General features: G+C 41.2%; 3 protein-coding genes across 4 annotated transcripts; 1 reads left to right on the forward strand and 2 right to left on the reverse strand.

Annotated features, from left to right (window-relative positions):
* Positions 1-6,128: 6,128 nt before the first annotated feature.
* Positions 6,129-7,189, forward strand: LOC117560354 (fucolectin-like; the record flags this gene model as incomplete). Its single annotated transcript, XM_034237215.1, is given in 2 exon segments — positions 6,129-6,407; positions 6,907-7,189. Coding segments are annotated over 2 exon segments (448 nt in total), but the record flags the coding sequence as incomplete, so codon positions are not given.
* A 1,958-nt stretch (positions 7,190-9,147) lies between these two features.
* On the reverse strand, positions 9,148-65,525 carry dpy19l1l (dpy-19-like 1, like (H. sapiens)). Of its 2 annotated transcripts, none has more exons than XM_034237214.1 (23): positions 65,483-65,525; positions 62,311-62,546; positions 61,434-61,458; positions 61,249-61,336; positions 59,108-59,245; positions 58,207-58,327; positions 54,467-54,560; positions 54,226-54,283; positions 52,594-52,685; positions 51,091-51,190; positions 50,721-50,798; positions 44,511-44,597; positions 44,228-44,287; positions 43,825-43,905; positions 42,022-42,123; positions 38,449-38,520; positions 37,243-37,319; positions 36,699-36,723; positions 16,240-16,359; positions 14,041-14,215; positions 13,258-13,357; positions 11,435-11,560; positions 9,148-9,570 (listed from the first exon to the last, which is right to left on the reverse strand). In XM_034237214.1, the coding sequence occupies exons 2-23, from the start codon at positions 62,510-62,512 to the stop codon at positions 9,408-9,410; spliced, it is 2,184 nt and encodes a 727-aa protein (XP_034093105.1). In that variant the 5' UTR covers positions 62,513-62,546; positions 65,483-65,525; the 3' UTR covers positions 9,148-9,407. The 2 variants fall into 2 exon arrangements, with proteins under 2 accessions (XP_034093105.1, XP_034093104.1); XM_034237213.1 differs by lacking the exon at positions 65,483-65,525 and adding an exon at positions 62,633-62,805.
* Positions 65,526-69,375: 3,850 nt separating this feature from the next.
* Positions 69,376-73,186, reverse strand: LOC117560352. Its single transcript, XM_034237212.1, has 4 exons — positions 72,313-73,186; positions 72,022-72,177; positions 71,684-71,776; positions 69,376-70,375 (listed from the first exon to the last, which is right to left on the reverse strand). Exons 1-4 carry the CDS (start codon positions 73,000-73,002, stop codon positions 70,067-70,069), a joined length of 1,248 nt encoding a protein of 415 aa, XP_034093103.1. The 5' UTR covers positions 73,003-73,186; the 3' UTR covers positions 69,376-70,066.
* Between the last annotated feature and the right edge of the window lie 64,797 nt (positions 73,187-137,983).

Genomic DNA, 137,983 nt, shown 5'->3' on the forward strand with positions numbered 1-137,983 from the left:
CGCCATCTGGTGTCACAAACGTGTGCCTGCATTAGCTTTGTTACGGCAATGGATTGTGGGAGATTCTCATAGCACGTGAGGATCTCTTGAGGGTAAGGTGCCTGTATTATCTCGGTGGACAAAATGTATGTTTTTATTTTAGAAGGACAATAACGTACTGTTGTGTTTGTTTAGTTTAATGTTAATTGTTTAATGCTCACAGTCACAGCAACATGTTTTTAGTGTGATTGGCTATTTGTTTTATATGATTTATCACGTGATCATCAATAGCTAATCTGAGCACCAGAACCCAGCTCACGTGTCCTTTTATGCTGTCCATTGAAATGCAGGTATGTGAGTTTTGTACACCAGTTTATTTATGTTAATGTTTCACATTGCTCCACATGATGCCTTGACTACAAGTCTTCCATGTTTCTACGCTTCTTCCTCTGTGTCACAGTTTCGGGAATATCAAGATCATTGCACAGGGCCTTGGTCTTGTCATAGACCTCATGTGCTTTCTCGTTACTTTGGTAACTTTTCAGTGTGTTCTCAACTGCTGTTTTGTAATCTACAGCCTGCACAAAGTCAAGTGTTTCTTTCTGCAGGTATTTGTGCAGGCCCTGAGTGGTTGAGAGCAGTGTCTGGAACATGACAGCATGTAGATGGTACTGCATTTTCAAAGCTTGCTTTCCAGTCCCTTTGCTAGAGGGGCTGAAAGGCTCCCTAAAGTCTTGATCAAAGCAGGGAGGTTTTTGACATGCCCAGCGAACAAGTTGTTTGTCCCCTACCTCTAGCTGTTTCTGAAATGTTTGCAATCTCTGATGGTGGACAAGAGTTGTGGAGAAGAAAGAGTAGAGACACTCCAGGAGATCAATGCAGGTATGTGAGTTTTGTACACCAGTTTGTATAAGTTTAATGTTTCACATTGCTTGTGAAAAATATACTACCACTATACGATCACTGATGTTTTGTTGTTGACTGGACACTTATTTTGTAAAAGAGATAGCATGAGAGGATCTCTTAAGCAATGCAGCTCACGTGTCCTTTTTATATGCTGTCCATTGAAATGCAGGAAAGTAATCACCAGCTCTGAGTGATCTGTTGACGAGCGGACACTACACCGGAGTTACATAAGCAGAGATAAAGTGCTATTTTGGGGGGAACTCACCTCCTCTGGGGTCCCCCAGGAAGACTTTTTTTTAAATACTGAAGTTAAAAGCATCAATCTTGTGCACTTTGAGAGCAACATTAAGAGATATGGATACATCTCTCAACACCCATATGTCAAAAAGAAATCAAAGAATCAGAATCAGAAACGGGTTTATTATTTAAAAACACTTCATTTTCCAATTAAATCATAAACTATGTCAAATGATTAGAAGTAGTTAGTAATCAGATTAAACAGAAAAAAGGGATGGAAGGAGGACATAATAATCCCTCATCACTTGCTGTTTGCGGTTGAAATGATCTCTTTTGCTGGCCAAACATGCTGGATGGAAAGCAGTGGTGTCTCACTTGCCTTGGCCCTGTATCTGCAGTCCCTAAATCAGTCATGTTACTCATTGACTCTTGTCTATTCTGGTGTTCCTGTTCATTGTTGTCTCCATTGTCGTTCTTGTCTGTTGTATCTCCTTCTTGTGTGTCCCTTTCTCCTGTTCTCCTTTCTTCATCCTCTACTCTGTTTGGCTCATCTGTGATGACTGTGTAGGTAAACACAAACAAGTATGTAAGTCAATCAGTTTCCAGCTCTGTCAAATAAATGAATTTCAAGATACACACATTTGTCTTCATTAAAATGAGTGTCACCACACTGTCACAAAATGTAATACTAACCAATTGAAAATAGTTACATTTACATCTCTTGTAGATATCACTGTTAGAGTAGTTATCTGCCAATAGGACAGAATCATTCCTATACCAATGCAGTTTGAGTAATTCACTTAAAACTTTAATATAGTCATTTTCACTTAATACTCTAATATAGTCATCTTTCTGCATTCAACACTAAGGAAAGCTGTACAATTTGACATGATAATGAGGAAAAAAAGGCCTCCGACAATGCAGATCATTTTTTGATCATATCAATTTTAAGATGCGGGTCAAGGCTTAATATTTGGGAGCACAGTGTCCCTTGAAATATTTGTATAAAAAGCTTGTTAGCTGGCTGTCCATCTCATAATGTTCACATAGAAACTAGCTGTCAATAGGAAATATAAATCAGAAGAATTATATTTTCATGCAAAATCTGTCACAAAAAGAGGTTGCACATTTAAATGCAGGTGTTGTTATGGCAACGTCAGTGGCCAGACAGCCACATGTACTGCTGCAAATACGTTCAAACATGCTGTCGACACGTAAAGCAGTGGCAACTATGCCACCATTTCAGCTGACTTTTTCTCAGAAATACTGTCACATAACATCCATATATATATTTCAGTGCTAGGTTGATGCTTAGCTAAGCTAACTATGAAACACTTTAACTGACAGGACTGAGGAATCAGGATCAACTGTGTACTACTGTAAGGTAGCTTCTAGCTTCATGTCGAACACAGACAGTAAGTCAACATTTCCCAGAGAGCTTTCTTTGAAATCACCAAGTAACGCTAAAAAACACAACATTTAGATTGTATGACAAAGTGTTTATTTAATATATCTGGCTAGCTATAGCTACTTGCTAACGGTTTAGCTTAACCGCGCGATTCAAAGTAACGTCAACGTAGCTATAATGTATGCTTTGCTTACATGTTCGCATAACTTGTAAGTTTACTGACAGGTACATACCTTGTTCACCTGGCTCAGGTGGTGGCTCTGGGGTTGTTGTGTGAGCCACCACTTGAGAATTGCCGTCTTTTTTATTAAAGAAATGTCTAATGTCCATCTTCAGAATCTCCGCGTCCGGGGCTGACAGTTTAAAGTTTAAACATTGTCACAGAGGAGAGGTACGTACCTGTCAGCCAATAAAACACGTGTATTTCCATGCAACTCTCTGATTGGTCTGGTGGCGTCATCTTGCCTCTGTGTTGCATTCACGGAACATGGGAAATTACATTTCTGCCGTCCGTCCTATAGGTAAAGTAGGTTAATGTATTATATTATTGAGGGAGAATTTGTCCGGGGCTAAAGAAAAAACATCCGGGGCTAAAGCCCCGGATGCCTACCCCAGGCGACGCCCCTGGTCCCGACATATCCGCTTACATTCATAATGTCAGCGGAGGGAGGGGAAGCGGCACTGTGGAAGAGCAGAGTGGCGAGGGAGAGCTGTCATCTTCCCTTTTCAAGCTTCAAACATGTATTTATAGTGTGATTTTGGAAATAAAAATGTCATATTCTGAAAACCAAGACTTTGTTTATTTAAAATTAAACAAAACACCCGATCCCCGAAAAACTATTTTTTTACGCAAATCCACGTTTATTTTGAAATGAGCCGTTGCAACTTTCGACTGATTTCGATAGAGCGGGTCACATATGGCAAATGTGTGGTTGGGGGGAACCAGGTCAATTAAAGTACTTATTTAACTATTAAATACATTGAGTTTGAGTAAAATACTTGGTTACTGATTAATTTAGGTTATAATATATTAAATTGCAAAGCAAAACTGCTGTAATTGATTTATTTTGTCCTTTGGTATTTTTTAAAGGTTTTCAACCTGAAAGAATCCTAATGTGTCCTTGAAAAGTTGAAATAAAGAAAAGGAAAAAGGATTCCAGTTGTCCCTCAAGCCTCTCAAATGTGGGCAAACACTCAAATAAATGCCAAAAACCCAGAGAACTTGACAATACTTATCAGAATAAAAGTATGTTAAATAACACTGCTACCTAGTTAATAACTCTACTTTACTCAGTGGAGGCTCGTCCATTGAGGAAAGGGAGGACCATCCTCCCTACAATTTCAGAGAAAAATAAACTTTGAAGAGAACAATAAATACACCTCAATTTAAAAGATAAGTCTGTTAAAATACAGATAATAGCCCTGGCTTTGGGGCTGAAATGGGGCTAGAGAGGACGAGCCTGGGCGGGTCTAGCCAGAGGACGAGCCTGGGCGGGTCTAGCCAGAGGCTCTGGATTGGGCGCCTATATCATCAGTGAACCAATCAGCGGATCTGACTGCGCATCAGAGTGTTGATGGGGAGACTTATCAGCGATATCAGAGTTTTTTCTGAACCGGGTAACAGGGGCGCTCGCCCTCTTACCAAAATCAATTCCTTGAATTAGGCTTTGATTATGTTCTGGCCGCCATCTTGCGGCTCAGCAAAAAATTGGCCCACGGCCAAACTTACTTGCCTACCCCTGGCCTAGACAATGTAGGATAGAAATAAATATAAATATATATAGCATGTATGTATATATATATATATATATATATATATATATATATATATAAATAAAATAACAATTTCATTATATGGATTCAACTTGTGCCCCCCCGCTGGACTTGTCTGTGGTTAGCCGTTACTGTGACATCAGTATCAGCCATGGAAGATAGTTTGTTTGTTTCATTCTAAGCTATCCAGCAAGGTTATTTTCATTTATGTTGTTTTTTTTCTGCACATTGTAGAGTCTTGTTGTGATGAGAGGGATGGAGGTATTTAATAAAAACCTTGCTCGCTGGAGAATAGCTAAAGAAGTCCTGTCACAAGTTAATCGGAGAGGATCACAGCTGGCCACGGATCTCGATGCTGCATTCGGGCTGTGAGTAAACAACTTGTGTCTTACTTTTAGGCGGTCTGGAGGTATGGACAGCTATCAAAGCTACTAAACATCACATTAACAACGATGTACAAATGAAAGTCGGAGACAAATACATATTTGAAATGATTTATTCACGTTTGCAATGTTTTGAACAGACATCCCCAGTCACCTCATTGTCATTTTGTAGTCCTCGCTGTACGCGTCCGGATATCGGCATCGCAACCACAACCTCACACACTGGTACTGAATGTGCATAAAAGTGTTCCTATGGAGCCAAATATGCCAAAAGATAAATGTAAACAACAAAAGAAGCGATCGAAATGTGTATTTCCTGGTTATTCGACAATGGCTCCTCAAAGTACACGCCCCATTCCTACCGTTAACGTAACGTAACGAGTTCCCCGGTGTAACCAGTTAAACGGTAACAACGGCACACCAGTGTGCCGAGGCACACCGTTTGGGAACCACTGGACTAGAGGCAGGGAAACGACGCAAGTGAGGGAAGCAAGGATTTCATTTAACCGACCTGAGACGGGGCCAATGATTATTTGAAGCTAGGATTTTCATGGACCGGTCCTGATGACACTCCACTGCCAGTGTGTTATCTGCAACGAGGTGCTAGCTAATGACAGTATGAGACCATGTAAACTCCGGTGTCATATTGAGACGAAACACCCATGTTTGGTGACCAAGCCACAGGAGTTTTTTGACCGGAAGCTCAAGGAATTGCAGTCACAGAAAAATGTCATTGACATATTTAGCACTGTGAAATACAATGGCAACCGAAGCATCATACCGAGTGGCGTTACGGATAGCTAAGGCAGGTAAACCTCACAACATTGGTGAAACGTTATTCCTCCCTGCTGCAAAAGACATCTCCGTCTCAACTATTTCTCTCCGAGTGCAACGTATGAGGGAGCTGCCATCCTTAACCTCAACATGTTTAAAACATAAAGATAAAGAGGTTTAAAAAAAGCTATTGTTTAATGTTTTAAGGAGGTGACGCTCAGCCAATCAAAAAAGAGAAAGGTAGCGAAAATAGAGCATTTTATGACATGTTCTCTTACTGGACCTCTTTGAAATACAATTGAATACCCCTGCATTATAGCAACAACAACTTTAATAATAATAATAATAATAGCAATAATAATTGGGAGGGGGCGCGGCTGTGATTATGTTCTCTGAGGGGAGGCTCACCTTCCCACACTTTGGGAACCCCTGTTATAGACTACAGTATAATATTACTTGAATTCCTATTTTCCAATAACAAATAATATATGGTAGTTATTTGTTTATATATGGTGGGGTTATCCCTTTTATGTCCTTCATCCTGACGGCAAATTAAATTAAATCTTTTGAGACTCATGGTGAAACAGAATAATAAAAAACAATCTGCATCAGGAGTCATACATGTTATTGATTTAACCTAAATCTTTATTTTGTTTTTTTGTTGCAGGATGTAACCTGGCCATTCAAGGAAAAGCCGCACAGTCATCAGTGCATGGGAATGCCGATGCATATAAGGCCATTGATGGGAATCGGGCCTGCAAGTGGACTGTGGGTTCCTGCAGTCACACAGACGAGGAAATGAACCCCTGGTGGAGGCTGGCTCTGCCCAAAACACACAAAGTGTTTTCTGTTAAGATAACCAACCGAGATACATACCACGAACGACTCGATAGAGCCGAGATCCGCATTGGAGATTCTCTTGGAAACAATGGTGCTGAAAATCCCAGGTAACGTAGAGCCTGTCCTATTACAATACTAATATTAAAAAGTCACTAAATTGGTATTTTGTTGGAACACGTTTGAGGAACAATTATTCAGTTTTTCTTGCTCAAGTTTACCTGGTGCTACATTTTGGATTAAAAATCCTTACATTGCCAAGAAATAGGATTGGAGCGGAATACCCTTCATTTATGAATGATTCCTGCAATGTGTTCTGATCTGATCACAGAAATGGACAAATACCAAGGTCGCCAAATGAAAGGCCTGATCGAGGGTCGTCAATTGTGATTCTGTGACATGATTTGAAAACATTTATTTAAACATTACTGAAATGTAAATATTGTTCATTATCAAGCCCTAATTAAAATATCTGCAACCAACATTCTAACCAAGTAAAGCGTAGAAACCTAATGACGCTTTGAGTGCATGTTGAACTTAAAATGAAAAGCCTATTACTTCAGTAAACCCTTCCTGAGGTTAACGTAGTGATTTCTGCTTCTTCTACAGGTTTGCTGTAATCACCAGCATCCCGGCAGGTGAAACTGTTGAGTTCCAGGTTCCCAACGGGATGGACGGCCGCTATGTTTACATAGGTGTCCCTGGAAGAAAGGAGCAACTGACCCTCTGTGAGGTGGAGGTGTTTGGCTCTGCGCTGGACGGTTCCTACAGTCACTAATTCAATGTAATAGATTGGTAAAGATGCTGTAATGTGTACACAAAGCATCTAAAATAAAATGTGCATCTTAAATATCATTGTTCGCATGACGTCAAGATTTACTGTTGGAGATTGCAACAAACGTCTGCCTTGATTTTTGCTTTTACACAGGACTTGTACACCTTCTGCGAATGTGCTTGTCTTATCTCATAAGAAAACAACTGATATTTTGTTTCTATCAACCATGTAAGACCAGTGAAAGCAATGGTTCTGAAGGCAAGTTTTTTAATTTTTTTAAATACAGACAAAATAGACAAATATTATAAAAGACATCTGAAATCTTTCTTACCCAAAGTTAGATCAGAAGATCAATCCCCATCATGTCTGTAAGAATGGTATCTTGATAACTGAAGTGCCACAGACAACATTAAAGTTCAAACAACTAATGTATGTCTGGAGGCCCAAACAAAGACCAGTTTCCTCTGTATGCCTGAGCCGTTTATGTGTTTTTCTGTAGAAAGCGCCCTCTCATGGGGAAAGCCTGCAATTTATTAATGTTTTTTTTTTTTGCAGTGGAATTTAGCTGTCAGTTGGCTTTCAGCTAGCGGTCAGCTGGCTATCCCATAGCTGGGAGAGGGATACCTAAATGAGAGCATTAGTAAATCTCGGGAAGAAAGCAATAAAACCTATTTCATTAAATATTGACTGGTCATTAATGTGCCACGAAGAAGGAACCTACGACTGCTACCATTTACATGAAATCTACTGCTACAAATAAGTTGAGTTGACTTTTACAAAACCCGACTAACTGATAGCTTTTGATCGCTAACCGTTAAAGAAACCCAAATACACAGCTTTAAAAACAAGACTTCCTTTGGCAAAAAAATGCAATAAGAAAGAAAGAGAACCTTTTTAAGGCCATACAGTTGTATTTTACAAAAAGTTTGGGTATTTACAAAAAAGTGCTGACAGGGCACAGTTAGAGGCAGTCTACTTGTTTTGCCATAAAAAACACAACTCTTTCTGCCATTTTATAACTGGATGAGGAATGAAAGCTTGCCTGCTGAAAGCTGAATGATATGCAGTAAAGATTGTATTTAAAAGCTTCCAAACATGGGAACATCATTTTCCAAAGATTCTTTAAACACTGCTGGCCTCTAAAGAAACATTTCAACAACTTTTGCATAAAAATACTTACACACAAATACATTATAAAAATAGCGTACTACAGAAGAATCTTTCCCCAGATCAACACTGTGCAGAACAATAGAAGAAGTCAGACTGTGTCAAGATGCAAAGGTTATTGCCAAGACAAAATGTACTTAAGCCAAAGTCAAAGAAAATAAATTCCTAACATTAAGAAATAATACTGATGTATGAACAGCATGTCTTTGAAAACACTGTTTCCGAAAGTAAAGATTCTATATGACAGAACCAAGGGAACAATAAAAAGCTAGGAAACCTTTTGGCGTAATGGAAAAATTGCTGTATGAAAACAATGCAGCAGTAAAGATGGTTGGCAACAGTCCACAGATACTGAGAAGTCAGGGCGAAATGTCCAACCGCTCAGTGAATCAGAGCACCGCAAAGAGGGGGGACCGCTGGGCTTCGAGTAAAAAGCAGCAATTAGGCGCGTTCACATCGCAGTACTTTTCCCACTTTAGTTCCGAAATGTTGCGTTCACACCAAAAAGAGCCGGAACTAAAATTAGTTCATGAGAACCTTTTTACCCCCTTTTCCGTCCCTGCTAGAGAGCAGGGACTTTCGTCCCTATGTCTGATTGGCTGGGAGGATTGCAAACCACGCCCCGTAAAACTCCCAAAAAGTGTTGTGAAGCCGCCATTTTATAATCCTCGCACTAGCATTACTAGCATTAGCCCAGCGCAGAAACGCAGAGAGACTAACTTATGGCAACACAAAAGAAAACATGGGAGCGGTGGAGATGAGGAGTCCCCGGCCGGAAGTCCTCGAGGTCGGGGACTGGCTTCAGTAGAAGCTGCTGGGACTCGACCTCGAGGACTTCCGGCCGGGGACTCCGGGTGGCAGTATACGCCGTGAAGTTGTTTGCGGCCTGCCAAGAAGAAGAAGAAGAAGAAGAAGAAGAAGAAGAAGAAGAAGAAGAAGAAGAAGAAGAAGAAGAAGAAGAAGAAGTGACGTCAGCGGCTTAATTTGCTTAATCCTTCCCCAGGAACTTATTCCGGTGTGAACGCGATCTGAACTTAGTTCATGAGAACTAAAGAGTTCTCATGAACCTTTGTGGGAAAAGTACTGCGGTGTGAATGCGCCTAATGGCAGGGACTGATCAAAACCTAGTGAAAGATCAACAGGTGCTGAACTAGTCCTTCTCACGGTGTTATCTGAGATCTTTGGAGACTTTGAGAACTTTGTAGATGTCGTTGGAGAAGACTGTGGTGAAGTGGGGTCGTGAGCTTCTGGACATGTGGGTGCAAAGGGGAACTTTACCAACGTTTTGGGAATCCTCAATGTCCCAGATCTCTGGCATGCTGCACCCGGGCCTGAGCGAAGAGAAAGGAAGACGAAGTTCATGAGAATGACACACTATTTGTCCTGAAATTCAAGTCAATTTAGATATTTTAAATGTTTATATATAATATATATACTAGGGCTGTCAAGTTAATGCGTTAATAAGGCGTTAACGTAAAAAAAAATTAACGCCACTAATTATTTTAACGTGATTAACGCATGTGTATTTGTTTTCCTCGGCCGCCCCGTAGTTTCAGAGCGCATCGAGTTTAAAATACCATCTACAAGCTGATGCTGACAGCCCCGCTCCTGCCGCCCGCTTGTGGCAGAGCACACTTCCACGCTCACCGGCAGGCACCGACTGGCTGTTGGGAGGACCGGGAGGGTGTGTGGCCCGAGCGAGCGAGAGAGAGACCTTACGTGCATTGTTGTTGTTAGCATCTGGTGCTAGCTAGCTGCGCTAACGGATATAAGGAGCTGTTTAAATGAAAACAGAGGAGCGACATTTCGCCACAACTGCGCCGAGCACTTGACTTTATGCAGGAAGCCAGACAGTGGGACATTGTACGAAAAGTCAGCACACTCAGCACAGATAGTGCGCAACATGATTGCAGCTCCCGTTCGAGCATATGCCTTGAGTTGCACATAGCTCCCACACACACACACACACACACACACACACACACACACACACACACACACACACACACACACACACACACACACACACACACACACACACACACACACACACACACACACACACCACACACACACACACACACACACACACACACACACACACCCACACACACACACACACACACACACACACACACACACACACACACACACACACACACACCACACACACACACACACACACACACACACACACACACACACACACACACACACACACACACACACACACACACACACACACACACACACACACACACACACACACACACACACACACACACACACACACACACACACACACACACACACACACACACACACACACACACTTCCAGGTTGAATTGAGCCGAATATTTGTAATGTTCGAGGTTGTTGTGTTTAATATTCATGAGAATATTTGTCATTGTTCAAATGATAATAAACATTAGCATAAAGCATATTTGTCCACTCATATGTTGATAAGAGTATTAAAAACTTGAAAAATATTCCTCTAAGGTACATTTAGAACAGATAAAAAATGTGCGATTAATTTGCGATTAATCGCGATTAACTATTTTAATCGACTGACAGCCCTAATATATACATAACCATGTCCTAAAATGCACACATGAGTGGTCACCATCAAATACAGAACACAGGGTGCCATGATTTAACCATACAGAAACACTCTTTCCAGCACTATTATGCTCGTAGGGGGTTCCCCTCTTCTGTAGTGTGATATATAGGTTTTGGTGCCACATTAGAGGAGATAGAACTATGAACCTGAACATTTGCATAATATTTCCTCTTTAGAGCAAAATAAAATAAAATACAGAGTTTAACCCCAGATCAAATGCAATGTAAATACTGTTATATTATATTTTACTATATATTTTGTATTATTTTAAATATTTGTATAGTTCTCTTCCTGTTTTTTGTATTCTTCTTTTATGCACCACGACACAAAGTCAGATTCCTCATATGTGTAAAGCTACCTGGTAATAAACGTGTTTCTGATTCTTAAATATTATCTTCTGTGATTGTAATGTAGGTTGAGTGTCTGAACACTTGCCTTAAATATTATCCCTTGTTGATGTTGCAGGAAAGATTCCAGACTTTATCTTGCAATACAGTGTTATCATATTATAAAATAAAATATGACAGAAAACAGGTTGAAAAGTTCCCCCTCCTGTGAGAGGGCTCTGGAGGTACCTGGTTCTCCGGGTGCACCAGGAATCCTCCAGGACGAAGAAGTCCACCCCCAACGTCATCAGGTTCCCCTTCACTGTGTCTGCAGACATGCGGCTGTACATGGAGTACACCAGCTTGGTTCTCTCCCTGCGAGGAGCACAATAAAGCATTGATATGGAGCACAAGTTGGAGAACAACTACATGCAAAGTAAAGCAGTACAGAGGTTTAAGTACATTGTGAAGTCACTTTGTTACCAGTTAAAGTGCTGCATTTAAAATCGTGCTTCAGTAAAGGTGCAAAAGTAAAATGACAATTTAAGCGTAATGGCACATTTCTGAATAATATATGGGCCATTCTACCGAATTGATGCAAAGTCAGGTTGGAACCCTGTCTACTTCTTTGCACTGAGCCAGTTGCTCAAACATACAAGCCTGTTTACAGTTGTCAGCAAAAATGCCGCTCCTCTGTCTTCATCTTCAGTCAAAGCATGAGACGTTCCCACTGTGGGTCAAAATAATGCGCTGTGATGTGCAGTTGACATGTTGGATGTGATCCGAATGATCTAACGCAGCCCCTCATCCTCCACAATGTTAAGCTGTAGCCACCCATTTAGCTATCGCTGTTAAAAGCTTGCTGCTCGTAGAAGTGTCCAGGCGTCTCCCCAACAAACTTTCAAGCGTGGTCTGCCACAAGCGAGCGGCAGGAGCGGGTCTGTCAGCATCAGCTGTGTGCTTGGCTTGCTGTTTAAAACACCTTTTTTTGTATCCATATCTCTCGCTAGAATCTCCCACCATCCAACTAACAACAACAACAACAACAACGTCAAGCCTTTGGGCTCTGAAACTACGGGGCGGGCCGAGGACAAATACACATGCGTTAATCGCACGTTAAAATAATTTGTGGCGTTAAAAAAAAAAAGATTATTATTATTAGTTATTAACGCGTTAAGTTGACAGCCCTAATATTTACTGCAGTTTTTCATGTATACCGGTAGTCTGATACATAATATGTACAATTTGAAAGGGAGTTAAATGAAATTTGGTGATGATTAATGGTTTTTGTGTTAATGTAATAGCAGCTAAAACAGGACCGCGAACACTAAAGTAAGGGGGGGAAAACGAAGACAATAGGAGGGTTAAATCAGGGGTGTCCAAACTTTTTTCACGAGGGCCACATACAGAAAAATATACGAAGGGCTGGGTCACTCGCTAGACGAGAGGTATATTGCCTCATACGCTAATTATAAGGCGTGTGGCACAGCTTTAAACCCCACTGCAGTCAGCATGTCGTTGTGTCCCTGGGCAAGACACTTCACCCCAAATTGCTCCTGTGGGGAATGCCCACAGTAATGAGTATGTAAGTCGCTTTGGATAAAAGCGGATAAAAAGTAACATGTAACAAGTAACAAGTAACATGTAATAAGTCAGCAAAATTAATCAAATGTAGGTCAATTATGCTTGATACTTGAAAATGCCTTAAGAAACAAACAGCCTACATCACAGCTCTCCTTAGGGTTTCATTTATTTTCTTGGCAGCTCATTCCTCAGTTTGCTTAGAACAAGGGGAAATATGAAGGGTGTATTTCAAGCTTGTTACGTACATAAGTCATTTGGCCTTTTTTTTAATCAACTAAGATATGTTCATTAAAGTTGGAAACATTTTCTGACCGAATTTATTAGAAAGTGGCCTTAATAACACATGAATACTGCTGTGTAATATATTTTTACATTTATATTTAAGAAGTACAATATAAGACACAGGTTATTTGTGGGCCATATTGGATTATACTTTTAGAATTTACTGAGGCCGATTCAGCAGTTGGGCTGCTGTGAGTCTTACTGACCTCAGACCAGCGTCTTCGTAGTGGGGGTGGTTGACGATGGGCCGCCCTGTGGAGAGCTTCACGCTGGCCATGGTGGGCATGGCTCCGGCAAACACAGAATCTGCATCAGTCACACACAAAAACAAGACAATGTTGTTGAGTTTCTACACCACCACTTCTTCCTTTTTTATATGTCTCTACTTTGTACGGTTTAATAACGTAAGCCATGGAAAATACTTATTTCTAATTGGCTGACAGGTGTAGTTCAAATGGTATCTCTAGTGAACAAGAAAATAAAATGAATTACATTTTTGTTTATCGAGTAAAGCAGCAGGTGGCACAAATTCTCCATTTTGAAAAAAAACATTAAACCATTGCAGAAAAGATGGTGAAGCAATTCAAAGAGCACCAGTGGAAGTTTAAACAGTGAAAAACAACTCGTGAAGGTCACATCAGATCTATGTGGAGCAGTGAGGTGAATTTTGTTATATTCTACCATTTAATCATCTCATCGGCGTAGCAGGAGCTTCAGTGGACGTTTGAAGTCACATGCTTTATGTGTAACGTAAAATATCCCAAGCACATTGTCACATTTGTTTGATATCCCGATATATTCTTTCAAATGTTCTGCTTTTTAACTCTCATTTTATTATTTTATGGGCATTAAAACACACGTATTGCAACCATGGAAGTTGCCAACAAACTCCATCGCTTAATAATTAAATAGTTAATAATAAGCGTTAAATATAAATTGATACAATTATAGAAGTGCCCGTTCCTAAGGTTTATTGATCCTTCACTCACCAGACGGGGTATTTTCCTGGATCCAGTCCAGCAGCTCCTCCTGAGGCATGTTGCTGAACTCTCCGATGATCGCCCACTGCGCCTGCATGTTGGCCACGCCCTGCACCGCCATGATGGCCATGACCGCAAACACCGCCACCTGGTGTTTAAACCTGTCCCCGACCCAACCAAACAACTGGCACAACAAAGAGAAACGGAGAAAAGTATTTAAAATAAATGTTCATAGTGTCAATCATGTGACCCTTAATTCAATTCATAACAGACCACATTTAAAATAAAAACTCAGTCACATTTATCTAAACAAAAATATATATTAAAAGTTCATCTTATCCTCTGCTACGGAACTAAAAGCAACTGTAAAGCAAAACTAAGAGAGCAAAAGAGCAAGAGATTAAAAAACAACAACTGTTGATAATATTGCATATTATTGCAGACTTTCTTTATCTATACAAATATATTTATTAAAGGTCACCTATCATGCTATTTTTAGGTAATAACATAGGTCTCAGATATATACAAAAATACAAAAAACATGTCTATGAAGTGTTTTTGTCAAAAAACCAAACAGATCACCCATTATAGCCATGCCTCATATCCCTCTATTTCACTTCCTGTTACAAAAGTGCTGATTCTGGGTATAAACAGGTCTCTCTTGAGAATGAGACCCTGTGTCTCAATTAGATTTTCACCTGTATAAATAAAGGCTAAAAAAATAAAATAAAGCTTCTATTTTTTTTTAAACTGAAAAAAATTAAAATAAGAGGGGGCGGAGCTTATGCTGGCTAATGCGGGACCTGGCAAACATAGATATATATAAACACTAGATGACTCACCCGCGCTGCTGCCCAATGGAGACCGACGTTGCCACATGGCGGCCATCTTGCCACAGGCAGCTCGCTCATTCATAACATTATGTCTCTGGTGCACTATTGAAATAACCGTAGACTGCTCAATTTTCAAACGGTTTGGTTCGTTATAAACATCAAAGATGTAGTTATGATACTGCATACTTATAATTATAATCATTAACTTGTTTTTTTCAACATGTCTTGTTGTCTCCTGTATCATAGCCATGCTAATAACGTTTATAATAAACGAAACCGTTTGTAAATCAGTCCAGATTTCAGCGAGTTAAGAGTATTTTTGTGCAGATCACTCACCTCACAACAGCTGTAGCAGTAGTTGTTGCCTGTGGTAAGATGGCCGCCGGTGAGCTACGCTGGCGACACCCCCTTTAGCCATCTAGTGTTTATATATATCTATGTTGGCAAATACTAGAGGCTTCTCAATTCCTAAATGTTCCCTCCTCGACTCCTCGGTCCTCCGGTAGTGACCCGGAAAGGAATTTCAGCGCGCCATGTTGAAGGACATCTAATTTCTCTAAATGCACATCGAGGACCGAGCATCGAGGAGGCTCTCTGGAGGAGCTATGATCGAGGATACACTGATGCATCCTTACGTTACGCACGGCCGGACTTATCTCAGCCAATGACAGCTCTGCATGCATCCCCGGGATATTATTTTAGTAACTGCTTGAATCGCAACGCGATGTTTACAGTGAGAACAGCTGTGAGGTCCGTGCAGAAAGCAGAGCAGTGTGTAAAATATATATTACTCAGTATAACAGGCCTACTCTCTGTATTTGTATGCTGTACTTTAGTAGATATCTACAAATAAAGACACACCGGGGACACATATTTATGTATAAAAGACATCAAAAAGTGCATTTTGCATTATAGGTCCCCTTTAAAGCACATCTAATCCTCTTTGCCGAACAGAAAGCAACCGTAACACTTTTTTATACATGTTTTTATATATATAAGTTATTGAGTGAGAGATTACATTTTTTTTTTTTTTAAATAACTTATCAATAATATGACCTGTAATTCAATTCATTACAGATCTATACAACATGATGTATTAAAAGGTCATCCTAGCCTCTGCTACAGAACAAAAACAACCGTTATACCTATATTTTCTTTATATAATCTCTATAAAGAGAGACAACAAGAGAAAAAACATAACTGACACATTAAATGTGTGCCTATCAAACTGATAACCCTTATTAAAATGCACTGTACATACTGGCTATTTAATCAGATGAAGAGGTAATGACTACACCAAGATGAAAACACACTTTTTAAATAGAGCACATGGTTTTTGTTTAAACAACACCCTTGACTGGGGTTAGAGACAGACCTGTTTGGAGCAGATGAGCGAGGCCATGATGCACATGTGTGGCGTGAGGAAGAGCTTCAGACGCATGATGAGGACGGCCAGGATGGCGAAGGCCAGCAGCTGCAGGCTGTGGTACACCATCTGCACACACACACAGAAATTAGTCAAAAAATACACTCAACTTTAGTGCTGAGCTACATTTGGAGACAAAGTATGGCTTTAGATCAACTATTCTGTTTGTCAGTCACACACTCTGCTGGAACACTGGCACCCATGTATTTATTGGTGCTTTACTGACACTAGCTGGTGATTAGTGGTACAGCACAGACCTTCAGAGGATGTAGCTTTTGCCTATATCTCCAGGGATTTGATTGTTTTTAGAGAAGAAATTGACAAAATGATAAAATAGAATCAGCCTTTGATTGTTTCGTTAGGATCTGTTGCTAAAGATATATGCGACACAGCTCAGAGAAAGAAACTGCAGATGCTTTAATTGATTGAAAAGAGGGTGCTGTAACAAAACTGTGTCCGGTGTCATGTTCATGTGTGACGGACAATTTCCAAACATCCTCCTTTTTGTAAATGTCCGTTTCTTTGTCTATTTAGAAACAAAGGTTTAAATACATGCATATTCTTTCTATTTTGAGGTACCCATGTTATCGAATGCTCCGTTTTGTTGAAATTGAAACTACTTATTAAAAAGTTTAAAGGGCCCAGGTCATGCTTTTCCGGTTATTACCCGTCCCCTTGTGTGTTATGTAGCTTTTTATGCATGTAAACGGTCTGCAAAGTCACAAACCCTCAAAGTACACCCTGTAGTGAGTAATCTGAAACACAGAAAAGACCTGTCTATGCTGCCCCAGAACGCCTCGTTGGAGATTTTTCTTTTTCTTCCTGGGTACAGTGACATGACCACACCTAAATGGACCAATCCGTGGAGCTCCTCACACACACACACTCTCTCAGCAGCTAAACTGTGACGCACTTACACTGTAGGTGCGCCGCGTTTGGGGGTGCAAACACCAGTAATAGAGCTCACACTGTCCCCTCCTCACAGCAGCGAGCCGCGCAATGTCCCGCCAACACGGCACTCAGACCCCACGCAGCATTCTCATCTGTTTGTCATTACTGGTGTCATTTTCTGGTTGCTAACGCCATTGTTCCACTGTAACGGTGGTTGACTCATCAGAACAGAGTGGGCGAGCTGACCAATCAGAGCACACTAGGCTCACAGGGAGGGGGGGGGGGTCAGGAGCTCCAACAAGCCGTTTAGGACAGAGAGTGAATACACATACTTTACAGAGATGCTGTGTGAGAAACCAATGTGAGTTTGGAAAATTGCACGATGTAAATCTATTCTAGTAGACCTTTAAAAACTAGCCTCTACAATGTATTATTTATAAATTAAATATATTTAAATGAAGGAGTGTTGATCTGATTGAACAAGCCATTTAAAATAAATGTATTTTAAAACTTGTGTTGGGAATTATTCATCGATTTCTGTTATAATGTAAATGCTTATTTTTGGAAAATCTATTGCCAAATGTAATATTTTGTTTCTACTTCACATTGGCTTGTTACTTTTTAAAGACGGTGGAGGTTGGAGGTATGCCACGTGGAGTGATTTCAGATGAATACAAAATAATAGTGTCCTAAATCACTAAAACTTGATATTTCTGAAGACGTGACAGCAACTTGTGCTTATTAAACCATAAGTCTCAGCCCAGCTGTCAGTGCAGCTATGATCGCTTCAGAGGCCGGTTCAATTCAAAGTGACCTGCACCGAGAACGACTGTATAATGAAATTTGCATGATGCTTTGATCTTTTTGAACATGGTCGTCGCTGCGAGGATCAAGAACACCCTCGGGTCTCATTGAGCCATACGGAAACGTTAAAGCAATTATCTGGGAAACTTTGGAAAGGTCCACACGCTGTGGCTGCTGGAGGAACATCTGAAGGATATTGAGGATATTATAGGAGCAGCTGACAAAAGGCAGCAGAGTGAGGTACTATCTCACACAGGCTCTGCCCTCTAGTGGACTCTATGGGTACTACTCTCATCAATGATACGCGAGCGTTCACACACTGAAGTTGTATAAACTTAGCCGGCCAATCAGGGCGAGCCTACCTGAATGCGCACGCAGGCTCACAGTATATAAGGCAGCTACACCTCCTGACTGTCATCCTTTTCTCTTCAGCGAGCGAGACAACACCTGACAGAAAAAAAGAAACATTTCGTGGAAGGTTTGGCGGCGGAGTGGGCCACCAGAGAGTACCAAAGCTTCTTAACTGCTGCTCCACAGCTACTTGCATTTCCCTTAACACAGTTTTATGGGGAATGGAAGCTCAGCTGTGTACTGACGGAGTGGATGGACAGGACACTGAGACTGCCTCCATTCAGGGGCATAAGAGAGGCAAATCTATCATCCCAGGAGGAGATAGGTTTCCTTTCAACAGAGATTCAGGCCCTGTTGCAAAAACAGGCTGTGTCTGTTGTGCACTCTCAGGACAGAGAAAAGGGGCTTTACTCCATGTACTTCCTCGTTTCCAAGAAGACAGGAGAATTCAAACCCATTCTGGATCTTCGCATCCTGAATCAGCACATTGCCTGCAAAAAGTTCCATATGTTAACTGTTAGGGATTAATTTTGTCTTTACTCCTAGACATTTAACCTTATTTTGTGTGTTGACATTTACGACCATCCCTGCTTCTAATCTCCCGTAAGGAATGTGTTAATGCAGTCGTATGTTGATACTAGGTTATATGGCCTGACCAGGGCTCGCAATTAACGATGTCCCGATATCCCGGGGACCATAACAATTACTACTGGGACACAAATCTATTTTGTCTGGGACTATTTCGGGACAGTGAAAAAAGAATTAAAAGTAAACTTCAAAATGGGTGTTATTTGCAAAGTCATTGGGCTGTCAAATCATAGAATGCATTCTACGTCATCCACTCTGCTGCTGACTGCTGCTAGACTCGCGCCAATGCAACGGTCACAACAGTTAAAAAAAGAAGAAAGAAATGCTGAGGTGGTTGAATAAACAGCCCCCTGTTGCAAGCCCCAATTCTGCCGACTCCCGAAACGAAAACATCCCAAGTCCTGGTCATGATGCATCGTCTTCCACTGTGGTAAGTTAGTGGTCTTAAGTGTCAATGTTAGCTAGCGCTAGCGTTATCTAGCGCTAACTAACGCTAGCAACTGAAGTGTGCCTTACAATGCATACAAACGTCCTAAAATGCGGTGTCACGTTCTTTTGAAGTTTGTGAAAATGATGTGAAATACAATTGATCAGAATAAGAGGTGTAGCCTATCATTTTTGTATTTTCTTTGTCAGCCAGTCAGTGACCAGACTAGAATCTTTAGCTGCAAACACGTAAGGCATTTAGCCAATCATTTAGCTTTTCATCTTTTTTTAGTGTTTTAGTTTTTTTTGGTCAAGAACGTCAGTCAGATTGGGTGACGATTAGAAAGTGGGTCGCAAGGTAATTTTAGTTTGTCAATCAACTCTGGTATGAGAATAATGTGTCATGTTAAGAGAGAGTAATGTTCCAGTTGTTTTTGTGCCTGGGGGGGGGGGGTGAATGAGTGAGAGCAAGATGATTGACATTCATGAATGAAGATAGAAGATCAATTTATATTCCTATAGTACTACTGACTTGTGAGGATAACTTGTAATTAGAACTGAAAACAGATACATTTATTAAACTGTATTATGGAACTTCTGTTTTTTTATTATCATTCATACCACTTTTATTGCCAGATGGAGGGTTCCGATCATAAAACACAGAGACCATACAGCCATACCATATTGAATTGAAAAATACAAATCAGAATTCTTCAATGTTGACATGACAATGATAAATTAGTCTGGATATTGAGAAACAATAGAAAAACATGTCTTAAAACAACTCTCTTCCCTTCTACTCTAGGAGAGGCAACAGATCAGACTAATATTCATATGTTTAAAAGAATAAGTATTTTAAACTTACATGGTGGACCAGAGTCTATGGTGTGATGATTAAGTCCGGGTCCAGTGTGCATCTGGACCCGGTAACGACATTACCTATTGACGCAGCAACCACTGTAAGTTATATTCTTGTTTAATTAGACTTCTCTGTTTCATTTATTCGACTCTGTATAAATTGTTATTGTAGCTTTAACGGCTAAATCGCGTTTGAGAGATTTTAAATCTCAGATCTGCTCACGCGAAACCTGCTTTACAGCTCTCAGCACTCAAGCCTGCATTAATATAGGCACGGCCAGTCTACTGTCGCCCATCAGCTGTAGATAGTTAACTAATTAGAGGGCCGTGGCCCTACAGCTGTGTGAACTGAGCAATCAGGCGTCCATTTTTGGGTAGCTCTTTCCTAGAGCGTCAGCTTCAGCGTCAGACAGCCGAAGACTGACAAAGACATTGGAGTCCTGCGGGAGTAAGACTGACAAAGACATTGGAGGCCTGCGGGAGTCACGAGGGAGGCAAAGAGGAGGCAAATCCTACTCTGATTGAGCTGGTGTCTTATTTATCTTTTCTTTAGTTTTCTAGCCCCTCATGCTATAATCATGTGTATTTTCTCCATTCCTGTTCATGTGTCTTCTCGCAATTATCACTGGCCCCGTGTATCTCCTAATCGATATAACCGGCCTGCTCTCGTCTATCCCCTCCTGCTCCCTGGCTAAATGATGCACTGCGTGCTAATAGAACCGTCCTTAGGGCAGCAGAGCGGAAATGGTGGAAATCCAAACACTGTGACGACCTCCTAACCTATCAAGCTCTCCTTTCCTCTTTCTCTGCTTCGATCTCTCAGGCAAAAAGCACTTTCTTTCAAGATAAGATCCAATCTTCCTATTCCAATCCTAAAAAACTATTTTCCATCTTCTCCACCCTCTTGGACCCTCCAAAAGCTCCTCCCCCCTCCTCACTTCTGTCAAGTGACTTTGTTACCCACTTTGAAAAAAAAATAAAAAAAGGTTGATGATATTCGCTCTTCTTTTTCTGACTCACCTTTACTCACCGCTGGGTCACCAGACCCTCCTTCCACCAACACACTTACCTCCTTTTCCCCTCTCTCTCCAAGTGAGGTTCTTACCCTCATTACCTCTGCCCGCCCTACCACCTGTCCTCTGGACCCTATCCCTTCAAACCTCCTTCAGACTATCGCTCCTGATATTCTACCGTTTCTCACCCATTTCATCAACACTTCTCTAACTTCTGGTCACTTTCCAAACAGTCTCAAGGAGGCAAGAGTAAACCCTCTCCTAAAGAAACCCACTCTCAACCCGTCTGATGTTATAAACTACAGGCCTGTCTCTCTCCTCCCGTTCCTGTCTAAATCACTTGAACGCGCTGTCTTTAAACAACTCTCCTGTTATCTCAATCAGAACAACCTTCTGGATCCGCACCAGTCTGGTTTCAAGGCAGGTCACTCCACAGAAACTGCTCTCATTGCTGTCACGGAGGAACTGCACACTGCCAAAACTGCATCCCTCTCCTCTGTCATCATCCTATTGGACCTGTCTGCCGCATTCGACACGGTGAATCATCAGATCCTCCTTCGCACTCTCCAAAAACTTGGAGTTTCAGGCTCTGCACTTTCCCTCCTCACCTCATACCTCAAAGACCGTACCTACAGGGTGACTTGGAGAGGGTCTGAGTCCGACCCTTGTCAATTAACTACGGGGGTCCCTCAGGGCTCTGTTCTTTGTCCCCTCCTCTTCTCCGTGTACACAAACTCGCTCGGATCAGTCATTAGCCCGCATGGTTTTTCTTACCACTGCTACGCTGATGACACCCAATTAATTCTGTCCTTTCCCCACTCAGAGACCCAGGTCGTTGCACGCATCTCTGCTTGTCTGGCTGACATCTCTCAGTGGATGTCTGCTCACCACCTCAAGCTCAACCTTGACAAGACTGAGCTGCTCTTCCTCCCGGGAAAAGATTGTCCCACTCTTGACCTAACAATCAACATCGGCACCTCAGTTGTTTCCCCGACTCAGACTGCAAGGAATCTGGGTGTGACCCTAGATAACAACCTGTCCTTCACTGCAAACATCGCTGCTACAACCCGTTGCTGCAGATACATGCTTTACAACATCAGGAAGATACGTCCCCAGCTGACTCAGAAAGCGACTCAGGTTCTGGTCCAGGCTCTCGTCATCTCACGCCTAGACTACTGCAACTCCCTCCTGGCTGGTCTATACCTGCATGTGCCATCCGACCTCTGCAGCTCATCCAGAATGCAGCGGCTCGTCTGGTCTTCAACCTTCCTAAATTCTCCCACACCACTCCGCTCCTCCGCTCCCTTCACTGGCTTCCGGTAACTGCTAGAATCCACTTCAAGACACTGGTACTTGCTTACCATGCTGCGAATGGATCTGGCCCTTCCTACATCCAGGACATGGTTAAACCGTACACCCCAGCGCGTGCACTACGCTCTGCATCAGCCAAACGACTCGTTGCGCCCTCGCTGCGAGGGGGACCCAAGTTCCCATCGGCAAAAACACGTGGGTTTGCTGTCCTGGCTCCAAGATGGTGGAATGAGCTCCCCATTGACATCAGGACGGCAGATAGCTTGCACATCTTCCGGCGCAAACTGAAAACTCATCTCTTTCGACTCCACTTCGAGCGTTAGAACTACTAACGAAGCACTTTTATACTAATAAAGGACTGGCTTACCTAAAGCCAGTTGAGTAGCACTTGAAATGTTTGGCTCTATGAAACCTGATGTACTTATATGATTCTGTTTTCTTCAAGGTTGTGTCTTCCTGGTCGAATGTACTTATTGTAAGTCGCTTTGGATAAAAGCGTCAGCTAAATGTAATGTAATGTAATGTAATGTAATGTAAGTGACAAAAAAGTATCAAATTATATGTATTCTGCATAATTGGGGGGGCGACGATACAAATTTAAATTTGGGACACTGCTGGTTATATCCGGGACAATACAAAGTAGAATTCGGGACAGTTGTGGGACACTGAGGAAAAAAGTTAATTTGAGCCCTGGGCCTGACCTGCAGGGCATAGGGGGGTTTTGCGAGTGTGAGAGCGCTGGCTTTCTAAGCTCCACATATGTGAGAGACATCTCCTGTGTCTGTAGATGTCTACGCCCATCCCCAATATGTGGATTTGACTCTCTGTAAACTAGTTAAAAGGTCTACCAAGATGCAAGGCTGATCAGAATTGACATGACAACCCACCCGTGCAGTCAGAACCTTTTGCTGCTGTGACTTGTGATATGAATTCTCCGGCCGTTGACTTAAATAAACTACCAGTGTTTGACATCAAAGCTCCAACTCTCCTCGTGTCTCTCGGAGTCCTGACTCTCCATTGCTGCAGAAGTTTCCCTTACATTAACCATAAAACAATTACTGGAACTGGTGTAGCCGGGCGATTGGTTCACAATCATCGACCTGAAGGACGCTTACTTGTAAAAATTGCTCCAAATCACAGAAAGCAGGTGCAATAGGGGCATTACCCACTCTGGGCCAACCTCTCCAGGCTTGGCTCCTGAGAGGGACAGGCTGAGACGGGGTGGACTTTCTGACAAAGTTATCCAGGCAGCAAGAGCAGGATCCACCACAGCCTGTTACAAGACGAAGTGGTTGGGATTCCAGCGGTGGTGTGAAGAAAGGAGTCTAGAGCCTCTATCCTGTACATTGGGCTCTATTCTGTCCTATTTACAGATACTGGTGGACAGGGGGCTGGCTCATTCCACAGATAAGGTGTATGCAGCAGCCATCTCGTCCTGCCATGAGGGATTTGGCGGCAGGTCAGCCTTTAGTCAACCGCTTATGATGCGTTTTTTGCAGGGAGTCAGGAGACAGCGCCCAGTGGGGCATGTCTCCACCCCGCAATGGGATCTGCCGTTGGTGCTCGAGGCTTTGGTTACAGAACCTTTTGAGCCTCTGGAGCTATCCTCCCTGAAGGCGCTATCATTGAAAACAGCTTTGCTGCTTGCCTTGACTTCGGCCAAGAGATTATGCGAGCTGACCGCTCTGTCGGTGCACCCGAGTTGCCTTTTGATTCATGGTGACCGTGGGGGGCAACACTCAGACCGAACCCCTCCTTTGTTCCCAAGAACCTAAGTAGTTTGTTCAGGTCGAGGGCTATACAGTTGGACGGCTTTAGTCTTCCACTCCATACTGGGGACAGGGAGGCAACATTGCACCTCCTCTGTCCAGTTTGTGCGCCGGCATGGTATGTAGGGCGCACAGCTTCTATTAGGTGCACTGAACAGCTGTTTGTGTGCTTTGGGGATGGTGTGGCCGGTAAAGCTCTGTCCAAGAAACGCCTGACAGGATGGCTCTGCGAGTGCATTTCCCTCTGGACTTTCATTTCTATGGGCAGGCGGGGAGAGCCTTTCCCACCGGGGTCCGTGCACACTCTACACGTGGTATGGCTGTGTCGACAGCCTTGTTCAACGGCGTGAGTGTGGAGGACATATGCACGGCGGCGTCTTGGTCTGCGCCAGGCTCGTTAATAAGGTTTTATCTCTTGGACATTGGGCTCCTTTTCATCGTCTGTGCTTGCTGGGGCAACACAGGACTGGTGAAAGGAGTGGGGCTGTGGGTCAGTAAGCTGTATCCGACCCCCTTGGATATAATGCACTTACGTTTTCCCATGCTCCTTAGGGACCTGGGAAACGTGGTGCGCAGTAAGCCCCATACAGGGCTGGAAGACTCTCCCCGCCTGCCCATAGGCAGCCTTCCCCACCAAGGTCCGTGTACACTCTACACGAGGTAAGCGTGTGAGTGTGGAGGACATAGTACACTTACGTTTTTTCCCATGCTCCTTAGAGATCTGGGAAACGTGGTGTGCAGTGTGTAGTCACTTGCGCTGGCACCTGCAGGGTGGAGCTATGGGCTTATTCAGACCAATTAGGCTCTACCCAGCCAAGTAAGCTGCGACCCCGACTTCTCCACGGTCACAACCGGGTGATAGGCAGTTGGGGTGCGATGGCTGTTAACCGAAGGCCGGTCAGGGGCAGTGTGGTGGGTCGATGTTGTGGGGCGACAGGGCATTTATCCATCGGGGCTCCACCCACTGTACCCATAGAGTCCAGTAGAGGGCGGAGCCTGTGTGAGATAGAACGGTGGGTTACCAGTGTGCGAAAAAGCACACGTCCCACCATCCGAGACGTGTTATTTACAATATCGGACAAGTAGATCTTTCAATTGACTTGTCCGATGGACAAGTGACGTTTTTCGCCCTTATTTATTGACAAATTATTGATAAATTCAGCTTACAAAAGGCAGAACTAATTCGTAAATTGTCCGTGTCCGCCATTGTTGTGGTTTTGCTTGTCGATTCCTAAAGAAATGCATCTCGCCGCTTTCTGTACTGTTAGAAGGGGCAGGGCGGGGCGGGATGGAGCGGGGCGGGACGTGTAGCACATTGGCAGTCTTGGGAAGCAAAACTCTGTTACGAGTAAGAACAAAGAACAATTGTCCGGTACCGGGATTAATAAGAGTTGTGAGGACAGGAGGCGGAGGCAGAGCCCCGCGGACCGCAGCTCTCTCTCCCTGTCGTGGCTTCCTTCCTTGTTTTTCTACAAAGCCACTAGATGCCTTAAACAGACAGTTCTAACTTGTTTCTTTCCTTAAATTACTCACAGTTTGAAGTGTTGCTTGGCCTCCGATGGTTTAGAAGATGTTGCGATGTGTTTGCTCAAAAATAAAATAACAAACTTTTGCACATGCAACAAAGAAAAATAGGCCTTTACAATATTCAAAAGAAATAGGCAAACTCAAATAAAACAACACAACTTAGGTATTCTTTCTTTCTTGATAATGCTTATAACTTCACAACTTAAAGGGTACTTGTATGGTTTGTATGTACGGTTACGAGTACTGTTGAGTACGGTTAAAAACTGTTCCTCGACGGCGTCTCTCAACAGGTTGCCCATCACTGTGGCGTTAGCACAGGCGCCGTGGGAATTGTAGTCATTTATAGTGCGTTGACTACAGACGTCACAATTAGGTGGCCTTTCTTATCAAATCAAAATACTGGCTCTATACTATGCTCCGTGTTGCCATATCAGCTGATCGCTGCACGGTGCACATACCGGCCCCTATTGTTATGGGCATCTTTAATAACAATAAACAAAAATTAAAAAAGAGCCAGACAAAGTCAGTCTTCATATTCTATTTAAGATAGACAGGCTGTCTTAATTGTCCATCTTCAGTTATTTCCTTATTCTAAGGCAGGCACCTAGGCATATTTTGCTTATTGGTCTTTCCAGCGTGTTGGTTTTTGTCTTAAGAAGAACACTCCGAATCAGTCCTCCAGATCCAGGACCTCCAGTCTCCATAACTCTTGCCATTAACCAGGATCCACGAGGTGCATTTGAATCCATGATTAATACGATGTCTCCAGGTATGAAGTTCCTTTTAATGCGATTCCATTGCCGTCTTTCTTGCAAAAGTGGTAGATATTCTTTGATCCATCTGGTCCAAAACAAATTAGCTTTGTACTGCACTTGTCGCCAGCGGCGTCTTGAGTATGTATCTTGCTGATGGAATAAGCCTGGGGGCAACGAAGGTTTGACCTTGAGCTGCAGCAAATGGTTTGGTGTGAGAGGTTCCAAGTCATTTGGATCATTTGACACTGTAGTTATTGGTCGGCTGTTGAGAATTCCTTCAACTTCACACAGAACTGTTGAAAGGCTTTCGTCATCAAGTGTTTGTTGTTTTGTGATGGATAGCACAATTTTCTTTACAAGCAGGATTAGTCTTTCCCATACTCCGCCATGATGTGCTCCGTAAGGAGGATTGAAGGTCCATTTCACATCCTTTTGCTGGAGGGCTTGTTCTATTTTGCTCAGATTCCACTCTTTTATAGATTCCTTCAGCTCTCTTTCAGTGGCAACAAAATTAGTCCCATTGTCTGACCTCATCTCCAATACTTGTCCTCTTCTGCTGATGGAACGTCTGCAGGCATTAATGCATGAATCTGTATCTAACGAATGAGCTACTTCCAAGTGCACCGCTCTGGTTGTTAGACAGGTAAAGATAACTCCATATCGTTTCACAATGCTTCGTCCTCTTTTCACTTTCAGTGGGCCAAAGTAATCCACTCCAACATATGTGAATGGTGGTAGGTCTGGTGTAATTCTGTCTTTTGGCAGATCTGACATTTTTTGTTCTCCTGCATTTCCATGCATGCGTCTGCACACGGTACATTCAGATATTATTTTTCTGGCTAATGCATTGGCACATGGTATCCAGTATGTTTGTCTTAACCTGGATAACATATGATTCCTTCCACTGTGACCAACTTGTTGATGAATATCTCGAAGTATGGTTTTAGAGACATGGTGGTGTTTTCCAAGAATGGTTGGGTGCTTTGCTTCCTCAGGCATTGCAATTTGATTTAGCCTTCCTCCAACCTTTATCAGTTAATTCTCGTATACTGGATCCAATTTATACATTGTACTACTTTCTTTGATAGGTTTTCCCCTTTTCAAAGTTTCCACTTCCTCTAGAAAAGACTGTTTTTGACAGAAACACAACAATGCTGCTTCAGCCTTTTCCAAGTTATCCTTAGAGAGTGTGAGACCTCTCATAGAGTCTTTAAACACTCTCATCTCCTTCTCAATCAGCTGTATTTGATTTGGTTCTTTTGCTTGAGTAGAAGTAACTTCCTTCCTCTTCTTACTTGAAAGCAGCAAGAGATGTTTTACTTGAAGGAACCATGCAACTGCTCTTTTCAGTTTCCTCCAATCAGAGTAGTGATGCACTAGCTTGCTTGTGGCATTTAGGTCAGTTGCAATGGTTGGGTTCACGTTGAATTTGTCCTTCTTCACCTCTGGATCATCAGGATAGCTGTCATTGACCATTTTAAGTGCGTCCGGAAACTCAGGCCATTTGTCCTCAGGTTTTTTCAGAAACAATGGACCATTTATCCAAGTCTCACATTTCAAGAACGATTCTGCTGCCAATCCCCGAGATGCATCATCTGCTGGATTCAGTTTAGTGTTGATGTATTTCCACTTTGATGTTGCTGTTGCTTCTCTGATCTGATTATTCTGTTGGCTACAAATGTCTGAAACCTTAGCGTTTCATTCATGATGTATCTCAAAACAGATGTACTGTCAGTCCAGAAGACAGATTTGCATAATGGGATTTGCAGCTCGGTTCTGATCATCTTGTCCATGCGTACTGCCAGTACTGCTGCTGTGAGCTCCAATCTTGGGACAGTGACTTTTTTCAGAGGCACGACACGTGACTTTCTTGACATGAAGGATATGTGAACGTCTTCATCTTCATTTGTCATCTTAAGGTAGGTGACAACACCGTATCCAATCTCGCTTGCATCACTGAAATGGTGCAATTGTGCAGATTTAATTTGTCCATAATTCTTTGGTTTGATACATCGAGCAATCTTGAAGCTTTCTATCTGCTTTAATCCCATGAGCCATATTTGCCACTGTTTCTTGAGAGCCTCCGGGATTTCTTCGTCCCACCCACAATTGAGTTTGCACAACTCTTGTAAGACATGCTTTGCGGTGAAGATAAATGGTGAAAGAAATCCAAGTGGGTCATACACAGAGCAGACTGTTGAAAGGATGCCTCTCCTTGTGGCTGGTTGAGATTTTAAGCAGACTTGAAACTTGAAAACATCTTCCTCCACATGCCACTGTATCCCTAGGGCTCTTTCTATTGGAAGATTGTCTTGGGTCTCTAAGTCCAGGTTTTTTACCTCTTTGGGTTTTTCACTCTTTAGGATGGATGCCAGCACAGTTTTACTGTTGCTTGTCCACTTTGTCAGATTAAATCCTCCCTTTGCACAAAGATCCTTGAGTTCTTCACATAACTTCACAGCTTGATCAGCAGAAGCGACAGATTTTAAGCAGTCATCAACATAGAAATATCTTCCGACAGTGTCAACAGCTTCTGCAGAGAAATCATCTTTGTTGTCTTCAGCGGTTTTAGTGAGAGCATAGGTTGCACAACTTGCTGATGAAGTGGCACCAAATAGATGTACTGTCATCCTGTACTCAGCGAGAGGTAAACTGACATCTCCTCCTGGCCACCAAAGAAAGCGAAGATAATCATGATTGGCAGGAGCCACCTTGACCTGATGATACATCCCCTCCACATCAGCCATGAAAGCTATCTGTTCTTGTCTGAATCAAATGAGCACACCAAGTAGCGTGTTGGTAAGATTGGGACCCTGTATAAGCTTTTCATTTAATGAATATCCTTGATAAGATGCGAAACAATCGAACACTACACGAATCTTGCCCTTCTTTGGGTGATGAACCCCATGATGTGGTATGTACCACACCTTTCCACTCTCAGGTTTGAGCTGCTCTTGGGGCAGTAGCTGAGCGTGACCTTTTGCTATCACAGCCTCCAAGAATGTTTTATATTCATCATGGAAAACTTTGTTCCTTTTGAATTTCCTTTTTAATGATTCTGCTCTCTGCTCTACAAGTTTGCGATTGTTTGGCATCATGATATTCTTCTGTTTGAATGGAAGTTTAAGCTGATAATGTCCATCCTTGATTTCAGCTGAATCTGACATGATCTTTAAAAATTGGTTTGTCTTCAACTGACATCTCTTTCTTCTCATCACACCCTTTCTCTGGAAAGTCATGATTGTATTGCTGCACCAGCAGCTCACCTAAATCTGTCACTGATATCCGATTAACAACAGCACATGAAGTATTCTCAGATTTAGTGGTTTCCTGATTCAGTCCATTCACAACCCAACCTAGGACTGTCTTAACAGCAAAGGGTCCTCCATTTTGACTGTTTATTATTTTCCACGGCTCCATTAGCTTTGGTGCATTTGTTCCTATAAGCAATCCGATTTCACAATCCAATTCAGGCAACTTAATCTCTCTTAGATATTTCCATTTATTTATGGTCTCTTGAGTGGGAATGTGCTCTTTTCCAGCAGGAATTTCCTCTTGTGTGTAGACTTTAGGCAACTGATACAAATAATTGCCTTCGATGCAACTCACTTCAAGACCTTTGACAAAGGAAGTGTCAATCATTTTCTCCTGACCCATTGTTTTGAAGGGGATTTTTGTTCTCTTGGCTTTGGCATGCAAATCTTGTTGAAGGGCTTCAGTACAAAAACTTGCAGTGCTTCCCTTATCCATAAATGCGTAAGTCTGCACAGTCTGGTTCGAGTTTGACAACTTTATTTGAACTGGGATAATTGGTAGGGTTTGTTGACCACCGGCCCCAGTGTGGTTTCTGCCATTTAAAGAGGCTAATGCACTGCTTACAGAAGCTGCTTGGGTGTATTTATCAGAGTTGTCTTTTTGTTCAATCCTTTTCTTGTAGATGTGCAATATTGTTGGATGTTTCATTGAACAAACTTCACATTTCATTATTTTCTGACAGTCTTTGCTTAGATGTCCTTTCGTTAGACAGGGTTAGGGGTTAGGGTTGGCAGTCAATCTTTTCATTGTGAGATTTTTTGTTCATCTTACATGTTTAAGAGGTGTGTTCTCCTGCACAAAATACACAGCGCTTCTGAACAGTAATGCCTTTATGGTCTGATTTTATGTTTTGGAACGGTTTTTGCTCTTCATTGACTCCTGGGCTTGTCACAGTAACGAAACTACTTCCCTTATAACCATGAGCAGGCTTGTTGCTGAGTGATTTGTACACTTTAATATCCCTTTTTGGCATGACATCCTGTATGTCTCCAAACATGGGGTCTGATACAATGCGTGCATGCTTTTCAATGAAGTCGACCAATATTGGAAACTTTGCTCTTGTCTTATTGTGTTCATAGTATGCATATGCAGTTGTTCTCCACTTTTCCCTAAGTTTAAATGGGAGTTTCATGATCACATTTCTCATGTTTGATGTGCTATTCATTTCATCCAAAAACTCAACATCTTCCATTGTGTTGCAACATCCACGAAGAAAGATAGCATAAGAATGCAGTGCTTTTCTATCTTCACTCTTGATGGCATTCCAGTTCAACATTTTGTCCAAACAAGCTGCTGCGATTAAGAGTTGATGTCCATAGTTCTCTTGGAGCAGTCTTTTGGCTTCCAAAAAGCCCTTTTTAGAATCCATGTATTGGCAACTTTTGACCAAGTCTTTAGCTTGGCCTTCTGTATACTGCTCTAGAAAGAACAGTCTGTCTTTGTAATTGTCAGTTTTATCTTCTATTGTATGTTCGAACATTCTGATGAATGAAAGTATACTGTAATGGATCTCCTTTAAAGATGGGTATTTCTCTGGATGGGAGTAATGTTAAGCGTTGCTCCTTCATTAGCATTTCAGTGATTTTGTGTTGTCGCTGCATTACTTGAATAAAGTCATTGCTTTCTGTACGAGAGCTTTGTCTGACTTGGATGGAGTGATGCTGCTGTGCTGATGCCCTTGTTGTGGGCCCTGGTTATAATACTTAGACATGACCACTAAGGGCTGCATGATTTGAGTTCATTGAATTTGAGTATATGAAACTCTTTTTATTATCCTTCTCCACAGGTTTTCCTTGGTTCTCTTCATCCTGGAAATCATCATTTTCATCTGGCTGACCCGTGTCATACTGCTCCTCTCCCACACAAGCGTCAGGATCAGAGTCATCATCCTCAGAAGCTTCCAATGTTTTAATTTTGGCTGTTGCAGCATCAATATCAGTTTGAAGCTCAAGCTTTTCCATTTTAGCTCTGATATTGGCTTTCATTGCTTCCAGGTCAGCTTCTTGTTTTTCAAATGAGTGTTTCTGTGATAAGGCAGCAGCGCGTGATCTGAGCGCAGCTCTTTCTGCCTCTGTCTTTCTTCTTACTGATGAAGCTGTTGAAGATGTATTGCTGCCACTAGAACTTTTACTTTTACTTTAGAACTCTTTAGCTCTAGTTAACCATTTCTTCATCACATCTTGAAACTCATTGAAATATGCAATTTTTGGGAGATACCAGTCATCATGATCACTTTTTTGTTCTTGCTCCGACAGCATTTCTTGCACTGAGTAATGTGAGTTTGAAAACTCTTTGGAGAGTATTTGAAAAAACCCACGACAACCTTGCATCTCAATGATATTCCCATAATCAATCATGAGTGAATCAATCTCATTTTTTTTCCTTGAGACTTGACCCAATTTCGTTCTCCTTTTTTGTATTAACTGCGCCAGCTTATCTTCTAAAGCCTTTTCTGTAGGTCTTATTGTTCTTTTTGGTCTGACGTCAGCATTTTCCACGGGCACGTTTGGGTCCATAGGAGTTTCATTCGTTTCCACATTTTCCTTTTCAGCCATTGTTATGCTTTATTGTCATTAAACATCCACTTGTAAACAGCTGTCCTTATTTTAATGTTGCGCTTTGTTAGTGTGCGGCTTGGATCCGCGGCAGTAAGCCAGATAAACAAACTTATTAAAGCGCTTTTCAAGATGCGCTCCTTGAGTTACGTTCCACACTTTATTCATAAGCGAATTTATCCACAACATGCGGCACGAGCCTTTTTCCACAGAAATCCACGTTGTCACAATCTAGAAAGTCAATGCGGTCCTTCCTTGTTCACTATAAAGTCCGTGATTTGTAAACTCACGATTCACATCTGCTCGTATCCATTCATTTCCAAGAGTATTTCCTTCATTATAATAATATGGTGGCAACCATTTAATTCCACACGGATTTGTCCGTCACGAGAGTTTTTAACAATGTTGTGGCTTCCTTCCTTGTTTTTCCACCAAGCCACTAGACACCTTAAACAGACAGTTCTAACTCGTTTCCTTCCTTAAATTACTCACAGTTTTAAGTGTTGCTTGGCCTCCGATGGTTTAGAACAGGCATCCTCAAAGTCCGGACTCCGGTCCGGATCCGGACCGAACCACAACTGTCTCTGGACTCTGAGCAAATTATACTTTTCATATGTATTATCTGTGTTATCTGCGAGACTTCGCAACGAGTCAAAATGATCCGCTATGTCCATAGACTGCAAACAGCGCTCTGTTCCGCTTTAGTAGCCTAGTTTCACCTACCGGGGTGGCAACTGACACCCTAAAAATAGCCTTGCCACCCCAGTTGGCAGCTTTGTTTTGAAAGAAAAGTTGAGGCTCATCGGACATTTATGAGAGAAAGTCTCTAATGTCCGAGTGCAAGTGAATGCAGCACAAGATGCACGTCATGTAACCCCTCCCCCGGTCCTGGCGCGATTTCCTTTGAACAGGACGGCACAAAACGAGAAGCATTCGGACCCAAGCACTGAAGGAATGAGGTATTTGCGGTCTACACTGACAGAGAAGAGACTGTCAGTTTGGCTGTACTCAGCATTGAATCAAAACGCACTAACGCTGTTGATCTTAATACGTTTGTGAGGCGTTTTGCTGAACAAAATGGTAATCGCCACATTCAGCTGTAATAGCATGTCAACTTGATGCTCTGCTCACGGATGAGCATAACAAACTGTTAAGATGATGACCTTACGTGTGTAAATATATTATTTTCTTTGAGGGGGTCTGCCCCCAAAAAACTGTTTTAAGTCCTGAGAAAGTCAAATAAGACGGTGTGTAAAACTACACTGCCCAGCCAAAAAAAAGTAACCACTTTGATTGAACTAGGCCAGTAGCTAAGGACTTTCCACTGGATAATAACTGCAGTATAAAAGAATGCATGACTGAAGTGATGGAGACCATGTTGAAGGCAAACAAAAAGAGGAAATAACAGGTCAAATCAAGCAAATCCCCCTCTCAGATTGCACAGCAACCAGAAGAACATAAATACTGGCTGGTATTTGATTCATCAGCTTTGTGATGGAATAGAAAATGCACAGTGCATTTCCTTAGCTGTGGGTGAGTCCACTGACACCACTGACAATGCTCAGTTGCTGCTGTTTGTGAGTTTTTATGATGAGGCAAAGGGGGAGTTTGTTGAAGATGTGTTGGGCCTGACGAACCTCAGTGGACACACAAGGGGGGGGGGAATACATTTATAAAGCAATAATGGGAATGCTGAATGAAAGAGGGTGCAGCTGCCTTTATTCATAACTGTGCAGTTCTTACACTGCGACTCTGAGGGGTCAAGCACAGACACAATAACAATGAAAACTGCTGCATACAGATTTTTTTTGTTTTTGCAACCTCGTGTTAAGAATCTTGTTGCAATTGTTTAAAAGTTTGAATGACCGTAATAAACGGACCTTTGTCTTATTGAAACGTTTATTTTGGACCTTTAAGATTTGTATTTGAGTACCCCTGGTTTAGAAGATGTTGCGATGTGTTTGCTCAAAATAAAATAACAAACTTTTGCACATGCAACAAAGAAAAATAGGCCTTTACAATATTCAAAAGAAATAGGCAAACTCAAATAAAACAACACAACTTAGGTATTCTTTCTTTCTTGATAATGCTTATAACTTCACAACTTAAAGGGTACTTGTACGGTTTGTATGTACGGTTACGAGTACGAGTACGAGTACGGTTGAGTACGGTTAAAAACTGTTCCTCGACGGCGTCTCTCAACAGGTTGCCCATCACTGTGGCGTTAGCACAGGCGCCGTGGGAATTGTAGTCCTTTATAGTGCATTGACTACAGACGTCACAATTAGGTGGCCTTTCTTATCAAATCAAAAATACTGGCTCTAACACTCCCTATGCTCCGTGTTGCCGTATCAGCTGATCGCTGCACGGTGCAGCTCAGCGTCTCTCTCTCTCTCTCTCTCTGTCTCTTTCTATACACAGCGGATTCGCTGCTCGTTTAACAGCCTCATATTTGTCAAACTTTCTTATGTTCTTTCTCTAACACGTAATGAAGGTTATTAAGCGTTTTAGCTCCTGTGTTGTTAATATTGACTGCCATTTCCTTTATGAATTAAATTAGCCTCCCTGTATGTGTCCTTGCGCTGTCCTCACATCCCCTGACCCCCAGACTCGGAGGAGCACAGTGATGTCAGTATTATTTATGAAGCAAGGTATAGAAAGTAGCCTACATTATTGAAATGAAAATACTATTTATTTACTTTTACAAACAGTGAGTAGCTAGGCAGCTGCAGCATGTTTATTGCAGGACATGTGTTTGACACACAGACTCTGTCCCACAGGCAGGTTGCAGGTTGCATCAGAGGAGACTGGGCCAATTGTACATTCTCAAACTGATAGATAGATCTTTAATTTTGTCATTGTACAGGTACACCGAAATTACAATAAACTCAAGGTGCCAACACGCAACAACAAGACAATATAAAAACAACAAGACAATATAAAAACAACAAGACACTATAAAAACAATAAATGGGACTTAAAATAGATGTGATAGGGAATATGTACATAAATAAATAATAAATTAAATTGCACGATGCCCCTCGTATTGCACGGAAGGCTTATATCATTTAAATATTAGCAGCGTTTAGTGCACATATGGCCCTGGGAAAAATCCCCGCATAATCGATTATTATGCGCCAGGGCTGCCGAATAATCGATTTTGATCATGGTCAGTTTCTGGCAACCCTAGTGTGAACGCTTGCGCATCATTGATGAGAGTAGTACCCATAGAGTCCAGTAGAGGGCTCCACCTGTGCTTATAGAACTAGGGTTACAATAGGTAACCCACCGTTTTATAACAGAAGGGGAAGCTGCCTTTCATGTCTTACTAATGAGAAAAGGGATGGAATTCACTAATGGCGCATTTCCACTGCAGCGCGTAGCATGGTTTAAGCGCGCCGTGCCAAACCCGGCCCGTTTTTTGTTGCGTTTCCACTCGGGGTAGTTCCGGCTAACGGGTACTTTTTCACAGTTTTTCTGGCTCTCCAAAATCCAGGTTCTTTCCGGGCCAACAACAGGGCTGAATATGCTAAATCGCTGGCAAGGGGGTTACAACTACAACAAAATTAACATATTTTACAGTGATTTAATTGTAATACACGTTTCAAAATGATGCCGAAGTAACAACATACTGATACCGGTTAGTAAAAACCATGAATTAATGCTTTAACAAGTCTGCAGACAGACGGCAGGCGAAACACCTTTTAAAATGCGTGTTTTCTGAATGGAGATCGGCTAAGCTAACGCAGTATATGCTCCGACCGTCCACACTCACAACAACGGCCTACAGACATAAATAAACCAGCGACTGTATCCGCCATGACACAGGCAGTCTGTGGTTTGAACTTGTTTAACTTTTGTCTAGTTTCTGAACAGATATGAGGAGCTGTGAGCTCTGAGTGCTAACAGCTAACGGCTGATGTTGGTTTTGTGGTTCTCATTGAAGAAGACGTCACGGCTCCGCCTACACTGCGTTACTGTAGTTACTGCCCCAGTTCCTAAACTGCAATGGAAACGCAGCATAAAGTGAGCCAGTCCTACCAAGGCCTAATTATACCGTACTAAGCCGTGTGAGGCCCTGCAGTGGAAATGCGCCATAAGGGACAGAGTAACTGAGCACTGGAGACAGCACTGGAGGAAGTTGATCGAATAAAACGGATTTAGGAAAATGAAGGTGTGATTACGTTAAGCTGTGTGCATATTTTTAACAATAACATAAAGGCTGTGAAAAGTGTTTCTTCTCACCTCTCCTTTTGCGGCTATTTCAGACCTGCAATACAGAACACAAAGAGACAATAAACTTAAATCCAGACTCGAGATAAAATGAATGAAATCATATTAGGTTATTGTAGGTACATGTAAAAACAATGTAGCCTTATGAGGTAATATTAAAAAAAATAGGAAAAGTCTGTAATCAATTCAATAAATAAAAGGTTGTGAATTGACAAGAAAAAAAAGTTTTCTAAAATGTACCCAATAAAAAACTAATTTTCCAGTTCTTTTCTCAGAGATTTAAGAGTTTGAATGTCAAAGGACATTCAAGTTATTTTATCTTACTATCACCACATTCACACAGAATTGTACACTCCTCCACTGGCAGTGCAATTTTTGATAAACCTACAGTCCTTATACACGGTTGTCTTAAAAATTGCAAATCCCTAATTCGTAAAAAAGGATATGTTAAGATATTGCTCGTTGTAAGCTTTGATGACTTATTGTTACACACTTATTTGGATTTCCCTGCTAGTAAATGAAAGTTGAATGAGCAACCAGGCCTCCAGACGCTCACCCTGCAGCCTCGTCAGCCTCCTCCGGCTTCACAGACTTCCCTCCGTCCCTCAGGAACCGGACAATATCCCGGAAAGTCTGCAAAGGACTAATGGTTAGAATAATGTCATGTTTCCAAAGAAAAGTGCACAGTAGGAGCCGAGATCTTCCTCACAGCTTGCTCATGTACTGGATCCCATGCTTTGTCAAATTGATTTATGTATTCTTGGCTTAGCGGGGGCAAGGCGTAATGAGATTAGACTACATGAAGAGCACTTCTTTAAATATCCCTTTTGAGTTTCCCTCAACAAAATAAAAATCATGTTATAGGAATCAGACATAAATCTCCTCCTTTCTGGAAGCTTAAATATATACACATGTACATCTGAGCTATGACTCCCATGCAGGGCAAATGACACCACTGCAATCTACTGAAATGCAAAAGCCTCCTCAGGGAAAGAATAAATGTTAGCAGTGAGCGGAGCGACTCCCGGCGTCTCACCTGAAGTGGGACTGCCTGCTGAATTGTTCTGAAAGGTGACACATCTGTAACATTTCTCTAAATACAAACTGCATTTCCCCCAGATTGTGACCCAAAATAAAACATGTGTGTAATTATAATATTTTAAATTAGCTTGAATTTCATTCAAAAAAAATGTATATTGTTTTATTTTTTAATTTCATAGTTTATTAGATTGTATTGCAGTTATTAATGTTTTCTTTTTATAGTTGTATTTATGTCAACGTTTTTACATATTTGATTGTAGTTATTCTTTAAATATTGTTTTTTTAAATGTATTTTATAGTTTTTATCTGTTATTATGATTTTATTTTCACTGTCAGACTTTTTTTTACCTCCTTGTGTACCATGAAATCTCATATACAATATACATACTGTATTCTGCATGTGTGCAAAAAAGGCCTTAAACTGCACCCTGGGAATGGAAAGTGCACAAATAAAACTCCAATCAGAGCAGACTGGGCTCTGGTTTCAGACAGAGGGTAAAAAGAGGTGCTGCAGCACAGGCAGTATGAGTACAATAAAGAGCTTTTTGAACATTAAAGCATGGAGACATGTCACAGTAGAGGCACTAAATACAAATATGAACCTGAGAATTAGCACAATAGGCCCCCTTTAACAAGGACTAAATGATGCTACTTTTGTGGGTCATATTAGTTTTGCAGCTTGTTTATCTGATTCCAGTCCAGAAGCTACAGGAACACTTACCCTCCAGGCGATGACAGCGACCACCAGCATGTTGATGGGCAGCAGCAACGTTTTAAGGTATTTTAAAGGGGTCTAAGGGACAGAGAGACACCCTAAGTTAAGACATCTCAAAATCTTGACTGTACAACATGAGCAGGGTCCAGTTTGTAAAAGAGTTTAAATCAAAATGAGCTGTCAGGTTTCTATTTCCTTTTAAATTCAAAGCACAGATCTGGTTCTATTTCATCCCTACTGACCATCAGAGGCGGTGCTTTAAGCACTGGATATGTCCATCGCGTGCATGCGCAGGTCGAGTACCAATACCAACAAAGTCACCTGTGACCCCACGTGACACCGGGCTATATCTGCCTGTGTCGTCAGAGGATCTGTTCCTTTTCATCTTCTCGCTGCGCGAGTACCGTGGCTCAGAGTCCTGCATCGGGTCGGGTACCTGCGGAAAAAGTGATTCGCGGGTGGTATTTTTTCAAACGCTTTTTTCCGGGTTTGGTTCTGGGTAAAGCAAAGATGATGCGGGTCGGGTAGCGGGTGTTGCATAATAAATATATTAAAATAATAATAATTTAGTTTAATGTTTAAATCCTCAGACCTCTCCCCCGCGGGACCGCGCATAATCATAACCTCTGCACCGCATCAATCTGCTGCTGAGGTGAAGCTCTCCAGCGGAGAATACAACACTTCCTCAAGAGCGAAATCCAACGTCTGGGAGGCTTTTGGTGTCATCCTAGATGGAGAAAATAACCAACATCCCAGGCTTTTTGAGACAAATATGCAACTGCGTGTGTTAATAATTGCACGTTTTCACTGATCATATATATGCGGGTTCGGGACGGGTTGTGGATCTTGTGCCGACGGGTCGGGTTGTGGAACTAATTGGCAATATGTGCGGGTAGCGGGGCGGGTTCGGTATTGAACGTCGCGGGAGCGGGTCTTGAAAATCAGACCCGTGCAGGACTCTGCCGTGGCTACATGTTGTAGCCTACAGCGTTCGGCTTGAGCTAGGAATTCTCTGCACACAGCTGGCTGTGTGCAGCTTCGCGACTGATCCAGTCGGAGCCGCGAGTTGCTTGCTCGTCCTCCAGAGGCAGTTGTGGCCGGCTGCGCAAAACTTTGACGGACAGGTTGGTGATGGCAGTGCCCCCGCTCCCAGCATAAGTTGTCCTGTTTGCTGTCTTGTTTGTTATTTGGCTTAGACTTTCTGGTGACGGCAGCGTTCCCGCTCTCATAAGTTGCCCTTATTGTGCTCTTTTGTACTTCTGTGCATCTGATTGTGGCAGCGTTGTGCCCGAGCTATCATTAGCATTTTGAGTTTTGTCGTTTAATTTAGTTGGCAGTAGCGTGGCTCAGCCTAACTATGTTGTTGTTATTTTATTGTATTGCTAGTGTGCATCCGCTTTGGCTGACACTTGTTATAAGCACTGGGATTTTATCCGTGCTGTTTTTTTTCTTTTGAAGCCAATTATCTGGTCTTAGCATTTGTGTTATTTGACTTGGACTTGCTGGTGAAGGCAGCACGCTCGCTCCCACTCCCGGTAACGTATTGCTTTGATTGTTAGGAGCAGCCACCTGGCTAACATCTTGCGTGTTCTGTTAAACTTCATTATTTAACTCAGCTGGTGAAGGCAGTGCTCTCGCTCGTGGGTGTAGGACATTTATGTTTGCATCCCTCTTTGTGTTCTGTGATTAGTAGCAGTTTCGATACTACTCTTTCCATTCAGCAGGTAACTGGTGAAGGCTGTGCTCTCGCTCCTGCTCCCGGTTACGTTGCATCTGGCTACCTACATAATGGCCCATTCATGTAGCGCCTGTATGGCTTCTCTTGAGCCCGAAGACGGCCATGACCGCTGCCCCTCTTGCCTTGGGCTTGAGGATGCCATGTCGCTAGCGGCTTCGGATAGCCTCTTCAATGACGAAGTGGAGGACGAGGCCTCGCTCACTTTCGAGGAGGCTTCCCACTGCTCTGCTCAGAGTTCTCTGCAGGGCATGGAAGACGCATCCATGGTGGCCATTATTCGTGCAGCCCTGGCACGCTTGCAGCTTCAGGTTCCGCAGGCCGACTCGCCATGCTCCTGTCACTCTCACTGTTCCTCCTTCAGAGGAGTATCTGAGGGAGCTCCATGCATGCTGGAGAGACACCAGGGCCCTCTCCCACTCTGGCTTCGATGCCCGGACCTCCACTAAAACGTTTTGAGTTTTCGTCGACTAAAACTATGAAGGATAAAAAGGACTAAAATGTGATTAAAACTAATAACCATTTTCGTCTAAAGACTAAATTAAAAAAAAGCTGCCAAAATGAACACTGAATACGAATGTGGCTGAACAGCCTCCACTTGGACGCCAAATGGCACAGGCACAGAAGAGTCAGGATGTCTCAGCGGTGTCTCCACTCTCTGTCCCGAAGGAGGGACAGGGCCTATCTTTTGATGGGCATGCCCATGGGCGCCATCCCATCCCGCCGGGAGACTGTCACTACGGATGCATGTCTCTCAGGGTGGGGTGCAGTGTGGCAGGGCAGGACTGTTCAGGGTCAGTGGTCTGCCCAGGAAGGTGCACGCCACGTCAACGTGCTAGAGCTTCGGGCTGTGCAGCTTGCACTCACGCTCTTTTTACCCCAACTGGGGGACAAGCATGTCCTTGTTCGTTCTGACAACATGTCCACTGTTGCCCAGATCAACCATCAGGGGGGCACCAGGTCCGCACTCCGGGTGTCACAGAGCCTTTTGTCTAAGGTTGTGCTCTCTCTTAACAGCGGCTGTCCCACTGGGTTGTCAATACCATCTCACATGCCTATGGGGCCAGTGGCCGCCCCCTGCCATCAGGCGTCTGATGCCACTCTACAAGGAGCATCTCAACATCTTGGGCTGCCCTGAGAGGGGTCCCCCTGGATCCCATCTGCGCCGCAGCGTCGTGGGAGTCTTGTGGCACATTCTCCGGGTTTTATCGAGTTAATGTCACCACTCCCCATCCTTTGGGCGTGGTCCTATTGCCGAGCTCCGCTGCTTCCAGTTAGTGAATAAGTGCTTGGATTCTTCATGACATTGTTGGTATAAGTCATCCAGTGCTTAGAGCACCGCCTCTGGCAGTCAGTAGGGATGAAATAGAATGTAAGTTACGACTGTAACTACGGTTCTATGAATCCCAGATGACCGCCAGAGTATCCTGTCACTCAGAATCCTTGTGTTCTCACGAGAAGATTCTGTGAACAGATACTCTGACGACACCGGCAGATATAGCCCGGTGTCACGTGGGGTCACAGGTGACTTTATTGGTATTGGTACTCAACCTGCGCATGCGCGCGATGGACATATCCAGTGCTTAAAGCAACGCCTCTGGCGGTCATCCGGGATTCATAGAACCGTAGTTACAGTCGTAACTTGCGTTCGCTGTGCTCTGATGCCTGCTGGAATATATCAGACTCTTTGATATAAAACAGCAGGTTTATTCTGATAAAAATACATGTTTTTCACACCAATCCACCTCAGATTTATCTCAGAGAACACTTTAGCAAACAAAGTCACAAGGAGGATTATTTGTTCATCTTGTTGAGGGCCAGTTTTTGGTAAAAACAAACTTGACCTCTAACTCCAGGAAGTCAAACTCTGCAGCACACGTGTACATCAGAGTGTGGAAGTCTTTGTAGCTCGTGAACTTAGACTTTATCAGTCCACTGATGTGTGCCTGGAAGAGACACAAAAAAGAGACATATTGCAGACATGTTTTTGTATTTTTTCATTAACAAAAAACTTTCTTTCATGATTTTAAATGTATGAATGCATTTGAAATTGTTGTTGATTTAATTCCAACATTTCTGATGTCAGCATGAAACTATAAGACACTTTATATTAAGCTGTTAGCTCTCAGAAAGCCAATCCAAACCTCTGCAGCTGGGTTTTCAATTGTGGGTTGACTACCCTATATGATCCTAATTTTTTGACGGTACCTGTTTCAGATTTGCCTTTATTAAGCATTTAACGCAGGGGTGGGGAACCTTTTTCCTCTCAAGGGCCATTTCAATGTTTTCAACATCCTGCGAGGGCCGTACAAATTATTGACCTCTGCTTAAAAATACTAAAATCACAGCCCACTCATTTCACCTTTCTTTCATGATGTGCAAAGAAAAAGCAACCTCTTAATCCAGATAACTTGCCATGACTCACACATGCACGTGCTCGGTTGTGGCATGACCACCCAAACAGAAAGATATGGACACAAGATGTGTGCAAATGTATTTAGACTCCTGTGAACATGATTTAAGTGGGGGGGGGACCTAACCTCCTCTAGGGGGGTCCGGGGGCATGCTCCCCCGGGAAGATTTGTTTTTTTAAATGTTGAAGTTAAAAGCATCAATCTGGTGCACTTTGAGAGCAACATTAGTAGATCTATGGATACATCTCTCAACACCCAGATGAAACAGAACTGTAAGCAGATTTTCTTTTTCTTTATGGGTATTTTACAAATCACTCTCCTTTCAAACTGTAGGCCTATTCTTGTTTATTAATAACAACTTTTGTTTACTGTCATATAGTATTTTATACCCGTTTACTTTATTCTCTTATTTGTTTTATAACTATAATGATCATATAAAGATGTGCCTTTACCTCACTGGTTGTAGAAAAAGCTTCTTATATTCGTTAGCATAGCTAGCTAACCAGATGCTAATAACAACAAAGTTATTGACTGTATGATCAGTATGACAGATGAACAGATCGCCACTGGGCTTTCAACTAAAGGCACAGCCACGCGGCGTTCTGGTGCTCTCCGTCAGAACTACACCCCTGTCAGACGAGACATATACCACGTGATGACACGTTAGGCTTGTGTTGTGTTCAAGGACCCTGACCTTGGCCAGGAAAAACAGGCACTCACTTGTTTAATTATTTTGCTGTTTAGATTTCTTTAATTTTTTTCTTTTTTGCGTGTGTTTATAAATTACGTCGAGGGCCACACCAAATGGTCTCGCGGGCCGTATACGGCCCGGGGGCCAGAGGTTCCCCACCCCTGATTTAACGGTACGTGAACTGATAGAGCAATTTGAGGCAAAACAGAGAAAGAGAAGAGGGATATATTTGGAGTAAAATCTGTGAATTTGACGGATTAAAAAGGTAGATGTCTGAGAAAAAAAACTTGAACATTATCTGAGAATAATAACAAAAATGTATAAGAGTGAAATATTTGTGTAAGATACTAGAAAAATGGATAAATCTTTAATCTCTGTGAATATCAGAGATTTTCTAAGCAATAACACCATTCAAAGTCATTACTATTGTTTTAATTAAGTTATAAAATGATCAGATATATATTCTACTGTCAACCATATTCAAATATTAGCATTTTTTCCAGCCACATGACTTTTTTTAAGGTAAAGTTGCTGCAGCTTACATCATCTGAGGCGCAGAGGACCGTGGACAGCAGGAATTTGAGCAGAACTGTGGAGCCGACCCAAGCGAAGCCCTGCATGACCTGAGGAGGGAGAGGAGACGCACACTGACAGCCTGACGTGTACACACACACACACACACACAACTCAGGACAGCCATCTGTAATTAAAGCCGTAAAGTGCTGTAGACTTGGGAACGACCAAAGAGGGCTGTGGACTGTTCAAACATTTAACATTTTTTAGCTTTATTGTTCATTTAAATGAGAAACAAACTAACTGATCCAAATGAAGGCTGCATAATCAATAGCATCTTTATTTAAAAATGAAAGAGACTGCTTTATAGCTCCATCTGGGTATTTCTTCCATAACAAAGAGGCATAATGAAAATAAATAATTTCAACATACCCACATGACGATGCCAGGTTTGAAGAGTTGAGCAAATCGATCCCTCAATGCGATGATTGCCTGGAAATAAATGACCAAAACATAATAAAAGAAGTCCAAGTCACCAACACACATTATTATCAGTGGTTTTGCATTTTAATGTTCCTCTGCAATGCTGTTTACTCAACCTAATGTGCAGTATAACCAGCTGGATGCGTTGATCAAATTGAACTAATCTTGAGTGACCCACTGCATTAAACATTCGATGATGCAGGATATATTGTTCTCTAGAGTTTCTACTCACCCAGATGGAGACGAGCGAGGAGGCATAGAAGGACGTGAGCAGCATGGAGTTTCCGAACATTAGGACAAAGCAGACAGCGAGGGTGATCTGCAGCACGAGAACAGGAAGGAGAGGAGGTTTTAATACATTTAGATGTAATGAAAAGGATTGGAAATAATGTGAAACATGTAGGCTGGGCGATGAGTGAGACGTAGAGCTGCAAAGCAAATTATTAATAACATATATTTGCCTCTCTTTGGCAGCAAGGAGTTCTGGAATAGATTGTATACTGTGCATACACAGCTACAAGCAAAATATAATCCTACTTAATAAACACTTGATGCTTAATCCCACAGTGACGAGTGAGATAATGCACCATTCATTGCATTATGTAGACAGAAGGGCAATCATTCACAATAAGAGGCACTTATAAACCGGAGTGTGGAAAGATTGTAGAGAAGCTCAACTTGTTTATAAAAACTGAAATAACAGGTTTATTGGGAAATGCAATTCAGTTCCTTTATGCACTTCACTGCACTTTATCCAGATGGTTGACAAGTCACTTTTATATCCAGAAGACCATATCACCGAGACCACTTTCCCCCCGTCCTTCAACGAATACATTTTAAAAATCCCAAAGGACTCAACAACCAGGCTTTCTGGGGGGCAGAGCCTTCTCCATCGCTGCCCCCTCTCTCTGGAACTCAGTCCCACAACAGCTCAGCTCTCCTGCTTACAAACTTTTAGCCATCCCTGCTTATACAAGTAGTAGTTTTAGTTGTCTGCGATCTGCCGAGGCCTATTCCCACCTGTCGAGTACGGCTGTACTGAGGTGTTTTTCCCCCGGAGACGTCGTGAAGAGACGGAGCGGCTCCACCTGTTGCTGCATGCGATCTGCGATTTACGGAGGCCTGCTCGTCGCGAAGAGACGGAGCGGCTCCACCTGTTGCTGCCTGCGATCTGCGATCTACGGAGGCCTGCTCCCACCTGTAGAATACGGCTGTACTGAAGAGGTTTTTACCCCGGACTCGTTGCGGAGAGACGGAGTGGATCCACGCTTCGGGCTTGGCCTGCTTCCACCGGGCGTGTGCTGCTGTGCGGAGGAGGATTTTACCACCGCTGGGGCCTGCTTTCCACCTGTCCTGGTTCTGCTGTTGCAGAGGCCTGCTTTCACCCCGGGGATACCACGGAGGGACCGGAGCGCTTCCACGCTGCTGTTTTCGCCTGTCCTTTGCTGCTGTGCTGATTTTGCTCCAGGAACATCGCGGATACTGTGTGCTGGTCTGGGAAAATGGCCCATATCGGGATTCTGCTGTGCCTGTTAACTGTTTTGGACTATGAGAAGATCTCTAGTCATTCTGAGGAGTCTACTGGATTCAGGTCTGTTCTGCCACCCGCAGTGGGCATCCCCTGCAAAGGTTCGGATGTGTTGCTCAAACAATTACCGGTTGCCTTGTCACAGTCAATCTGCTCGACAAAATATGTTTGTCTTTTTTATTTTCCTGCGATGATGGTTCTTCAGGACTGCTTCTTAAGCTCTAATCACACTCTCGCAGACTTTTCCGGTGTTTCTAAATTAGATGATAATGTATTTGTGTCGTTTAGGAGGAAAAGATGCTTGGTTTTTTTGTTGTTATTACTGTCAGGAAATGTACAACCTAACCCTGGTCCGCCCAGTAGTAGTAGTCAGATCGCTACTCCTGCTGATTTTAAAGCTAGGTCTGGGTTGGGTTTCATCCACTTGAATGTGCGCAGTCTGTTAGGTAAACTAGATTTTGTCCATATCTGGGCGAGTTCAACTGACGCTGACGTCATTGTTTTATCAGAAACATGGCTAAACAAATCTATTTTGGCCTTTGACATTGCCTTAAATGGTTTTAATGTGTATCGTACCGACCGGCCTAATAAAGGTGGTGGTGTTGCCATTTATGTTAAGAACAAGTTCAGTGTAACCACATTAGTTTCCAAATCGATCAGTAAGCAATTTGAATTTGTAGCCATAAATATAGAAGTGGCAAAGGGTCAACAAGTCATGGTAGTGAGTTGTTACAGACCCCCCTCAGCTGTCAAAGACTCCTTGTCTTCACTAGCAAATCTTTTATCACAACTAGACTACAAGGAATTAGTGCTACTTGGAGATTTTAACTGGGACTGGTTAACTGCAGTGTCAGAGGATTTTAAAAACCTTTGTATCTCTTTAAATGTTACTCAGATTGTGGCCAGTCCTACTCGCCCTAACATTAAGTCCCCTAATAAATCCTCCCTAATTGATCTAATTTTAACTAATGTTCCCCATAAATATTCATCTGTGGAAGTATTTGCAAATGATCTGAGTGATCACTGTGTTGTAGCCACAATTAGGGACACTAAGGTCCAAAAGGTTAAACCTCGCATTATCATTAAGAGAGACAAAAAACATTTTGTGGAGCAGGGTTTTGTGCATGATCTGTTTGATTTTGATTGGGGTAAAATCGATCTGTGTGCTGATGTGGAAACCGCATGGTCTTATTTTTATCTTGGTTTTATGGAGATCATTGATAGACATGCACCCCTGCGTAAATTTAGAGTAAAGAGACGAGACAATCCTTGGTTTTCTGCTAATCTGTCCAGTCTCCTTCATGAGAGAAACATGGCCTGGGCAAAGGCTAGGAAATCAGGCTCAGAGGTAGAATGGCTGCGTTTTAGGCAAGAAATAGCTTCACATCGCAAATCAAAAGTGCTAAATCAAAGTACTATCTGTCAGTAACCACAAAGAATCTGAATAATCCTGAACATTTTTGGAAAGCCATTAAGTCGTTATCCACCGGCGATATCCGTAATGAGCTACCTCCGTGCATTACCACAGCATCTGGCTCTATATCGGACAGGGCCACTATGCTAAATTGCTTTAATGAGCATTTTGTGTCCTGTGGCTCTCTGTTTCATTCTGTCACTAACTCTGCTTCTGTGAACACTACAGTATGTGACTCTGAAAAACGTGTGTTGGAAAACCCTTTTAGTTTTACCCCTTTTACTGTTGATGTTGTTCGTGAAGCTTTAACCAAGTTAGATCCTAAGAAACCGGCCGGCCCGGACAACGTAGAACCTTTCTATTTAAAGATAGCTGCAGATTTTATTGCTCCACCTCTCATTTCTCTTTTTAACCTCTCCCTCAGCTCAAACACAATTCCAAAATTGTGGAAGTCAGCGTATGTCCTGCCTTTGCTAAAAGGAGGGGAGGCCACCTTATTAAATAACTATAGACCCATCTCCAAATTGTCAGTTCTGGCCAAGGTTCTTGAAAGCCTATCGAGTGAACAGGTAAAGGTGTTTTTATGTACAAATGACATCCTGTCTAAACATCAGTCAGGCTTCAGAAAGCAACATAGCACCATCACTGCCACAATGAAAGTGGTGAATGATGTGGCGAGTATTTTAGATAATAAGCAGAGTTGTGCAGCTCTATTTATTGACCTTTCAAAAGCGTTTGACACCGTCGATCATCACATTTTAAAGCAGAGGCTAGCCAGTATAGGCATGTCCAGCCATGCAGTAGGGTGGTTTGTGAACTACCTCTCTGAAAGGTCCCAATGTGTTCATTTTGATGGGCTGTCTTCTGAGTGGTTGAACATTGCAAATGGTGTTCCCCAAGGTTCTGTTTTAGGTCCACTTTTATTCTCCATCTACATCAACAGTTTAGGTGAAAATGTGGATGAAGCTACTTTACATTTTTATGCGGATGATTAAATTACAGGCTGTTTTTAACATTATTCAGACTCAGCTCTCTGAACTAAAGCTTCTTTTAAATGTTGAGAAAACCAAGGTAATGCTCTTTTCTAAAGCTAAAAAGACACCAGAGCCTGTTTTAGATATTGTAACTACGCAAGGAATAAAACTTGAAGTTGTTGCCAATTACAAATACCTTGGTATCTGGCTTGATGATTGTCTCACTTTTAAACTTCACGTCAATAACCTGCTTAAAAAGCTGAGGATTAGGCTAGGTTTCTTCTACAGGAACAAGTCCTGTTTCTTGCTTGAGGCCAGGAAAAGGCTAGTCACTGTGACCTTTTTACCTGTGAATGCACCTGCCAATTGCCTGGTCAAGTTAGATGCTGCGTATCACAGTGCACTGAGATTTGTGACAAACTGTAAAGCATTAACGCATCACTGTACCCTGTATGCAAGGGCTGGTTTGCTTTCACTAACTGTACGGAGGCTCAGTCACTGGTACATTTTTATATACAAAGCCATGTTAGGAAAACTTCCATCTTATATCTGCTCCCTGATCTCACGGTGAATTGTAAGTGGCTACTGCCTGAGATCGAATGCTGTGGTTTTATTAAATGTGCCAACTGCTAGGACTGTCTTAGGGAAGACAGCTTTTAGATGCGCAGCTCCTCTGTCTTGGAATAGTCTGCAAATTAAATGGAAACTGAACAATCTGGTGCCACTAAATGTTTTTAAAGCTCGGTTGGATGCTACTCAATCGGAAGCTATTGGTACCTGTTTATGTGGATAATTATGTAAATGATGCTGTCCTTTTGTTGTTCTATTTATGTTTTTATGTTTCATGTGGAACTACTTGAGCAGGTCTCCCTTGAAAAAGAGATCAATGATCTCAATGGGATTTATCTGTATAAATAAAGGTTTGAAATGAAAATGAACAGAGACTGCACTGACCTTCAAAACACTGACCAAAAAATCCCCTGTTAAGACTTGCTTTAAATGTGTGATTAACGTTGTGTCCTTGTGTTAAATGTAGTTTTATTAGCCCGATTTTTATTTGACTTTAGTTTTACACTTCTGCGCACCTGTAAAAGCACTTGCAAAAATAAACGTCTTATCATTACCTTAAGTACTGACCGGACAGTTGATGATATAGTTGTTTTTTTTGTATAGATAGCAGTCCTGCACGTTTGTCTTCCCTGTAACAAGTGTCACTGCTCAGGCTTTAAACAGCGCTGTAGGACGTAGGACACAAATGATGGGGTTTTTTTCTCTCACACACACACACACACACAGACAAACACACACTCACAGGCAAATTCATCGTTGCCAAGCTCTCTAAATTATGCAGAGGCATATGCTTTCCTCTGACACAAATCTCCAGCATCTAACCACAAAGAGCCTTCTCCTTATCTTTGGAGCACACAGGGCCTGGCATGCTGAGGGGATTAGGGGGGGAGGAATGTGGAGGAGAGGGACGTACGGCCAGAATAACACACACATACCAGAACACAAACATCTTTACACACATATACTTTTGTCCTTGTCAGGGCTTAACAAGTTGCCCACATAGGGTTAATGCTAAAAGGCAGCCCTGGCATCGTGGATGCTAAAGAAAGTCACCCCCGTCTCGGCTGGTGTTGTCCTCGCGGCTCATGAAATTCTTCCGGCCGAGGAGCTGAGTCAGATAAGGAGAACCGAGACGGAGCACATTACCGCTCAGGGGACAGCAGCTGGAAATACTTTTACTTATTCTGGGCACAACACATAATCCTCAGACAGAGAAAGCTGATGCACATGTGTGATTCAAAAAACAACGGAGCAACAGAGAAACTCCTGAAACCTTAACTTAGTTTATTTTTAATTCCTAAAATGAGTTTATTGTCCTTTACATTCTGCATTTTAAATAGGTCGTAATATGCTTTGTGGGGCTGTCCTTTCCTGTAGTGTTATATAAGTGTGTGTGCATGTAAATGGTCTGCAAAGGGTAAAATCCCTGTGTTCCAGAGGAAGCTTCTCTCCCCCCCTGCCTGAAACGCTTCCATTGATCTCCTTTGTTTACTTCCCGAACATAGTGACATCGATGTGTAACACTCGCCCTTCTATTTGCTAGCACTCCAACACATTGTACGTGAGGCTAAGGGGCGGGACATAAGCGGTTGACCGACACAACAGAGCCGGCCAGCTAACCAATCAGAGCAGACTGGGCTCTGGTTTCAGACAGAGGGTGAAAAGAGGTGCTGCAGCACAGGCAGTATGAGAGAAATAAAGAGCTTTTAGCATGGAGACATGTCCCAGTAGAGACACTAGATACAAATATGAACCTGAAAATGAACATCATAGGCCCCCTTTAAATAGTTTTGTCTCAGAAGCTCAGGTGCATTGAAATCTTTTCACTGTTAAATCAAACCGAATACAGAGCTGCCATTGCATGATGCTTCACTGACAAAAAAGTTAGGAAAAAGAAACACTCTTCACACTGACGGATGGATTCATTTCAGATTGTGGAAAGGTAGCGTACTGTACCATATGAGTGACGAGGATGGATTGCATCTTGGCAGCGCCGAGGTAACCAAGGATGTAAGAAGCAAACAGAGAAGCCACCTAAAAACATATAAAATAATAATTTAGACACAAAGACAAGGGAAAATAGGGTCCAAGTTGAAAACAATACCAACGTTTTCCTTCTAAATGTATTCTGTTTTCATCTCCATCCCTTTTCTCAGTCTTTTTTGCCACTTTGTTTCTTTCCAATCCTGGCCAGCTCCTGCAATCTCTGCATTGTCCTCGCCAGAGTCCTCTGTTCTCTCCAAGTCTCTATTTTCTCCCTAATCTCTCTGCCCCTTCTTCTTTCTTCCCACACTCCCTCTCAATGTCTCTCTCGCTCTGTGTTTACCTGAGTGAGCAGCACAAACTGGGCAAACTGCCAAGGCAGCATAAAGCACAGATTGGATATGCCCAGGGCGACCAGGGCTGTCCTGCTCGGGCTCCGTGTCCTGAGGAGAGAGGAAGAAAACTGTGTGGGTGTAGAGGAGATAAATGAAGATGCATTAAGACGGCTTAGAAAACACACATATACACAAGCACACACATTCAATTTCACTCTGAGTGCACTACAAAGCTGTGGTTATGTTCCGAGTCGGCCTCAGAAATATGACACGGTGTTCATTCTCCTTTTAGTCACAGTTTACTCGCTGCACTGATATAACACAAGGTGGTGTCTGCCAGTTGATGTGCAATGAGAAGATAACTAGTCTGTGTGACAAGTACAGTCGCTCACAACGCTGCTGCTTCAGTGCTTCACCGTTGAGCAGAAAACGGAACAAGCCTTGCTTCACCCCACTAATTACAACACAATTTGTAGCCTGTCTATCTTTGGTGTGGCTAGGGAACAGCAGTTTCATCAGGTTTTTCTACTGTTGTTTCACATAGTTAACAGAGTGTTGAAATGAAAACAAAAACAAATGCTTTCCCAGGTTATCGATGTTTGAAAACGACATGGAAAATGCATCGTACAAACAACTCACTGAAGCAGGAGATACAGGCACTTACAGGGTTTTTTGAACCGCTGATTTGGACATTTAACAAGAACCAGCGAGTCGCTAGCAAATACCATCACGCACCGCGCAGTTGACTGAAGAAGGGGGAGAATGACTGGAGGACATGAGACTGGCAGAAGATCGGGATGTGTGGAGACAGACGTGATGTCATCACAGTGCTCCAATAGCCCCGGGCTACAGGAGTGACCTGACAGGACCCGATGTTCTCCAGACAAAGATTTCACACAAGCTGTACACATGGCACAGCTTGGCTCTACTTGACTCCCTCTTCTTCTGGTATTCAGAAACATTTGTGAATGGATGAGGTTCTAAGAAAGATGAGTTGATGCAAGAAGGTACAAAACTGCAGACCACTGACTTAAAAGAATGTGTCCGGATGCAAACTGTAGTTTAATGAGGCGGCGCGACGGCAATCAGCTAAGAATATTGCCTACATTGAATGGGTAATATTCACAGTGAAAAAAATAGATAGAAAAGAGCACCTGTTGGCAAAGTGAGTCTAGTCAAGTAGTTTAAATTGCAATAGAAATGGTTTATTCCATGCAGGGAGTGAATACCATAATATTCCTCTATACTATATACAACCGTGTTCTATCAAAGGTTAGAGAGCTGCATGTTTCATGTGCTGATCACCTGTGTAATGACACTACTGGCAATGTGTACCTTGTGAGAGCCACTTAGTTACACACAGAGGTAAAACTCAACTCAAGGTGGGATTTTTGTATGAAAATGTCAGAAAGAATATGGCTTTACTCTGATGTTCTTATGTTATAATATGGAGAGTTTGCTAACTATTGCTAAATATTGAGATTTTAAGAGAGAAAGGGTGGAGAGTTTACCGTAGGATGTAGGTGAGAAGGAGCATCTGCAGGACTAAGAAAGGGTAGGCGAAGCTCTCCCTCAGGGGCGGAGTCCACATCACACGAGTGCTCTGACACACACAAGACATGCACAATAAAACGCAAATCAAAACATCACAGAGGATAGAATTACTCACAAGCACTGTCTTCCTCTGCAGCTTAGACATATCAACAGTTATGTAAACCTGTATTTGTCATGTAAAACAATGCTTGTATCCACAACAGCATCTGGGTGTTGTGCTCTCTGGTGTCTGAGTGGAATGTTTATTTACCACACTTCTCTAATGAAACTACCCAACATCACATTTTCCCGGTTTTGATTTATATACCAATAACTTAACCCCATACACTTTAATGGTTGGAACCAGGACCTTCAGTATTTAGATCAAGTGGCTTGTGAATAATTAGTGCCACATTTATAAGTCCACATGCTATTTTAATGTGCCAGATGTATTTTAAACCAACATTTGCATATCTCCTGCTGCAATGTATACAAGCGGTCTAACTGTACCGAGCAGCGTTGGCACACAACGTTTTATATAATCTCATTTTTTAAGTTGTCGGGACTTCCCCATGGTTCTGTTCCCTGCCAGCCACACAGTCTGAATAGGTTATAAAGAGGGAACCTGTGGCTATAGTTTGATAGAATCACCATTTAATACACATGTATACGAACTTTACACTACAAACTCACATTGTCACCTCAGAACATACAGCTTCATTACCAATGCTGCTGAAATGCCCACCAGACTCAAAAAGAGAAGACTGGCAATAGGAGAACATTGTACAAGAGTAGGGTTGGAATTAACTATTATTTTCTTTATCGTCTAATTCATTTTTTTAGTCCATAGAATCGTTTAAATATCACATAAAACATAAATTAGAATATAATATGGAGGGATGAAACCCTCTTTAATGGTCACACATGCAGAGCACACAGTGAAATGTGTTCTCTGCTTTTAACCCATCCTAGCACCAGGAGTCCAGTACTAGGAGCAGTGGGCAGCTATTGTACAGCGCCCGGGGAGCAATGGGAGTGAGGGGGGTCCGGTGCCTTGCTCAAGGGCACCACGGCAGGGCAGGAGGTAAACTGGGACCGCTCCACAGTCTACACTCCATATTTTAGGTCTGGGCGGGGACTTGAACCGGCGACCCTACAGCTCCCAGTCCAAGCCCCTACTGACTGAGCCACTGCCGGACATTAAGGGATGTTTTATGTGGAAAAGGATAAAGGAAAAGCAGCATTTTCTGCTATATTTGCATACAAAAAATATTATTATATAATATAATTCAAAGATGAATCCATTCTCATTAACTTATCTATAGATTGACTTATTGTTAGAGCTCTATTCCAAAGAACTGAGAGACACAACGGTGAATGTGTGTGAATGAAATGTTGACATACAGAGCTTTAAAAATAGAGACCTTGTGCTCTGGGGGGAAACTGTGGAGGAGGAGGGACTCAGCTTTGAGTCTCTAAGCTCCTTTGAGGGCTGAAATTAATTCCTTGGTTTTTCTGAGTGCCTTTACACATTTCACATCCTTACACCCACAGACTTATTGTACTGAATTACAGGACGAGGCAATGAGCGTTTAGCTCTCCGGGCTTACCTCGCCGTGATTGAAGAAAAAACACATCGTGGTCACAACGCCGCCCAGTCGACTGCCACTAGACGAGAAATAATGGGAAGAGGGGGAGAGAGCAAACCAAAGCTCAACCTCCATCTCATGTCTTACATCCGTATTTGACAGGAACCAGAGCACAAAACAGTTTTCTGTCATTAAGTTCATCCTCTCCTGTCTGGTGCCCATCTGAGCGTGACGGGAACGAGCCCTTGTGCAGTGGAGTTACCTGAGGTAGGCGCCGTAAATGAAGAACAGGCTCATCATGGCGCCGTTCAGCAGGAACACGAAGGTCACGTAGAAATATGCCGGGTCGCCCATCCCTAACACACACACGCAGAGAGAGAGAGAGAAGATGTTTCCAGAGGTCCTATTGTGCCTTTTGTGGATTTTCCTTTCCTGTAGTGTGTTATACAGTATAGGTATTGGTGCACGTTAATGGTCTGAAGACTTGAATAGAGTTTCTATCTGAAAAACCCTTTTGCTTTGATACAGTTAAATGTCTGGAAGTTTCATGAACAAGACTTTTTCTAACTCTAATTTAGGTCAATGCACACAAATAGCTCCTAAAACAGGTAGTGTGTCTGCAGAGCTCTTTCCAGGGGGATGTATTCATTGTGCACTGCTCTCAATTTGAGGACAACACACACACCAGAATCTCCTGCTGCAGGCTTTCTGTGGCCTGCTTTTTGTTTTCAGCCACGTTTTACAATATGGGAGCTCCTATATTGAAAACACCAAATCATACCACGAATACTATATGTAGAGTAAATGATGAGATGTTAAATGTGTTTATCCGTGACAGCATCATATATCATAGTAAAATACAAAGCATATAATCTGAACTGTCACAATCACTTGACATATCCTCAGTGTGTTCATATACAAAACACAGCATCATTTCCTCCAAAGTCCAGGCAGAGAATATGCAGTGTGTTTGGCCCTGAAGGCAAACACATTAGCAGTCAACATCGGGAGTTAGCAATAACAAGGACTGTAGTAAACAGAAGATTACAAATGTTGATTTACGCAACAAAAAGGGGAAGAACTAAATGCTGTGGAGGCTTTAACCACATACTATATTAAACACAGAATATGTATTTTTTCTAAAATGGTGGGTTAATGTAGGCACACAAAAACAAGGGTCTGGTCATTTTTTAGACCTTTCTATGTGATATTGTCAAGTACTACACCTATAATGAAGAGCGTTCATGTTCAAAGCCCCAACAGACTGGAATACTTGACCTGCTGCTATTAGATCTCTTGCATCATTGGGTTTATTTAAACATGCATTATCTTCTCACTTTCAACTGGTCTGCACTTGTTATTAATGAAACTGTTATTAATTAAACTGATATTAATGAAACTGATTTGCTCGACTGTCTCAAATTGTAATGATTGTGTGCATTGCTTAAATGTTACTTAACAGACTGTATGTGTCTTGTCTTGTGTGTCATGTTTTGCATTTTGTCTTTTTGTTTATGTATGTCTGTAAGTTGTTGTTATTGTCGGGACCCCTTTGAAAACGAGATGGTGCATCTCAAGGGGTTTATCCCAATGATTAAACATTTATATATAAAAAAATTCTATATATAATGTATGGTTTTGATCACATTTGGGACCTTGTTTGGTTTAATCCCTTCCCCTCTCTCTTACCCCTCGAACATGAATAAATAAATGTAATAAAAACAAAGGACTAGCAGGAGAGAATGTGCCTAGATTGCACTGGATTGAAAATAAATCAAGACTTCTGCTTGCAAGGGGAAGTCTATAAACATCCCACATTTAAGATTTAAATTAGGGCTGAACGATTAATCGATTTTAAATCGAAATCGCGATTTTAAATGATGCGATTATCAAATCGCAAAGCCTGCAATTTCTTTTTACTTTTTTTTGTTATTTTTTTTGTTCTTCTTGTGAGTCAGTCATCCACACCAACCAGAAGTGCTGTGCTCCACATGTACCAGCCATTGTTAACCAATCAGAAGTGGCCCATGATAGAAGGTGATAGACAGATTGATCCAATCACCTGCCAAGTGCTTTTGAAAGTGCCTGCCCTTTCCAAATGGCTTCCAATGGAGCTTTCCTAGATGGTTTCTGAGTCAGGTTAGTACTGCTCCATCACGTGTTTCTATTACAGGGTGAACCTTAAACTGAAGCTCGACTTTAAAGCAACCCAACGAAAGTTTCATGTAAGTTTAGTTCTTTCACTCGTAGCTCTGGCTGCGGGGGTCCTAGAGACGGGAGCACGTTGGTACGACCTTCCTAGCCGGAGATATGGCCTCATTTTACAATAAACTTCCGTTGGGTCGCTTAAAAACAAATATCGCAAATCGAATCGCAATATCTGTCAGAAAAATCGCAATTAGATTATTTCCCCAAATCGTGCAGCCCTAATTTAAATGACACAAAAGTGGAACTGAAATTATTAGGACCGTATGTGGCATACTTGAGATGTGTAGAACTAACCATACACTTCCCGTTGACCAGCGAGTGTGTCGACCTAATTAGAACAGAAGGTGTTGAACATGTGACACTGAGTAAAAATGTGGTAAATGTTTTTGGTACAGAATGTTTTACTCAGAGATAAAGTGGCTAATGCACTCACTAAATATGCAGGTTCGCAGAACAGTGACAAGGATGTAATGACTAACAGGGTAACAGAATGTGTCTAACATTAGTGCTCTGACAGTAAATGGAGCTCGTTCTAACGGCAAATATCATTCTGGTGCTCACAGTTACAGGATATGTTCCCTCTCTTCTGACTGGTAGCTCTTATGCAAGGCAGCTTGCGTCAGGTTTGTGTAAACATGGTGAAAAGAGCCTGTGTGTTTGTCCCTGGGTGGAGTTCTCTAATGGGACTGACAGAAACACACAGATTACAGCTCTTAAGAAGGAAAGCTGGAAACAGCGGGTTTACTTTCAGCAGATTTGTTCCTGTGAACAAATATCAGGAAACTATTTGTATGTAATAGGTTCAAATCATTATATTTCCCATAGGGCTACTGTAATGATGATAATAGTGTGCCCTTGCTGTCTGTGCTGAAATGTAGATCCTTAACGTCGTACCTTCTCTTGAAGAGGATTTTGTGAGCCATGCTTTGTTTCTCTCACCTTCAAATCAATGTTTTGCAGTCGGTCAACAGAAACATATATACATGTAAGATGTTGATGTACATGGTGCAGTGACAATAAAGGAGTTCTTAATCAGCGACGATGGTGAGAGTGGAGAGATGATTTTCAGACATTTTTGAATACCCTTATTCTTAGATGGGCTTTTGACCTGCTTGTGTTGCCTCTGGTTGTCTGGAAACTCACAGTGGCGACTAGACTCTAAGTCCTGGCACAAGGCCAATAAATAAGCCAGCATACAAAACACACAAGACCACAATTTCTTGTTTTTACACTTCTGATTGTGTACGTGTTACACAAACAAGATTTAAGAGTTTAATTAGTGAGGTTTTAGCTACAGGAGCTCAGGCGTGGTTCCCGTTGTTCCCCCTGTTGAGCAACTCTGTAGAAAAAACGGTTTAATTTTCAATGGAAAGTATAAATCATGAATGCGTAGCATTGAACTCATTCTGTAACATTTCTTTCATCTGCCAACTCCCCCTTGAGGCTGTTTGACTGCACCCACGAGTTCAGAAAAATCATCAAAGTCTGAAATAAAATGAGTCATCCAGTCAATTCAGCGTGAGACAGTGTGTTGAGAACAGAGTCTGTTAAATGCTGGTAGAGCTATCTGCCTGTGTGATGTAGTCATCATTCAACCTGCTGTCTGCAAGTGTGTGTGTGTGTGTGTGTGTGTGTGTGTGTGTGTGTGTGTGTGTGTGTGTGGTGTGTGTGTGTGTGTGTGTGTGTGTGTGTGTGTGTGTGTGTGTGTGTGTGTGTGTGTGTGTGTGTGTGTGTGTGTGTGTGTGTGTGTGTGTGTGTGTGTGTGTGTGTGTGTGTGTAAATGAGGGTATGTACCTTCACAGCTGTCCACGGGAGTGAGCCCCTCCCCTCTGTTGATGGACCAGCACATCTTTGTGGGAATCCCAAAGTATCCCATGACACCCGTGTACATCCGGAACCAGCTGGCCAGGACCACCTGTGGAGCAGAGGAGGATGAGAGGCTGTTTTCAAGCCTGTTTAAACAACTTGTTAGAAAAGCCTTTGTCCTCTCATCTCAGGAGGGAACGGACACACAGTGTTAAGATTGTTTCCCTGAGCAGAAACTATTTTAAATGAGTAAATAATGCAGCCTAAAATACAATTGAACTAATCATAGAGAATGCAGGGTATAAAAAGAGCTGTTAAGGGTGTAAAACAAGACCTAATTTAAATTCTGATGGCAGTGTGTAAATATAGGCTACAGGATGATGTTGTCACAAATCACCTTTAAAAAAAAAGAAAAGGAAAGGCTGAAGCAAAATGTCAGCATTGCCCCTGATGAAAACTACTGCCGTTAGGACTACACTGATTATTTCAATGTTATGCAAATCACAATGTGGATTAATGCACAGACACAGCAATATTTGGCAAAATATGTGACATTATCTTAAGGAAGTATTGTTGTGCTGCAGAAAAGTCAGTATTCCAGAGACTTAATAAAAGTCCTTTTCAGATAAAAAACTAAATCGCACCATGATCATTTAAAAATATTGTTTTCAAATGTACGTTTTAATTTTTTTTAATTCCCCATGTTAATCATACAGCAATTGCAATATCAGTTAGAAATAGCTATTTTTTTCAAATTGTGCAGCCCGATGCGCCAATATCACCAGTAATAATATGTAATAAGCCAGTTTAAAGTCTGATAAATAAACATTTCTGAACACTATGATGAGTAATCCCATCATACACTACAGCATGCCAGAATGAGCATTACCTCTGGATACAGATTGAATCTCTGCAGCGTGTTAATAACCAGAGGGTGCTCTGTCAGCCGATCATTCATCACCATGTGGAGGCCATCCAGGAAAGAGGGAGCTTCTATAATGGTCTTATAGTAGGAATAATACAGACCCTGGAACCAAATGAAGACACATGATTAGACACAAACAGAGCGACTGAGAAAGACATTTGAAATAGAAAAGTCAAGGCAGAGTGATGGAGAAGAGGAACAAAGAAAGAAAAAGAGATGTTTGAAGAGTGAGAGTGATACAGAGAGAAGGAGACAGCAGACAAACGCTAAAAATAACTTCACAACATTCAAGTCAGATGGAAGGAACCGGAGCGAGCTCTACAGGCGCAGCAGATGGAAACGGTTCACAGCCCATTTAGTAGCACACAGCAGGGGTGAGTGGAGAGAAATGTCCTGTTTGCATATGATAAACTCTTCACCTTCACTGTCATCGCTCAGAAAGGGGTACGAACGCTGCATGTTGAATATCAGCCACTTTTGCAGTTATAGTGATGAACATATGCTGCCTTAAACCACACATATTTACTAACTTAACCCTTGAGTGGCACGATTTTGCAAATGAATTAACATTTTGCATATTGTTAGAATGTCAGTTTGGATGGTGAAGTTCAATGTTGTTTATAAACCTGTGGGAGCAAATGCTGCTTTTCTCTGAATGTGCAGATGGTTTGGAGTCAGTTTGTTCCGTTACACTTCTGTCTTGAATATTCATTTTGTTTTGCCACCTCACTTTAACTGAAACCTGTTAAACTAACACATTCAAGACTGCTTTCACCTTTCTGATTGCTGCGCCAACTCTGGCAGATTAGCAGGGCATAGTCCATCTTTGCTCAACAAAATGTGGTTGTCAAATAGAAACACTGTGCATGGAAACGCCAATACCCTTTAGTCTATTGCTGTGTTATCACCTTGTTTTGTACAACAACAAAATGCAGCATTGCTCAATCTGAGTTTTTATTTATAACCCACATAAGAAAGACATCCCATCTTATTTACAAGAGCAATTTGGTTGAAGAAGGCTTTTATTGCAGTACCGTTATTTTGGATGATGCTGAAAATCTAATTTATTTTACCATTACTTTCTGCCTAGTTCTTTATTTATTAAATCACCTAATCCTTTGGGAAATGACGTTGTTAAAGATAGTGAAAGACACCTGTAAGAGCTGTCCCTGAAATACTTATTTTGTCCTACAGTAAAATAAAAAATACATCTGTAATCACATTGTGAGAAAAGGTAAATAAGTGATTTAGAATTGTAGCAAATTCATTTTATTTCAGTTGTCTAATAGATTATTGGGTTCAGTTCTAATGTTGAAAACACTGTTGTCTATTGTTCCTTTTAGTAAATAAATGCACCTCCTGTCATGGCTCATCATAGGCATCATATCATATGTTAATGATAAGAATGATATACAGATGCAAAGGAGGTAGACACCTGGACATCTAACGGACTCATGATATCACAGTTGCTGCCAAATAGAAAGCAGAATATTATCTTATCGTTCCAAAAGTATATTAATAAAGTAGGTCTACCTGTTTTTTCTGTTATAGGAGTGATACGAGTTCTATGCAAGTGTCAAATTAGCAGCAAATCTCAGCGAATAAAGAAATGATTAGTTGATTTATTGATTGGTGGTCTAGCCACAAAGACATTGGTCTGCAACTATTCTTACGATCAATGAATAGCACAAGTCATTTGTCAAGGATGAATGCTAAACACTTCCTGGTTCCAGCTTCTCAGATATCAGAATGTACTGCTTTTCTGTTTTAAATGATTGCAAAATGAATCGCTTCGGGTTAAGGGCTGTTGGTCGGACAAACAAGACATTTAAAGATGTCCAATGGCATTGAATTAACTTGTTGTTTAAGTTGTTTTGCAATCAATCAGCTGATAAGTCTCAAAATAGTTTTACCAAATGAGAATACAAGTAATTGTTAGTTGCAGTCCTGCTGTGACACGATTTGCATACAACCCCATACATTGTGTACCAGCAATTACACTTGTACCTGTACTGTCTCGCAACAGAACATGGTGGCAACTGCTTCAAAACAATGTTATTAGTGCGTCCATAACAATAAAACCACAACAACAGTAATCAATGTACCATTTCTGTCCGGAAAGCCATTTCTTTCTCCAGGTTTGACAAGTGTGAAAAGTGTCTGTCATTCTCAAACAGCTGTGAGAGATGATGCCTGATGAAAGCAGGAGAAATAAGTGAGCCAAGAGCTGAATCCACAAGTAAACACAGCAGTAATGTGTGAGCAATAACATGAGAATAGTGAAACTTACCAGTGGAGATACCCAGTCAGAGCAGCTGTGGACAGAGAGAATCAACTTGAAATACTGCTTAACAAAAATGTGTACTTTACTTGAGTATCTCCATTTGTTGCTACTTTGTACTTATACCCCACTACAATTCAGAGGTAAATAGTATACCTTATCTCCACCAGATGTATTTGATATGTTGAATTACTTTGCAAATATTGATTAATAATGTGAAATATAATCAACACTTAAAAAGGACTATAGTTACACTTTGAGTCACTTTCAAAAGCTACCCTGCAGTATACAAAGTGCATACAACTAGGTACACCTTTACCAGTGTTGATACTACTTTAATCCATCAATAATTATAATAAAAACATATATTATTCTGGATGGGCCAATCTGCATAATGAGTACATTCACTTTTGGCACTTTAGGTATATTTTGATGCTAATACTTTTGTGCTTTTACTTGAGTAACATTGGATTCAGGACTTTAACTTGTAACAAACAGAGTATTCCTACACTCTGGTACTTCCACTTTTACCTAATTACTATATCTAAGTACTTCTTGCATCTCTGAGGGTGGGTGAGTTGGATAATACCATGTGTGGCTGCTGCGGTGAATTCATAAAATAACCCATACAAAACATTAGCTTTAACTTTTGCATGAAAACCTGTTAACACGGATGCAAGTACCAGGCAGATAGTAACACTTTTATATTAATTAATAATAGCAACAATAGGTGGCTAATGCTCCTGAGCTAGCTTCTATGTGCTAACATTAGCCAACTAATCAGCAGCGGAGATAACTTCATTTACCCGCTAATGCTACTGTTATACACATAACGTTAGCAGCCGTTAGCTTGGGGGTCCACGGAGAAGCTAGCAGGCTAACTCACCGAGCAGAAGAGTGACACCCAGCTTCCCGACTGCAGAAGGAGTTAGCCCCAGCTTGTGTCTGATGAGCCCGTTAGGATGGGAGCCGTTGAAAGCTTTGCCTGCTCGCCTGCCGTTACTTTTGGCAGGAGGCGAAACAAGCGGGCTCCGGTCAGCCTGGGTCGTTGGACTCTTTCCGGTCTGTTTTCTGTTTTTAGCCACCATAGTTTCGCTAGGGAAGAGCCACGAAGGCGAGAATCTGAGGAGAATAAGAAAAAAAACCGAGGGGTGTGAGCTAAGCAACCCCACAATGATATCTGGTCCGCGGATCTGCCCCTTCACTACCTGCTGCCTGATGCTTTCACTGGTTCCTCCTTCACATCTGATGAAGCTCCGCCCCCTGCCGGCCGTGTGTCGCAACTACAAGGAGCTTCTGCTTGTAACCATGACAACAACAAGCAGCGGGTACCATACTGTTAACCAGATTATTCAAAACAAACACACACACGCACACACACACATACACACACAGCCCTGAGAAAGCTTCGGTGTAATTTATATTATTTTGTATTATTATTATAGCCTACATTTGTTTATTCAGCCATTGAGAATATCCAAGCATTCAAAGTGAAATTCAAATGAATAAATATCGAGTTGAATTAATGTTGTATGTATGTTATCCTCTGAACGGAACTAATTTCCGGTAAAAACTGGTTGAGGTGGTATAAAGATTTTCCCTGGGTGGAATACAGCGCAAGTAGGAACGCGCTTTTCTGTAAAATGTGCAGACATTTCCCCAGCCCAGGAGCTGAAGGTGCATTTACGAGGGATGGATATGTAGACTGGAAGCACCTGCGTAACTCGTTGGAGAGACATAAAAAAGCGAGGACCACTGCAAGTCCATGAAAAGGTTTGAATGCTACACAACCTATTGTTGAATGGGTCCAGATAAAAGACGAGACATTACATAGATAAAATACAAGGCATTACATATAATAAATGACATACACAGCATAAAAAAAATTCAGTTTAACAATAATTTAAATCAGTGTCCTACATTACATTACATTACATTGCATTTAGCTGACGCTTTTATCCAAAGCGACTTACAATAAGTACATTCGACCAGGAGGACACAACCTTGAAGAAAACAGAATCATATAAGTACATCAGGTTTCATAGAGCCAAACATTTCAAGTGCTACTCAACTGGCTTTAGGTAAGCCAGTCCTTTATTAGTATAAATGTGCTTCGTTAATAGTTCTAACGCTCGAAGTGGAGTCGAAAGAGATGAGTTTTCAGTTTGCGCCGGAAGATGTGCAAGGTATCTGCCGTCCTGATGTCAATGGGGAGCTCATTCCACCATCTTGGAGCCAGGACAGCAAACCCACGTGTTTTCGCCGATGGGAACTTGGGTCCCCCTCGCAGCGAGGGCGCAACGAGTCGTTTGGCTGATGCAGAGCGTAGTGCACGCGCTGGGGTGTACGGTTTAACCATGTCCTGGATGTAGGAAGGGCCAGATCCATTCGCAGCATGGTAAGCAAGTACCAGTGTCTTGAAGTGGATTCTAGCAGTTACCGGAAGCCAGTGAAGGGAGCGGAGGAGCGGAGTGGTGTGGGAGAATTTAGGAAGGTTGAAAACCAGACGAGCCGCTGCATTCTGGATGAGCTGCAGAGGTCGGATGGCACATGCAGGTAGACCAGCCAGGAGGAAGTTGCAGTAGTCTAGGCGTGAGATGACGAGAGCCTGGACCAGAACCTGAGTCGCTTTCTGAGTCAGCTGGGGACGTATCTTCCTGATGTTGTAAAGCGTGTATCTGCAGCAACGGGTTGTAGCAGCGATGTTTGCAGTGAAGGACAGGTTGTTATCTAGGGTCACACCCAGATTCCTTGCAGTCTGAGTCGGGGAAACAACTGAGGTGCCGATGTTGATTGTCAGGTCAAGAGTTGGACAATCTTTTCCCGGGAGGAAGAGCAGCTCAGTCTTGTCAAGGTTGAGCTTGAGGTGGTGAGCAGACATCCACTGAGAGATGTCAGCTAGACAAGCAGAGATGCGTGCGACGACCTGGGTCTCTGAGCGGGGAAAGGACAGAATTAATTGGGTGTCGTCAGCGTAGCAGTGGTAAGAAAAACCATGCGGGCTAATGACTGATCCGAGCGAGTTTGTGTACAGGGAGAAGAGGAGGGGACCAAGAACAGAGCCCTGAGGGACCCCCGTAGTTAATTGACAAGGGTCGGACTCAGACCCTCTCCAAGTCACCCTGTAGGTACGGTCTTTCAGGTATGAGGTGAGGAGGGAAAGTGCAGAGCCTGAAACTCCAAGTTTTTGGAGAGTGCGAAGGAGGATCTGATGATTCACCGTGTCGAATGCAGCAGACAGGTCCAACAGGATGATGACAGAGGAGAGGGATGCAGTTTTGGCAGTGTGCAGTTCCTCCGTGACAGCAATGAGAGCAGTTTCTGTGGAGTGACCTGCCTTGAAACCAGACTGGTGCGGATCCAGAAGGTTGTTCTGATGGAGATAACAGGAGAGTTGTTTAAAGACAGCGCGTTCAAGTGATTTAGACAGGAACGGGAGGAGAGAGACAGGCCTGTAGTTTATAACATCAGACGGGTTGAGAGTGGGTTTCTTTAGGAGAGGGTTTACTCTTGCCTCCTTGAGACTGTTTGGAAAGTGACCAGAAGTTAGAGAAGTGTTGATGAAATGGGTGAGAAACGGTAGAATATCAGGAGCGATAGTCTGAAGGAGGTTTGAAGGGATAGGGTCCAGAGGACAGGTGGTATGGCGGGCAGAGGTAATGAGGGTAAGAACCTCACTTGGAGAGAGAGGGGAAAAGGAGGTTAGTGTGTTGGTGGAAGGACGGTCTGGTGACCCAGCGGTGAGTAAAGGTGAGTCAGAAAAAGAAGAGCGAATATCATTAACCTTTTTTTCAAAGTGGGTAACAAAGTCGCTTGACAGAAGTGAGGAGGGGGGAGGAGCTTTTGGAGGGTCCAAGAGGGTGGAGAAGATGGAAAATAGTGTTTTAGGATTGGAATAGGAAGATTGGATCTTATCTTGAAAGAAAGTGCTTTTCGCCTGAGCAGATCTGAGATTTAAAATCTCTCAAAAGCGATTTAGCCGTTTAAGCTACAGTAACAATTATACAGAATCGAATAAATGAAACCGAGAAGTCTAATTAAACAAGAATATAACTTACAGTGGTTGCTGCGTCAATAGGTAATGTCGTCACCAGGTCCAGATGCACACTGAGTTCATCAGTTTCTAAATGCGGTATTTAAATGCTTTTTGAGCTAAAGGATGACTGAGTCACGCGGTTCTACTTCACGCAATCAATAGACTGGCCCTGCCTATGTTAATAATGCAGGCTTGAGTGCTGAGAGCTGTAAAGCAGGTTTCGCCTGAGCAGATCTGAGATTTAAAATCTCTCAAAAGCGATTTAGCCGTTTAAGCTACAGTAACAATTATACAGAGTCGAATAAATGAAACCGAGAAGTCTAATTAAACAAGAATATAACTTACAGATGAAGCGCTCCATTTCAGACGCCTACCCGTGCGGGTCCGTGATCGGCACGGGGTGGGCCCCTGCTGAAAAGGAAACCCCCCCCCGCAGGACTTGAAACGCCCCCTTGATAAATACATTTAATTATAATGAAACCAGCTGCAATGGATAATGGATCCACCAGGGGGAGCCGTGATTAAAAAGCTGCCACACTGGAACTCATGTGAAATAAACAGCTGATCTACAGGTATCTGATATAGCGGATATTTGTTAAGATCCATATGTCACGGATAGGATCATATTCTGTGCTAAATAAGAGACATGTAATCATTTACTAAACATCCCCATGTTTTTATTTAACAAAATAATGTTTAATTCACGTTGGCGTAAATACAAAACCATCACTATGTTTTTAGATCAGGAAATGCATCCAGGCTCAAACAAACGATTTTCAATCATCATCCTCACGATCATTTATTGTATCATATGTTCGCGAGTTGAAATGAATGCACTAAATGTAATCCACGTGAGTTTACAACAACAAAAATAATCGCTTTGTTTTTATATCACATCCGACCGGAGGAAAATGCAGCACGGGTCTCACTACCGATCATCCTAATCCCACGGGCAAACAATAATATGTACAGTGTTAATAGTTTACTGTATTATTAGTGTCTAATATTACTGGGGATTTCGGAATGGTGGCCAACTGGATTTAGATTTATTGTATCGGCTTCATATCGCAATATATTCCCGAAGTCTGAAAAGAAAAAATGTCCCACATTAGGGCAATTCACCCTACATTTAATCATTCATACAAAATCATATTTCGTTTCTTTTTAACGAAATAAATGTGGTTTAATCCACATAATTTACTGTGTTAATTGTTTACTGTAGTATTGTGCACATTACTTTTCGCTGCTTGTTGCACCTGGTTAGAAGCTAAACTGCATTTCGTTGTCTCAGTACCTGCAATATGTGCAATAACAATAAAGTTGAATCTAATCTTGAGCAGGAACAAATGTATTTAGGCTACTTGGTACATATCTGACATAAACGATTAAACACATTTGTGCATTCTTTAAACCGAGTCAAGCCGAATCCGGAGGTGGCGGCACATTAAAGTGTGCACCTGATTGTTTAACTTGAAGGTGCCTGATGACATTTAATCATTCAAACTAAATCATATTTCGTTTATTTTTAACGAAATAAATGTGGTTTAATCCACATAATTTAGGCCTACTGTGTTAATTGTTTAGTATTGTTTAACTTGAAGGTGCCTGATGTGAACATTTCCAGAAGAACTCTAGCTTGAATGGCCTTTGTATGTATACAGTAGGCCTACACATAGGCGGCGCGTGAGGCTCAGGTTTGGGAAGGCTAAATAACTTTTTTTTTCATCTTACGCTGCCCGCCTCCGGCGTCTATAGAAAAGAGATCAACTCAGTGAAAGCACCGCCTGCTGACCGATCAGAGCTCAGTGTGCGGAGTTTAAATCTATCAAGTCATATTACAGGAAAAAGGAAATGCAGTTTAAACTGCCGTATGCAGAGAAGACGCCGACGTGTCGCACTTATCATTCATATCACACTGACATCACATCATCAATCAGATCATCGATCTCACATCGATATCACAATATTTCCTTATCTGAGTCAGCTTCTCGAGCCGTATCTGGCCGTGCAACACTTAGTTACATTGTCACATATACTGTATGCAGACGTATTATTTTAAGCAACACATTAAGTTGACGAAACACTCAACTCAAATGTAATAAAGTCAGATCCCCTCGTGTTTTAGATGGGGCAGTATCATAAAACTGTTGTACACTTTCAAACACTCGGTAGTTTATTTTTTAACGAGTTGTTCTGTATTCTCCTTGCAGGTGCAACTATGTGGCTTGTATCCTGGATTACATGTTTAAGTCATCATGGATGTTTAAAGTTCATATTTGTCTAATATTAGTTTACTTTTCATTAATGAAGTATGATGTTGCGCTGTCAGTACACTTGTCCCTGTTTGTGATTGGTCAAATGTAGCTAACCCCGCCCCTTTCGCGTGAACGCGTTCTCAGCTGGAGAGAGAAACCCTGGCTTGATTTACCGAGTTGATAACCAGCGCCGTAGGACCGTTTAGCGAGTTCGCGTTTGTTAGGGTTAGTTAAGATAACTCAAGCATATCCAGGGTCTGTTGAACTGGCTTCGTGGTACAGGGCACAGGTGGCTGCATAGCAGCGCTAATGTCAAAGACATTATATTTTTATTTTACCAGGATGCAGTTACACAAATATTTGGAAAGGCTTAGCCTTCCCTAGCCTACAGCACCCGCCGCCCCTGGGCCTACAGTATAGCCCAACCATGTACACCTTCCTTTTTTCCCGTCCAAAGTTTGAATTGGATAAAGGTAATGGTTATCGATGGTGCTTTTATAGCCTATTGTATAATAACTGTGTGATTTATATTGCTTTTCAAATGCATATGGCCACCCATTTACACTGCTCTTCCCGTCAAGAATATGAATAGAACTTAGTTAGAACACTTTACATTTCTGCAAATTAATTTTTAATCACGTCTCCCCGACCCGAAAATGATAAATAAAATAAAAAGAGGAAACCATTTTCAAGTTCAGTTTTCAACGTTTTATTGAAAATAACTGACATAACACAGACACCATACTGTAGGCCCAGGGTTTCCCACACATAGACTATACTTGGGCGGGCCGCCCAGGTATATTAACGGCCGCCCAAGTATATTTCGCGACCCATTTTTTTTTTTTTTATAATTTTGTTTTTTTATATATATTTTTTGTATTCGTCCGTGACCACGACGCCATCTGCGATCGATTAACTTGTAGACAATGATCCCTCGCTCCCTTGCTCTGATCTCGCCTCCTTCTGGCCTGTTAAGTGGCCTGCCTCACACAGGGTGACTGGCTGTCCACATGATGTGGCCTGCCGACATGGCCACTGTCATAGAGATCATAAATCAAAGCCCTTGATTGGTCTCTGTGTGTCATTCAAGCTCGGGATAACCTCAGCTCAGGTGAGGTAAAGCACTCTCTGAGTGTTTAGATAGTTAACTTAGTCTAAGTTCTCAGTGGGTCTCAAACGGTGTGGTCACCATTTATGTAAACACATATTTCCATTTGAGAGCGTAGTGATTGGTCTAATGGATAGTGAGGTGGGCTGAAGATCGGAAGGCTGTGAGTTCAAATCCCGCCAGGAACACTAGTGTGCCCTTGAGTAAGGCACTTATCCCTTAGTTACTCCAGGGAGAATGTCCCTGTAATCGGTCATTATAAGTCGCTTTGGATAAAAGCGTCAGCTAAATGAAATGTAATGTGATTAATAAAATATGCATGAATAAATAAATAAAAAGTTAACTAGGTGAAAAAAGGTAAGATACACTTTTAAAACTTGTTGAGAGAAGACTTTGCTGCTGCCTCAAAGAGGAGCAGGGGGAGAGGATGGAGAGGGGGGAGAGGAGGGAGACAGGAGAGGCTGATTCAGGAGCACAGACACACTCACAACTATAAATGAACCAAAACTAAATTAATAAACAAGTTTCAGTGTTTTTTTACATACACTCAAAGAAATAACTCATTGGATTAACTCAATTTTATTGTTGGCAGGTTTTCCATCCAATAAATATATGTGGCACAAACTCAAACTAATGGCATCCATGCAGTATAATGTAAATGAGTTAGTCCAACTCAAATTTTTCAAATAGAGTTTAAGTAAAATGATAACATTACCTTTATGAATTTAAATAATGCTAGTCCACCTAAATCCTATTTAATTAATTGAAAATGAAATAATGAGGTTAAATATAATTTAATAAAAATGTGTTACACATGATAGAAAACATGGTTTAGTTTTTTTTATTTTTAAATTCACATTATTCAAAACAATCCTCCATTCAATACAGTCTTTTTAAAATGAATGAATTCACACTGAAAGATGAAAAACATTTCTGAAAGATAATACCATTTTTAAAATGGCAGAGAAATGGAACTCCTATAATTAACTTACAAATCTCCCTTTGCCAAATACAATGAATACAATATAACAGGGGTATGCACTGCTCTTCTAACAGGACAATAACACATAACATAAAGAGTGCACTGCAAACACCAACATATGGAAATAGTGTTACAGTGTGTTGAAACAAATACAGAAAAGCACAGAACAAATGATTGATATAACGGCTCAATCTGCTCTGACTAGGAAACTCGTGAATAAAATGACAACAATGAACTCATGAGTCACTTCTTTTTCACATTTCAATCGAACAACTTGATCTTCAGACTTTCGATTTTACCATTCAGCTTGTGCCCATCCAGATTCATCACTACCTTCTGCATGAACTCGAAGGTGTGTTTGAGGTTGTCCGGAAAGCTCAAATCCAGGGCATAAATAAGTCCCAATAGCATGACAAACCCCACAATCACGCTGCCCAAGTTGTCCATGACTATATTGCCTTCGATGACAATTCCCACGTCCTCTGGCTGCCCATCCACATCTCTTTGAAGTGTGTATATGCCCATGACTGTGTTTGCCATGTCCCTCTTGGCATCTTCAGAGGCAGAGGCCTGAACAAAGACACAAACATACAACATATGTGTTAACTAAAACCTGAATTACTACATTTTATAGAAGCAGATTTACTTATGTGGCTCTCCTAATTGATCAAAACAGTTTTAGACTAACCCTCTGGTATCACTCAAATGTACTACCCTATTTGGCCACTCAGGATAAAAATGTCCACTTTCAAAAACTTGAATGATAAAATGATATGATACAAATATTATATTTAAATATTTTTCCCCCACACTTTTTGGGAAGTGTGGGAACATTTTTTAAATGGACAATTAGGGTAATTTGTACAGTGTATTCGAGACCGATTAGAAAAATTGAAATTCCAAAAAGTATCTAGAAAAAACACAAAATCATTATAGCCAAATCTGATGTGAAAAATTACCAATTTGGACAAAAATGTCCGAGTGATACCAGAGAAGGTTAGGACCTCCAACACAGAACTAAATTAAGCTTGTAAGAAAATGTTTGCATAAATAAGTTATAAAGATATATTCCTGTATGTTCTGTTTGATTATCAACGTTATCTTATTTATTAATTCAGGTATTATTTGTTTACGTCCCTACTTAATAATGTAATTTGTTGTTATTCCTGTAGTTAATTATGCATTTACCTACTTATTTCGATATGTATTTGATTATTTATTCTTTAATAATTTATTTCCTTGATTTATGTGATTATGTAATTATTCCTTTAACAATTTAGTAATTGCTGCATTCACATACCTTTTTAAACATGAATCTATTGATTAATATATTTCAGCATTTATTTATTATTTTATTTATGTATTTATTCAATTATTTATAAGTTCTTACATATGTATTCATGTCCATATTTATTTATTCATTTATAGATGTATTTATATATAAATGTAAATATTTATTTCAGCATTCATTTATTATTTGTATTTATTTCCAGATATATTCATGTTTTAATTCACATTTGTATTTATCAATTGTATTCCTATGTTAATTTATAGATGTATTTATATCTGTATAAATGTATTAATTCACTTTTTTCTATATTTATTTTAACACTTGCCCGATGAAATTACTTCTGTATCTATTTATTATTATTTTTTTATTTCTGTATTTATTCATTCTTACATATATTCATTCCTATATTAATGTATAGATTTATTTATTTCTGCATGTATTTATGATATGTGATAAGATATTTAGATGTAAGCAGGGATAGGGTTGTGTGCCATATAATTTTCTTATTATAAATGTAAGTAATGGTGGTTATAATTGTGGGTAACACTGTTAACCAATACATTGAAAACATATTGTGATAAACATACCTGATACTCCTTAAAAAAAGAGTCTGGATCCTCGTTGAGGTAGATCGCGATGCTTCGCAGGATGCACCCCCTCTTGATGTGGATGTTTTCAAACTAAAGCAGGGGCGATAAATCAAAGACAATTAAGCACAATGCATGTGCAACAGAGCAGGTAGTTTACAACGTAGAGGGCTGTATCTGTCGTGTGTGTCCCTAAGCAGGACTCCTTACACCTACATTTCCACAATAAGCTATTGCCTTAAAAACACTATAAAAGCAGACAATTTCTTAAATGTGTTCATATGATCATGGACAAAAACAATACAGTGAAAAACGAGGTTCTCTGCATTTATACTAACCGAATCTGATATTGCAAGGGCTTCCTTGATTTTGTGCCCCTTCACTCCTCCTTTGGTCTTGAAGATCTTCAAGAGCTTGTCTGAGAAGTGGTCCAGCTGCCACATGAACTTTGATTGAAGTGGTGATGTTGTGATCCTCAAAAACTCCGCATTCACCTTAAAAATATTATTAACAAGCACAATACAACCAATTGTTACTTGTTTATTAGAATCACAACCATGCAAGGATGTAGACATGAATCACAAAAGACAATAATAAAAGACTGTCAACAAATACAAATATTTACTTACTTCACTCTGCTGAAACAGAGCAGGCCATCTGCATTTGAAGTCCCCTATCAAAGGCCTTTGCTCCACAATCTCAAGGCGTCTGTGGGAGAAGGTTTTTTCCATTTTTGCTTTTATCACCACTTCATTGTCACGCTTTTTCAGTTCTGACAATAAGGCAATTCTCTCGTTCTCCAAGCTTTCTGTGGTTTCGCCTTTTGGGTGCAGAGGAATGTAGTTTACTTCAGCTTTTCTTGGTTTTTTTATGTTTGCTGCAGCTTTGCCTTGGCCTGTTTTCTTGTGCTTTAAGGAGTTCACAAGGATTTCAGGATGTCCAAGACGGCCAAGCTTTGTACGATAGTTTTGCATTTTGTACTTAAGAGACTGTTTCCACCCCCCAAATCCTGTCTTGGATCCTAGCTGCCCCAAACAAGGGTGGGCCCTCGTCAACGCTGCAGCTACCTCTTCACACTGATAGTCTTTCGGATATTTTGTGAATTTGATCATTTCTTGGGCTAGGCCATCAAGAATGACTCCTTTCAGCTTTAGGCCAGGCTGGAAGTATGTACCAGTTGTCTCAAACTCTGCATTCTTTAGATGAAGCTCAAATTCAGCCTCGTAGGTGAGCTTAGGAACCACAAAAACTGTGGGCCAGGATAACAATTGTGAGGCCTGAGCTTCAGGGGATGGATGCGGGGTTGACGTATACACCATATCATCACTGCAGCATGAGGCTATTGATGATTCAGGGATTAGAGGCTCTGAGCTTCCAGTAATTGAGGTCTTATCAAATGAGTCAACTGTGTACAAAGTGATGGAGGGCTCAATATTTGACAATATAGGAGAGTAAATTACTTTCAGTGTGCTTTTATCCTGAATTTCAGACACTGATGTAAGATTCATGTCTTGACAAATGTGTGCAGTTCTTCAACTGTTGCTGGGATTCCCGAATCCAGGGTCAGTTTTCTAGAGTCAGACTGGTCGGCAAAGATGATGCGCAGAAGCGCCCGACCTGCCATTATGGAACACCTTTTAATCTAGAGCAGAAACAAGGTGAAAGAAACACATTAGGATTATATCAAAGATGAACATAAAAATGGTTTTACAGTTTTTGTCAGAGCCTGCTATCCAGAGCTCAGACTATTTAGGTTTAAAAATGATACTCACCTTTAACAATGATGAATCTTTTCAACATTACCATGCGCAAACTCCCAACCATGTAGTCAACAAGGGGATAGGGGTCTACCAAGTCAGCAAGCTCAATAACGGCAACCTCTGTATTGGGCGAGGCAGACAGCTCAAAAGCACCATAATGCTCTCTGTACCAAGCACATGCGTCTTTTACCAGAAAACACAACTTCTCCTTAACAATGCAAAGTTTAATGATCTCATGGAATTTAGGCAGTCCATCTGCAGATCCGTGTACAATAATCATCCCCTCGCAGTAACGTATACCCAAGCTAGACACATTGTTTGCCATATGAACCTCAGTCACATCTGGGAAACTTTGTTTCAGTGTAGACACGACTCCCTCATTAAGGACATCAACAGGCAATGTGTTCAATGACAATAACGTTAAATCGAATGTAATATAATCTAATGATCTCCATTATCCAGTATTCAATGCTAACCGTATCTAGCAAGCTAGCTAACAAACCAGTTATCCAGCTAGCTAGCTTGCTGCTTTACCTCGTGCACTTGAATTACTCTTTGCATTTTTTGGTTGAATTTAAACTGAATTTCGGTGTACTGTGTTCAATGACAATAACGTGACATCTAATTTAATATAATCTAATGATCTCTACTATCCAGTATTCAATGCTAACCATATCTAGCAAGCTAGCTAGCTTGCTGTTTAGACCCAACTAAAAACGGAGCAAAATATAACACGGTGGTTTCAAATATTCTTGTCGATATAATGAAAAGGCATTAGGCCTACTTGGAAACAGGGAACATTCTAAACTACTAGAAAAAACAAATACTTACCAAATAATAGACTTTCCACCGTCAGTTTCCCCAGTCAGTTTCCAGTCAGTGTTAGACAAAAGGCGGCAAATGACAGAACGGATCTTGTGCATGCGCAAAGGTGATGTGCAAAGGGGCGGTCCCAAATGAAAACAATTCATTTTGAGTTGCTCTGTCTTAAATACATTTAATAAGTGAATTGATTAATGTAATTTGTGTTACACTAATGAACTATACTTAGGTTTATTTCTTAAATAAAAATATTTAAGTAAAGTGAAACAATTATTAATGTGTCAAGTCTAAGAAGGGCTTGAATCGTTTTTTTGATATTGGAAATGGTATGTTTTTGGTTATGGCCTTGATTTTATGATTATTGAAATGTATACAGTTCTGTTAAATATAGGTGTTTCCATAGATCTAGTCTCTTTATTTTCCCCTCAAAATGCACCAGATTGATGCATTTAACTCCAAAATAAAAAAAATCTTACCGGGGGGGCATGCCCCTGGACCCCCCTAGAGGATTTGAGGTCGACCCCCACTAAAAATCACATGGATAGGTTCCTAAATACATTAATAAATACATTTATTTTTTTAAATAGTAACCCATTTCCATATGTTCATGTGTGGGTAGTAGATTTAAACTATAGGGCTATCATTATGGACCCTGCCTGTACCTGTACCTGTTCGCTCTGCCATCGCGTGAAGGGTCTGCTAACAAGCGACCAACAGAAAGGTTAATGTTGTTGCACGTCACCTCAACCCCCCCCCCCCCGCTACCACCACCCCCCAAAGTATATTTCAGATCTGTGGGAAACACTGGCAGTTAATGGACCAGCACCAGAGGCATTCCCATACACACAGGCGTTGGAGCTGTTCTTCATGAAATCCCAGAAGGATGAAGTGCTCTGACAAACAGTGCCATCTTTGCGCAAAATGATTATACCGGAATGAAAAGTCAATAAATAATGTTGTTAAAACTTTTTCTTTTTTTTTCGCGCAGTCCCCCCCCCCCCCTTGCCACCACCCGCCCAAGTATATTTCATATCTGTGGGAAACACTGTATCTGCTGCGGAAACCAGGGGCCTGTTCTACGAAACTGGTTCAACCTAACCTGGATATGTTTGAGTTAGCCGGTTGGCCTAATCCAAAACATACGCGCTCTCGCTAAACTGTACTACGACGCTGGTTATCAAGTGGATCGCTCAAACCAGCCGTTTCCTATCTAGTTAGGTGCGCGTTCACATGAAAGGGGTGGTATCTGGAGCATTCGACCAATCACAAACATGGAGAAGCATACTGACAGCGCAGCGTCATACTTCCTGAATGAAAAGTGAACTTTAATACTAGTCAAAAATGAAGAAGTTAAGCTTTAAACATCCATGACTTAAACACTTTATCCAGGATAAAAGCCACATAGTCTGCACCTGCAAGGTGAATACAGCTGGCAAAAGAAAAAGTGTTTGAATGCGTACATTAACAGGTTTATGATATCACTGCCCTGTCTAAGACACGATCTGACTTTAATTACATTTGTCTCGAGTGTTTCGTCAACTTAATGTGTTGCTTAAAATAATACTTCTGCATACAGTATGTGACACTGAGTGTTGCACGGCCAGATACGGCTCAGCTGACTCAGATAAGAAAATATATGATAGGCTACATTAAGTGATATGCCGCGGACTGTAGGCTACTTAATGTTACTCTGATCCGGTTACTTATGTTGTGGCAGATATTTAAGTAAGCTTTCTTAACGCTAATGTTATAATAGTCAGATTGCTCTGAAGATGTGAGGTGATATTCTATTAATGTTCACGTTCACACAGTCGGTGATTTTTGCCGGCCGTCTTTCCTGCGACGGCAGCTTTTCTGTATTTCCTTTCTCCTGTAATATGACTTGATCGCTTTAAACTCCGCACACTGAGCTCTGATTGGTCAGCAGGCAGTGCTTTCATTGAGTTGAGCTCTTAGCCTGCAACCTAACCTGGTCCCGACCAGGTTAGCCGCTAAGCATAAGTTACCATGGAGATCTAGCCTGCTAAAAAGAGAACCAGCTTCGTAGGACCGGAAAGCCGGAGTTTTCCCTGAATTTAGCCGGCTAAGCGAAAATCCTGCTTCGTAGTATACCCACCAGGACGAGCTATTTCGGGATCTGTTTTTCGGGGGCTCCTCAGTCTCTCATTTACACGGCTCCTGATTAGGACACATCCTGGGGATTGTGTTTACAAACATTGACCAGACCGTTCACCAGCCCCCACCCCCCATGTTGCCTATGCTGTCCTGGGGTGCGAACTCGTTGTTTAAAACGAATTGGCCATCGGAATGTGTGGAGGAATTCTCCCAAGGGTCACATTCCACAGCTCTAATATATGTGTGTAAGAGTGAAAATATGCTGCATTTTGAATGTCCGATAGTCCACCATTTCCACCGGAAATATCAAACATTTAATAAAAGTGAAAAACAATGAACAAGACTTAACGTATTCATCATAATTAATTATATTTATTTCGTTTGGATGTAGGATTTTTGACTTTGTTTAGAGCAGTGATCTTCTACTATATGAACATTTTGGACCCAAAATCACAAAAAAAAAACGTATAAACAGATTTTGAAAATGATATTATTTTTCATAGGTAACACAAACATACACAACGAAACCATTTAAAAGCTGGAAATATATACATGGGATGTCACTATGATAATGTGAAAGTTTGATTGAGGTAGCATGGGATTTCATTCTGATAAGGAAAAAGTGTTATTATAAATATAATACAAATATATATATATACACATTATGTACAAAAATCAGTTTTTTCTGTCTTTATCTGTGCCACGCTTCAAAGCGGTTTCTGTCAATACGACACAGAGGGCAACATCACAGGCTCCTCCTCCTCCATGTCAAAAAACAAGCTTAAAGCTTGACTCACGTTCAGAGTTCTCTTCATCATAGTTGAATCTTCAAAACTCTAAATCTATCTAACTATATCTAAATTCTCAATGTTTGTCTGTCACTTTACTTCAATCCAGTCTCCCGCCGTCTCTCTTCGTCTCCCGCCGCCTGTCTTCGTATATCTTCGTCTCTCTCATTTCCCGCCGTCTCTCTTCGGTTCCCGCCGTCCCTCTTCGTCTCTTTTCGTCTCGTTTCGTATCACTCCGTTTACCTGATTACCTCACCCCCTCCCTGGTAAATACATCCTGTTGAGCAGAATCTACAGTTTCCAGTATTTTCCGTTTCGTAAAATTATCAAATACGGCGAAGATATTAAAATATGTGCTTCCATTATTCATACTTCTGAAATATATCTGTATTAACTTTATATCATCGTATGTCCGTGTTTATTTGTGTCTGTTTATTGGGTCTTTTTGCATGAAACAAGGACTGGCATATAGTTTCAAGCCAGTACTTTCGACAGAAATACACATATACATCCTGTTGAGCAGGATCTACAGTTTCCAGTATTTTCCGTTTCGTAAAATGATCAAATGCGGCGAATATATTCAAATATGTGCTTCCATTTTTCATACTTTTGAAATGTATTAACTTTATATCATCGTCTCTCCGTGTTTACTGGGTCTTTTTGCATGAAACAAAGACTGGGATATAGTTCCAAGCCAGTACTTTCGACAGAAACACACGGCAATGTTGTCGGGACTGTTGTTATTATGCGGCACAGGTCATGTGATCTGATCACGCCGGCGTGACGGTTGACTCCAAAGGGTTAATATTAAATACATATAAGTATTTTTACAACTTGTATTTAGAAATACAATAAAAATAAAATTATTGATGCATAAATGTGTTCATCCATTCAATGTGGCATCTGCTATAATGGGGTTAATGTATGATATTACTTAATAATACAATACATTATAATACATGATATGATAATTATATTTTAGTTTTATTCATTTCTTATTTCATAGTTTCTCATTATTATTATTTGTATAGCTCATCTTATTTTTGATTTTATTAATCTGTGTGAATCTGTGCTGTCCTGTTTTTCACTCTCACCCTGTTGCTGTTTGAACTACTGAATTTCCCCACGGGATTAATAAAGGTCCATCTTATCTTATCTTAATGTATAAGTTGATTTACTTCAATCTACTGTACTGTGTAAAAACACCCCAACAATATTACAAGAAATATACTACATAAAGCAATCTATATACTTTATTTGATCTAAAATATTGATGTTTTTTCAATATAGTAGCTGTGAAAACTATACAGTAACAAATAAGTGATTAAATGCTACAGTATTCAGCAAACACAACTGCAGAGCTGCACACTTTGCAAACAGTTGTCTTAGTGTATTTTGTGAATGAAGCGCCATCTCATGGTTAAATCCTGTAATTGAACAAATGGGGAAATTGGGCAACGCCCCCTAGCAATTTGGCAACACCCCCAGCCGCTGGCATCCGCTGGGCTTTTGACTGGGACACACCCATCTGAGTCTGATCTGGAGTGCTTCATCTGTACAGTAGTTGCTGCGTCAATAGGTAATGTCGTCACCAGGTCCAGATGCACACTGAGTTCATCAGTTTCTAAATGCGGTATTTAAATGCTTTTTGAGCTAAAGGATGACTGAGTCACGCGGTTCTACTTCACGCAATCAATAAACTGGCCCTGCCTATGTTAATAATGCAGGCTTGAGTGCTGAGACCTGTAAAGCAGGTTTCGCCTGAGCAGATCTGAGATTTAAAATCTCTCAAAAGCGATTTAGCCATTTAAGCTACAGTAACAATTATACAGAGTCGAATAAATGAAACCGAGAAGTCTAATTAAACAAGAATATAACTTACAGTGGTTGCTGCGTCAATAGGTAATGTCGTCACCAGGTCCAGATGCACACTGAGTTCATCAGTTTCTAAATGCGGTATTTAAATGCTTTTTGAGCTAAAGGAAGACTGAGTCACGCGGTTCTACTTCACGCAATCAATAGACTGGCCCTGCCTATGTTAATAATGCAGGCTTGAGTGCTGAGAGCTGTAAAGCAGGTTTCGCCTGAGCAGATCTGAGATTTAAAATCTCTCAAAAGCGATTTAGCCGTTTAAGCTACAGTAACAATTATACAGAGTCGAATAAATGAAACCGAGAAGTCTAATTAAACAAGAATATAACTTACAGTGGTTGCTGCGTCAATAGGTAATGTCGTCACCAGGTCCAGATGCACACTGAGTTCATCAGTTTCTAAATGCGGTATTTAAATGCTTTTGAGCTAAAGGATGACTGAGTCACGCGGTTCTACTTCACGCAATCAATAGACTGGCCCTGCCTATGTTAATAATGCAGGCTTGAGTGCTGAGACCTGTAAAGCAGGTTTCGCCTGAGCAGATCTGAGATTTAAAATCTTTCAAAAGCGATTTAGCTACAGTAACAATTATACAGAGTCGAATAAATGAAACCGAGAAGTCTAATTAAACAAGAATATAACTTACAGTGGTTGCTGCGTCAATAGGTAATGTCGTCACCAGGTCCAGATGCACACTGAGTTAATCAGTTTCTAAATGCGGTATTTAAATGCTTTTCTAGCTAAAGGATGACTGAGTCACGCGGTTCTACTTCACGCAATCAATAGAGTGGCCCTGCCTATGTTAATAATGCAGGCTTGAGTGCTGAGACCTGTAAAGCAGGTTTCGCCTGAGCAGATCTGAGATTTAAAATCTCTCAAAAGTGATTTAGCCGTTTAAGCTACAGTAACAATTATACAGAGTCGAATAAATGAAACCGAGAAGTCTAATTAAACAAGAATATAACTTACAGTGGTTGCTGCGTCAATAGATAATGTCGTCACCAGGTCCAGATGCACACTAAGTTAATCAGTTTCTAAATGCGGTATTTAAATGCTTTTCTAGCTAAAGGATGACTGAGTCACGCGGTTCTACTTCACGCAATCAATAGAGTGGCCCTGCCTGTGTTAATAATGCAGGCTTGAGTGCTGAGACCTGTAAAGCAGGTTTCGCCTGAGCAGATCTGAGATTTAAAATCTCTCAAAAGCGATTTAGCCATTTAAGCTACAGTAACAATTATACAGAGTCGAATAAATGAAACCGAGAAGTCTAATTAAACAAGAATATAACTTACAGTGGTTGCTGCGTCAATAGGTAATGTCGTCACCAGGTCCAGATGCACACTGAGTTCATCAGTTTCTAAATGCGGTATTTAAATGCTTTTTGAGCTAAAGGATGACTGAGTCACGCGGTTCTACTTCACGCAATCAATAGACTGGCCCTGCCTATGTTAATAATGCAGGCTTGAGTGCTGAGACCTGTAAAGCAGGTTTCGCCTGAGCAGATCTGAGATTTAAAATCTTTCAAAAGCGATTTAGCCGTTTAAGCTACAGTAACAATTATACAGAGTCGAATAAATGAAACCGAGAAGTCTAATTAAACAAGAATATAACTTACAGTGGTTGCTGCGTCAATAGGTAATGTCGTCACCAGGTCCAGATGCACACTGAGTTCATCAGTTTCTAAATGCGGTATTTAAATGCTTTTTGAGCTAAATGATGACTGAGTCACGCGGTTCTACTTCACGCAATCAATAGACTGGCCCTGCCTATGTTAATAATGCAGGCTTGAGTGCTGAGACCTGTAAAGCAGGTTTCGCCTGAGCAGATCTGAGATTTAAAATCTCTCAAAAGCGATTTAGCCGTTTAAGCTACAGTAACAATTATACAGAGTCGAATAAATGAAACCGAGAAGTCTATTAAACAAGAATATAACTTACAGTGGTTGCTGCGTCAATAGGTAATGTCGTCACCAGGTCCAGATGCACACTGAGTTCATCAGTTTCTAAATGCGGTATTTAAATGCTTTTTGAGCTAAAGGATGACTGAGTCACGCGGTTCTACTTCACGCAATCAATAGACTGGCGCTGCCTATGTTAATAATGCAGGCTTGAGTGCTGAGACCTGTAAAGCAGGTTTCGCCTGAGCAGATCTGAGATTTAAAATCTCTCAAAAGCGATTTAGCCGTTTAAGCTACAGTAACAATTATACAGAGTCGAATAAATGAAACCGAGAAGTCTAATTAAACAAGAATATAACTTACAGTGGTTGCTGCGTCAATAGGTAATGTCGTCACCAGGTCCAGATGCACACTGAAAGAGACAACTATACAATGTCTCCACAGCTGCGATTGGTAGCGTGTAGTACTAAGCCTTATGTTCGATAAGGCCAAGAGGATTTCATTATCAGAGTCATTAAGCAGGCAAATACATTTAGCCTATAGCCTACATGAGATTTCTTAAAACAGCTTGTAGAGTATTGACTCCTGCAGCCACAAACATTTCACTTGCACTAGACCAGGGCAACCCGGTCGGCAACCCGCGGCCCACGGGCCACATGCGGCCCTTTAAACCCTCTGCTCTGGCTCCCTTGAGCTTAGACAAAAATAAGAAGGAAATAAAATAAAAGTGTTTGTAGGACTATTTATATTGTGTTGCATGGTTGAAAATGTTTCGTATCTTGTATTTTGAGGTGATACATAAATAAAAAAACAAAATGGTTTTAATTAGGACAACTAAAATATGCGTCACATCCTGCTACGGTCCCGCGCGAGCGCCTTTTCTTGGAGGCGAATAACCTGACCCCCGGCTCGATGAGCGAACTATGGATAAATCAAAGAAAAGTACCGGAGGAACACAGGATTTAATTCTGTGTGGACAGAGTTATATGCTTTCACAGCAAACGATGCTGGTTTACCGGGATGTCTGATATGTAGAGAGAAGTTGTCAAAGGTGCTGCAGCCTTTACGTATCGAGGAACAACAAGGGAGAGGAAGACAGCTGACGATCTTCAGTCATAATTCAATGAGGTATGCAATTTATTTCAGAAAACACTTTTTGTTATATTCCATGGAATGCTCTAAACGTCCCGATAGCAATGAATATATTAAATGCTTTGACAATAAATACTGTAGCGATCCTGATAGGCTACTCAGGGTGTCACTTAGGCATCCCCCATCTCTCTGCCAATCATAGAGCTGCACCGTGATGGTGGCTGAGGTGCGGGCCTGTGGTTGGTGGAGCGGACGGGGAGGGGCGGGGAGTTGTGACGTAGACAGTGCTATATATATGGCAGTGGCGGGCCGTGCATTTCACACCTAGGCCTTCAGTGATGTCCGACACAGTCCTACCTGAATTATTGTTTGTGGACAGGTGGTAATGCAAGTCTGTGTTGTTCTCAGCAAGCAAAGAAAGAAGCTCCACGTAGTTTCCTCTGTTTCTGGACTCGGCGCTTTCATCATGTCCCCTAAATGAAAGTTCCTGTTTACCCAAAAACAGGACACAATCAATCAGTCTTTTCAATATTTCCCTATTTTTGTTCACCCTTTCGTTGTGGAGCTCCGTTTCCCTTCGCACTTGTTCGTTGAGCTGTAGATCCACTCGGGTGTCCCCAAAGGTTTTCAAAAGCACCATTGCTTGTAAGTGCCCAGCCGTGCTTTGGTGTCTCGTTGCTGCCTTGGTTAGACAACTCAAGTTTGCAAATCCAGTGTGGCTCCAAACACCAAATCGATCATTTGCAAATAGCAGGCATTCCCAGCAGTACAATTTGCAGTTCCTCTCGGAGGCTGTGAGCCAGGGGTACCGCTCGTAGTTAGTGATTTGAAAGTGGCGGATAAACCCTTTTCCCCGCTGTGATAGACTCGCTAGCGTCGGGGTTGGCCGTTCTCTTCTCACAATGTCTAGCTTTTCTTGAAAAGTTCGTCTTGAAAATGGCGTTGTAATTATATCTGCGACCAAATCGATCTCTTCTCCTCCTTCAGCCATTGTGGGTTGAAAAAAAACAGCTTGTAGAAATCTACACAAATTAGCTCGTTCAAATTCAAGTTCAGTTTGCTAGCTCTACATAGCTCTGCCTCTCAATAGTGCGTATCCAATCAAAAGACGTGCACGTGCTGACGTCATCGTACGCCTGCTAGCTGGCCCGTTGTCGCCAACTCAAAATCTGATTGGTTAACGCCACAGTTTTGTTTCCGTTCACTTTAAGCTACAGGCGCCCGCACTGTTGATTCTGAAGGCCTAAGGGCAGATTTCTTGGACCCTGGCAACACATTATGGCTGAAATATGATTGGATAAAAGCTCTAACATAAAGGCCAGCCCTCCAAATCTTGTTCTGAGGCTGAAAGCAGCGCAACCAAGAGGAAAGCTATGAAATGAAAAGAATAGACTATGGGGAATAATTTAATACATATTTGTGGAAAAAATATATCAAAATTAAATTTATATTCTGATGATGTTTAGGCCAGCAGAGAAGGCCTTGCTGGCCCTGACGGCCCACCACTGATATATGGGTATGTGTAGAAGTTAGTGTCAGTGTGAGTGGAGTGTGCGGTAGAACCCACGAAGTGTACTTGACCTGTTATCATCTGTCTTCAAATACTAGTTATTAAAGCCTAATAACTACAAGCCTGTCTCCGACTCATCTTGGGAACGTTACAATACATACAAAAATTAATCTCTGGAAGCTGTAGTGCTGTAAAAAGCACGACCAATCTTCTGAGCCGGCCCGGCTGAAATAACTGGATGGCCTACCTGCCTGTCAGCCTTCCATCTGTGCAAAAACTTATCTCGTGCCCTCATGGGTCATGTGCGCGTTCGTGTGTGTTGGAGGAGGGACTCTGTAGGAAAGTCTGAAGGAAGAGGCATATTTTTTCCGGTTGTGTACTTTCAAATTCTAGCGCACTCGAGCTGTTTTCTCCATTCTTACCTACCCTACCTTTAACTATTTTTAGGGTGCAGCTATATGTTTTATTTATTTCAAAGTGGGCCCATTTTAATAATATTTTTTTCCCTTCAAATGTGCAGAGGACTCCCCACGTGCTGTGTTTAATTTATTTTAAAGTAGGCCTGTGTATTATTTGTAATTCTCCTTATAAGAGTTATTTGTTTCTTATTAGAGGTTAACAGTTTTATATCATGTAATAAATAGCCTAATAAATGCAAAAAAACTGTAGTTTTTGTCTGATATAACAATAAAAAACTATGAAATATGTTTTGCGGCTCCAGACAAAAAAATGTTTTGGAAAAAGGAGCAAAATGGCTCTTTTGTTCAAAAAGGTTGCAGACCTAGACCATCGAGGTCTCTTCAGCATTCTCATGGCATCATTATAAGCTACTTGAAGTTTCCGTAAACTTGCTTTTCGGTAGTTTGACCACAAATGTGCCGTATAGAGCGGTGTACAATATGCTCTGAACAGAGACATCTTCACTCCATCTGTACATGCACCAAACTTACGGAGGAGAATGTGTGTGTGCTTGTGCATACATCATGCGGCATTGCCTATAAATATCTTCATCATCTGTCATTTGTTCTGTAATAAAGTGTCCAAGATATTTTAACTTATTACAGACACTAAGATTAATATCAGACAATTTAAAATCAGGATATTTAAGACATTTATCCTCTTTGGTTCTAAAGATCATGACAGCACTCTTACTGGCGTTGTATTTGATGTCATGCTCCACACCATACACAGAACAAACAGCAAGAAGCTGCTGAAGACCAGCGCTAGATGGACTCAGCACAACAAGATCATCTGCATACATAATATGGTTCACTAGAGTACTACCAATCATGCATCCAGTATTACAGGCTCTCAGTCGCTTGGACAGATCATCAATATAAAGGTTAAAAAGAACTGGGGACATAATTCCACCTTGTCTTGCTAACCCCAAATGGGGCTGAGACCCTATTGTCCCATTTTACTTGCATAGTCTGGTGGCCATACCAGTAGACCAGGGGCCTCATGTATAACGCCGTGCGTAGGATTCACATGGGAAGGTTGCTTACTAGTAGAAATCCGAAAAATAGGTCCATACATTTTCCGCCACTTCCCGATTCACCAAACATTGCGCACCGGCGAGGAAAGTGCGTACAGCACTTCCTACGCCGGTTTCCCTTTATAAATCACAACCGACTCGAAATGCGGTGCAGCTTTTGCGGGGTTCACGTAACGCCCATAATTGCCTATAAATAGTCAAAGAAACGCCCATTCTACCATTCGGACCGACTTTATGAAGAAGATCGCAGGAAATGACGACAGAACAGCTAAAAAAGACATCTCACACCGTGTCAGATTCTGGTTATTTTGGGGAGGTCGAGATAAATCATATTGTTTGGTGGATGCCGTTTGAACAGGGGAGCAGCATGGAGGTCGGATCGTCACCAAAATAAATAAATAAATGGCCCGAAAAAGGTTAATGACAAAAACAATACACATCCTTCCTCAGGCAGTGTGTTTGTACCGGGGACAGGAGACACCCCCTTGATGAGAGACTGTAAGAAGTGATCGGGGAATCCCCCCGGTGTGGAGTCATGACGACTGGATCTGAATTATGTTTTCGTATTTGGTGGTTTGTGTTCCAGCTGTCGATCAGCTGTGCGCAGCGTCTCCACTGCAGCCTGTGCGTCTCAACCCCCCCCCCCCCCCCCCCCGCAGCAACCCTATATCCACCAGTTAAAGGAAATATAACTAATGTGTTGTGTTATATTAGCTGTACAATTTACCACATATGGTGTTCTTAGCTTCCATACCCCCTGTGTTTTACGAGCGACTTATCAAGTCTTGGCAAACGGCATAAAACACGATTAAACGTGATAGTATATAAAACCATGCTCGTATCTATAGAAATGCAACACGGCGTCAGTTTAGACGTAATTCTGTCCTCCTGCTTACCGCATCATTTATGAGAAAACATTTCATAACATTAACACAACATATTCCAGGTGGTTTTAAATAACATATCCGTATTTATTTATTTCTCCAAGTTATGTTTTTGTGTGCACTGAGGAGTCACAAACAGGCGTTTGTTTAATCATTTTAAGATTGGCTTTAATCAATGTTTGAAAATGAATTCTTCATATATGATAAATGAGAGGTAACATTTTATTTATGGTATTATTTCCACATATTTCTCTCCATTCTTCCTTCTGCCAACGGTGTCGCAGTTTCTCGTCTCTCCCGTTTTTGTGCTTAGTGCGTACGCATGAGTTTTCGTGGAGGACCGCACGTTTTCCCGTCAAGTTAGTATTTTATAAATCGCAAACATTGCGTAGAAACTGGCGTACGCCATTTTTTGAGCGTATATCGCTTTATAAATGAGGCCCCAGAAATCTCACAATGTATTTGGGCTCCCCTCTTTGACTCAGTTTAACAAATAACTTCCTATATGATTAACACGATCAAAGGCTTTAGAAGCATCAATGAAACACATAAGAACTGAGGAGTTATTACCTCTATATGTGTTGACAAATGTATCTGTTGTGTTAATAAAGTCATCTAATCTGTCCAGCAGAATTCTTTTTAGGACTTTTAACAATATGCTGGCTAATGCTATGGGCCTATATATCTAGGCTTCCCACTTCAGCTTCAGCTTTGTCCTTAATAACTGGCACCAACAGAACAGACAACATTGAGTCTGGTAACAAGCCATGACTCATAAAGGCAGTAAAGCAGATGAAGAGGAGCTATCTTCACACTGGCATATTTAACATGTTCAGCAGAAATATGATCTACACCACTGGCTTTGTTGTCCGACAGCTTGTTTATAGCTTGGCACACCTCATGTGGCATTATCACCATTGACTCATTGTTATCAATATCATCTACCCTATACAGTTCACTTTGGACACAGTTGAATAAGGTACTATAATGCTGTCGCCATAACTCCACAATGTTGTCTGTTCCGGATGTTCCGCCAACAGTGCATGGTAGAGATATTTTGCATTTATTAATAACCCTCACTTCTTTCCAAAAATCCATAACATTGTTACTTAGCTGCTTCTTGTACTCAAATACAGACCCTTATTGTATGGATCTGCCTGCCATAGCCCATGATTTAGTGGCTTCACAGGCTTCAGCATGATACTCACATACCTATTCTAGCCAGGCCTGATGTTATGTTATGCTAAAGTGATTCTAATACGGATGGAGCCTACATGTATTTGTTTTTTTTGTGTCTTTATAGCTCTTACATTGATATTGGAGATTTCAATGAATTCATATCATCAGTCAAGTCTTCGACCATTATTCGGAGGCAAATACGGTGGGCCGCCCAGGTATATTAACGGCTGCCAAAGTAGGCTATAATTCGCGAGCTATTTAGCTTGAATTTGTTGTAATCCGTCCGCGAGCACGACGGCATCTGCGATCCCTCGCTCTACCCCTCGCTATCGTGAAGGGTCTGCTTTATGCACTCCGCACAGTAACCCTGCTGCGAGGCTCCCCCATAGATTCCACCGAGTCTGTCTGCGGCGCGTTACGGCTGCGCCGCGGTTTTGGTCCGGCCTCCTCCGGCGTCATACCCTACCGGGCGCGTTTCAGAAGCATTTCAGAAGCGGAGCGTCTAGTTTTTGTTGATTTGGGCATATTTCCTGGACAGGCTACTTAGTACAGACAAAGTTAATAATAATTGTATCTCAGTTATAAACGACATGAATCAAAGATGTGTTGCTGTATTTTAGTGGTAAAACATGTGAGAATCAGGAACATTATTTTGAGAACTTGATGATGACGATAAACAGAAAAAATAAAGAAAGGTTTCAAAATTATTGTCTCTGCTGTAATAAAAAAAACAGGACGAATCCTGATTTCAGACATGAAGACACCATCACACAGATGTACAGACTTAGAGTTCTGGTCTGACTGGCTGTCTGAAGGTCAGCTCTGGTTCTGGATCTTTCTCCACACTGGGGACAGGAGGAGTCTCCTGATGGGCCTCGGCGCGTCCCAACTGCTCGCCATGGGACCCTGACCAAGCGTCGCTCCTGGACGTTTAGGGAGTGAGAGTGTGTTGCTGATGGAGGTCGCTGCTCCCAGTATGAGGTGATGCACTGTCTGCAGAACCAGTGTCCACAGCTGGTAGAGACTGGATCCTTCAGGACGTCCTGACACAGAGCACAGCTGGACAGCTGCTCCTCCACAGGAACAGGACTCTTCCTCTTCCCTCTGTGGAGATGAACACAGATATTACAGATATTATTAGTTCTTGTTAAGAGCCGCTTTGCCTGGTTAAAATGTTTTCGACTGGCTCTAAACTTTATATTTTACAGTCGTGTTTGTGGGTTGCTGTCGTTTCAATTCATTTGTGAGAATAAAACATTTTACATGTTTGTGGTTTATTAACTTAACCTAACACAAAGTTCATCATGTACTGTGTGAGAATGATTTCACTATATAGTTGATTATTTACTGTGGCTGAAAAATGCCAAGGAACACAGATTAATCTTTACTTTCCTCTACTGTGTTTCTCTAGTGTGCCTTTCTCCTTTTCCCTATTGTACTTCACTGCTTTTCTTTACTGTACTTTTTGCATTTCTATACTGTATTCGCTTAATTATTGTGCCAGGCGCAAACCATTAAGCAAAACTTTGCGTCTGGTCTAAACACAGGTTGTTGAACACAACCTGCTCACCAAGTTTTTACTATTATTACCAAACATCTGAAATTATATTTAGAAAAAGATGCTTAGGCCAGGGTGAGGATTAGGCAGAAATCCTTGTTCTGAAAAAGAAAAGATGAAAGCACAATAACACATTTTGTTAGATTAAATATTGTTTTAAAAACTAAATATCCTTGGATAATGTTAACTGTCCTCCATTTCCCTTTTACACTGTACTTTATATTTTGGCCTACTGTACTTTACTGTGTGTATGCAATGTACTTAACTGCAGTAATTAAATGCACTTCACTGCATTTTCTATTCTGCTATACTCTACTGTGTTTCCACATGTGCTCATGTAATTATAATAAAAGCAGTTTGGATGATCAGATAACATAAACGATGAACCTTCTTCAGGTCCGTTTACAATAGAAACAGACTTAATTTGTTTCTGAGGGTCCAGGTTCATTACTGAAGAATATAGGTATTCCTTTAGACCGGTCACTCTTCAGAGACAGACAGCTGGAGAATGAATATGTGTCCTCCTCCTCTTTTGAATCACTCATCTTGTTCTCCAGTCCGAGAGATAAACCAGAACCACTGAGGACACACACATAAATAAACTAAATATAACACAATTATGTCAATCAAAACCATCATAATACACTTTGGTTGCAATACAACAAATCAGTCAGAATTCAGTCATGCCGCTCTCCATGTTGACCGCTGGGCTGTTATGTTGCCATGATGGCGCACATACCAGTAAGGGAAAAAGTTCACAACAATACCAGTAAAATACGTAATAAACAAGAAAGGGCATAGAATAGACATCTACAAAACAGATTCATAGTTCATTAGGTACATATATAACTTAATATAACAACTATAGCCAATAATGGGTTAAGGGGTTTAAGTTTATTTTAGTTAATCAAGCCTCAAGCTAGGGGACAATATTTAAATGGTTGTGCTTTCTGGCCTACAACATGTTTGTTATTGTTTTGCCTGTATTAAATAAATACATAAAACAGTTGTTTTTTTATTAAATTCATTGTGATGGAGACTTTGTTATTATCACTCCTGTACTGTAGCTCATGACCGTTTCACCATCATTTTAAAACCAGCAGATGTCACCAAAGGATAAACAAATATTTAAAATCTTAAATAACAATTCAACATTTTTGGAACAGTGGCTCTGGTTGTCTGATGCCAAAGAGACATTTACAAATATTTTAAAGGCTCCCTTTTGCTTTATATTTGTCCTTTTTTCATATTCTGATTTATTTCAACAAATTCACATTTATTGAGAGCAGCAGTCCTACTTTACAACCATTATGGCCCCTGGCAGACCCCCACACACAACAACAAAGACTATAACACCCCTGTTGTGCAATACTACTTATGTGCAATATATATATATACTGTAAATAGCTGTTCAATATAGTACACTTCCACCTTTAATACTTTCACCTGTCTGCTATATTTCAAAACTGTTACACTGTATGTGTATTTTGTAAACTGTAAATTGTGTTATTTCTACTTGTATCCTTAATATTTTTATGCATGCTTCTTAATTAATATTAAGCTATATTTGGCTCTTTACTTGCTGTAACAAATGTCAATTTCCCCTCTGTGGGACGAATAACGGTATTCAGATTATTCAGATTATCCTCATATGTGGATGGAAGAGATTCTGCAGGTCCCCAGGACAATAAAAGGAAGAAGGGTAATTGTATTTCCATGAAAAAAAAGAACATCAGATTTTGGAAAGAAGAATCTCTTTCAGGTTGAATAGTGAGTGCAAAAGTTTCTAACTGACGACAGAGTCCGCAACATCATAAGATGCGTTGATCTCATCTGTTTAGCTTGGAGAAGCACAGGGAGGGAGCTGAAGGGGGGAAGCTGGTGGTAGCTTCCCTCAAACTCCTCAAACAAACATCTGCATGCTGCTTCCCGCTCAGGGTGATGTAGCGATGTGGGATGAGACGTTTTTGGGAGACAGTGTGTTTGTTTTTCTCTGCCAACTCGGTTCTGGGAAAGAAAAGAAACTGTGGAAATCCTCACAGAAAAAAAGGAGAAGGAAGACGAACATGGAGCAGAAGCTGAGGTCATGGATCACGGGACATTTGTTTTATAATTTGACAGGATTTTGTGTCTTTGGCTTTTGCTTTTAATCTACTAATAGAGCTCTAATTCCATTAGAACTTACTGAATTTTTTTCAACAAATTCTATAATTCTGGCCATGCTGCTATTCAAAGGGAGAGTTGGTTGAAACAGATGTAGCTTTAGCAAAACAAGTTATGACGTATCTAATGGAACTTTTAAGTGTTTATCTACACTTTTTATTATGTACTTTCATGTCTTCAACATTTTAAGAAAAATTGCTTTTTCATGTTTTTTTAAATGAACATTCGTCCCTATTTTGTTTAAATTTTTTGAACAAAATGTGTTTTTATGTTGTTTTGTACTGCATGCATGTATTGAGTTTACCTGCAAGAAAATATCCCTTTGTCCATAAAATGAACTTGACTTGCCTTCTTTTGCAAGTGTAATGAAAATAAAAATTAAAGTATCTTGGTTCGACTCAATTCAAATCCTGTCAATGTTGGCCAAACTTTCTCAGTGTCTTCGATCTCTATCACAATCAAAATTAAACTTATTTCTCTCAAAATGTAATTCTCTGTTTGCCCGCGCCCTTCTGACAGGATGCTTACACCACCCTACAGCAGTTGTTGTTGGAGCGCCATGCGTTTGTCCATCCAAAGCCACGCCTGAAAACCGCCAGAACATGTGGACATTGCATGGGATAAAACCCCTTTCCCTGCATGCCACATCTCACATCATCACCCCCAATTTCAAACTCATGGTGGTATTTTCTCAAACTCCCGGCTGATCCACGGCTGGCGGGCCCCCGGCGAAATACAATAACTGAGGCTGAGTTGTCATCAGGGCTGTCAGAGGAAGACTGTGAAGGACAAGCTTTTGAAAACTGTTAGCTCAGCCTGTGATTACTATGTGGACATTTATTTTTACACCAAACACAGCATGGCTCTGGCGGGGTGAGGGTGTGGGTGTCCGGGTTATTTTGTCCCGAGCCAGTGTTGAAGTTTGGGGTTGATGACACTTCATATCCAAGGTGCTTCATCGGGTGTGTTGCTTAAGGGACCTCTTGCTAATTAAAAACAGCCGTGTCTGAATAAGACCAATACAAATAAATACATATATTTAAAGGGGCCCTGTTATGCTTTTTGAGGTTTTCCCTCGATTAGACTCCTTTGTTTACTTCTGTAACATAATAACATCACTATGTAACACTCGTACTTCTATTGGCTAGCGCTCCAACACACAGTACATGATAGACTAAGAGGCGGCACATCTCTAAGCGGGTGACCAATAACAGCAGAGACGGCCAGCTAACCAATCAGAGCAGACTGGGCTCTGGGTTCAGGCAGATGGTGAAAAGAGGTACTGCAGCACAGTAGAGACACTAAATACTAATATGAACCTTGCAATTAGAATAATAGGGCCACTTTAACATCATTGATTTAAAAAAAACAGTTTGTCTGTGGCAATGTCTGTAAAAAAAGAATGCTGCAATCTCTGGCCTGTAAGATTCAAAATCACCTGTAGTTGTTACTGTAGGTGCCACCATTGACAATAGAACAAAATATAATTTCCCTTCAACCAAAGAAGCAATTATCCTAAAACAAATCCTCTGAAGAAGTGAAGACAAAATGTCCTCAGTCTTAATGTCCAAAACCCAATTTAATCCTCACAAAAATAGCAGAAGTTTAAGATTAAACACACTTGCCAAGACAAGTAAACGTACACCAGGGAATCTTAACATATGGAGGTAACTGCTGGTAAACACACAAAAGAAACATCTTGAAATAATATCAGCAGTATTAATATGGACACCCGTTCACACACAGAAAGGAAACCACTGCTCCACTATTACAAGGAGGAGGTTAGTTCAACAAATAGTGATTCATACTTTCCCAATTTTGTAAAAACTAACCATTGTATTACGTGATTAAATAGAAACACACACGGCCGTCTTCCCACTGTCCCATGGTTACTTTGGCATCAATGGATCCCCTCTCTTTCCGAGCCAGGATCCTCTTGCAGACATCTGGGCGATGTTTTTATAGTCGAGGTGACCTCGCTGCAGCTTATAAACACTGCAAACTGTTTCACACCTCCGCCCGCTCACTGACAGGACAAACACACACAAAGAGACAAGACTGAATGTGCGGTTTTGAATATAAATAAATATGTTATACAAGATATATAATATTTGTGTCTTTGTTCTTTCACTTTAAACTCCCAAAATGAATCACGTGATAAGATTACATGACAAACCATAGAAAAATATATTAGAATTCTAGATTGAACTGCACACAACACAATTTCATTTATAAAATGATTGGTAACAAAATATCTAAACCCAGTTTGTAATATTGCAAATGCAAAAGGTGTATATCAGTAGGCCATGGGCTCACTCACCATTATATAACCTCATGATTGGTTTGTTGAGTTAAGGCTGGTTTCAGTTTTAAGATATGCTGAAGGTTGGGTATATATATAGTGCCCTTCATTCATGCTAGGAAACTTTCTGCAGGGTTTGTGCACCAGTGCGGGCTGCTGGTTTCTTTCTTTAAAAATCTTTTAACCATTGCCCCTTACACTGTAAAGATGTAATGAACACAGGAACAAGCAATGGAGTAAGTATCAGCACTGAAGTATTGTTTTATTTGCACTTTGTCAGCAAATGATTCGGTCCTCCATCAAACATCATCTGTTTTTAGTGTGGGTTTATCCTGAACTTTAAAATCTGCTTTACTACACGTTGAATTACCTTTAACACATTCTTAATATTGATTCTCCCACTGCCCCTGGACCATTTAAAGGTGGGGTATGTAATTTATTTCAGAAACACTTTTTGTTATATTCCATAGAATGCTCTTAACATCCTGATAGCAATGAATATATTAAATGCTTTGACAATAAATTCATTAAAAAAATTCATCTGTGGAAGCCGTAGTTCTGTAAAAATCATTTACAGTACTACGGCCGCGTATCTGCCCGTGGCAGATAACTGGATGGCCTACCTGCCTGTCAGCCTTCCATCTGTGCACAAACTTACCTCGTGCCCTCATTGGTCATGTGCGCGTTCGTGTGTGTTGGAGGAGGGGCTCTGTAAGGAAGTGGCAGATTTTTTCCGGTTGTGTATTTTCAAATTCTAGCGCACTCGAGCTGGTTTCTCCACCTTTAATATCCCGATAGCAATGAATAAATTAAATGCTTTGACAATAAATATATACAAATATTTCATCTGTGGAAGCCGTGGCGCTGTAAAAAGCAAGTCCAATGATCTGACTCGGCCCGCAGCAGATAACTGGATGGACAGGCATGTGCACGTTCGTGTGTGTTGGAGGAGGGGCTCTGTAAGGAAGTCTGAAGGAAGGGGCAGATTATTTCCGGTTGTGTACTTTCAAATTATTGCGCACTCGAGCTGGGCCCTTTCTCATTTCATCAAATCCCCCTCCTCGACTCCTCGGTCCTCCGGTAGTGACCCGGAAATGAATTTCAGCACGCCATGTTGAAGGACATCTAATTTCTCTAAATGCACATCGAGGACCGAGCATCGAGCGTCGAGGAGGCTCTCTGGAGGAGCTATAACCGAGGATACATTGATGGGTCCTCCACGGTCCTCCACGGCTCCTTCGTGGATGCATTTCCGGCAACAGAGATGTTTTAAAGAGTCGTGACGCTCGACCGGACTTATCTCAGCCAATGACAGCTCTGCATGCATACCCTGGATATTATTTTATTAACTGCTTTCATCGCAACGCGATGTTTACAGTGAGAACAGCTGTGAGGTCCATGCAGAAAGCAGAGCAGTGTGTATAATATATATCACTCGTATAACAGGCCTACTCTCTTTATTTGCTTTAGTTTAGTAGATATCTACAAACAAAGAGTCGATATTTTTCTAAAACCATTTAGTGCTTCACAATAAAATACACAACGGCTGTAGCCTGTTTTAGGAGCTGTATGTGCTTGTGTGTGTGTGGTACACAGTGGTGGTTCTAGAACATTTTACATGGGGGGGCAAAGGGGAGGCAAGAGGTCATGCCAGGGTGGCATAGGAGGGCGGACAGTACGTGGTATTTTATACTGTATATAACCTATTTATTGTTAATTCATGCCCTAATACAAGTGTTCTTAATGCACAAGAGAAACAAGGTGTTCAGACAAACAATCGGGTGCCCTTTGAGTCCCCCAAGCTTACCTCAACCATTTTAAATTAAAGGAAACTACAAAATGTATTTTAAAGCAATGAATTAATGAAAAAGGTTGTTTTGCATTACAATGTCAAATTAAATATATATTTTGTTTAAAAAAAAATTGGTGTCTGAGACAGACATATTTGCATGTCCTCACTAAGCATTATTACATATTAATTTAATATTAAACAAATCAAAATGGCCAATTATCGCAAAAATGTTGCTGCTAATATAATCACATGCTTGTCAACTTTAACTGATCAAAAATCAATTCTGAAAAAATACTTGAATTATCTATGAAATTGCAATATTGTCCCTGAGTTTGTTTCAACCCCGTCACGCCATACCATTTACCCTCCTATTAAAATAATGGATCAGTCCGTGTGTGATCTGCATTGAGGGAATTACATCACAAAAGTGTCAGTTTCTTCTCTTACCTATATTTCAGTTTTTGTATTTTCAGATTAAGATTGACAAGCTCAACATTTCAACTATGTTGTATGAATTAATAATGGTAAATAATTGTTTATTACAAAAATAAACAATAGTTTTGCAAAATATTACAATTTTGTAATGTCCTTGACTTCCATGTGGTGCCATATCTTAGCTAAACAAGGTCTCATGCCTACATTTTGTCAAAAACTTCAACCCTGTTACATTTTTTCAAGGAAATTCCTAGTAATTATTTATATTTTGTGCCTGAGGTGGGAACGTGTAAGTAGTCTACTACCAGATGTTATGACCAAACATTTTGGTTTCATTTTTCAAAGATATAAAGACCCAAAAGGCACCCGATTCAGAGAATACTCAGAATTCTGCATACTGTAAGTACTTAATTATAATTAAGTACACAAATGACATCACCCATCTCTTTAGAGAGCTACAGGTGACCTGTGCAGCAACACATTTCAATACATATTTGTCAATACTAAGAGCTGCTAGATTGAGCTGCTGTAATGGAATATGTAAGGAGAATAAGAACATACCATGTGGTCCAGCTGGAGTTTCATCTGCCTCCTGATCCCTGCCTCTGGTCCTCTTTCTGATACTTCATCTTTATTCCTCACATATATTTATTCTTCTTCACTAATGTCTTCATCTCCTCCTCTTCCTCCCGCTCTGACCCTCCTGGTCTCTTCAGCTCTCTTTCCCTTTTCCTCTTTCTGTTCGTCCTGATCACTTCTCATATGTCTTTTTGTTGTTGTTGAATCACTCCTATACTCTGGCCTGCAAGAGTCTACTTGTGAAAAGCACTGGTACAAATGCTTGTATAACTTTACACGTTAGGGCCATGTAGCCTAGCTAATATGTAGCATATCATAAATATAACATCAGAAAGTATTGATCAAGCGCACACAGGCAGCTGTGTTTGGATCCAGTTTTTACGGTAAAGGATGTATCCTGGTTTCATTGATCTGGCCTCATGGCTGTGATGTGTAGTTTACGTGGATTTAATAGTAGGCTACCGCGTAGTTTAGCAAAGTGATCGATCTCCCAGCTAACGCTGTCTGCATAGTATTTTGTAACGTAACGCCCCAAACAGCGCCCGTCTGTTAAACGCTATCGATTCAAACGGCAGCGTTTTATTAATATTTAGTTTCAAGCTCTCGTCCTTAGTAAAACAAAACTAGTGGAAAGGGAAATGCTCCCAGGGGAAGCTGATCCATAGGTGCTGGGACAGCTCGCTCCCTCTCTGCAGCGTTGTGAGCCGCGGTCTGTGTGAACGCCGCTCCGCAGTTTAATGCAGGGCCGTAGCTGCGTTTTAAACGGGCCTAAAATTATATTTAAAATGATTCAATTTTAACTAATGTAATGCTTGTTTTGTTGCTTGAGAAGCTTGTGGAAATAGTGTAGGTTTGTTTTAGTACAGTTTTAGGGAAACAAAAGTTAGGGGGGCAGCTGGGGGGGCAAGGCTCTACAGTGGGGGGGCAGCTGTGTGTGTGTGTCCGCATCTGTAGCCTGTTATTGTCTCATTATACCGCACTGTGAATGAATCAAAGTAAATATATAAGTCGTCATGAACACATCTGTCCATCAGACAGAGGGCTGCTGTGCCTCCTGTCATCATTAATGGACGTCTCGTTAAAATGACCGCTCAGAGGAGAGGAGTTCTCATTTCTCTAACCGCCTGCTGCTTCCCCTCCTCTCTCCTCGGTTCCCCTCCTCGGCTACTCCGCTAGCATCTCCTGTGGGCGGGACTAAGTATCGAGGGTAGGAGTCGAGGAGGGGAGTTAGAGAAATGAGAAAGGGCCCTGGTTTCCCCATTCTTACCTACCCTAATAGAGTGGCCAAGTCCCTCCCCTTCCGGTGGACCTCCATGGAACCTTATTTCGGAAAAATGATGTATTGAAGTCAATGGAGAGAGAAAGATTATCTTTTGATCCCGTTTGAATTGTGCCTCGAATTACACATATGATGTTTGTCAATTTAAAAGATAATTTTGCCAGTCAAAAAAAAATCATGTGTCGTAAAACTGTGAAGTAACACATTTGTTTGTGTGAAACGCTGAATGAACTACATCTCCGGTCTAGCAGAACAACACACGTCACCAAGATGGCCGTCACTATGTCTTGTCAACAAAAGGATTGACAACCCTCACCATCACCACAATGAAACACGTCCAGAAGAATGTCAAGCAAAGCTGCCTGCCTGCCTTCCTTTGATTCTCTCTGAACTGCCTGATCTTTTTAATGTTTAATGTCAACCATTTGTGCAGATAGCGTGAAGTACAAAAGATCGCCGATGCTAATGTAGCCTTAGCGTTAGCATTTCTCCCCCGGGCTTAAATTGTGTATTATATGATCACACCGGTGTGACAGTACTCTTCAAAGGGTTTACGAAATATGACTACTACTCTTACTATTTAACATGTTGGGTTACTTAATGTCACTTCATGATAAGGCTAATAAAAATGACACGGCTAAGGCTGTAATGCTAACTAACGTACTAGCGTCCTTTCATCAGACGGGAAGCGAAAGAACGAGCAAGACCCATTGCTGGTATGATAACAACCTGGTACTAAGCACACAGGCATCTTGTTAAAGTTATCTTATCTATCTCTTATATTTAGTGGAGGAAAACAATTGTGACATCAGTTATGACATCACTTACTGGGATTTGTAGTCTTTCTAGTTGCGTATTTTTCATAGTCTTATATTTCAACAGTTTTACGACAAACTGTGAATTTTGACATGGAAATTATCTTTTAAGATTGACAAACATCATATGTGTAATTCGTGGCACAATTCAAACAGGATCGAAAGATACGTTTTCTCTCCCCATTGACTTCAATTCATAATTTTCCGAAATAACGTCCCATGGAGCGGAAGTAGATGGGCGTGACTTCGCCACTCTATACTCTCAAACAATTTCTCCTCAGTGTGCATTCATTTTTACTTAGTATGTTTATCTCTTTAGCTTGAGAAAGGAGCAAAACAACAATTATATATCAGGCTTGAATCAAGGATTTAAAGAATGATTAAATCATAATATTCTAAACGTTTTGATTTATATACGTTTACATTATTTGTGATTTCAGATAAATGGTGCTCAACTCATGCAGCTTCATACACCATGCCAAGGGTAAAACATCATCAATAATGTATATCAAGCTAATCTAAATGTATGTCTTTGTGCAGAAGGAATGGTACTCTGAAAGCCTGACCTATACATGTTGTCTATTATACTGTGTGTGTTCCGTGTGTGTGTGTGTGTTTGGTGGGGGGAGGAATTAATTTACGGGCCAACTGGCTCCTTGTGGTGCTATGACATGTTTATCACGCGGCAGAAACACACGCTGTCAATGATCACCCGTTGTTTGAATATCAGTTATCTCAACATTAGGCACCATTAGTATTCTCTGCAAGTCAATTCAATTAGCGCTCTCCAGGGGCCTCGGGGCCACAACACCACATCAGTCAGGAGCGAGCGGCTGTCGCAACATGGGTGTGTGTGTGAGTGTGAGTGTGAGTGTGTATTTTACAACAAGTCCTCCAACTCATACGATCAAATGGGCCGATTGTTCAGGCCCTTTTTACGCCCTTTTTACGAATATGTTGTTTGTTCAAGCGCTTAATACGTGCTATAATTACATTTTAAAGTTTTCGCCCTCTAGTGCTCCCGTTGAATGCAAACGTTACAGATGGTAGTTTATTCACAAATAACCCTCTCTGTAAAATCCTAAATTGTAGGATAGTTTGGCCATTAAAACGCTTTTTGATTAGATTCCTAGCGAGAAGTGTATATTGTACTTTTAGAATCCACGTCCAGTCGACATGTAGGATCTATAGTTTGATAGATATTACGAAGATGATTTGAGGTATGCGGCAGCCTCCATGTGAAGTTACGGGTTGAAAACTGTTGTGCGTAGACGGCTCTGCTAAAGATTGTTCCCTAGTTTAGGTTTCATGTTATGTGTTTAGATAGGTTCCTGTTTTATTTTGATAGTCTTGTCTACCCTCATGTGTCTAAAGTACGTTTCCTGCCTTGTCTGTTTTCCCGCTGTTGTGATTGTCTAATTGTCTTCACCTGGTGTTGTCTGTCTAGTATATATAGTTCTCGTCTTCCCCTGTCTCGTTGCCAGATTGTCTTGTGTGTTCCAAGCCTTCCAGCGTAAGATCATTTTGTCATTATCCATAGAGTTATTATCGTCCATAGAGTTAGATTAAGTAAGTCGTTTTTTGATAGTATAGGTTAGACAGTTTATTGAGTGTTTGTTTTGTTGCTTTATGTATTCAGTGTGTTATGACCTGTCTACATTAAAACACTTTATTTTTGATACTTTGTTTGTCTCTGCATCGTGCATTTGATTCCACGCCCTTGTACAGCCTTAACAAAAACAGTATTTCCGGTCTCTACTTTTTCATAATAAAACCAATGATCAAATGATTTAACAGTGATATCTGCAGTAAACATCAGTCTATCCTTGTTAATTTATACGACATTTATTGGTTTAAATTGTGTACAATGCTTTTGTGTTTTACCCATACACCTTTCTTTTTTCAGAGGTTTTGATAGGCTAAATTAAAACATCGATTGTTTTAGCCGCAATGCATGTCGTGATATGGTGTTTATTCGATATGAAATCGGAAAAACTTTTTTTTTAAATAAAATAGTACTTTATTCCGAGTGTTCTTGCTTTTCTCTTTGGAAGTCATCACATAACGGCATTGTAATACACGGTTCGGCTGCATTACATATTACAGATCTGCCGTAGATATTTATTTATAGAGCCCTGATCAGAAGACCTTTTGACAAGCTGTAAGAAATGCCGCCAAAACTGAATACGTGACGTGGATCATAAATATATCAGCAATTAAACAACATCTTCCATTTCTTTTCACACAATACGTCTCCTTGCAGTATCAACACTAATTCGGCTGACTTTTATATTTGATCCAATTGGTAGATAGGTTATATTTACACCATAACGGTGCACAGCTGATTTTTTGTAGTTTTTAAAGATATTATTTACTGAACTACCTTTCCAACTCCTCATGCAGTTGACTGTTTAAGGTCTATACAGGTTATTGGTACAATGCATAAGCTTCAAATCGAGAGACTGAAACTGTATTTTCCTTTACCGTTCTGTTTTCATTTCACAATAAAGTTAATAGTCTTATGTTTGATATTATTATGTTTTATTAACTTAACCACTGTTTTTTTTAACCCGCACCGCCTAGTGGTTAAAGCATGTTATTGGATTTTGTTGTTGAATACGTTTTATTTGATGAAAACATTTAAATATTAAGAGTAGCCTACATACAAAATTGGGGGAAAGTAGAAGGCATGATAGAAATATAGAATAGAAAATATCAAGAAGATAATGTAGTGATCTCTACAATAAAACAGTTTAGTGCAGGACGTCCAAAGATATTAACAGGAGGATGTGCAAAACAGACAAACTAATAAGGCTTTATTCAAACATTAAAGAATACTTTAAGTTAAGGTCTTTTGAATAAGAAAAAAACGTTGGGGTTATCCACAGATAATTTGAGATAAATATGAAGTCTGACAAAGTACTTAATGTCCAATATATTGTATAGTTTATTTTGGCACTTGACAATCACCTTCCCTGAATTTGACTCAGGTGTAACTAAAGTCTGATGTAAGGGTTGTTTATATTTCACATCGTTAATCAGAATCTGCAAAGTAACTAAAATAAATGTATTGGAGTAAAAATACCAGGTTAACCTCTGAATTGTAGTGGAGTATAACAAAGTAGTATGCTGCTGTAACAAAAACATTTCCCAACTTTGGATCAATAAAGTATATCTTATCTTAAGATGATCGATGGCTACTGCCATATTTGCAAAATGTGCCTCTGAACCTTGACAAGTGCTTGTTTCAGGCTTATCAATGAACAACAGGAGGGGTCACAGACATAAGACCAGCTGTTAAACAAAGCTCTTCTGACCTTAGGTGTCATGTGGGTATATTCAAAATTTTATGTTTTAAATGTGATAACACCACTGTGTTTCGTATCCCCTAAACCTCCAGGGTGTACACAGTTTAATACTGGCAACTTCTAATTGTGGGAAATACGAAAACGTCTTATAAAGAGACGTGCCATAGAACATGTTGCGAAACACACAATAGCCAGCATGTGTAGTTCTGGGGGGGGGGGGGGCTGGACCTTGAATGTATGGGCTGGACCCGTCCAATTCCAGTTTTGGAAAGTCTGCCGTGGTTCCATTCCATTTCATAGAGCTGTTTGACGCTCAGCGTAACCTTGTCGCACTGCCACTCCAACATCCAATCACAGAGCTTGATGACTAATGACGGGGTTTGTAAAGCAAGGCGGATGTAGTGTCTTCGGAAACTGTAGTGTTTAAACTCCGAAAAAACAATTTGTTTCTCTGAATCGAAGGTTAAAAACACAAAAGCATTGTACACAATTTAAACAAATCAATATTGTGTAATTAACAAGGATAAACTGATGTTTTTTAGTGGATGAGTAATGCAGATGTCACTGTGTAATCATTTGACACTGAGGGGAATATATCCGGTTTTATTATGAAAACTTCGAGACCGGAAAAACTGTTTTCACCCACGCTAACTTTACATGGAAGCTGCATTACACGTTATCCTGGCGAGACCTCAAATCATCTTCGTAATATCTATCAAACTATAGATCCTACACATCGACTGGACGTGAATTCTAAGAGTACAATATACACTTCTCGCCAGAAATCGAATCAAAAAGCATTTTAATGGACAAACTATTCCACAATTTAGGATTTTCCAGAGAGGCTTATTTGTGAATAAACGTCCCTCCGGAGCGTTTGCAATGAACGGGCCGGGAGCATGTTGTTTCTTACACGACCACTAGAGCACCTCTAGTGGTCGTGTAAGAAACAACATACACTTTAAAACGTGTCTCTGGGTCGTAATAAGGGCATGAACAATCGGCCTATATGGTCGCTTTTTGTAGGAGGACAGGCTGGTATTTTAGTAATCTTAGAGGTTAAGAGGAGGCATAATGTATTTTGTCTTTTTGACTTTTTTTTTAGGGGGTAATTACAGGTTAAAGCTTTTTCTAAAATTATTTCAAATATAACATTTAAAAATAAATGTCACCCTTTTCTTTCAGACAAATAAAGCCTAAAAGTAGATACGGATATTTGAACATATATATCCGTCATATTTCTATCTGTGTTATTTTGCATATATTGTATAATTGTTTGGTGAATCTTCTTTATTTACTCCTTTCTCTCTTCACAACTCAGATATGATCTTGTAGCCGCAATTCATTGTGGTTCATTCTCTTTGAATACATTACATGTCACTTGTTAGACCCTTTTATCCAAAGCGTCTTACATTCTCAATACTGTGGACAATCCCCACAGGAGCAAATTGGGGTGAAGTGTCTCAGGGACACAACGACATGCTGACTGCAGTGGGGTTTGAACCTGTGACCCCCTGATCCGAACACCAACGCACAACCCACTGCACCACATGCCCCCCGAATAAGTGTGTACTGTAGATATCTACATACCAGAACCTAACAATTATTTTTCTATCAAACTGTAAGAAATTCATAATTTACCGTCTGAACTTGACAGAGTTTTTCTTTATGTGCAGGTTGACTGGTTGAATGGTTAGTCCTCATGAGCATTCTTTATTGAACTTGTTTGTAGTCAGATGTTGGAGAAAAGGTCTGTGGTTAACACAAGCTGAAGAGATTTTGACTGGGAAAAAATACATCGGCACATTTTTCACTCGGCGGATGCTAACAAGACAAATACTGAACATCATCCACCTTTAGCTTAGTGGTGGTGACATGAAGTCATGTGACCGTGATGCAATTTCTTTATAGCCTAACATTAGCCTTTGTACTTATACCGATTGCATATACGCTTCATAAATCACAAAGTGGTGTTGAACAAAATGGGTAAGGTATCAAAGACGTGTGCTGGCCACAATATTCCAATATCCAATGGAAAAATCCCATTGGTTTTTGACAAGGGAGTGATGCTGACTTCCGGGTTGGCCTCCAAAAATACCTCCTCACTGCACCACTCTATTGTGAAAGAGAAACAAAGTCAGATTTTGTGTTGGATTGTTGCCATTTATGTATCTCTATGTGTGTGTGAACATGGTTGATATTAGGTGATTGTTTTACTCTCAGATGTTTTTGTTCCAGCAGGTGCTGTAGCTGTAACACTTGTGTTTTATCCCCCTCAGGTCATCTTCATGGCAACACCTGTTTGAGGTGGAGAGCGCGATGGCCTTGGCCTCGTCTTAATCCTGGTAACACAGCTGCCCGGATTACCGGAGCACCTTGACCTCGAGCATTTGAATCCCTCGCTTCCCGGGACAAAGCTGTCGGCCGGTTCACCTGCCGCTCGGCTGATGGAGAGATAAAGTGAGGAGGAGACGTCAGAGCTGAGCACACTCTGATACACATCAGGGCTTCATTTCACTCAACCAAAGCTGCTGCTGGCTCAACACAGTGTATTGGAGGATTTGTGTCTTTCTTTCTTTAAAGGGGCCATTGTGCTCATTTTCAGGTTCATATCAGTATTTAGTGTCTCTCCTGTGACACGTCTCCATGCTGTAATGCAAAAAGCTCTTTATTTTTCTCATACTACAGCACCTCTTTTCACCCTGTCTGAAACCAGAGCCCAGTCTGCTCTGATTGGTTAGCTGGACAGCTCTGTTGTGATTGTTCAACCACTTAAAGATGTCCCGTCTCTTAGCACATACAATGGGATTTTAGCCTTTGCAGACCATTTACATGCACTAGAACTGATACAACACACTACAGGGAAGGGAAAACATCAAAAAAGCATAATAGGACCTCTTAATAGTTTGTTAAAGGTCTCATGTCATGGCCATTTCTACTGATCATAATTCCATTGTTGAGGTCTACTTAAATAGATTTATATTGTGCAATTTTCCAAACTCACATTGGTTTCTCATACATCATCTCTGTATAGTATGTGTATTCACTCTCTGTCCTAAACGGCTTGTTGGAGCTCCAGCCCCCCCCCCCCCCCCTCCCTGTGAGCCCAGTGGCCGCCTGCGAGACAACGAGACACAGCGAAACCCAGCCCGAACACACACACATACCCGCAGCCTGGCTGGGAGTTTGTGTGTGTGCTCACACACCGACTCACAGCCTCGCCGGGTAATAACCGGAAAAGCATGACATGGGACCTTTAGTATTGATAGACTTTTTTATGGACATAAATTGCATTGTGAAATCATCATATTTTGCCTTTAAAAATCCAATAAACTAACATTTGACTAAATAAAAACAATAACTAATAACAAACAAGCTTTGTAAAAGTACAAAATAAACACATTGGACTCTGCAATTCCTAAATATCTAGTATATTCAGACGATATATAATATATAGTCTGAAATCTAAAATGATGACTTTACTCTGGTGGAAATGTATCATGATTTTCCTTAAAGTTAATTTATATCAAGATAGAAAAAAAGGCAAAACATTGACAAATGATGTTGATTTGGTCCTTTTTAGTCCTGCAGGCTTAAAAATAAAAACATAAAATATTTGATGTCCACAACAAACGATGACCCTGTTTCTACTGGTGGGTATATTAAACATTTACAAACACATCAAAGCAACTATTTATAATAAGTAAAGATTTAGGGATTTGTGATATTTCGTAAAGTTCTTAAAAGGACTGTATGGTAACAATAAAGATTAAACGCTGGGAAAAGAGGCAAAGGGCAAGCGAGAGGCCAAGTGTTGGGTTGAGAGAGAGGACATGATTGGCTTAAGTCAGTGCAGAGAGATTGTTTCCTTTGGCCCTGTGCTGCCATTTCCTGCCCTGGGCTCAATTCTTCCATATGATTAGTCCGATGTGCAGAGCATGCAGTCATATGACGGGCTTTGCTTCCAGGACAAATGGAGCGGAGCAGCAACAGAGTCGAACACAGCGTGGATTATCTGCAGCGGAGGGACGACTCTCAGGTGACGATGGTGACACTGTTTGTTTGGGGGAACAGCCTTTTGTACAACTGCTTTTGTTTCTCAACACTCACATCCTTACACACACTTTCAGCGAGCCAACACACAAGCCCTTGAACACATGCACTGCAACCCTACAATGATCTAGGTTATTCCAGGAGAAGCTATGCGAGAACCAGTCGTCCGAATCATTTGGACCGGATAAAATACTTTACCCTGCCAGCTGCCTAGAATTAAGTTTATGTAATGTCCAATTGAGTTCATGTGTGAATAGAGCCGCTCAAAGAGGGCGTGTTGATTACGTTTCTATTGCGGCTGGTCTGGAACCAGAAGACAACAAAAGTCCCTTACACACCAAGCCTATTTCGGCCGTCGATAGATGTCGGGCCGTCGATGAGCGTTGTGTCGCCCTACTCAGATTGGTGTGTCTTGGTGTGTCCCGCGCCATTGTGTCTTTTCGGCCGTGCCGACACCTTCCGCCGCAAGGCTGTCGGCTAAAGGCCGTCGGCCAAAGAAGTCACTCTGATTGGCTGTTCAGCTTAGCGAATCAGTGCATGAGAAATGAAATGGAAGTGAGGGACCCAAACAAACTATTAAGAAGGCACATCTGAGATTTCATTTAACTCCAGCTCTCGACACAGGTTCGGGAAAGCCCCATGAGCTTCTCGCTCTATAGTAAAAATGGAACGCACACGCTATTTGTTGTTTGTTTATATCACGCAGTCTGTCTTCCGGTTGTTGCCTCTTTTGAATGACGAATACACACTACCGCCGCCTGCTGGTAAGGAGAGTTATTGCCACTCACACATGCGCAGTTCGTACGTGCTTCTTAGCCGTCGGCTGAAGTCTTTGCGGTGTGTTCCAGTGCGACTGTTGGCCAAGAAGTTCGACGTTTTGTCGGGACGTGAGGCGACGTTCCGTCGGGACGTGTTCTTTGGTGTCAGTTTAGTGTGTAAGGACCATTAAACAAACATCCACCGGTGTAGAAGAGGGGTCATTAACAAGAAGAAGGTCACTCCTGATGTTTGCTTCATTTGTGATATGGAAACTCCAGACCCTAACCCTATCACTATTTAAGCACTTCCAGTCTCTAACCCTTAATAAATACAACCTAAAATAAAGTCCAACCCATCAACCATGCCAAAAAGATTTGTATAAAATGTAGCTACTTTCATCAAAAATGTCATCACTCTCTAACTGGTCTTCACATAGAAAGACAGACAAGCACACAGTCCCAAATATGCACACTCAACCACCCACCCCCTACACACACACACCCCCCCACCCACACACACACACACACACACACACACACACACACACACTCACACACAGACACACACACTCACACAAATCCAGCCCTAACCAACCCTGAGTAGGGACTATGTAATATAATTAGCCCAAATCAGTGACCTCCTTTTCAGACCCTACACAATGCAAGAGAGGCCCTGCGCTCCCTCAGCAACCTCCCAACACACAGACACACACACACACACACACACACACACACACACACACACACACACACACACACACACACACACACACTCCTTTGCCAACGCCACCACTAACCTCCAGAGTCACAGAGCTGGGACTCCCTGACTAATGGACACTGCCAAACACAGAGAAAGGGAAATACACACAGTGTGTTTAAGTATGAATAATAGAGAGGGTGATGTTGATCTGCAGCCTGTGGAAAGGTTTATTTTGGACAAACACGTTGGAAAGCATTGAATTATGGTACTTCTGAATTGTTGTGCTTGATCTTAACGTTTTTTTTTCTCTGCTATGTCCACAAGTTAAAAGTGATGTTACATTTGGATAGAAACTTGACTAATGTTCAACGGCCGTGCACTTTTAAATCTTTTCAAATGAATAAAGTTCGAAAATGAGAATACAAATAATATGAAAGAGTAAAATGATCAAGCATATCAATTACAAACATGCACAGCAGTTGGGTAAAGTTAAACGTGCAACAGTTACTCACTTTTACCTGCTTTGACAATATCGACGAATAATATCAGTAATTGGTGAATGTACTGTAGTATTTTTAACTTTTCCTTAGTAGAGGATATGACTGGAGTTCTTATCCATTCCTATATTTCCCACATCTCTCTTTCTCTTTCCACCTAAACTCATTACCTTCGGTTTTGACTAATCCTCTTACTGCTACAGACTGATCAAGTATTGGGGAAGCAATCTGGAAAGCCAATTGCTTTAATTAAGGTGAAGAGTTCCTGACCATATACACCACACGCACAAGTAGTGTGTGTGAGTGTGTGAGTGTGTGTGTGAGTCCACGGCTGTGACTTACACACTCAGCGAGGTTCTTCTGTCATTTGTCAACACCCTGACGGTTTAATCTTTCCTGCCTGTGCAAGTATTAAAAGATTATGAGCGTTCTGCATGGCTTCATGCATGCCGCATAAGGGGCTGTTTCTCCCCGGGCCCCTCACTTCATTCTCAGAGAGGGGGGGCAGAGGCCAACGGGGGCATGGAGAGGCAGAAGAGGTGGTGTTGGTGATTTGGGACCAGAGGGCAGAGGTGGGAGAAGTACTCAGATCTTGTAATTGTAATTAAGTAAAAGTAGAAGTACGGGGGTAAGAATGTTCTGTTACAGGTAGAAGTTCTGCGATCAAAATGACAATGATAATGGGGCCAATTTACAACTCAAAATTGACAGTAACTTTTTTTATACCAGGTTTTTTATTCATAGCTAAACCATGAGTTTGCCAGCCGAAATGACAATTATTGCTACTCTGGCTAGCTAGATAAATAGGCTAACGTTGACTGGGAATTGGTTGAAAATGCTGTTTCGAGTTGACTCGTTTAACTCCAGTTGACTTGTTTTGCGAAGACTTCTTCAATGTACTCTTTCTAACAAACATAGATAACATTGTGCTGAAAGACACACAAATAAAAGGAGCTTTGTTGTTCTTGTATTGTTGTGTAGAGATATTTCATTGTGGAATATAAGAATGATAAAGACTAATGAACTGTTTGGCTAGATTTATAGTTTACTGGGTCTGGGGTTTCCTCCAGAAGGAAACTACAATTTTTGTTGGATGTTATCATTTCTACAGCTGCTAGGGGGATTTGCTACTTGCACGTAAACAGATATTGTATTAGGCAGTTGCTGAAAAGACTAATACTGCAATTCATTTTCGGAAGACTGTCCCCACTGTTGACGTCACAAAAGAAAAGGCATCGACCTTGACTGACACATGTTGCTATACATTTAGAGCATCTACAAACAAAAGAGTAAGTTTTAAGATAAGATGGACTTTTATTAATCCCTCGTGGGGAAATTGTTTTTCTGTATTTGACCCATCCTAGTGTTAGGAGCAGTGTGCTGTCATTTTTAATGGCACCCGGGGAGCGGTGCCTTGCTCAGGGACACCTCGGTAGCACTTGGTCTTGCCGGGACTTGAACTGGTGACCTTCCAGTTGCCAAGCCAAGTCCCTACCGACTTCGCCACCACCGCCCTTTTTTTTATTCAACAGTTATAGCAACAGTTCACATCAATTAAATTCAATATGTTATTCACAAACATATCAGGGACAATCATTGGACAGAATATGTGAAATGGGAAACCATGAAAAGCTATCCGAAGATCGAGGAAAGGTGCCAAGACACAATAAAGAAAGTATATTATACTAACATGTTGAGAATTATAGAAAGTTCATGTATTTTACAGAAACAACCCCCTAAAAAACACCTCACACTAACCACATACTACCAATAATTTAACCAAGTTTACTCCAAGTCTTTGGTCATTTGGGAGGAGATCTGTAGCGTGAATGTAAAATATATTTGTACTGTGTTTAGTGAAAGGCACTCCCACAGAGCTCCCTACCAACAGTTCGCATCAAGTCAATTGATGTTATTAACAAAAAAATCAAGTACAATCATTACACAGAATGGAGATGTGTGAAATGGGAAACCATGAAAATCTATCCGAAGATCGAGGAAAGGTGCCAAGACACCAAAAAGAAAGTATAATATACTAACATGTCGAGAATTGTAGAGAGTTCATGTATTTTACAGAAACAACCCCCTAAAGAACACCTCACACTAACCACATACCCTGAGAATTTAACCAAGTTTGCTCCAAGTCTTTGGTCATTTGGTAGGAGATCTGTAGCACATGACATAAATGTAAAATATATTTTGACTGTGTTTCGTCTTGAAAGGCACTCTCACAGAGCTCCCTGCCACTCTGTCCAACAGTCAGATGTAAGGAGTGTATACTTCTTGCAGGCAGAGTGTGTGTTTCCATTAGCAGAGGGTCCAGGTACTGGGGCGAGGTGTAATCGTCTCTTTCAGCGCCCTGGCTGGCGTGCTGCAGTGATCTTTCAGCGGCTGGGCGTCCCGCTAACACCTCTCCGCTCACTGCAGTCCTTCAATTAGCAGTTTATTATTGCAGGGGCCCGCAGCTCTGGCCCCCGGGCGCTCGCAGCTACATGCCAATGCCGCTACCGACAGTCTGTGTGTGTTTGCGAGGTGCCAGAGTGCAGAGTGACTCCTTTCAGCAGCAGCCCGATGAGACATGATGTGAGCTGTTTTCAAGTATATGTGTTTCAGTCCTGCAGAATATACAGATCCACTTGTGTGTGTTTATCTGTGTGTGTCAGTGTTGGTATTAGAGCCTCCCCAATAATCCTGACACAATGAAACATGTGTCCTGTTCTGCTTGTAAAAAATGTTTGGATATGTCGTGGAGAATTCAGTACAGCGTGGCTAAATGGGTGTTTGACTCCTGACTGATTCCAGCATGAAAACACACACACACACACACACATTGGTGTTTAAGGCTTGTTTAACTCAGGGGATGTGCTACATGAGAAATATATTGTATCTGAGCTTTGAGTTAAAGTCTCACAAAAATGAATGATATCATTTGACATTTTGGGGATAAAAGCTTGAATTTCATTGAATATAAGGTTAGAAGCGTCCAATAACAATGTTCTTGTCTGATAACAGTGATGATTTTACACTTTGCAATGCATTTGTTTAATATTTTCACAAACATAACACAAAGAACATGTGAAGTTAAGTGGATTACCATGATGTACTGTATTTATTTCAGCCCGCCAAGCAACATTTCCATTATACAGAGCAGAACGTGACATTTCGACCTATCTTTTTGAGTTTGAAATAAAGAAAAAACATATTAGTTATTAGTTAATGAGCTGTAGAGGTCATGATAGATGTATATTTTAACTTTACCGGGAGCCAGGCCACTGTTTGTCCTTCATTAAGTATTTATGCTAGAGATAAATAGTACAAATTGTTTTTGCTGCACAGGTTTCACACCTTGCTGCTGCTCCGTGCGGGCTTTACCGGGTGGGAGTGGGTTAACACACACACACACGCAAGCACACACACACACACACACACACACACACACACACACACACACTCACACACACACACACACACACACACACACTCACAGCCCCCCCCCTTCGCTCTCCTCTGCTGCCAATGCGCTGCTGGTTAGATATTGTTAGGATTCCATTTGCCATTTACATTTTCTCTGCTTGACATAATTGAGGAATGGATGCTCTTATGAAAATTAAACTCGCAGTCCTCCCGGGTTACTGTAACCCTGTTAAAATGTAATGAGATTCTTTATGCGTCGTCCTGTGATTTTTTTTATTAAATAGAATATCAGTATGACTAATTCCCCTGGCCCAAATGTGGACTGGGACACCGCATTATTGATAGGCCAGTGCATAAGTGGTCTCTCTTGGCCTGCCTCTAATGGCCTAATAATGCATTATACCAGTATCAGTGGGCCTGTGGCTTGCAGTGCTTATTGTCGTTATTGAAAACACCTGGGCGGACCATTCATCAAGGTTAAATCACCAGGGCCCATCCGTTCATTAGGCTGTCAGTAAACATCTTTATTTAGTTTCGGCTGCCGATACTGACAGAATGGAGGCAGGAGGAGTCCTGACGAGCAGCTGTGGCCCCCGACATCCAGGAAAACACACGGACATGAAGCCAGGCAGTGGAAAGGCTCCTGGCCCCGCGGTTGGACGAGTCTCTCCCTGTCAATTGGACGGATGACGGCCAACCTAATCCGTTCCCGGACTAGAGGCAGTTTTTACGATAGCTGTGCATTCGCTGTGCATATTCATCTTCTTTGATGATTGTTTTGAGTGTAAGCAGAGGGAGAGGCTGAAAAACTGTCTGAGAATTTGGAGTTTTTTTTTTCCTATATCCCGTGACGGATGGTCCCCGGGCCGTATAACGAAGAAAGATGGGCCAGGCGGAGGAGCCGGTGGAGAAATGATTAACCTCATTGACTCCCATCTTTTCTTAAAGAGCAACTTGACAAATCATCACTGCACAGGCTGAAGGCAGCAGTTTTTAATATATTCATATGGGTACTAAATAACCCTAATACAACACACACATACACACGGCTGCTACACTTGCAAATAACTATGAGTGACACTTAGATCATTTGTCTCATCAAAATGAGCATATTCAAGTGTAAATTCAGATGTATGTATTATTTTAGATATAGCTGTATTCTGGTCAGATCTTTTAGTAACAATACAAAACATAAACTGAATTGACGTGTCGGCTTACTTTTCATAGCACAAACATGCAATTTTAATAAATCTTGATTCACAGTATCAGAGGAAAAAATATTCAAATATCCATTTAATTTAAACCTTAAATGGTTTCTGTATCTTGTGGTATAAAGTCATTTCACAGGCTGTGTCGATGTGTAACATGGGTGTAGTATAATTTTAAAATCTTTGTCAAATTGGTGTAATAACGGAGTACAATAAGTGTTATATAAATGTACTAATGTTGTAATAATGGCCTAAAAACAGTGTGATGGGTGTAATATAGATGCAATATGGGTTTGATATGATATAAAACCTTAAATGGGCAATGTATCTCAGGGGATATAACAACAAATAAAAGTCAAATTTTGAAGAAAAATCTTGAACTGTGTCAACCTACTTTGCTATATAGAAAATAGTTAAGCAGATATTTCCTATATAGTAACATAATGTAAAAATATAGTTTGTTTTACACAGTTTTTAAACACAGTCTAGACTTTAATTAATTAACAACGTGCCATAAACCTTGGTGTGCACACTGAACAAATAAAGCATCATTAAGCCATAATAGGACATATATCTAATTCGTTTTCTCCCTCCCCAAACAGGGATAAATAATTCATTGTCTGCTCATAATTAATTTCTTTACAGCCACGGGACTCGTGTAGCAGAATTGGACAATTTAATGAATAAATTACAGGCAGGTTTGAGAGAATAAGTGACGTCTACGGCTGTGTGCTGCAACACAAATGGGACCTAATAGGGTTGACCGTGACATTAACGATTAATTCAGAGAAAATAGCGACAAATTAAGCAGATGGGATAAAGTTTCAGGACTTAATTTCAATAAAAAAGAAAAGAAAAACAGACTGCTTTATCGGTTTGGATTCTAATCTGGAAAATGGGCTAAAAATCAAAAGCTGCCATCACTGGCTTTTAGTAGTTTCAAAATAAATGATGTGGGCGACTTCTGAGTCTGTGGGAATGAAGATTACAAAAGCATGGTGGTAAAGAATTTGCTGACTTGTGGTGCAGCGAAACAAATGATGTGTTGCTTCATCAGTTTATCACTGCCTCTCTGAGCAATGCACTCAGATTTAGTAATCTCAAAAAGTACAATTTTCTTTGTCCTATTCTCTCTTAGCAGTGTGCTGAACAACATACATTCGCTGCCTACATGAAACAGTGGCTTTAAAACATGTTTTCATTAAAAACATCAAATCTCTGCTGAGCACATTATCACTTTTTCCGACACATTTGATTTGATCCAAAATGGATTCACAAGAAGTTCACACTAAAAGTTTGATTGTCATCCTTCACACCAACAACTGACATAAACGTGGGGATGTATGGTGGCCGACAGGTGGGAATGTGTAACAATGGCCCTATACTCTTCCAACAGGAAAAACACACCGTCGCTCCAGAAACAATGCAAATATAAAAACAAAAATTTGCCAAAACTCTGATGAAGAAAAGTCTTCACCAACTTGACACAACATGCGCATTGTTACTAAAAGCAATGCATTAACTAAACGCTGCAAAAAATATTGCTGCAAAAAGCTAAAAACACAACAGAAACGGGGACACTAATGGCGCTTTTCCACTGCAGGGCCTCGCATGGCTTAGTACGGTATGGTTAGGCCTTGGTAGGCCAGGCTCAATTTATGCTGCGTTTCCATTACAGTTTAGTTACTGGGGTAGTAACTATAGTAACGCAGTGTAGGCGGGGCGATCGGCTGTTCGGCGGGCGGAGCTACGCTGCATTAAACTGCCGTGACGTCATCTTCTATGCGAACCACACAACCAAAACATCCGCCGTTAGCTGTTAGCCCTCAGAGCTCACAGCTCCTCATATCTGTTCAGAAACTAGACAAAAGTTAAACAAGTACAAACCACAGACTGCCTGTGTCATGGCGAATAAAGTCGCTGCTTTATTTATGTCTGTAGGCCATTGTTGTGAGTGTGGACGGTCGGAGTATATACTGCGTTAGCTTAGCCGATCTCCATTCAGAAAACATCAATTTTAAAAGGTGTTTCGCCTGCCGTCTGTCTGCAGACTTGTTAAAGCATTATTTCATGGTTTTTACTAACCGGTATCAGTATGTTGTTACTTCGGCATCATTTTGAAACGTGTATTACAATTAAATCACGGTCAAATATGTTCATTTTGTTGTTGCCCCCTTGCCAGCAGTCGAGGGTGTTTATGTCACTAGTTTAGCATATTCAGCCTGGTTGTTAGCCCGGTAAGAACCTCGATTTTGGAGAGCCAGAAAAAAGGCCCTGAGCCGCAACTACCCCTAGTGGAAAAGCAAATAAAAGCGGGCCAGGTTACTGTGCTACGTGCTGCAGTGGAAAAGCGCCATAAGTGACGCACACAGCTGGGACCGGAGCGCTTGTTGAAGTTGGGAGATTATAAAATTGGCCAACTGTCTCTTTCACAGAGTTAATCTGATTCAGATTAAGCGTCTTTGAGTGTCCTGAAAAGCGCTATAAAAGTCCCATGTATTATTATTATTATTCATAATTAGAAGTGTTTTGTCAGTAGGCTATACTTGAAATGACTCAGTTAGCTATGTTAGCTAGCTAGCCTACAGCTGATCTGCAATAATATCGGAAGGAATCATGTGATCACATAGATGTTTTGTTTTTGTAGGATTTAGTTTCAGAAATCGGGAGCATTTCAAAACCACCGTGGGAGGGGGGGGGACTATTTTTCAGTGACTATCTCCCTCACCCTCTCAGACTTTCAGTTGTGCGCGTTACTAAAGAGACGCGCTAACATGGAAACCAAACACTGGTGTAGCTGTATTAAAGTCAGAGTGGAAACAGTCGTGAGTAAATCTGATTTTGTCAGAAATCGGGAGAAATGCGGGAGGAAACCGGGAGAGGGCAATGAAATCGGGAGTCTCCCGCGAAAATCGGGAGGGTTGGCAAGTATGACACACACATGGCAAACGATGTAAATTGTGAAAATCCCAAAATAGAAAAAAATGTATTGCACCAAAACATTCTGGTTAAGTTTAGTCGACAAAATACTTGGGTAGGTTTTGTAAAAAGATAACGGTTTACACACACACACACACACACACACACACACACACACACACACACACACACACACACACACACACACACACACACACACACACACACACACACACACATACCATGTATACATCACTTCAGGGGACATTACATTGACTTACATGCATTTCCTGTAGACTTATCCTAACCTTAACCAACACATGCCTAACCCTAACCCTAACCCTTACCCTAACCCTAAACCTAACCAAATCTTCACCCTAAAATTAATGACTCCCCTCATGGGGACCTCCATTTTGTCCCCATAAGGGAGGCGAGTCCCCACACATCACTGTGTAAACAGATGTAGGCCCCCACAAGTATAGTAATGCTAGACCACACACACACACACACACACACACACACACACACACACACACACACACACACACACGCACACACACACACACACACACACACACACACACACACACACACACACACACACAGCTCTGGCACACTGTGTAGAGACACCACATGTGTATCTGGCGGTTGGGGTGTTGATGAATTGATGTGGCGGCCGCTCTTCTGCTGCCAGCTTCGGACACACAGCTCGGATTCATGGGAACCGAAAAGCTGCATGAAACAATATTTCTCTCAGAGTCCGAGAGCAGCCCGTCTGTCACTGAGCTGCCGGGCCCCGCGGCCTCAGACCAAACACAAACAAACTGAGTCAGCTGGACGTAGATACACACTTTGATGCACACACAGTCATGTACATCAGAGTCTCACACACACGACTCATAACCTGCATTCAACTCAATGCCTCATATACTGTAAATATACTGTAGGAAGGTGTTTATTTACATGTAGAGCAAAACCACACAGCTCTTTGGTAGAAAATTCAATATTTGATGCAACTTAAATGCTGTTTATTTACAAATGAATTTGTGCTATAATGTAATCTCTGTTAAAAGTACATTTTAAGAAAATATACGTTGTCAAAACCAACATTTAAGCACATTTTGCATAATATTGAAGTCTTAAATTATTTTGTATTGCACCTGTTATTTATTACATGTCACTTGTTAGACGCTTTTTATCCAAAGCGACTTACATACTCAATACTGTGGGCAATCCCCACAGGAGCAATTTGGGGTGAAGTGTCTCAGGGACACAACGACATGCTGACTGCAGTGGGACTCGAACTTGCTACTCCCTGATTCGAAGTCCAGCACTCTACCCACTGAGCCTGTTATGTTAATTATATTTCTAAAGATTACATTAAGGAACAAAAGTTCAAATATTTATTATATTATATAAAATGTTGTTTTACAAAAATATTGATCAATTGGTGAGTTTACTAAGTTACTAAATGCCTTTATTCATACTGTATTCAAGGATTATTTTTGACATACTTATATTTCTGTTCAATTATACTTGAGTACTTTTATTTCACTATACTTTTTCCATAACATTACATGTCACTTGTTAGACGCTTTTATCCAAAGCGACTCAATACTGTGGGCAATCCCCACAGGAGCAATTTGGGGTGAAGTGTCTTAACCAGGGACACAACGACATGCTGACTGCAGTGGGGTTTGAACCTGCATGATCCGAACACCAACGCACAACCCACTGCACCACATGCCACGCCACATGAAAACGTCTAAGTTTAACATATTTTGTTTAACGATACTGAGGTGAACATATAATATAAGTGAACTAGTAGAAAGTTTGTCTAAATATGAGTGTCACAGTTTTTATTTATCGTATTTTTTGTTTCGTTTTAGCTGCAGCAATCAAACTAAACTGCTTGTAATTTCCTCAAGTGGGAAAGAGAGCTCTGTAATTCCTAAATTGACCTCCAGGGGGAGATAAGAGCATGAAAAGCATCCTGACCTGAGACACAATCTGATGATGTTCTCCAGAGAGAAGGAACTATTCTGAAAACATGAAGAGACACAGAGGAGAGGGACGTTTAAAAAAACCGAACCAAAACCAAAATACAAATATTTATTTTCACTTCTGCTAGACTTGAAAGCACTCTCTGTTTGACCTGGATGATTTATTTGTGTGTTGATGTATTTTGTACTGTTATCATCGACATTTCAAATGATAAAGATACGTTTTTTTAAATTCAACAAACTCAAAAATAAATATGTGGAGAAAGAGAAAAAAACATGAAAAAGTTCAATAACCTAATAATTAAATACAAAAACCCACATTGTTAACACATTGTTCCTTCTTTTTCACTTTTGGGGGTCTTTTCCCATTCTTTTATTGTACTTATATAACTGTAATCGTTGTCTCTATCTCCATTGAGAGCCGAAGGGACGCCGGTTCAAGTCGCGATCGGACAAAGGTTGAAGTGTTAGCTGGAGAGTTGACTTAATGTGCATAACAGAAAAATGCATGTGTTTGTAAATGTACATGTGTATTCAGACCTAAGGTGTATAGGTCCTGTCCTGTGCATGTGTGTGTTTTTCACTGTGTATAGTAACAACTGAATTTCCCTTTGGAGATAAATGAAGGGTCTCTTTACATTTGATATCTAATATGTATGTTTTAACCGCAGTCTCACCTGCACTTAGCACATATCTCACTGAACCCTGCCTTTTTCCTTGCAGAGAGAGCAGTGTCAACACATTTCCCGAGCATCTGGAGACAGACAGGAACAATTAAAAGCTGTTAAGTGAGTGTTTGGCAGCAGGCGGCCGGACAGCTCCCTCTGGCAGGACTGAGAGACTGAGGAGAGACTGAAGAGAGACTGAAGCCCTCTCGACAGCGTTCCTCATCCAGGGCCCCCGAGAACTTCTGAATGAGTAAAATAATTTGATTATGTTGAGGCTAATGACGAGGGGCATACTTAAATCCATCTCCACGGTTTTCCTTGCTTCTGCCCCTGATTCAGCACGCTGTCAGCAGCTTGTTTGACGTTTTCATTGAACCTCGGCTCACTGTCAGATGAACACTGGGAGAACAGAGAGGTGTTACAAGACAGGGAGGAGAAAACAGTCAAGGATGAAGGTTTGGGTGGTCTTCTGCTGTGGAAGAAGTACTCAAATATACTACTTTATAAATCTAGCAATTTCACTGTGAAATACTCTCAATGTCATGCATTCAAAAGCAGAGGTGGGAGAAGTACTCAGGTCTTGTACTTGAGTAAAAGTACCAGAGTGTAGGAATACTCTGTTAGAAGTAAAAGTCCTGCTTTCAAAATGTTATTCGACTTGAGTACAGTACTAATAAATCTGTTCAAAAGTACAAAAGCATAAACACTTACCTAAAGACCAAATGAAAAATAACATGTTGTGCAGAATGGCTTAAGAATAATTGAGGCTATATGATATAATTTGATTAAAATTATTGATGCATTAAAGTGTTTAATGTTGGTAAATATGGAGCCAAGATTCTGAGTTTTACCGCAGGGATCAATAACATTTTAAATGAATCTACAATAATACATGATAGATCACTTCTTGATAGTGTAAGTAAGTTATTGAATGAATTTACGCACCAAAATGTAGAGGAGCAAAAGTAAAAAGTAGTCTAAAATGAAAATAATTAAGAAAAGTACTTGAACAAGTACTCAGTAATTTCACTTATCCACAAAAGTCACAAGACTGGTCACAAGAGTTCCTTTGACTTTATACACCTATTAACAATTCTCATTAGTTAGTAATCCACTCCTTATGCTTCCTTATCAGTTTCACTGCTTTGTGTGACTTAACCCTTATGCTGTGTTCGGGTCTCCCATGACCCGTTTCAAGTTAAAATGATATAATAACTACGCTCTAGTTTTTTAGTATTTATTGGAACAAGGCTTCATGATATCCTCCACAGCAGTTATGTAAACACTACAAAACTAATTTTGACAATTTTTGCCAAGTCTGAATGTCTCTAAAAAAAAGTGTATAATTTTGTGTTCGGGTCTGGGGAGACCCAGCAGAATTGTTTTGGGTGACTCAAGGTCAAATTAGACACCCCTCCCCCTCCTCCTTCATCCACTGTAACAATAATTTCCGCAACATGCACCTGGTCTCCCCTCCCTCTGCCCCCCTCCCCCCACGGGAACTCCACCTTTCTCAAAGAATATGTACACTAACACTTGAACCTGAACTCACACATGCACGTGTTCCATAACATTCAATTACGACAGGGTTGTACGGTTATGAAGGTATTATAAATTAGTTATGATGTAGTTAAAACAATATTGGATGATAGTCATTTTTTTGTGTGTGTTTTGGACTGAGATAAATCATGGGTCAAAATTGACCCGCGAACACCATGAACGGTAACAGCTTTCGAACACAACACAAGGGTTAACTCGACCTGACTCAACTCATTTGTATTATTAGTGCTTTGCTCTATTTCTTTTTCCACAGCAGAAAGTACACTGTTAGTTGTACTGTTGTGTGAAACCCCTGGTACGTCACTCTGAACGCAAAACTCATTGATTTCTTCACCAATAACCATTCAAAGGAACAACTGTACGTCAATCCAACAGTGCAGTTTTGCGAGCTAATATAATTTTCCTTCTTGCAGACGCAGGTTTTCTGTCATGTGTCCACATTGTTTTAAGTAAACCTTCTAGTATCTGCTCAGCTCCAAGCATCCCCTAGACCGAGGTGATACAAAACGTTCCAATAAATAACCATGACTTTTGCTAAAGGAAAACCAAAAAAGAGCCAATGGAGTTGGTGTCCATCAAGGCATTCTGAATGTGGCATTTGTCCAAAGTGTAAAGACAAAAATGTCTTGTTTAACGGGGTTAAAATTGTACTATTTCCTGGACAGGAGAATGGTCTCCGCTATTTCCTGGGCAACTGGTCCTGATTAGCTTAAATATTAAAACAGTCAACAGAGGCATGTGCCTGTGTGTCAGTCAGCTGCTCAGGATAAACCACCTTAGATGTTAGCACACCAACTTTAATCTGTGTCCCTGCTGCAGAAGTCAATACCGACCATATGGAGACATGAAGTCACGTCTCCTGTAATTGACAGAATTGTAATACCAGGACCAAAACTGAACAATCAGCAGCATGCCAGGCTCGTCCCGCCCCTCAGTTTAAGTGACGTATCAAAGAAGGGGAAACAAAGCCGGCGTCTGACGGACAGCGACCTCTGCTTCCTGTCCGTCAACACAACAAAGACGTCCGCCGTCCATTTACAGGCAGCTGCCGCTCCAACAATCTGAACCCAAACAAATTACTGTAAAGAAAAAGGAAATCACGTTAGGGACGAGAGTGGAAGTGGAGAGGAATCACGGCCTGTTGTTCTAATATTAGCGCTGCCATTGCTGTGGGTGAAGCCTGTGAATGGTCGTAATACGCCAGCAGTCACTGTGATTAGATTTCGTACTCAGGACAATGTTCAGAATAATTTGTGTGTGTGTTGCGTGTCCATTCTTCCCGATGCATTAGGGCCAATCAGGGGACGTCAGTGGTCCTGTTACTGTCTGATCCACTGCTGTGAGTAACAAGATCAGACCAATGTTTAGGGACGATATCGAGCTTTTATTTCATATCAGATATCGGTCGGTCGCTGTTGTAACTGTGCAATGTTATGGAGGCAAAAACTGGACTGACTTTAATTAAAACTACCTGTAAAAACAACAAATGTAGTTTTCCCTTGGGTTCTTATTTGATTGTCCTTTAAGTTATCATTTTAAATGCCTTGTGTTTTTTTTCTATGTTTTTATCATTATTTATGTATTACATTATATATATTAAGTCTTTGTCTCTTTGTCACGTACAAAACATGACCAAAAGGAAAAGAGAAAATAAATCGTATAATATTTACCAAACATATATATTCGTACAAAGTTATTCCTAGAAAATTATATACTTGTAGGGGGATTTATTTAGCTAATTTCTGTCAACCAATGATTACTTAATATTCAGTAATTGTTTTTAAATCAGTCCACATAGTCGATAAAAGTTCAAAAATAATGAAAACAATTTTTTTAAATCACACTCCAAAATTTTAACTTCTCAATAATTATTTAAATAAAACCTAAAAAGGACACATTTTTAGGACCAAATGTAATGTTTTCCGAGTAATTTATTCTACCTGAAAAGAAGATAATTGCAATTTTTTGTAGACAGGAAAATATCCGCTACCAGTAAAACAACAAATATATTCTCCCATCAAAGACCAGAATCAATCAACCCTTCCACATGTGCATGTTGATGTGTGTGTGTGTGTGTGTGTGTGTGTGTGTGTGTGTGTGTGTGTGTGTGTGTGTGTGTGTGTGTGTGTGTGTGTGTGTGTGGTGTGTGTGTGTGTGTGTGTGTGTGTGTGTGTGTGTGTGTGTTGTGTGTGTGTGTGTGTGTGTGTGGTGTGTGTGTGGTGTGTGTGTGTGTGTGTGTGTGTGTGTGTGTGTGTGTGTGTGGTGTGTGTGTGTGTGTGTGTTTGTGTGTGTGTGTGTCCTTTTGTATCACAACCTGTTTAGTCTCCGTGTTATCGACACTTCCTCGTCCACAGCCGCAGGTCAGGCAGCTGAAAGAGACAAAGCGAGAGCGCGCGGAGCGAGATGGCCGAAGAAGAAGAAGAGGAAGAAGATGATGGAAAAAAAGGAAACGTTTCACCGCTTTCAGAGAGACTCCATCGGTGAGCTGCCCCCCCCCTGCCTCAACCCTCTCTCTCTAATCACATTACCCAAGAAAACTTTTACTTATGGCTAATGGAATTCGCTTAAAATTGAGCGGCTTGGGCGAAAGTTGATTTGCATTGATCCAGATATGTATAGAGCCAAAGTCAGTCTATCTATTCTGTGAGGGAATTAAAGGCTGCTAAGCCTATAGAGCCAGACTGTATAATCCTATGTTAAAAGATCAATACTGGCTGGAACCCACGTGAGCTTTTTTCCATTGAGTGTGTGTTTTTATCCCGAATGTATATTTTACCTGTAAATCCTTCAGTTTGTGGGAACTGGCGCTCCTCTGCTGGTCTCTGGCCCGCGGTTCATCGTGAAGGACGGGCTCTTTGGAGCGGGTTGAAGGGTGTGGTGGGGCTTTTGCAGTCAAACTGTTAACACCATACAAATAAGCGCGGCTGCCTGGCGTTTATTTAGTTTGACACCCGTCGTCTAGCGTGCCCTCTGACAGCTTTCACCCCCTGGAAGAGTTGGCAGCCAAGAAGTGGTGCAGCTCTGGCTTCGACGATCAGAAACCATCTGGATGTGAAACACAGCGCACAGCCCCTGCACATTTCTAAGAAACATCAGCAACTCATCTGGCAAAAAAGAGACATCAGTGTCCGAGCAGCAGTAGCATCTTCTAGTTTAGATATTCTGTCCAATAGTGATGTGCAGACTGACTGACTGTACCAATTAGGTTCCTTTAAACATTTCATACCTTTTACAGCGTTGATACATTTTGCATAATATGGCATCAGTTTCTTCTTGCCAATTTTAAATTAAATGCATGTTTGACTGCTAGTGCTGCCCACCCCATACAACTCTTTGATGCATTACCCGTCATAATGAAAGTTTACTTTAACAAAGACTTTCCTTTCTGATTTGTTTCTGGTCATTTTGGACTTTTCAGAGGTTGTTCATCTTCGCTAAGAAATTGTTGCTAAGGTGAACCAACATTACGGTTTATAGACTGGACAGAAGAAGACCAACAGGAAGTAAACACTAACGGGAACAGTAGAAGAAGACAGACAGGAAGTAAACACAAACAGGAACACTGTATGGTCTTTGGTAGTGTTAATGGAAAATAAAATGTGAACAGACTTGGACAGTTACAGAAACATTAATCAGTGCTGCCATCATTTTAATTTACGTTGCTGTCGCCACAGAGTTAGCCGTTGGTACGCCGTGAAAAATACCGTTTTTTCTTAGCAGAAGCAATACCTCGTTTTCTTATATCACAAAATAATTTGATATCAACATTGTCAATCAAGTCGTTGATTTATGAAGTATCTAAGCTGATAGAAATGACAGACGAAACTACAAAAACAAGACCCAATCTGTAACCAGAACAATCCTTTACACTCAAAGCTTTTCCCAGCATCCTCTTATCGCCAAAAGTCTATTTGCACCATCATCGTGTTAGCATAGCTTCAGGAAACTCTTCTTCTTTTGCATGTGCTTAACATGGAGTCAAAGAGGGAGATTAGCTAAGTGTTCAAGCGTAATCAAATCACAAGGTTTTAACTGGGCGACATTGATCAGCTCGGGCAAATAATTCCTCGTGGCAGTCCATCAATCTCATCCATATTCAGTCCCCCCCCCGCAAACATCTCCGCGGTCCCCCCTCAAACCCCGAGAATGTGCTAAATGACCTCACACACACTGACAGCGTCGCCACACACACACACACCCGATAGTGACCTCATTGATGAGCCAAACACACACTCACACACACACACACACTAATCAGTCAGGAGGTCACAGCGAACCCATCATCATCACACCGGCTGCGATGGACAGCAGCAGCAATGACATTGGCGAATCTGATGACTAAGAAAATCCAAATATAAGATTAGTCCCTCTGACTCTCCGGCTCCTAAGTGCCACTCCACACAAATGGGGCCCTAAGAAGATAATAACCCTACAATTGCTTTTATAGGGATGGAGTTATTCAATTACAAGCCTCCAGAGTGAAATGTTGCTATAACTGCACCACGGCCGGACAAGACAGGGAGAGGAGACTTTAAACAATCGTTGGATATAAGTAAACATGGCGTAAAGTTTCCAAGAAGAAATGTGAGTTCATGTATAAAAACTCGACATCAGAACCTTCTTTCTTGTACATGTATTTTTGTTCAAGATGGATTTTCAAATTAAAAATCCTCTTTTAAAAATACTTCGCTCCTCACCATTTTTAGGTTGTTCCCTGGTTGGTCAAGTTTCTTCCACTTGGGAGAGGAAGAATTACTTTTACGGGTAAATTAATATCCGCAATAATTATAAAAGGAGTTCAAATGGCGATGTTTTTTAATCTGGCAAAATGACCTAACAATGTTTGGTCATCTTTGCATGACTAAGCATACTTTTAGGAATACATATAGGCCTGTTAGGCTGTTCCCTGTTAGTTCAATGTTCTGGAGGACAGCATCACTTTCCCGGGTGTTTCCATGCTAAAATAAATTGCTGTGAAAAATATTGTGTACGAACCCAACACATGAAGACCATGTTGTGCCTAATACTTCACCCTGAAACATACTTGCTGCACACATGGCCTTAGAAGATGGTATGGTGTTCTGCACACAGGTATACATTTGGGTTTAATTTGTATACTAAGAGCCTTTTTTAACATCACAAGATGTAATCAAACTGCCACCTTCAGGGTCTTATAACCAGTAATGACCAATAACAACCACAATCTCTCCTATAACCCTCCACTGCAGGCAGAACCACAGTATTATCTTTACCTCACAGTGAGAGTTAAAAAACTGAAGTTATACGGAGCCAGAAATCTAATAATTTGATTTTGTGCCATTTTGGAGATATTTGGACGGTTTAAAGAAAGAGCTTCCAGTTCCTGTTACTGTACTTCATCCTCACATGACAAATTATATTTTTACGCACAATTGTTTTTTATAAGCAGTTTCCTGTAAGTTGTTCTAAGTTTCATTTTAATTGAAAGACAGAATCACTTTTCCGGGTGTTTCCATGTTTGGTGCGATCAGATATTTTACAATAATTTCCAAAGGAGTTCAGACAGCGTTGTTTTCCGATTGGAACCAATCTTAATGACACATGAGCAGACTTTACACAATATGCTGATAAACCGCACGTTTTATTTAATACTCCTACCCCAAACATACTGCATGCATGGCCTTAAAAGATGGTATGTCGTTCTGCACACAGGTTTACATCTTGCATGAGTCAGATTTGGGTTGAATTTGCATACTAAGAGCCTTTTTAACGTCACCAAATTGAATCAAACTGCCACCTTCAGGGTGATATAACAAGTAACAGGGAAAAATTACCAACAACAACCACGATCTCTCCTACAACCCTCGACTGCAGGCTGAACTACAGTTTTGTCTTTACCTCGCTGAACCTTTCCACCAATGAGAATGAGCGGCTGCTGTGCGGGGGCTCAGGCCGAGTTAACGAATGAGAGGCTTTGACCATTCTTCCTCTTCTCGTTGGCAGCATCCACTCAGAGCTGTTGAAAGTCCGGAGGCAAAGCTCGCCCTCTCCCCAACCCGCTACCTCCAACTTAATCCTGTTTGTCCCCGTTTACCAGGATTGAAGTGCAGGCCTCTCTGGACCCCCAACCCCCCGCTGCCTCCCGCGTTTAAAAACATTCCCTGGACCATATCTATGTGCCCTCATCCAGGACAACTTCTATTACTTACAAATTACAGGCTCGGTAACCCAGTTACCCAGCGAGGCTCCCGGTCCTCTGAAAATCGACAGGGTTTCCAGGGGACAGCGGCCCGGCCAAGGGCAAACCACAACTGAGAGGAGTCTTTATAAAGAGAGATGTCGCACATATGTGCAGGTACAGTACCTCGTATCCTCTACATTCAGAGTTCGAGATTCCCCCAACTCGCCGTAGATTTAGGATCCTAAGGGATAGCCAGAACGTTTAAAAGAGGTATTTTATTCAACGTTGCATCATTCAATCAGGAAACGCTGCTATTTTATAGAAATTGTTATCTCTTTATCATTGCTCTGACTTAAAAAAAAGTTAAAACACCTACGTTGAGGAAACGTTTGGGTACCAAAGCTGTTGTGCTTGAAGTGTCCTATTTGCATGGTGATTGAAATATGACACATTAGTGGAAATAAATGGACTAAGTGTTCAACTGAAAACGTTTTGCATCGTCCACCAAGCTAGCTAAAGTGGCTCAAGGCCTCTCTCTTCTGCTGCTGGCTCTGGAGCTTTCAAGCAGCCTCCTCGTTGGATCAATGCAGCTCACCTGGGCAGAGCTACTGGAGGTAAAAAGGCCCAGGGAAACACATACAGCCGTAACAATAATTGTAAAAACAAATGTAATGCTAACCCTAACCCTACTTATTATCATTATTATTATTATTATTATTATTATTATTATTATCATCATTATTATCATTATTATTATTATTACTACCATTTTATATATTTTTCTTACATTTTATATTATTATTTACATTTTATATGTCACAGTTTATGACCGAAAGAACGAGATCGCGGATACAAGCGGCCGAGATGGGTTTTCTCCGCAGGGTGGCTGGTGTCTCCCTTAGGGATAAGGTGAGAAGTTCGGTCATCAGGGAGGGACTCGGAGTTGAGCCGCTCCTCCTTCGTGTCGAAAGGAGCCAGTTGAGGTGGTTCGGGCACCTAGTTAGGATGCCACCTGGGCGCCTCCCTAGGGAGGTGTTCCAGGCACGTCCAGCTGGGAAGAGACCAAGGGGTAGACCTAGGACCAGGTGGAGGGATTATATCTCTTCGCTGGCCTGGGAGCGCCTTGGGATCCCCCAGTCAGAGCTGGTTGATGTCGCCAGGGAAAAGAAAGTTTGGGGCTCTCTGCTGGAACTGCTACCCCCGCGACCCGACCACGGATAAGCGGGAGAAGATGGATGGATGGATGGATGGATGTCACAGTTTATTTCATGTTTGTACTTTTTTTATTATTAATCCCCCGTTTCCTATTCAAACATTGTTTATATTGTTTTATTTATATTTTAGTTATTACTTTCCATTCTTAAATGGATGTTGGAGCCTCTGAAACGCCCTGAAATAACCCCTTAATAAAGTATTTTTAAACATCACCCGAGGCGTGTCCCATGTCTCACCTGCACCACCTCTCTAGACCTCGGCCTGGGTTTTTAAACACTTTTTAGGGACACTTGGTTGGCTTTATTTTTTAAGATACACTGAACAAAAATATAAACGCAACACTTTTGTTTTTGCTCCCATTTTCATGAGATGAACTCAAAGATCTAAAACATTTTCTATATACACAAATAACCATTTCTCTCAAATATTGTTCATCGAGTGGCCCGTGGTGGTGGTGGGGTTATGGTATGGGTAGGCGTATGTTATGGACGACGAACACAGGCCACTCGATTCACAACATTACCCTAACCCTAATCCTACCCCTCACACCAGATACTGACTGGTTTTCGGACCCCCCCAATAAAGCAAAACTGCACGTTTCAGAGTGGCCTTTTATTGTGGCCAGCCTAAGGCACACCTGTGCAATAATCATGCTGTCTAATCAGCATCTTGATATGCCACACCTGTGAGGTGGGATGGATTATCTCGGCAAAGGAGAAGTGCTCACTATCACAGATTGTTTCAGATTTGTGAATAATATTTGAGAGAAATGGTTATTTTGTGTTTATAGAAAATGTTTTAGATCTTTGAGTTCATCTCATGAAAAATGGGAGCAAAAACAAAAGTGTTGCGTTTATATTTTTGTTCAGTGTATTTCCCCTCCCTGTGTGCCTACTAACCCGTGTGTATTTTATATTTTACATATTTGTTTTATATTATACATATTTTAACATTTGGGTTGATGTGATTTTTATTACCAGCAATTATTTTTAAAAGCACTTTTATGTATTTATTTGATCATTTTTTAACAAAAATGTTACCTGCATGCCGATTTTAAACAAAGTCAACCTCGGTTCTTTTAGCCAGATGTTTTTTAACCCACTTACCAGGTCTTTTACCAGATGCTGTGGGACGCAGCCACGGACACTCCACCGGGGGAGACCCCCTCGGGGGGGCAGGAGTACCGGTTTTAACCCCGCCGCATACACTCTGTGCTGCAGCCGCTGCTCTCTTTTATTTCCGGGACTCCCTTGAAAACGAGATGGTGCATCTCAAGGGGTTTATCCCAATGAATAAAATGTCTATATATATATCCCTTTTATTCCATTTTTTTATACATTTTTAACCCAGACCAAACAGGGCTTTTATAAACTTTTATTGGTTTTACTACAGGAGTTTTTAAATAGCTTTTTAAACACAAAATGTTGACCCGAGAGCCCGTGCACCACGTTCCCCAAAACCCTAACCCTGAAATGAAAAAAACAGTAGTACTATTTTACTGCAATTTGGGAAAGGAGGTACAATGTATCTGCAAAAACTAATAATTTTATGCTTATTAGTCAAACAAAGTCTACATTTTATTTTAATTATGTTCAGAATATTTGATATGTTTGTTGTCACATCACTTATTAAATCGATCATCACGTGCCTCCATTGTCCCCAGAGAGATGCTCGGTTAAGACTTAAAACAGCCATTACAATTATTGATTGATCATCGTCAGACACTTTTGGAGGAGTGTGGGTCTCCCATGATCCTCTTGGGCATCTGGGATTAAGTGTATAGTGGTAGATTGAAGAGAGATCCAATCAAACTATGGTGATAATTCATGTCTTGGATACTAAATATGCAATATAGTTTTTGTCACATGTAGTGCTTTCCATGGTCTATTTGGTATGGTAATTTCATTGGTATGTTTACCTTAATTTGCCACTCTGAACTCAACTATCTTTCCTACATTTAAAACAAATCTGAGAATGGATGTGATTACTTCATTGTTTTTAAATCAAATTAGAATAGTTGCATACCAACATGTAATCCTTTACTTTAGCTGTAAATAATTCAATGTTTGCTGTAATACATGATTGTATTCTCAGTCAAATAAAGCCCTACATTTATGAAAAACTTTAAATATGTGTTGTTTTCTCCAGCCTGTGCGACCACCCTTGTCGCCTGTCTCATTAATTGTGTTAGAGCAAAATACTCAGCATCCATTCTTTGCTGCAGACTCGGCCCTCGGTGCTGATCCTGCATCACAATACCTGGATGCTGCTTTGTTTTCTCAGTCTCATTTTAACAGTGGGGAGAGAGACAGCTTGGCTCAGAGAGAGACACTTAAGCAGCAGCTTTGTTTATCTGCCATCAGCGAGTGTGAACAATGCAACAAACACAGTCAGAAACTGATTTCTTTAAAAATATGTGTTTGTTTATGTTTTGCAAATCACCAATTTCTGAACCGCTGGCTTCTTTACAACCTGGATGATGGCTTGACTGTTGGAGTTTCTTGACAGCATGCTCCATCCAAACTAGTTATTTACAACAGTAACAATGTCACTGCATAACCAATATATATTTTTTAATGAATTACAATCCAAAAACAAGTTTAGGGAGATGGAAATTATCTAAGAAACATTGGATTATTTAAACAATATTATCACATGTGCAATATCATCATTCCCTGTACATTGCAACATTATTTATATAGACATTAAGCTACAGCGAAGATGTATTCTTATCTTACCCTGACCCCACTGTCTCTTTTCCACTTTCACTCGCCCTCATGCTCCCTCCTTGTCCTCTCTTCGTGTGAGCGTTTATTCGTTGAGCCAGGCCAGTGAGAGGGGCTTTAGAGGCTGTGTGATTTACGAGTCTTTGATAAGTGCGGAGGTGTGGAGATCTCGGGACTCGCAGACCTGTTGGAGCGACCTGCAGGAGGGGATTAGGTTAAACTAACTCTCAGTCATTTACAGTTTATCACACCGCCGCTGCTTCTGCCAACTACTTTAGAGCACTTTCAGCAGAGAGGGCGGCTCTGGGAAATATCACACAGATGGAGGCTTTATTGTTCTTATCCAGACACTCACACACACACACACACACACACACACACACACACACACAGCACACACACACACACACACAGGCTTGAAGCCAAATATGACGTATGCACTCAGATGTGTTTATTGGAAAGCCATAATATCAATCAATGAAATAAATTGTTTTGTTGTACTATTTATCAGAAAATGTTGTCTTGGTTAATACGAGATTCACATAGGGTCATACAGAGAGTCCGCTCACGGTGGGAACACTATGATTTAACCCTTGTATTGTCTTCATATCAACTTTTTCCCTCCCGTTTTAACTATTTATAAAGTATATAGTACAAACAATCAACCAAATATACTTATTACCACGAGTTGTTGGTCAATAGACTTAATTTACACAAAATTAAACCTAATTTCTGAGTAAATTTTTTTTTAAAAGACCACAGATGCGATAATAATAATAATAACTTTATTTATATAGCACCTTTCATACATGGGATTGCAGTTCAAAGTGCTTTACATCAGTAAAAAATAAGACATAAAATCAGTGTAAAACAAGCAGCAAGAGCAAAGCATAAAATGGGATAAAATAATTTAAAATAAAAACATGGGGAATAAAACATAGAGAAATAGTGCAATGTCAATCACAGAGAATAGTGCAGTATAATAGTGTAAAATCAGTCAAATGCTTTGGTAAAAAGATAGGTTTTAAGCTGCCTTTTAAAAATGCCTAATGTATTGGCTTCCCTAATATTGTTGGGTAACGTGTTCCACAGTTTTGGGGCGTAGTTTACAAAGGCTGCATCACCGATTTACTTATGAGTTTTTCTGGTGACCTCTAATAGACCTGCATCTGATGATCGCAGTGTTCTGGCGAGTGTGTAGTTCATTAGAGAATCAGCAATGTACACTGAACAAAAATATAAACGCAACACTTTTGTTTTTGCTCCCATTTTTCATGAGATGAACTCAAAGATCTAAAACATTTTCTATATACACAAAATAACCATTTCTCTCAAATATTGTTCACAAATCTGAAAAAATCTGTGAAAGTGAGCACTTCTCCTTTGCCGAGATAATCCATCCCACCTCACAGGTGTGGTATATCAAGATGCTGATTAGACAGCATGATTATTGCACAGGTGTGCCTTAGGCTGGCCACAATAAAAGGCCACTCTGAAACGTGCAGTTTTGCTTTATTGGGTGGGTCTGGGGGGGTCCGAAAACCAGTCAGTATCTGGTGTGAGGGGTAGGATTAGGGTTAGGGGTAGGGTTAGGGTAATGTTGTGAATCGAGTGGCCTGTGTTCGTCGTCCATAACATACGCCTACCCATACCATAACCCCACCACCACCATGGGCCACTTAATTCACAACATTACCCTAACCCTACCCCTAACCCTAATCCTACCTCTCACACCAGATACTGACTGGTTTTCGGACTCCCCCAGACCCCCCCAATAAAGCAATATTGTGGCCAGCCTAAGGAACACCTGTGCAATAATCATGCTGTCTAATCAGCATCTTGATATACCACACCTGTGAGGTGGGATGGATTATCTCGGCAAAGGAGAAGTGCTCACTATCACAGATTTTTTCAGATTTGTGAACAATATTTGAGAGAAATGGTTATTTTGTGTTTATATAAATGTTTTAGATCTTTGAGTTCATCTCATGAAAAATGGGAGCAAAAACAAAAGTGTTGCGTTTATATTTTTGTTCAGTGTAGCTGGGTCCTTGTCCATTTAGAGCTTTGTATGTGAGGAGAATAAAACCCCAGACCTAATGAAAGCGATCATAAATATTTTCTCGTTGAAAAACGTAAGAGACCTTTAACCCAACATAAAAACACATTGACCCGAGGACAACAGGAAGGTTAAAGCTATTGTGTCTTTAATAATAATAATAATAATAATACATTTTATTTGTAGGCGCCTTTCATGACACCCAAGGACACCGTACAATTTGTTAAAAAAAGAAAACGCTAATAGGCAACAGAACATGATGAAAACACAAACAGGAAATAATGGAGGAGACAATCAAGTGGACACAAATGAAACATATAATGGGGAGCACTACAGTGAGTAGGCAGATTTGAACAGGTGGGTTTTTAATTGGGATTTGAATATGGTGATTGTGTCTGACTGTCGGATGTGCGGGGGGAGGGAGTTCCACAGTTCACTTAATATTGTTAAGATTAAAATGTAACCAAAAAGGATGTGTTTAATGTTGTAAACAAGGCAGCCACTTTCCCAGATCCCAAAATAAAGAAAAAAGAGTGGGATGTCAGGATTTAAAGCTAATGTATTTTATCAAACCTGATAATACCTTAAATTAATGCAATTAGTTACACAAATTCTTGGCCCCATAAACAATATCTTCTCTGTCTCTATCAGTCACAAGTGATTTCCTCTCCTTCACTTGCTGATGCTTGCACACACACTCACACCCTTCACACACCACCTTGTGTCTCCTCCAGTTTGCCTCCCCACCACTAGACCTCAAGGCCAACGAGCACAGTAAGTAGCTAGCTAATTAGCTAATAACCTGCTAATCTAATTCACAGCCGCCGGCCCTTTAAGGCTCAGCGCGGACGACCATTAGCATCAGCGACTGTCGTCAGAGATCTGATCCGTCCAATATTCAGCCGCAGAGCCAACCAGCACCTTTATCATTTCACAGGCCCTGCTGATAACTGCCCTCCTGTCTGAAATGAAACGTCCCTTTAAATGTCTGCTTTTACAGTAAATTACCACACACTCACACACACTCACATACACACACTCACACACACTCACACACACACACACACACACACACACACACACATTTCCTTTAAGAGCGCAGAGCTCTCTTCGGCTCCCCAATTAGGCGTCTAATTTGGCTAATGGAGCATTAATGGAGAAAGAGGCTGCTGAAGACCCGAGCTCAGCACAATGTCCTCCAAACCAACATTACACACTCACTCACACACACACACACACACACACACACACACACACACACACACACACCACACACACAATCTTCTGTTACGCAAACCCCTCCACCCCCTACCCAATACGACACACACACAGATTAGATTTCACTAACAATAGTATCAGAATGCCCCTCTCTGGAGACAAGACACACACACACACACACACACACACACACACACACACACACACACACACACACACACACACACACACACACACACACACACACACACACACAGTTTCTCTTGACCAGATCCCCACATACAGTCTTATATGCACACATAAACATGGGACTCATCCAAAGATATCAGATGTTTGAAATGTATCCACTGGACACATTTCTACAGCTAAGTTGCTGAAGAACGTGCCTTATGGCTAAAACAAGTACATTGGTGAAAGCATGTAACCACCATGTCACAGTAGTTAGAAGCACATAACTATATAGAAATATGCACAGTATCAGTATCACGTATATTGTATGTTTTTTAACTCTGAAACACACACATGCCTGAAAATCTTTAACCCAACACATTTACAGAGAACACACACATCACCCTCATTAAAGGATGTGGACAGCATGGGAACTACTGCAGCGCTGTTGAGAGGGGGATCAACATGGCGCCATCACCCTGCTCCTTATCAAACCCCCCCCCCACACACACACGCTGGTGGTCATGTACTGTATATGTACATAACCCCTTGGTGATACTCTAAACACGTTCGACCTGTCTCTGCTTCAACCGCCATATCTCTGACACGTCTGAAATCAAATTTTGAAGATTTAATACATTAAATAAAAACTAAATTCAAACCCGTACATGTTTCCTGGAAAGCTGACACATGTTGAGGTCATCACCCTGTAAGCTCATGTTTCAGCAGCATGAGGGAATATTGTCCAGTGTGTTGCGATAAGGCCACAGTGAACTCCTGCCTGGACGCCTTGTTGGGCTGCGTTGGAGTTTCCAAGGCATGACGGCGCTGGCGACAGCCGTATCTGACGCTCTGACCCTTTTCAAGTCAGCCGCTAGCACTTCAATCTCTCTCTCACACACACACACACACACACACACACACACACACACACACACACACACACACACACACACACACACACACACACATCCTCCCCACATCTGTAGATAGTGTCACTGCTCCAGTCTCCAGGCCTACGATAAGGGGACCCCCTGAAAAAAAGAGGAGGGGTGCAGCAAGTGTTCACAGCAAGCAGTCTGAGAGTGGAAACCCATAGAGAGAGTGTGTGTGTGTGTGTGTGTGTGTGTGTGTGTGTGTGTGTGTGTGTGTGTGTGTGTGTGTGTGTGTGTGTGTGTGTGTGTGTGTGTGTGTGGTGTGTGTGTGTGTGTGTGTGTGTGTGTGTGTGTGTGTGTGTGTGTGTGTGTGTGTGTGTGTGTGTGTGTGTGTGTGTGTGTGTGTGTGTGTGTGTGTGTGTGTCTGTGTGCAGTCAAGCTAATCTCCAGCCCGGCTCCATAAACACTGTGGCCCCGCAGAGCCAGATCCAGCAGCCCTGCGGCTGCAGGTCTGATGCAACGCGTCACACCACGCTGCCGCTGCTGAACGACAACAAGACCAGATTAGCCCGGGCACTATCTGATGATGTCATCAATTGCAATTTCTGGTGATTGGGAGGAACATTTTTTGTACAGGTTTGGCTTCATTACATGACTCATAGGACTATGAAGCTGTGAAAACATGTTATTCCTATTGACAGGTTAAGGAAGATAAACGCATGTCAGGTTTAATAAGAATTTGACCATTAACTTGCACATTTGTATCCATAACTTCAAGGAAAACATGATGTCGCTCGATGAAAAGATAAAGATGGACTTTCTTGGCAATCTTTATCTCTTGAGATATTTTATTAAAAGCTGAAATGTTGACTTGCTGGTGGCACCAAAGGAACAATCCTCAGATCAAGTAAAGTGGATTCCTCTTCTTGGCATCATAAATATCCATCCAACAGTATAAGTATTCCAGTCTGCACCAAAGTGGTGGACCAACCAAGAAACAGACCCACATAATTATAAAGACATATTGTTAGCATGACTAAAAACCAGAGGTGGGAGTAAGTCCTACATGTGCAAGTCATGAGCAAGTCTCAAGTCTTGACCTACAAGTATCAAGCAAGTCCCAAGTCACTGTGGTGAGAGTCAAGCAAGTCAAGTCAAGTCATACGAAATTCTGATGAATAAGCCCAGTTTCCGCATTTCCGCATCAGTTAAAAGACAGTGGTTATGGAAATGGATTCAACCCACACTATGATCTTCATTACATACACAGTTAATCATTTGAAATGTAATTTAGACCGATGACAATCATATTAGATTAATATTAACCCCAGAACTTCAGACAATATAGCTAGGACTCAAAAAGTCTGTTCAAAAAGGCAGAATTCCAGGTAAGAAAATCATATGGCATTTGCCATTACACATATTTAATTTAAATGTCTGTTAACACTAGAACCGTCAACAGCGTCAACACTACATAGATATCATTTTCAAATCATTTAATTTGTACCTCTTCATAATTTCCTTATAAACTAAGTAGAACGATTTAAAACTCAGTTAATTGGGTTCATTTAGAAATTGCTTCAGTTTATCATAACAGATCAAAAAGTTCAGATTCATTTTACAATAAATCAAGGAATGATCCACTTCTGTGTTTGATTATAGCGCCAGGTTTGCGAGCATGGCGCTATAATCACCCTATCACGTTTTTTGAAAAATCTAAATGTAATATCTCATAACAAAAACAAACGCAAATATTTAATTTTAAAAAGTCAAGTCCTTTCAAGTCATCTGTCTCAAGCTTAAGTCAAGTCTCAAGTCATGAATACCAAGTCAAAGTCAAGTATTTTTTACCAATTTTAGTCAAGTCCAAAAATATGCGACTCGAGTCCCCACCTCTGCTAAAAACCCTTAGGTTTTTTAGAAGATAATGATCCCCAAAATAAGGAAATCATTTTGAAGATAGCAATCTTGGTAATCGTCATTTGGCATTTCAGCTAGCTCGGTTGCTAATGGGAGAGAAGTTCAGGTAGTTTATATAAAAAACGTAGGTAGCAACAAATTCAAGACGCTGCAGCATCCTTTATTTTGGACTCTTTGTCTGGCGATGGTGAATTTGTACAAATCTAAGACAATGGTAGGACCCTAGGTTATGATATTCCTTTAAAAATACTGCTTTATATTCATATTTAAAGAAAAACATGAAAACCTATGCTAGAAGATGTTTGGTCTAAGAACAACTACTTTTTCTTAGGAATCTCTGACCTTCACTATGTCTATAAAGCACATTAAATCCATCCTTAAATTTACCAAAAACATGACCTATGTGGGGGCAAAACAGTATTTAGTCAGCCACCAATTGTGCAAGTTCTCCCACTTAAAAAGATGAGAGAGGCCTGTAATTTTCATCCTAGGTATACCTCAACTATGAGAGACAGAATGGGGGGAAAGAATCCAGGAAGTCACATTGTAGGATTTGTAATGAATTAATTGGTAAATTCCTAAAAAAAAAAAGTATTTGGTTACCTACAAACAAACAAGATGTCTGGCTCTCACAGACCTGTAACTTCTTCTTTAAGAGCCTCCTCTGTCCTCCACTTGTTAACTGTATTAATGGCACCTCTTTTAACTCGTTATCAGTATAAAAGACACCTGTCCACAACCTCAAACAGTCACACTCCAAACTCCACTATGGCCAAGACCAAAGAGCTGTCAAAGGACACCAGAAACAAAATTGTAGACCTGCACCAGGCTGGGAAGACTGAATCTGCAATAGGTAAGCAGCTTGGTGTGAAGAAATCAACTGTGGGAGCAATTATTAGAAAATGGAAGACATACAAGACCACTGATAATCTCCCTCGATCTGGGGCTCCACGCAAGATCTCACCCGCGGGGTCAAGAACGGTGAGCAAAAATCCCAGAACCACACGGGGGGACCTAGTCAATGACCTGCAGAGAGCTGGGACCAAAGTAACAAAGGATACCATCAGTAACACACACTACGCCGCCAGGGACTCAAATCCTGCAGTGCCAGACGTGTCCCCCTGCTTAAGCCAGTACATGTCCAGGCCCGTCTGAAGTTTGCTAGAAAGCATTTAGATGATCCAGAAGAGGATTGGGAGAATGTCATATGGTCAGATGAAACCAAAATAGAACTTTTTGGTAAAAACTCAACTAGACGTGCTTGGAGGAGAAAGAATGCTGAGTTGCATCCAAAGAACACCTACTGTGAAACATGGGGGTGGAAACATCATGCTTTGGGGCTGTTTTTCTGCAAAGGGACCAGGACGACTGATCCGTGTAAAGGAAAGAATGAATGGGGCCATGTATCGTGAGATTTTGAGTGACAACCTCCTTCCATCAGCAAGGGCATTGAAGATGAAACGTGGCTGGGTCTTTCAGCATGACAATGATCCCAAACACACCGCCCGGGCAACGAAGGAGTGGCTTCATAAGCAGGGGTGCCCATAACTTGTTTGCCCTGGTTCTCAAAGGAGCACCTGGAGATGTTGCTTGGTGCTCATCCTTAAAATGAAATAAACCGTAACTTTTGAGGGGGTCTTGACTTTATTTGCCAGACACACGGCACTGAACACACATGCAGAGGTGAACACAGAACACACATGCAGAGGTGAACACAAGACAACATTAGCACGACCAGTAATCCTACAAGCTGTCATCACTACCCTCCTGACTGTTCTCCTCACTGTCTTCCTCTCTGTCAGACATGGTAGCTGATGATGTAGGCCTTTCTCTCTGGTTGAGTCTGCGATTAGCTGCTTGCATCCACAAGTCAACAGCTGGTTTTGGGTCGAAAGTATCTGTTGTCATCTTAGACAAGTGGATGTAATCAAATAAGTATGTGAACATAACCAATAACCTACAATAGCCAATAACAAATTAATGTAACTTGTTTTATTGTTGTTGTTCATATATTATTTTACCGTAACATTTATTTATTTATGCATTTTTTGTTATCTTTCCAGTTTTAAAGGATATTTTTGGTTTACTGTCCTATAGTATACATTGGAATGATTTCAAACCTGTTTATCCCAATAATTATAAAGGAGTGCCTTGGAAATATGTGTTTACATAAATTGTGATCAAAACGTTTGAGACCCACTGAGACAACTTAGACTAAAGTGAACTATCTAAACACTCAGAGTCCTTTCCTTTACCTCACTGAGCTGTAGTTATCAGCCTCAGTCTGACTGGAGAGGACTCTCCCTCCACATTATTGTAGAAACATCTTCTTCTTATATCCGTTAGAGCAGCTAGCACCAGATGCTAATAACAACAGCGCCGGAACCGGTGCACAGTCCCTCGATCCCACGCTCACTCGCACTTTCGCTGTGAGCTGCGGGCGCCAGATAAGCCAACATCCCCCATGTTCATCACTTACAGCGCCCATCATACAGGGCAAATGAAACGTGTAACCGGGGTGAAAAGGGTGTTAC

This window comes from Gymnodraco acuticeps, unplaced genomic scaffold (assembly GCF_902827175.1).
Source record: "Gymnodraco acuticeps unplaced genomic scaffold, fGymAcu1.1, whole genome shotgun sequence".
In the NCBI taxonomy this organism is placed as follows: Eukaryota; Metazoa; Chordata; class Actinopteri; order Perciformes; family Bathydraconidae; genus Gymnodraco; species Gymnodraco acuticeps.

What these genes read in the sequence shown, in the direction of transcription:
- dpy19l1l (XM_034237214.1), bottom strand. Translation starts at nt 62,512, where the DNA reads ATGGTGGCTAAAAACAGAAAACAGACCGGAAAGAGTCCAACGACCCAG. An exon ending in AAATAGCCGCAAAAGGAGAG is followed by an intron (nt 16,360 to 36,698) that starts GTGAGAAGAAAC and finishes GTGTGTGTGCAG; the next exon opens with ATGGTGTACCACAGCCTGCA. An exon ending in TACGAAGACGCTGGTCTGAG is followed by an intron (nt 11,561 to 13,257) that starts GTCAGTAAGACT and finishes TGCTCCTCGCAG; the next exon opens with GGAGAGAACCAAGCTGGTGT.
- LOC117560352 (XM_034237212.1), bottom strand. Translation starts at nt 73,002, where the DNA reads ATGGTGTATACGTCAACCCCGCATCCATCCCCTGAAGCTCAGGCCTCA. An exon ending in CTCTGTTTCAGCAGAGTGAA is followed by an intron (nt 72,178 to 72,312) that starts GTAAGTAAATAT and finishes AATATTTTTAAG; the next exon opens with GTGAATGCGGAGTTTTTGAG. An exon ending in CCCTTGCAATATCAGATTCG is followed by an intron (nt 71,777 to 72,021) that starts GTTAGTATAAAT and finishes CCCCTGCTTTAG; the next exon opens with TTTGAAAACATCCACATCAA.